General features: G+C 45.2%; 1 protein-coding gene across 1 annotated transcript; it reads right to left on the reverse strand.

The window, feature by feature from the left end:
- Positions 1-8431: 8431 nt before the first annotated feature.
- On the reverse strand, positions 8432-121486 carry LOC119181231 (neprilysin-1). The gene is made up of 22 exons (XM_037432414.2): positions 120893-121486; positions 76038-76162; positions 72119-72184; positions 68394-68505; positions 59132-59181; positions 57789-57875; positions 56328-56533; positions 55799-55990; positions 53496-53582; positions 51987-52117; positions 49270-49495; positions 45179-45277; positions 43917-43994; positions 41223-41335; positions 39801-39856; positions 39167-39218; positions 37667-37734; positions 36315-36445; positions 34670-34735; positions 31175-31279; positions 29605-29681; positions 8432-8989 (listed from the first exon to the last, which is right to left on the reverse strand). The coding sequence occupies exons 1-22, from the start codon at positions 120919-120921 to the stop codon at positions 8890-8892; spliced, it is 2256 nt and encodes a 751-aa protein (XP_037288311.2). The 5' UTR covers positions 120922-121486; the 3' UTR covers positions 8432-8889.
- Between the last annotated feature and the right edge of the window lie 5971 nt (positions 121487-127457).

Below are 127457 nucleotides of genomic sequence, written 5' to 3' on the forward strand. Positions count from 1 at the left end.
AAAACGCGGGAACAATGCAGGCACTAAGCGTTTAGCTTATCAGTATTTGGCACTTTAAAGCTACGCCCCGTTATCTCCGCTAGCACTGTTGAAAACGCGCAAAACGAAGTGAGGTTAGCTGATTACGCACGATAGTCATGCTCGAAAAAGTAGTGCGGGTGTGTGACTGCATAGCAAAAGCACTGTAGGTGACAATCGCAACTCACACCCTTCTTTAGATGTAAGAAAGAGCTTATTTCGTCGTCTCATCGTCAGGCGGGCAGACTTCTGGCGTCACTAATTGTGCCTAAAAGGCAGGGTACGCCAGGAGATGGCATTGCGCTCGTTTTTTTGTATTTTAAAGCTCAATCATTTAATTTTTCATGCTCCCTTCCGTTCATCCGTCCATGCCCTAAAATGATGCCAGCTGTGGCACAGCGGCTCATAGCAGGGAGATCTGTCACGACGGTAACGTTTGTCGACAGACTACAGAGTGCCCGTGTCTCTCCTACAACCCGGTCAAAATGTACCCGCTCATGCAAGATGGCAGACGTGCGCATCGCGTTCCATTCTGAATGACCCTACCTCAGTGGGTCCAGGCTTTCGCCGAACATACTTTATAATTTACAGTGCTCTTCAATTTTTTTTCAAAGGTTCTTCAATGCAGAAATTTGGGCTAAACGGTAAGTGTAGAACTTGTGCATTTTGGCAAGCACAACTGAACAAATGCAAGAAGCTGATAAATGTGTGCGGAGTAGACTGGAGACGCCTACAAACGAGAACATTTCAAAACCCAGTGCCCCCCACAACCGCATATACCCGAGGCAATTCCCCAAAGCTGGCTGTATCCTATATAAACACGAATGCGCAAGACATGGAACACATATTCTTCGGAAATGCCCACGCACTACACGGCTTTTGGATCACCAAAAACCCGGACCTCCTTAAGACGCGTTGGCTCGAAGCTCTGGCTAGCTCAGAATTCGAAGACCGAATTTGGGCCATACAGCAGGCCCGGTAAGTGGCGTAAAGGCTAAACATTACCGCGACCGCCGGGTGGCGTAGGCCTGGCCACTAATCTACAGGCTTTAAATAAAGTTTTATCTCTCTATGTCTATCCTACTTCCGACCCTTTTCCCCACCCATGTACAGAGTAGCAAACCAGTTATTCTAGGTTAACCTCCCTGTCTCTTCCTTTTGTTTATTTCTCTCTCTTCTCTATTCCATTCCACTTTGCCTGGCTTTGTATGCGAAAGAAAGAAACAGCGTTTCCTGGTTTTCTGTAGCCTGCCCCGAAATCTATATGTACGGGCCTCTGGTCTTTCACCTCGTTGAACTACAGCCGCCGCTGTCTTGTTTTCGAGTTCTATAATTATCCCAGAAGTACGCCGCGTTGTCTGTAAATTTAAGCTTTGCCCCGTGTAATTAATTAAACCTTCGATGTAAGCATATAAATTCATGGTATACCTTGAAGAATGTCTACAGCACTCAACTGAAGCTGCATGAGATCACCCTTACTACCTACAGAAGACAAGTTTGGGCCTTTTGGTGATGCATACTTGGTGAAATGCCCCACACTGGTGGTCCAGGGGTTATGACGCTTCACTGTTACATAGGTCGTGGGATGGAATCCCTGCTGCGGCGGCTGCATTTTCGATGGATGCGAAGATGGCTGAAATCAATGTGCTTTGATTTAGGTATACGTTAAAGAATCCCAGGTGGACAAAGTTTGCGGAAGCCTTAGCTACGGCGTCTCTCATAATCATATCGTGGTTTCGGGACGTTAAACCCCACATAATATTACACTTGGTAAAACAAAGCGCCATGAGCGGGACAAGTAAGGGCGAGACAAGCAGAACGAAGTGCTTGAAAAACGTCGCCGCAGACAATACGCGCATGAGCACAAAACATTTGATCATCAGCAACACAAAACAGCTTACAACAGAGCCAGGTGCAAGATGCACACCAGTGATAACACTAATACGTGGAAAATAATTTCATAAGAATATCTCAATGATGCGTAAGGCGTAGATCCACTGTTCACTAAAACGAGAAAGCAGATAAGTTTAAAAAACAACGGGCGCTTCGTCCTGTGGGTCTCTGCTTCTTTTCGCCCCGTTTATCCCGCTTCATTTCACCAATTACTACCTTCAACCCCGGTTGTGGCAACGTCATGACGACCACCATTACCTGCAACACAAATCGTTCAGATCTCAGTTAGCAACTTCAGATCGATTGATTGATTGATTGATTTGTGTGGTTTAACGTCCTAAAACCCCGACATGATTATGAGAGACGCCGTAGTGGAGGGCTCCGGAAATTTCGACCTCCTGGGGTTCTTTAACGTGCACCCAAAATATGAGCACACTTGCCTAACACATTTCCGCTTGCATCGGAAATGCAGCCGCCGCAGCCGGGATTCGATCCCGCGATCTGTGGGTCAGCAGCCGAGTACCTTAGCCACTAGACTACCGCGGCGGGGCGTTTACCGCTTTCACAAGGCTGCTCAAGTCGGGCACTCTACGGCGTTGCTTAGTCACCGGTACGACCCTGGCTGAGTACATTTCCCCCAGTGACATCTCGGAAACCCTCTGCCAAGTAAGTCAAAAGCAGTGATCATCATCGATTTTACGGCGCGGTTCCCCAAACAAAATTGTAGAGGAGACAATGTGACGCGATAAAGCGTGTCGCTGAGCGCCGAAAGATTTCACTATACGAGCTGACACTGAGGCGCACGTTGGTGTTACTGTGTTTGGCAAAATCCCGCAGAGCAAGTGACTCGCCGGCAAAAAGGTGAAGGATTCAGTTGGCGTTTGCTGCAGCCGTTTGGACGCAGCCTGCTATAGAGTTTCCTAAATACACACTAGAGAGAACTCTGGCGCTATAGTGTCTATGGGAGCTGCCACGCATGACGCTTCAGCGATCATTGGAATGATGGGTAGTGCACGGATTTGTCTAATCTTCATACTTCTGGCTCCGCGTGTGTTCGTGTGGCTTGAAGCTATTAAGTGTGAATACACTTTATAAGCGACCCCAAGCCATCCACCGCCGTCGGCGGCATCCGCAGTCTTCTCTCTATCTTTAAAAGAAAGAGGACTTGGCGGGCCGCAGCGCGACGCTCTACCGAATAAGCCACGGACGCGACGCTGATATCGGTGTCAGTAACACGCCTTATACCCCTCCCCCTTCGCTCGCTCCTCCGCTCTCCTCGCTCGCTGCAGCTGCGCGCGCACCCCTCTCTCTCGCGCGCCCGCCTTTTCTCTCAGTCTCTCGTCGAGAGCGGGTCGTGAGGGGGAGTAAAGTTAAAATCCGTTGGCATTCGCCAGTGACTTAACGTAAACTCCCCCGTGTGATCAAATTGCGATTCCCAGGAACCATTACACCATAAAGGCACCTTAGTGTGATTAATAAATATAATAGTGCGAATTAATAAATACCTCTCATAGCATCACCCCGTGTATTCGCACTTAACCATGTTCACCCTCGGGGAAATGCTTGGGAGTTTTTTTTTTTTCTCACGAAACAAAAATCAGCATTTTTTCAGTGGTTTCGCTTCACCACCTTATTCCTAGAGGCTTACCTTTCCATCTTTCCTATATTGTTTTGTTCGAATTTACGGTTCAGCAGTCACATAAAGGCACCACTCATAGTTATGTGTCTGAATGTTAACAACGCGGTGATAGCGTGGTGGTCGTCCATGGTAAAATGTAACCGCGGCGGCTGCCTGGCGAAAAAAAAAAGATGGCACCAAAACGCACGTATACACTGCGCTCGTTTGAAGCTTAGAATGTACTAAACTGAGATTGTCGAATTTCACTATTGCGGGTCGTGCCAAAGTTTACTCGTGACCTTTCAGTATGTGCGTGATAGTTTAGCTTTCTGTTTCTCTTGCGCAACGAAGGGTAAACGGTACTGTTGACAAGTGTCAGAGTTATGTTGCCTTTATACACAACGCAACATGCCCGAATTCAGTCCTACCAGCTCTGGGTTTTTGTTAAGTATGCTTTAGCAAGCAACACGAACAAAGAAGACGGGCGCACATGAATAAATGACGAAAACAAGCTGCTACCATGGGTGCAAACCAACTGGCCCAGCATATCACACTCTTGCAGTTTATCCTAATATTCGAGCATTTATTCCCAACTGATATAGATGTACCTGGGGAAACTTCTTAGTACTTCATTAGAAAAAACCTCGACTATGATAGCGTCAAAGTGGAAAGTTATATCGTATTCGTGCCTTTAGGTTTGTAAAGGCTGTCAAAGTGATTTTTCGCTACAACTTGCCACTGTACTCATCTGAACTGATGTCACAAGTGTGCAGAGAAGTTCTCTGTGGGTGCGTAAGAACAGAGACGTCTTATGACTTTTTCTTAGTATAGGGCATATTGTTATTTAACTTACTCACAATTTGTTCTAGACACTGTACTCGCGGACTTTTCTTGGTCCGTGACGAAGTGAAAGCTTCGGAATAGGTCCCTCTGCACACGTACTTGTACGCGAAGTTCTACGTTTAGACACGCATTTCGTACCACTGTGGAAAGTTCTATATGACTGCACGTCACCAGCGTTGTATGACTAATCTGCTTTTATGCGATTCAGAAGGATTCAGATTTTATGCCACTTGTTGGTGAAGTTCGTTGCAAGTTTCTAAGTAGAGTAAACAGAGACGCGAGGAGGAGACGGACGCTCACCTGAAGATACAGACGCCATTCAGGTTGTCAGGTGCACTCAAAAGGCGCGACTTTCTCTCACGCGCAAAAAAAAAAGCGGAATGACGACAAGTGAGTTTAAACAAATAAAAAGCAGCATTCCTGGGCGCTACGTCCAGTCTCAAAACCCATTTTGTATAGAATGAAGGAGTATTTCTGCAGAGGTGATGTTACGCTTTCTTAGTGTCGCTGGTTGTCGACAGGAAAGTATCATTATCGTGAACCTGCACGCTTTCTCTTCGTCCTCTTCTGCTTCGCTCCCAGAATACGTCCGTCAATTTGCCTGGCGTGGAATGCTACAACTCTGATGGGCGACGAAACGAGTACAGAGAGAAAGAAAGAAACAAACAAAGAAAGAAAAAACATACAAACAAGAAAGAAAGAATGAAAGAAAGAAAGAAAGAAAAAAGAAAGGAAGAAAGAAAGGAAGAAAGAAAAAAAGAAAGGAAGAAAGAAAGGAAAATATTCTTGGTAAAAAAATATCTTGTTCGCGTGATGATATTGGAACCTACGTATGCACCATCTCAGCGCGAGCGTCACAACCACACAGCTATCCATGCACGACAGTATAGCGTGTCATACCCTTGTAAAGTATATGATAGTAAGGGTGTGGGAAAGGGAATTGTAGGCGAGGAAGAGAAATGTGAGAAGGGAAAGCAGGACGGTGGAGAGTAAAATAGAGGATGGGAAGAAAGCCGCGGCAGTGAGAAATAGACAAATAGAGAGGAAGGGAAGAAAGGTACAGTAAGTTGGAAAGAGGAAGTAGATAGAGAGAAAAACAAAATGTAGAGACAAAAAGCTATACAGAAACAGAGGAACAAAGAAGGAAATAAAAAAAATAAGTGTACAGATCACTAGACCAACAGCTTCGCTATGACCCTGCCTTTCGAGAGCTGTCTTCATAATTATTATTTTTAGTTTCTCACATATAAAACGTGATGACATCAACAATTACTTCATGCTACGTAATGTTGTCATCGTACTGCATTGCCAAGGAGGTTCGCCGACTGTTTTGATTCATTCCGACTCGAGAGAAATTTTAGGCTTTTTTTCCTTAAGTTTCTGATGTTTTCCTCTGCGGCATCTTTATCGTCTAGCCCACGATGCTCTCGAAACATTAGTTCTTCCCCGATTTTCTCGTCACTTCACTTAGACAATAACATAAAGAAACGAAAGTAAGATCCCATGGGTGTTCCAGTTTAGATGCAGCCTTCGTTCACGCATCTATTCGGGCTTTGTAATATGCCTTTCACGCAAACTATATCCTTGAATAAATAAAAGACTGCAAGTTGGGAGCGTTGTCGCGTATCTCTGAACGCAATTTGGGCTTCCAAAGATCTCCATTTAACGAAGATCGATGTACGAGACGGCTCGACTGTGCACTCAACTCGCGGTTAGGGCTCTTAAGAATGCCTATGCATATTCACACAGACTGGTATGACTAACCAAAATGAAGTAATCACTGCAACCTCATCGCAACCTCCATAGGATCTCCCGAGTTTTTTTTTTTTTTATAACTTCGCGAGCAAACAATGCCCGTATCCACTAGCATAATACTGCACACAGCGTACCCACGCATACAGGACGAAAAAAAAAAAAGAAGAAGCTCATTGTTTTAGCTTGCGCATCAATTCAAACGTCGTCCTCGTAAGCAATGCCGTTTCGATTCCAGAACCATTAAGTTTCGAAAAAGCGACGCGCCCTTTGTTCTAGGAATACTCTAATGGTTCGAAGGCGCTGTCCAGAGACCTTGATTTATGGAATACCTTGCTGAGGCTCCAATAATTACTTAGATAAGCGTGCATTTTTCCATCTGCGCATTGCCGTTCATATCTTTAACGTCGTGGATTGTTTCAATTGTTTCAAAGAAGAAATGTGGTGCATTGTCAATGTATACGCAATCAACTGAAGTGCTCCGTAAGACGTGCATAAATTAGAATAAATGAAAAAAAAACGGCGTCAGCGCCTTCGATGATTGATCGTCTACCCGATTCACAGCGATCGAAGGTGGTAAGGAAACATTTCTCTGCGGCGCTGTAAATGATCTTCTACGGCGCAATAATAACCGAGCACCGAAGACAGCAACTTCCCCCTGGTGTTTGCGTTTCCCGCAATGCTACAAATCATTACCATTTATTTTTCTCTTCCTTAATTTCTCGAAATGGCATCGCAGACGACGAGGTTTTCGATTCGCATGGATAGAATGTTCCTTCGCTGGCTTCAAGAAAAGCGTCGAACGATTCGACAGAAACTTCCACCGTAAAATAGACATTTAGGCGACAGACAGAATTTCTTTACCACTAACGATGGGCTTGCGGACTTGGTCGGCAAATAGACGCTGCACACAACACGCGGTTTCAAGGAGCGTTGTTGCAGGTCAGCCCGACAGATTTACGGCACCCAAGCTTTCTTGAATGGATTACGGGAGCGACGCTAGGCAGTGCCTTGAGGAGGGGAGTGTATTAGGGTGGTAGTGGTTAAAAGATGAGAAAAGGCACCTAATTTCTGCAACCCGGTCGGGAGCACGGCGCAGTGCCTGGTGTATTATCTTCCGAGTGCGGTGTGGCCTTGAACGGTCAACTCTTTGGGGGAGGAGGTCCACGGGAGCGATACGGATAATCCCGTGGCAGGTCAAACGTTTACGAAGACGCATTCGCGGTACATTGTGCGCGTTGGGTTGTTTAGGTGCGTTGTAGTGTTGTCGTTTGATTGGTTTGTTTAGCGTGTTTGCGGTTGCAAGATTAGGCTTGAGAGTTTGTCGTTGCGCAAAAGCTGTTCCAAAATGTTCACATTTTCGTGGCACGTCGGCGTGACTCTCATCGCTTGCTCCGAGAGTGGCTTCCTTGAGACCCCACAGTTGTCATTGTGGGGGATTTAGGAAACCTACTCGAGCTACAGAGAGCATGAGCAAAACATTACTAAAATCGGGATGACCTGGACTTAATCGGGGCATAAACACAAATGTTTCAAAACGTACTGAATCAAATGTCAGTTAAATTGGGGCGCGAGCACCGTCAACGTCGGGTGATTGAGCGGATGTGAATTGCCAAATCATTACGAAGGTTGTTCTGCAGATTCCATACATCCAAGTTACTCATCAGACTACTCGTCCGCCAATTGATTAAAAAAATGCATGGAACCGGGATGAAAAGAAAACGACAGCGTCATTTTGAACATTGATCCACGAGTCATTTGTTTGGTAGCTTGCGATATCTTTAGTGCAGTAACTGCGGCGCTCAGTATATATTGTGAAAAATTGGGCACGAGGCTAACCGAGTGCGACAGTAGGTACACTAGGAAAGTTAATAACGTAATTAAAATGCAGTTCATGAAATCTTTAGAGAAGTTTCTGTCAATAAACGTAATTGGAAGTCCATCATTGCCACCACTGCACTGTTGTGTGATGCATGCCGCTTAGACCACTCTTTTGTAACATCACTTATGGCATTTTGTTCAACCAGTTGCTCTGCCTTTACGTTTCGCATTTTTAAGTCAACTGGGTATTTTTCAAACACTCCTTTTTCCATGCGTAATAATCACCATGGTATTATTGGTGCTTTTGTCTCCCCCTTAACAATACCCTTAAAAGGGCATTTAAGGATCAGTAAACTATGATGACGTATTTTCTGCATATACTTCCTTGGAACTGCTTATGAATTATGTAATTTTGAGCCTGAACGGCTCGAAAAGCTCCTGGAAAAGAAGTGTCCAAACAAACACAATGTAAAAAGAAACCAAGGATACAGAAGGCAGATATTCTGTACATTCATCCTTTTTTTTTACAAAAGAACGTCATTAAGAGATAAAAGACCATTCGCGCGACGATGACGTTTCTTTGTTTTCTCGGTGCCATCTTCTCCTCCGATGTCGTCCTTCCAGCGTAGCTTCGCTATTCACGCGATTTCGACATGAAGCATCCATGAATGAAAGCAAAATAAAACGCGTATGTACAAGAGAGTTAATGCATTCGATTGTGGTACGAAGCTACGGGAGGAAGGTCCACACTTGCTGGAGAGAAGAAGATGGTTTGAAGAGTAAGCGGGCGGAGATTTCCTTGTCACGCTCTTCTTCCGCTGTCGCTTTGTGTGACGGCTCTTTTTTTTTCCCTCGCGCGTTCGAGTGTATCCGCGTTGTCCTGAAAGTAAAAGCCGTCCCCGATCCCCGAAATGCAGCGACGGATTAAGAGTGACCGAGGCGGATCACCACAGTATGCACTTGTGAGTCAAGTTCATGGGCGTTCCTTCGGGGCATCCAAAAGCGTGTGAGAACTCGACCAGGTTGCCCATTGGTATGTTAACCCTGAAACAGAAAAAATTCATTATGATGTATGATTTTGTCAGAGTGATTGAGAGGTGCGATAGAAAATTCAGTGGTGGAGAAGAAAAAGAGGTGTTTAACGGCACCGACAACTGCCCAGAAAACGAAATGAGATGACTGCATGTATGGAAATATTGTCTCTTATAGCGACTTCAATTAACCCTTTGTTTCTCGTGAAAAGTAGAGTTGTATTTTTATTTCTTAATTGAAAATTGCGAAAATGGCTTGTGGCACCATCTGGTGCCAGAAACTGCAATTATCCTATGTGCCCTGTCATGTGACCGTAAACTTGTGTACGCGACTAGTAGTTTTCCTGTTAATACTGCGATATTGTTTCCTTTTTGTAGTGAAGGATATTATTCCATAAAAAATGTACATATAAGTCTGCGTTAGTAGCACGCGTTAAAGTGGCGCTGCCTTTGTATGACGTAACTACTCCATGCTCATCAGCGTGTCTTGAGCAACGTTTCTATTTGCTCATAAAATCGCGCACGTAGTTTCCGGGTTGCTTGGATTTTGGAGCGACGTGGTTTTTCTATTCGCAATTTGTCTAAGAAATCACGTTTATACTGTTGACATTTTCGTTGACTTGGCTTGGCTCGTGTGTCGAGAGTAACGACGACGGGACAAGTCATCCACGACACAGGCGACACAACTTTTTGCGCAGGCACACGCAACGCGCGACAAATACAGAGAAACTGCATAAAGCTACAGTCTCGCTGTAACCGCTAGTTATTTTCGAAAATAGTTGCAAAGCTCAGAATAAGCGTTGTTAAGCATATAGTTACAGGAACTTCCGCGAAATCGGAACAAAGGCAGCATGCACGAGTCGCCAGAAAGGCTACCGGCATTGCTATCGATTCTCAGAGCTGATGCATGAAGGGCTCATCCGAGTCCAAAGCCTTTCAGATTGAAAAACACTGCTAATAACATGACTACTTCCTTTTGTGATGAACTACTGCAGCTACGGACACTACGAAGGGTAAAGTTTCTGTTGCACCGGAAAAAAAAAACTTGGGTCGAAAAAAAAAAAGTTGTCAGTCTCTTTCACGAGAAGAAAGAGGTTGGCCTGAAAATCGGGTTTCTAACCTCATACTATACTCACGAGCGCAAGGGGAAAAAGGAAAAAGGAGGTATGATGAGAGGTTACAATGCACAATGAGCACAACAGCGCAATGAGTCACTGCACACACTGTCCCGTGCGGGTAAAACCCGCGTGAAAGTGCGCGCACGCATACATCAGCTACACTATGAGATGGCAAGGAAAAGCAGGCAGCACAGGTATGAGAAAAACGATTTTTCCCTTATTCCTAAATTTCTCTTTTCCAATACCAAGATCACTATGCTTGCAGCAAGAACGAATGTTTTGTGCTGGTTGGACAGAATACTACCGATGGACATTATCAGAGACTTCATTCGTTGACTTTTGAACATTTCCTTATGATTGTGTTGTGATATCTGCATACGAGTTTTTGCATATGTGTGCTCGAGTGTTTTATTTTCCATGCACTGTTTCGTATGTTTTTTTTAGGAACGCGTTCAACTTTCACTCAAGGGCTAAGGAGTATACGGCGCCATACTTGTGTGCCAACATCTCGTTATATATCATATCAATGAAAAAAAACACGCGAAAAAAATGCGGGTGGAGACGCCACCTTAATGTTCCTGAACCAAACCTCGTTACGTCATAAACTTTATAATCACTAAAGATCAAGTACATTGCGACTCCAGAACGCCATAGACTTAACGCACTTAGATCTAGGAAACCTACTTGCGCCATTTTCCCCGATATACAAAAAAAAAGGCCTGGGAATCCGTGAAGCCACGCGTGGTATTTTCGGCGTGAAAATTTGTCGGTATTGAGTTCTCAGAGTCAAGATTATAATTCTAAACAGATTCATTGTTGTATTGTAGTGTTCGTTTAGCCAGACGCGCGTCTGGTTCACTACCCTTCACTCTGAAAAAATAAAAGGGTGCAATTTCTTTTGTTGAGTGGAAGGTCTTAACAGAAATTTCGCTTTAAATTTCCTGTACCCTTGGCTGCAAACAGCTACGGCTATAAACAGATACATTTTTAGGAATACCCTACACTACTGCAAAACTACTTAAATCCGCTATTTAAATTTATATCGGAACAGGTACTTGATATTTAACATGTCCACATGACAACTACTGCAATAACAAATGATAGGAACATTGGTTGCAATCAAATGTGTGAAAGTTTTATCCCGCCGATAAAAAGGTTGTTTACGCACTTTTATTCCTTTGAAATTATATCGATAGTATAACACTTCACTCAAGAAGAACAAGCAATGAACCCTGTGCTTTCCCTTGCTTTAACGTCTCTTAGATTCGTTTGGCTCTGCCTAACCTTAGTCATAGCAATACTTGAGACTTCAGTTCGTTACAGCAATCAAATGCACTTTCTTAAAGCTGTACCATTCTACACGGCAATCATTGAACCGCAATGGGCTAAAACAGCATTACTAGTACTTACTTTATCGCTGCCAGCACTTCAGTGTTCAAAACCGAAGTGAACTTTCTAGTAAGCCCACCTATGAGTACACGCAAACTCTCCCCAATCGATCAGAGTTAAACACTGAACCAAACTACAAATACCATAACCCCGCGCGCTCAAACACGATCATTCAGAATTAGAACCTAAACAAGTGCTTCAGCGCAGAGCAATTCCCAAAGCGTTGTATACCACCCGTCAGTGATGAATTCGGCACGCTTGTCTGGCTCCCGGATCAGAACTCTCCAAAACTTTTCGTACACCGATGGATCAATAACTCGAATTCTCTTTATTTTTTCAATAATCCTCTCGCGCGCACTGTGTCCAAACAAACAAAATTGATCAATTTTCACGCACACTTTCAACTGTATAGTGCCCGACTTCGCCAACCTCTGCAAGCCCGAGATTGGGAGCGATCGAATGTACCAGTCAAGGGCAGAACGCTGCGGCAATGCGAAGTATTAAAGTAACATCCTGTGCAATAAATTATGATATTCATCAATAAATGTACAGAGAAGAATCCTGCGAGGTTCAGCCACGGGCCACGGCCCCTTCACAAAAAAAAAATGGCAGCATATCCACGGAGTGAATGATGGAGAGTGGGGCGAAGCATTCGTCCGTCCATGCGTCCGTCTGTGTGACCGTCCATGCGTCTGTTTGTGCGCCCGTCCCTGCGTTCTTTCATGCATCCGCCCCTGCGTCCGTTCATGCGTCCATCCATGCATCTGTTTGTGTGTCCGTTCGTTCATCTATTCAACACTCCAAGTCCCACCATCTCGCATCTTTTTATCATATATTCCCCATATAGAAGCACCGCCATCCAGCGGACATTCCAAGGACTAAACGAGAGGTGGCACACGCACACTTTCTTACGGCCTGCGCTTTGGGTCCACTTCCCACCTTTAACCATGTCGAGTTCCTGGTATATTCTAGTTCACTGTATTCATGGCACTGCGACCAAACGCTCGCTAAACCTTTTGAAAACCAAGGAGGTTACGCCCAGCGAGTATAACGTAGCAACCTTTCCCTGTCAGATAGGGCTCAATTTACATGCCAATGGCTGCTAATGGGAAATGAGAGACAGGAGAATTCGGCTTTTACTTTCTTACGGCTTGCGCTTCGTATCTACTTCTCATTTTTAACCACCTTGAGTTCATTCATGGTATATACAAGTTCATTGTATTCATGGCACTGCGGCTCAACGCTCGCTAAACCTTACTAAAGCTAAGGGGCCGCTAGGGGGCCACGGTGTGCGGACGCGCGTCGCATCGGCTCCGCAGATTTTCTATGGTTTTTCGGCGATTTCTGGTTGTTTGAAGTGCATCGGATTTCGTGAAGTACAGCGAACAGTGAACGTCGAATTTCAGCGGTGAGTGGCTGTTTTTCGGTCTTCTGCAAGCTGAAAACTTCGAGGCAGCGACCGTCGCGCCCGGCCAGACGCACCGCCGCATAGCGGCTTCTGCGTCGTGGTCGCGTCTCAAGCGTCGGCGGATGGACGCTCTTCAGGAAACACCGAGGTCTCCTCAGGAGCAGCCACTGGTTCACACAGATGAGGAGTCTGCTACAGAAACCACTCAAATGGACGTTCAGACCTGGTCACTGCAGGGTTCGTCCGAAGAAGTCGACAATGTGTCTGCAGGGGAACGCCAGGATGGTGCCGCATGGACGGAGGATGGCTGGCACACGGTTTTGACACGCCGGCAAAAGAAGAACCAGAAGAAAAACCAGAAAAACGCGTCAGAAGCTGTGGAGTGCAACGCCTCGTCAAGCAGCCCACCGAAGCAGGGAAATCAGGTGAAGCGCCGACGTCGTACGAGAAGTCGCCGTCCGCTCCCGCCCCTGCCAAAGGACGACATAAAGATCATCCTTAGGCCTCACAAAGGCCTCGCCGTAAAAGACGTACTCGGCTATGAACTTTCCACCGCTGTAATAGACGCTTGCCACCGACACTTCGACGGTGGTTGCTTCATGCTGCGCGTCCACCCGGGCTCGAATATTATCATCGTATCGACGCCCCACGAGCATGTAGCCAAAGAGCTGCGAGAGATCACGCATCTGAATATCAGGGGACGAGTGCACTCATTCAACTCGTATGTGGCGGATCCTGAGGACGTCCTACGAGGCATAGTCCATGGTATTCCGTCGGGGACTTCTCAAGCAGAACTCATGGCGAATCTCCGTGTGAGAACACAGGGGGTCAAGATTGAGCGGGCACGCATGCTCGGATCTACGAAGACCGCCATCATTACCTTCACGGGCAGCACACTGCCTAGGTGCGTCTATTTCATGGGAGCGGAAGCCATCTGTTATCCCCACAAGCCTACGAGGCAGGCTTGCAAGGTATGCCACTCCACAGGGCATCGAACTGACGTGTGCCCAACGCCCGACGCCAATGTATGCTCCACGTGTGGAACAAGTGAACCCGCACAAGGACACGAGTGTACCCCTAAGTGCGTGATATGTGGTGAGGACCATATGACAGGTGACAAAATGTGCAAGAAGAAGCTTAAACACGTCCCGCCTAGGAGGTCCCGAGTGGATCAGCCAAAACGGAGGCACCATCCACGCTGGTTCAGCTCCGAGCGGGACTCGTCAGTGGAATCACGCTCACGTTCAAGATCCAAGTCACGGGCTTCCTCAAAGGGTCGAGCCCAGTCTGCGTCCAGAAAACAACTCAACAAACAGCCGCATCAGCAGCAGCACCAACAGCAGCAACAGCAGCAGCAACAACAACAGCAGCAGCAGCAGCAACAGCAGCAACAGCAACAGCAACAGCAGCAGCAGCAACAGCAGCAGCATCAGCAGCAGAAGAAGAAAGCGCTGGTACAAATCTTGACGCCGCCCAAAGAGGGGACGGAGGCAGCCGCCTGCCAGCCAGCAAACACGGTGAGCTGGGCGAGGATTGTGTCTCCATCTGCTCCCTTAATTGAGAATCCCGAATATCAGAAAATGTTTGCCGAGAATAAGCAGCTTGCTTTAGAAAACGAGAAACTTCGATGCCAGATTAAGGAGGAACGCCGGGAGTTCCACAAAATCATATCATCTTTAGAAACCAAACTTGAAGCCAGGCTTAACGCCTTAGAGGCGAACAACAACGCCACTCATGCTATCTCCAGGGCAACCGTAGCCCACTCTTTGGAGGGAGGAACGGCGAAAGTAGACATACCTCAGAGGTTTAGCGAGGAGGCCCACGTTAGCCAGTTACAGATGGGGGAACAGTTGCAGAGCTTGCGAAACTTAATGCGAGAACTCCAATCACAACAGCAACGAGCAGCGTCTGAACTCCGAGAGCAGATGATGCAGCAAATGCATCAAATGTTTTCGGAGTACAGGAAAGAGTTTGCAGCAGAAACGGAACAACAAAGACGATACGTTAATGACTCAGTTGTAGGCATTCAGCGTGCCATCAACAAGCGGGTCAGTGTTACCTCCGCGAGCAGTCCACTACCGAAGGACCGTCGAATCACGGAGAAAGCAGACACCCCCCAATAAAGGCAGTAGTCACCATGGCGCGAACTAATTCCACGCAAAACTCCGACCACCTAGAAATCTGGCAGTGGAATTGTCGCACGTTCCACAAACGAGCGGCGGCATTGCAGAATTACATCCATTCGGCAATAATCCCACCTGATGTAATATGCCTGCAAGAAGTTGGGAACCGTCCCGTCAAATTGCAGGGATATTACACATTATACGATCCAAAATACCCCCGCGTTGCAGCGCTGGTGAGTAACTTCATGACAGTCGCGCTAGATCATTACGATCAGACTGACATTAATCACCAAATTATCGATGTCTTCCCACAAAAACGAGGAAAAGTACGAACGAAAATTTTAAACATATACAGTCCTCCCAAAAACCGGAATGACGACTTCGGCCCACTCCTAAACGAGGCAGTTCGAGCCGTTGGCACCAGAGATCAATTAGTGGTGGTGGGCGACTTTAATGCTCCGAGCACCGCTTGGGGCTACGTCCGGGATTCACCCAAGGGAGTGTTATTAGAGAACACCACGTCTAAATTAGGTTTTACCCTTATCACTCTGCCAACAGCACCCACCAGGCTTGGTAATAGCATTAGCAGGGACACGTACCCTGATTTGACCTTCACCTTCAACATTAAAAATGCCACGTGGTCAAACCTCGATGAAAATCTTGGTAGTGACCATTATATTCTTAGCACTTCTATAGCATCACCAAAAGTTCGTCGTGTCGCTGGTGACGTTGTGATGACAGACTGGGTGACCTTTCGAAAGCACCCTCTGCCGGAGCAAACGCCCTGTGATGTCAGTGGGTGGGTTGCTTTCATTCGAGAAACGCATGATGCCACCTCTAAGAAAATAGCGCGCACAGTTGAGGCGCCTGCGATAGACCGGCACCTATTGCACATGTGGGATAGTAGGCGACGCCTGATCAAGAGGTGGAAAAAACAACGCCTCAACCGCTGCCTCTACAGGCGAATCGCTGCTCTGTCGGAGGAAGCGAATGAATACGCCACGAAACTTGCCACCGATGGTTGGGTGCAGTTTTGCGGTTCTCTCCGCGGTACACTAGGGACTAGCCAGACGTGGGCGATACTGAGGTCCATGCTGGAGCCGGACAAATCTAAATCCTCCATGAACCGCATTCTTCAAAGAATAGTACACAGCTACCCCGGCACCGACGGAGAGTTGATCCAGGCGCTTAAAGACCGTTATATCGGTACTGATGTGGTTCCGCCAAGTACATTAGAGTACATCGGTAGCGAGAATGCCACATTAGACGCCGCAATCACGAAAGAAGAGGTTTTCGCGGCAGCCCAGGCAGCCAATCGGAACTCTGCGCCGGGATCGGATGGTATAACAAACGCTATGATAAGAAACCTCAGCACTGAGGTTCTTGAGCAGATAACGCAATTTCTCAACGACCACTGCTGGTCCCAAGGTCACGTTCCTCCGGAGTGGAAGGAAGCCAAAATAATAACTATACCAAAGCCCGGTAAAGCACCATCGCTCGGAGCCCTGCGGCCCATTTCGCTTACTTCGTGCATGGGCAAGCTCTACGAGCGAGTAGTACAGACACGGCTTCAAAATTACATTGAAAAAGAAAATCTGTTTCCCGCTACCATGATTGGTTTTCGCTCCGGACTCTCAACCCAGGATGCCTTCCTCCTTTTAAAAGAAGAGGTCATGAGTTGCGTACCCAGGGGAGGCGAACATTTGGTCTTGGCCCTCGACCTCAAAGGGGCCTTTGATAATGTTTCGCACGAGGCCATTCTCTCTGAACTCAACACAATCGGCTGCGGAAAACGTACATTTAACTACATTAAATCCTTCCTCTCTGGGCGGACGGCAACTATTGGGATAGGCGACACGAGATCGGTGCCGTTCTCGATGCCAAATAAAGGCACACCGCAAGGGGCAGTCATCTCCCCCTTGCTCTTTAACATAGCTATGCGCAGACTTGCTCACGAGCTCGAAGCAATCCCGCACCTTGGATATACATTGTATGCGGACGACATCACACTCTGGGCTACGAAGGGTTCACTGGCGCTGAAAGAGCAGACCCTCCAGGCTGCTGCGACAGCTGTGGCAGAGTTCGCAAGAAATAGTGGGCTGAGCTGTGCGCCTGAAAAATCTGAACTCATAAGAATACACAGTAAGTATTACAAAAGTAACGGTGACATAAACTTACAGGTAGACGGCCATGCCATAGCCGAGGTTACTCAGGCCCGTATACTTGGCTTCTGGGTCCAAAGCAATGGCAAAGCCAGTCACACGATAACCACCTTAAAGACTACGGTTAAACAGATAGCTAGAATGATCCGTCGCATCACTTATCATAAAAAAGGCATGAAAGAAAAGGATACTCTCCGGCTTGTCCAGGCCTTAGTTTTGAGCAGAGTGACGTATGGCCTACCGTACCACTCACTCGACAGAAGTGAGGAGAGCCAGGTGGATGTGCTCATTAGAAGCGCTTTTAAGGCAGCACTTGGTCTACCCACCAGCACACCGACCGAGCGGCTCCTAGCTCTCGGTATACATAACACTTATGCTGAGCTCAGTGCCGCAGTCCTCATGTCTCAGAGGAATCGTCTAAGTGAAACTTCAGCAGGCAGGGCGATACTCACTAGAATAGGAATTTCGCCCCACCCACAGCACATTGATGAGGAGCTGGTCGACGTAGCCCAAGAGGTCCGCAGGCGAATCTCAATCGCACCGGTGCCCAAAAATATGCATCACGACTTTCACGCTGAGCGACGTACTGCGAGGGTAAACTGGCTTCGAAAGCAATTCGGCTCAGCTTCAAATGTCGCGTACGTCGATGCGGCCAGTTTCGATTGGCAGAGACACATAATTACTGTTGTCGACAACAACATGACGCTGCTAACGAGTGCCTCCGTACGCACGACCTCGGCTACAAAGGCGGAGACGATGGCCATAGCCTTAGCCTTAAGGTTTCAGGAGCGTAGAGGGGAGCCATCAGTTATTTTATCCGACTCCCAGGAAGCCTGCCGGCTCTTTTTAAGGGGCCGCCTTCCAGCAATGGGGCTGAGGCTGCTAGGATCCAAACTCACTCACCACCATCGCTTGATCTGGTGCCCGGGACACGCAGGTCTCGAAGGCAATGAAAGGGCGGACGCTCTAGCTCGTGCGTTTTGTAACCGAGCGGAGAATCCATCTCTTTCATTGACCATGCCAATTTTACCTAGGGAGATTCTAGCTCACCAGCGCTTCACGCGTCAAAAATGTGGAACACCTCACAGATCCCTTAATGGGGAAGAGGCCACTGACCTTAGAAAAATTCAAACGGATGTATTTCCGCACCTACTGAAGTTACACGCGATACATCCAACTCTTTACCCGGCTGTATGTCCGTGGTGCGGTGGAAGACCGACTCTCTACCACATATCGTGGGGGTGCGATCGTAAACCAAGCGACATAACCAATTTTCTCGGCGAACCTTTAACACCTAGTATGGAGCAGTGGGAGGCACACCTCGCTAGCTCGGACCCAGGGGTGCAGCTCGCACTACTGGATCAAGTCCGGCGGGCGGCTAAGGCCAGTGGAGCCCTGGACGTAGGGCCCCAACCATAAAGGCTCTAAAACGCCCCTCTCCCTTTCCCCTTCAATAAAGTTTTACTCTCTCTTACTAAAGCTAAGGAGGTTACACCCAGCGAGTATAATGTAGCATCCCTTTCTTGTCCGATAGTGCTCAATGTACATGCCAATGGCTGCTAATGGGGACCGCAGCCTGCGCGTTGACTAAAAGCCGAATGCTCATGTCTCTCATTCCCCATTAGCAGCCATTGGCAAGTACATTGAGCACTATTTTTTTATTGTTAAACAACGCACAGAAGAAATCTCTCACTGCCACCACCTTGGAGGTCAAGTGTTATACCTATTTCGGGTATGTGCCACTGGTGGTTACATACGAGAGACGCTCAAGCCACGCCATAAGAGCCCCTAAAAAAATCATCGAGTGGCCGTGCTTCAACTAATTTCTCCTCATTAGCGACGCAGTGGCAGAGGTAGACATGCGTATATGGCAGCCGCATGATTGAAGAGACTCAACCATTGCTAAATGCGGATGCAAGCTTTCCGGCTTAGCTTACGAGCGATTTACGAACTGTAGCATTTTGACACTGCTGTCTAATGAAGGCACACACGTGCACAGATCGAAAACGCGAGCACGCGTAATTCCATTGTCGCGCATACCATTTTAGTCCACCACGCTACACGTAATGATTGACCTCATATAAATGCGTGAAACCTGTATAATTTGTTCCCAATGTTCTGCAGACTAGATTCAAAGCACGTGGAAGTATTATAAAAAAATAGTGCATTTTGCGGCAATCGATAAAATACAGTGCAATGTATGAAGTATTTATTGTACAGTCGGTCATGCTACATGCCTCCATGAACCAAATTCAACGAACCACTTCAATTACGCGTCATAGGTTTTTTGCTGGCCGCGGGCATTCTGATACAAGGTTTAAAATTCAGAATTTCTATTGAAATTCTCCCCCCCCCCGTCCTACGTCTCGTTAAACACGGCGCTGGCTTCACCAAAGGGATCGTGTGTAGTAAAATATTTTATTCAGAAGCTATTTAAAGAAAGTTTAGGCCGCAAGCATGCTTAATTCACCATTGGTTCAGTGTATGTGGTCTCTTCCTTGCTAACAGGGTAAAAAAATGGTAACAATACCTTAATATGAACGCTGTGTCGCAAAGAATCGCAGGAACACCAGCAGCCAGTCATTCTTATGTCGACCCGTATGCTGAGAGTGCTCGATGAGTCCTGTTCTATTTCCCTATATAGTTCGATCTCTCACTGTCACCAATCACACGGCGATTAATGTGCATATATTGTGATTTCCTACAAAAAACCATAGAGAACGCTTAATCGTAGTCTTTAAAAGTTGAACGCGTTAGCGATATCCTACTGCGTACTTCAAACCCTTCGTGCATTAAATTTCTATTTATGCACCCCTACGAGGCTTTAAGTGAATAGGTGCATATGTGTATGCCTTTTGTAGTTGGTGACTCGCTTTAAACTATGAAGCCATTTTGATAACATGTTCTCGCGCCCGATTGCAATGTAAGCTTGTACCGCGCATTATTAAGGCAATATTTCATGTTGTATTGTGAAGCATGCATACAGGACGGGTGTGTTTGTAAAGCATAAGTTACTTTCACTGCATTTTCAAGCAGGGAAAGTTATTTTCACTGTATTCACAAGCAGACACACGCCGAGCTGCCACGGTCGACGAAATCCGTCTTCCCAGAAGCAGCTTCTCAAGTCCGCAGTGTCCTTGAGACTTTCGACTCCGTTTCGGAGTGGCTTCCCGTTCTTGACGCATGTGTGTGTTTGCCTGACTTCTGATGAAGTATGTTGTGTGTACTTCACTGGTGATTGTTTCATGCAACGACCCCGTTTCTTCCCCACTCGGACAAAGGACTTCTTATCATTTTATTTTGCATCATTCCTAATTTTTTGGTCACGCATAAGATGATTTTTGCTCACAACCAACTACGCTGACGCCGACGCCGGAATTTCGGCAGAACGAGGCATTGAATGGTATAGCGCATTAAAACACACCATGAACAAATGGGCGCTGGTTAGGTGCCCTGGCCACAGCGACAGCATCTAGATGCAGAATACACGCAGGAAACCTGGGCGCAGTTGCCTATATAAGTTCACGTTCGAAGTCCCCAAGTGGTCAAACATTACTGCGAAACGTCCTCACATGACACGCCCTGAATCATGCTTCTGCGTCGTGAAACGTAATAATTTGTGTTGTTTTGTTTCCCAACAACGATAGCTCCTGTCAGTGCATTTTGCGATTCCGTCTCCAGTTTCAGCGCGCGAAGAAATCACTTTGTATGTCGAACTCAAACAGTAATGGCATAAAACGTAACACGAATGCATATCAAGATTAATAATAATATCCGAGTTTTTTACGTGCGCGAACCAGGATGTGTTATGGAAGGGCTCCTTAAATTTTGACCATCTGGCGTTACTGGCATCGCACGGGTTTGTAGTTTCTTGCCTCCATGGAAATGCGATGGCCGCAGCCGGAATCGAACCCGCGACCATTGGCAGCTGAGAACCATAACCACAACTGCCGAAACCACTGTTTCACCGCGGCATACTTTATATACACATACATATATACACATACATATATACACATACATACATTATATATATATATATATATATATATATATATATTGTACCGAAGCATAGTGGCGCCAGCTCTGTGCCAGCGTGAAAGAAGACGTTGACGTCCGTGTGTGGCTCGTGCTTGCCGGGTTCCTGCCTGTACCAGCTTGTTGCGGCTAACGTTTCTGGAGTAATAACCTGTGTTTTACGCAACCTTGCTCGTTGCATTTGGTGGAAACGTGCTGGGTAACGTCCTGGAGCTCCGCAGCCGTAAGCTACCATCTCAGTCCACGATGACCGAGCGCGTCGATCCCCCACAAGGCTCTTCCACGCTGCCACCCGTCATGTGTTCTGGTGTACTTCGTCTGCGTGACCCACCAGTATACAACGGCACTGAAGATCAAGATGTCGAGGACTGGCTGGCAGAGTACGAGCATGCCAGCGCGATTAACAAGTGGGATGACCCTGCGAAGCTGATTCACGTCATCTTCTACTTGACGGGTTTGGCCAACCTATGGTTCACCAACCACCAAGCCGACATCCCCACCTGGTCGGTTTTCAAAGAGGCCGTCACCTCGTTTTTCGGTCGTCCAGCCATGCGTAAGCTTCGCGCCGAACTGGGACTGCGGGGACGATTTCAGCGAAATGGTGAGAGCTTCACGAGCTACATTGAGGATGTGATCAGCCTCTGTAGGCGAGTTGATGCCAGGATGACGGAGGCTGACAGAATAAAGAACATAATGAAAGGCATTGATGACGACGCTTTTCATATGCTTGTGGCCAAAGACCCACAGACCGTCACGACCTTGATTCAGTTATGTCAAAGTTTCGATGAGCTGCGCAAGCAACGAGTTTCTACACGTCGCGCTAATACGCAGACAGCTGATATTTCGGCCTTGGAGTGCAAAAGCAGTGGCCCCGACTACAGCGTGTTAATGCCTCAAATTCAACAGTACATCCGGGAGGAAATTGCTCGGCAGCTCTCTCTTGTCGCAACCATCAACGAGACCCCCACAACACTGGACCACTCACTTCGCCGCGCTATTCAGACGCAAGTTGCCGAGGCTCTCCCTTCGCCCACATCCCCAATATCAGTGGCTGCACCGCTGACTTATGCAGAAGCCGTCCGCCGACCTTCTGCCCAACCGCCGCTCCCTTCATACAGTCCAGCCACCAACTACTACAGGTCACCAGTTTCAGTTTATCCGGTAAATCGGCCCATTCCACCACCTCGAGCACCTGTCAACTCTTGGCGTACTCCGGATAACCGGCCCGTCTGCTACAACTGTGGTATTGCAGGACATGTCGCGCGCTACTGTCGTCGCCGTGGTTCTATTTTAATGATGTGCAGCATTCCGGCAACATACCTCGGCCACCAGAATCGCATGTGACACCTGATTCACATGACCCCCGCTCACGTCGACCAGACTTCAGCCGACGTCGATCTCCTTCACCCCGTCTTCGGTCTCCTTCCCCCATGCTTCGCCGTTCCAACCACGCCCAGGAGGAAAACTAACAGTCGCAGTTCCTGAGGCAAGAGCTGCGCCACCGACGAAATTTCCAAGGCCTCATCTATCGCCCCCTAACGAGATTGCCGTGTTTGTGGACGGTTTCGCCACAACTGCTCTTGTCGACACAGGTGCCGCTATTTGTATAATCAGTGAAGTGTTATGCCGCAAACTGAACAAAGTGACGACTCCACTGGTTGAAATTTCTTTACGCACGGCGAGTTCGCAACACGTCCAACCTTCTGCCACATGCACTGCTCGTGTTGTGATTCAAGGAGTGCTTTACATCGTAGAATTTGTCGTCCTTCCGCATGCGTCTCATGAAATCATCCTGGGATGGAACTTTCTTTCCGCTAATCATGCGGTTGTCGACTGCGCTCGTGCTCAACTCGTTTTGTTTCCATTCAGCATGACATTCATAGATCTCCCTCGCTTATCCAAAAAGGTGATCGTCGCCGCTGACGTCGTCATTTCTGCTTTTTCGGTCACCGCGGTATCTCTTTTGTGCAACTCTGTTTCCGATTCAACTGCCCTATTTATGCCGTCACAAGAATACGCTCGTCGCCGGAACCTTGTCGTCCCATTTGCCTTCATAACACTTGCCGATGGCTCCAGTGCCGTGTACGTGTGCAATCCGTTCCCTTGTCCCGCTACCTTATTGCATGGCGAATGCATTGGGAGTCTTGACACTTATGATGACATCTTTCCTTTCGATGCCCGTTCTGATACGACACCGATGTCCGTGGATGCTGTCACAGCTGGCACCGCGCCCTCACTACCTGACGAAGACGTTCTGTTGCGCAGCGTAGACACCGGCCTTACGCAAGACCAGCGCAATCAGCTCATTCAACTACTTGACCGTTTCCGCGCCTCCTTCGACCACGGACAACCTCCCTTGGGACGCACGTCAGTCGTCGCTCACCATATCGACACCGGTCATCATACTCCACTTCGTCAGCGCCCCTACCGCGTCTCGCAGGCCGAGCGTGACGTCATCACTCAACACGTCGACGAGATGCTGCAACGTGGTGTTATTCAGCACTCACACAGTCCTTGGGCTTCGCCAGTGGTCCTCGTGCGAAAAAAGGATGGCTCCATCAGGTTTTGCGTGGATTATCGTCGACTAAACAACATCACACGCAAGGATGTTTATCCCCTGCCACGCATTGATGACGCCTTGGATTGCCTTCAAGGTGCGGAGTTTTTCTCTTCACTGGATCTGCGCTCTGGATATTGGCAAGTACCAATGGCTGAACCAGACCGTCCAAAAACGGCGTTTGTGACCCCTGACGGCTTATATGAATTTAATGTAATGCCCTTCGGTCTTTGCAATGCGCCTGCGACTTTTGAAAGAATGATGGACAGTGTCCTCAGGGGACTTAAATGGCACATCTGTCTTTGCTATTTAGACGACATAGTTGTATTCTCGGCGAATTTCGAAACTCATCTTTCCCGTCTGGAACAAGTTCTCCAGTGCCTTACGGCAGCCGGGTTGCAACTTAACTTCAAGAAATGTCGTTTTGGCGCCCGCAAACTCACAATTCTCGGCCATGTCGTTTCAAAAGAAGGAATATCGCCAGATCCTGCCAAACTGCGTGCCGTTGCCGAGTACCCCAAGCCTACTACCCTAAAGGAGCTTCGTAGTTTCATAGGCTTGTCTTCCTATTTTCGGCGTTTCATTCGCAATTTTGCCTCTATAATTGCCCCTCTGACTCAGCTTCTCTCCCGTAGCACGGACCTCTCTGGCTGGAATTCCCACTGCGATGAGGCATTCACGGCGCTACGCCGGCTACTCATCTCTCCGCCAGTTCTCCGTCACTTCGATCCCAATGCACCCACTGAAATTCACACGGATGCAAGCGGTGTCGGCCTCGGTGCCATTCTCGCTCAACGCAAGGATGGCTGCGACGAGTACGTTGTCGCCTATGCCAGCCGTACACTAACGAAGGCAGAGTCCAACTATTCCGTCACGGAAAAGGAGTGCTTGGCTATCATTTGGGCTATAGGAAAATTTCGCACCTACCTTTACGGACGCCAGTTTGATGTTGTCACAGATCACCATGCCTTATGCTGGTTAGCGTCCATGAAAGATCCTACTGGCCGCCTCGCTCGTTGGGCTTTACGCCTTCAGGAATACGATATCCGTGTTGTTTATCGCTCAGGACGCAGACATTCAGACGCCGATGCACTATCCCGTTCTCCACTGCCTCCTGACCTTGCCTGCTTATCAACTGCCATTTGCGATTCGTCATCGTTGAGCATCACTGACATGCCATCCGAACAGCGCAAGGATCCCTGGATCAATTCTTTGCTCGACGTCCTCTCTCACAGTTCGTCAGAAACGACTTCACGCTCCCTCTCTCGTCAAGCAAGACACTTTGCTGTCCGTGAAGGCTTGTTGTATCGCCGCAATTACGTGACGGACGGCCGTAGGTGGCTCCTTGTCATCCCTCGTCATTTGCGTTCGGACATCTGCGCTGCCTTTCACGATGACCCCCAGTGTGGCCACGCTGGAGTATTTAAGACTTACTCTCGCCTTCGTCTAAGATACTACTGGCGCGGCATGTATCGGCACGTTCGCCAGTACGTTCCGTCATGCACCACGTGTCAACGACGCAAGACGCCTTCTCACAGCACTGCTGGCCCTTTGCAACCCTTAACCTGCCCAGCGAGACCATTCGACCGCGTCGGAATTGATATTTATGGTCCTCTACCCAACTCTCTTCGAGGCAACCGGTGGATTATCGTCGCCGTGGATCATTTAACACGCTACGCTGAAACATCTGCGCTGCCTGCTACCACTGCGAAAGACGTTGCGTCCTTTCTTCTTCACCATCTCATTTTGCGAAACGGTGCACCTCGTGAATTACTCAGTGACCGTGGACGCGTGTTTCTCTCGAACGCCGTCGACGAGCTACTCAAGGCATGTCGAACTGTCCATAGGAAATCCTCGGCATACCATCCCCAAACCAATGGCATGACAGAACGCTTTAACCGTACCCTTGGAGATATGCTTGCCATGTACGCCTCTGACGACCACACTAATTGGGACCAAGTGCTCCCTTTTGTCACGTACGCGTACAACTCTGCGCCACAAACAACCACTGGCTTTTCTCCTTTCTTCCTTCTGTACGGACGTGAGCCATCATGCTCCATGGACACCATTCTCCCTTACAGGCCTGATGTTTCCGAAGCGACGCCTGTTTCCGAAGCAGCTGCTTATGCCGAAGAGTGTCGTCAACTCGCTCGCTCATTTACCGCACAAGACCAATGGCGCCAGAAAACTGACCACGATTCCTCTGCGTCTACTGTACACTATAACCCAGGAATGCTGGTTTGGCTCTGGGTCCCGTCTACCCCTCCTGGTCTTTCCCCGAAATATATATATATATATATATATATATATATATAAGTAGATGCGCTTTCACATAACAACTGTTTATTGTGCCGACGTTTCGACAGGAACCCTGTCTTTTTCAAGGCATAATACTATTTACACATGTTCCGTGTCTTCTTATATCCTGTCGAGACAGGAGGGGAGGGGTCAAAAGAGAGAGAAAAAAAAGAAACAGCGAAACGGGAGGACAAACATTAAATAAAATATAGAAAATCTAGGAGAAGAAGCAAGACCGACACGGCGTAATTAGAAAGGGGCAGCATTTCAACAGAGTAGGGCAGAGGTAGATGAGGAATGTCATCATTGTCAACAATACCTCCCCTGCACGCACACTTCCCCAAGTGGGCAGGGAGCCGCCGTTTCTGTATTTCACCTTTCCGTGTAGTCCGCTGGCGGCTCGTTCCTCTTTGAAATGTATGACAAGTTAATGGGGAGGGCTTAAGCGCTTTGAGTGCGTGCTGGTGGCGTCGGGAGGAGCGAAAAGGCCGGTGAATGAGGCACCACCATCGATATTCATTATATGCATTGGCTCCTTGTCAGTGAAGGAACAGAATGTGCGTTAAAAATTAAAGAAGGAGAAAAAAAACAGGGGGGGGGGGGGAGACTGTACGACATCCGAGACAGTCACCACACAGTTGCGGCTCACTGGGACCACACAGTTGCCACACAGTTGCGGCACAGTCACCACACAGTTGCGGCTCACTCACTTTTTCATGCATGCGCGCATGCATGAAAAAGATAACGAAACCACCTAGCTGTCAGCTCCTTGTCAGTGAAGGAACAGAATGGGCGTTGCAACTTAAAGAAGAGAAAGAAAAAAAAAGAGAGTGAGAAAGAAAAAAAAGACGAAGGGGGGGGGGGGGACCGTACGACATCCGGGACCACTTATCTGTGCGTGGTGGCTGTGCTTGATGAGGCAAATCATTTCTATGTTTCAGATGCATAGGTCAAAAGATTTGTTAGCGGGTAATATTATTGTCGTAATGAAACCGGACTGATTAGAGAGAAGCGGTTGCGTCTTTTAGCGGTCGTAACGCAGACAGAGTGCCTGGGTGTTCATTTATTCCGTATTTCACGTGTTAAATTTGTAGATTAAATATGATTCCCGTTGTTCCCGTTCTCTGATTGTTCGAAAGTTGTTTTCTAGTAGTGTAACCCTGATGTCATCAAAGCTGTGGTCTTTTAATGTGCAGTGTTTTGAAAGTGGAAGGCCTGGCAGAGATCGTACATGTGCCCGATGGTTGTTGAATCTAATTCTAAACGGAGTGTCTGTCTGGCCCACGTATTGCTTGTTACATACCCCACATTCCAGGAGGTATATGACGTTGTCTGAGTCACAGTCTAGTGCACCTCTTATCTTCTGCTTAAAATCTGAGTGGGTGCTTTTCGCCACTGTCGTTGTCTGCATGTGTTTGCATACCTTGCATCTGCTTTTTCCGCAAGGGTGACACCCAATTTGAGGTTTCACACCTATCTTTGAATTTATTAAATGATCCTTTATATTTTTCGGCCTTCTGTATACAACACAAGGAGGAGAAGTGAAAATTTTGGATAGTCGCACGCTCTGTTCCAATATGTTAAAGTGTTTTCTTAGGACCTTGTTTATGTTGCGTGGGTTGCTCGTGAAAGTTAATAGCAAGTTTTTGTTGCGGTGTTGGTCGGCGTTTCTCTGGTGGTTGAGAAGAATCTGGCGGTCCAGATTTTCAGCTTTTTTGATGGCGTCATCGATGATAGCTGGCGGGTATGCTTGATTAAGGAGTACTTCGCGCATATGTGTGCTGTTTTTGTGGAAGTCCTCGGTGCGGGAGCAGATTCGTCGAAATATGTGTGCTTGGGAATAGGGAATGCTGGTCTTGCAATGTCGCGGGTGGCAGCTTTCGAAGTGCAGGTATTGTTGCCTGTCTGTAGGTTTTCTGTATACGTTAGTTACCAACGCACCATCGTCAACTCGAATGAGCACATCAAGAAAGTTTATTTCAGTGTTAGAGTAGGTGTGTGTAAAATAAATGCTGGGGTGTACCTGGTTGAATGCCTGTATGAATTTGAAGAGCTCGTTTTCCGAATGTGTCCAAATTATGAATATATCATCTAGGTACCGTTTATAGAGTAATGGTTTGATATTACAAGATGAAAGAAAATTGGACTATGTGGTGCATGAATATGTTAGCGTAGTTTGGGGCCATTCTTGTACCCATATCCGTACCACTGATTTGAAGATAGCACTGGTTGTTAAATTCTAAGCTGTTCAAATCGAGTACAAGTCTTGTGAAGATTTCAATTACTTTTTTGCTTGGATAAGCGACAGGGTTGTGTGTGCCATACGATTCAACAAGCGCCCTTACACCATCGTCATGTGGGATATTTGTGTAGGGTGAGCTAACATCCAATGTTACGAGAAATGCACCGTCTGGAATTTTCACGTCTGCTATTTCCCGAAGGAAGTGGTTTGTGTCACGCAAGAAGGACTCATGTGTGGGTGGTATGTCTTTGATTAAAGAATCAATATAACTGGAAATGGGTTCTGTTAACGTTCCCGTGCCTGATATAATGGGTCTGCCAGGGTTATTCTCTTTATGAATCTTCGGCAGCATGTAAAAACGACCAGGCGCCGAATGTACCGTAATAAGTGCCTTTTTAAGCTTTGAATTAATGGCGCCTTCACGTGTCAGATTCTCTAGGGTTGTTACAATGATCTTTTTGTGCTCCGTGGTAGGGTCAAAGTCGAGGTGTTTGTAGAATTGTTTGTTATTTAGTTGTCGCTTGCCTTCCTCAATGTAGTCCGATCTATCTATATATATACATACATATACATATATACATACATATACATATATACATACATATACATACATATACATACATATACATATACATATACATACATATACATATACATATACATACATATACATATACATACATATACATATACATACATATACATACACACATACATATACATACATATACATACACACATACATATACATACACACACACACACACACATATACATACACACACACACACACACACACACACACACACATATACATACACACACACACACACACACACACACACACATATACATACACACACACACACACACACACACACACACACACACATATATATATATATATATATATATATATATATATATATATATATATATATATATATATATATATATATATATATATATATATATATATATATATATATATATATATGCAGGCATGGTGGTTGAGTGGCCGTAGAGTTGCATATAGTCTAGTAGATCCTCCGTGAGCGGTCACAACGTGGTTTATTTCGACGTTTCGGCCTAGAGTCTGGCCTTCATCAGGATGAAGGCCAGACTCTAGGCCGAAACGTCGAAATAAACCACGTTGTGACCGCTCACGGAGGATCTACTAGACTATACATATATATATATATATATATATATATATATATATATATATATATATATATATATATAGATATTTTGGAGGAGCAGGTGCACCGTTATCGTGCATGATTAAATTACCTGTATTTTGATGGACTGTGCGTGTCGTACTGAATGTCGTTTTTCAGTTCTTGAGTTCTCATGTTAGTGCACCATGCCTGCAAAGACAAAGGAGGAAAATAGATCAACCGTAGAAATAGGAAATTCAAATAAATTTACGCGCTTTAGTAGTACGACGCGAGACGGTTGCGCCAAGCAACGATCACCCGTGTTTTCTTGAGCAACTGTGTATATTGTGATATCACTAAAAAAGTTTGGTTAATAGAAAAAACGCCAGGTCTGCGCGATAAGCGCCGCACAGTCACAGCGAAAGCTAGAAGAGAGGTCTTTAAGAGCCTTTTAAAAAAACACTCATTGCGTAACTACTGCAAGCACACTTGCTTGGTACCGACTAGGGCATTAATAATAAACTTTTGGGTAGCAGGCCGGCATTCGCTATGCTATTTTTCATCATTCTTCTGAGAAGCGTGGTATCCGCTAAACACTTGCAAGGAATTTTGTGCCAATTGTTCATGCAGTGGCTGACGACGATGAAGATTTATGGCTGAAGTGGGTATGCGCCACAGTTCATAGGGGAACAAGAACAAGCTTTGGAATGGGTTGGAGAATTAGACGGCCCACTCGTTACGCTATTCGCGTTGTGCGACGAGTGGTTGTTCTTTCGCTGTTTTAAAACGCTTCATAAGTCGTATTAATGCGTTTGCTTTCCCCACATCAAGCACGCCCAAGGCACGTTTGCCAACAAGTCACATTCACCGGTGTAGTCGTAAAATAGTGGGCTCGCACCCATCGGACCCGGGTTTGAGCCACACTGCCATTGGGGCTAGGTCATGCCTGCCTGAGGTAAGTTTCACAAGTTATAAATAAGCACCGGCGTAACTCAGTGGTAGAATATTGGGCTGGCACGCAGCGTACCGGGTTCAAGCCCCACTGTGTAATTGGTGCAAGGGTTTTTTTTCTTCTTTCTAATTTCGCGCGATGTGGTTACGGACACCAGCGGCGGCGGTGGACAACAACTGTGCCTGACCTGAAAATTGATCATATAACAGCTTTCTCTGTAAAAAAAAAAAGTAGGCTGCGGAGCTGAAGCTCCTGCGACGTAATATGAATCAATAAATATCACCCGTGGATGCTGCAAAAAATACAAGAACGGTTTAAATGGGAATGCGATTTTATATTAAATCAAGCTAGAAGTTAGGACATATTGGTACCATCTTAAGCGAAACAAAAGTTTTTCCTATACAAGATAAAGTTCGAAAACATTCAGAAAGAGAAACTTTGAACAATGCAGCGTGTCACTTTGTGTGTGTGCCAAGCTGCAGATGAACTTATTGAACACAAGGCGAACCACTTCTATGCACTCAGACGTTGAAGGTGGCCTACAACTTCACAGGGCTTGTCAAATGTGATTTCAGATACGTAACACCTCGAGATGCATTCAATACGCGTAAACACGCATGCGACGATAATCAGTATACTTTTATATCCCGAAATTACGATATGTTTACGATGGATACCGTAGAAGTGTATGCATGGATGTAGGTGGTGATGTTATGTAAGGTACGTGTCGCTCTAAGCTGAACTTTCTCACCGTTGCTGTGGAGATGAAAAAGATCTGATCGCTGGTGAAATGCTGGAGTCCGGGCAGGGCAATACCATTCGGCTTTCCCAGCTTCGCTAGGCTGATTCGGTATGCCTGCCAGAGATAACACCAAACGTGTAAAGAATGAGAAAAAAAAGAGAGGATATTTGATTAAGTTTGACGCTTATTAATAAAATCTTTCTTTTTACAGACGGAGGAGTAAGAGCTAAAGGCCACGTGACCTCACACAGGCTCTTACTTCTTTTCGCGCTCGGCATACATGCACTTTGTTTGATGCCCGTGCAGGAATAGAGCATCTAGAGAATAGAGTATAGAGCATCTGCATGCATACCTAATTATAAATGCAAACGAATCAATACAGATTCACATCATACACGCACTTCATGAAAACATAAGCAAACACTTCATGAATAAGAAAAAAATTATACAAGACCCTTCATAAAAAGGAACATCATGCAAAAGACTTCATGAAAACAAACAGCATCATACAAATACTTCAATATTATGTTCCTCTACGCTTTAAATTATGAACTTTAAAACTAACATAAACTTGGGATTAAAACATGCATAAACGGTGTACTTAAAATGTTGTCGATAAGTTATCATAGATTGTAAAAGAAGGCTTTTCACATATTGTTTAAAGCAGGATGCGCAAAAGTCGATGCCACTCCTCACAATGTTTAATAGAAGGAGAATTTCATATTCTAGGGCCTCACGTCAGTCTGTTCGCATAAGCGGTGGCGTAATTGTAAGCGAGGAGATACTAACATGAAGTCTCTTCTTTTTTTATGAGCAAAAATAATCTATATTAGTAAATTTGATTTCATTTCTATCTTGTTATGTCAGAATAGCATTACTTAGAAATGTAAAACACGACAACCCATCTGCTTTTAAACAGTGCATTTGGAGACTGCTTTCACGGTGAAGCTCATACAAGGAAGGAAAATAGCAGGAAAAGAACGGCAAGGAGATTAACCAGCTTATAGGCAGCCGGTTTGCTACCCTGCACATAGGAGAGGGACTCCTCAGCTGGGTGTGCGCCATCGGATTCGGCAAACCAGAATACAGCTGGTGCTAGCGCTGAATGAAAACTCGGCTCGGCAAAGACGCGTGTTCGAGAGAAGGAGAAACAGAAATAAATAAAGAAAGAGATAGAAATGATTATAAATTGAAAAGTAGAGAGAAATAAAGGGAATGAAATCATAAAACATAGAATTATGAAAAAAGTCATAGAAATAGATGGAAGAAAACAGACGCAAAAAACAGGCATAAAAAATAGAGCAGGGCAGAAATAAAAAGGAAAGAAAAATGGGAAGGAACAAATAAAGATATTGAAAGAAATTCAGTGAGAGCAAAAAGAAAGAAAGAACGAAAAAAAGAAAAAAGAAAAGCATCGAGGAAAAGTGATATGAAGATAGAGAGAAAGAAAAACACGTATAAAAAAGAAAGATGCGAGAAACAAAGTGAAAGAAAAAAAGAATAAAAAATAAAATAAAGAACATCAAGGAAGGACGACCCCTTCTGTCTCAGCACCATCAGTGCGAAGCTGCCACGATTGCTTTTTATATATTATTAATTCAAAGGTACTCGTACAAGGCTTCTTTCTCGTTTATTGAATGCATGTGTGAGGAAGATAAGGCCGCTTTATGTTCTGCTTTTCAAAGATAGATGAAACCACAGTAATCAAAACAACCGCCTTCTCCCTCCATATCTCGGCCAACTTATTGTAGAGTTTGACCGCAAAACGAAATGCTGAAATCAAACATTTTACACCGTGCACTACCAACACGCGAGAACACCAATTATGCCCCTCGCCGGAAAAAAAAAAGGGGGGGGGGACCCTTCAGCTTCGCGTTCAGGAGTTGAACGCGATATTCTGTTTCGAGTGCGTCCTTCGAACACTTAGTGTATGAAGTCTTTTCGAACTTTCTACGCACCCACTACGTGGCCTTAAGGGCGCAGTAACGTGTGTGCCTTTTGTTGCGGGTGACTGACTTCAAACTATGAAGTCATTATGATAGCCACATGTTTTGGCGCCTGATGGCAATGTACGCTTGTACCACGCATTACTAAGTCAATATTTTATGTTGTATTGCGAAGCATCTGTACATGGCGTGTGTGTTTGTAAAGCACGATAGTTACTTTCACTGCCGTTCAAAGCAGACCAAGCTTTTTTTTCCCTATATTTACAAGCGGTGCGTGGTGGTGTGGTAGAACACCCACTTTCGACGCAAACGACCCGGATTCGATCCCCACTCAGACTCAGAATTGCTTATTGCGTCTTTCTCAATTTTTCAGTCACGCAAAGATGCTCAATTTTCTAGTCACAACCAACGCCACTGACCCCAGAATTTATGCTAAACGATCTCTTTCACGCTATCACGTTAGAAAGGTGTATAAAAATATTAAGAATAATGATATGACATTGATTGATATGTGGGGTTTAACGTCCCAAAACCACCCTATGATTATGAGAGACGCCGTAGTGGAGGACTCCGGGAATTTTGATCGCCTTCGGTTCTTTAACGTGCACCCAAGTCAGAGCACACAGGCCTACAGAATTTTCGCCTCCATTGAAAATGCAGCCGCCGCAGCCGGCATTCGATCCCGCGAACTGCGAGTCTTGCAGCCGAGTACCCTAGCCACTACAACACTGCGGCGGGGGAAAATATTAAGAATTGTGCTTAAAAGTTGACAACAGCGCTGAACAATGCATTCGAAAATTAACAGACAGAGCGTTATCTGTTATGCTTTGTTTGTGCTGTCCGTTCTGCGCTGCCTTTAATGTTTAAACGTATTACTAAATTGTCCAATGAATTTCTCTCCACTGGAAAAAAATTCAACATGTTTGGCCACGATGGAACATCGCAGGTTCCAACCATCACCGCTCCAGTAGAGAAAAGTAAGCAGCTACGATGGTACATAGAAATTATCACATTTATAAATTAATTCTTTAAAGCAGTATATATGAAATAATATCCACATTTTTTTTCTCATTTAATAAATGACACGGTTTCATGTGTGGGTTTTAAAACTCGCACGAGTAATCACCCTTATACTTGATGTGACTCAATTTGTCGATTATACACAGTACAATGGCAACGATTTCTTTGCCAACCTTCTTTGTTTCTGTGGTTCCCAGAACGCATCATTTCAGACAGCATGTTCACGAGCTAATAACCAACCAACTTTTTAGCCAATAACTTGTTTTGCCTGGTATAATTAAAAAGAAACGACTGCTCACAATGCGAAAAAACTACACTTGACTTCAACAACGCGCAATATTTGAGCTCATTGCATTAAAGGCCAAAGTAGCTTTACAATAGAATACGTGAATGCCATATTGAGGACTTTTAGACTAATCAAGCTTAACGAATTCGTTACCGTTCAGTCAGTTTGTCGCGAAATTTTTGGTGGTTTTTAATTGATCAAATTTCTTATACACCGAGCCCATTACCATGTTTTCCATGACATATCACTTACCCTGAATGCTTCCCGGATTCCACCGTTGTCAGCGATGTTTTCTCCTTGCGTGTTGATACCATTAAGCTGAGGGAGAAGAAAATAAGCAATAAACCTCAATGTTCCTCAGGCACATCGTTAAAGATAAAACTACAATTCGTTTTTACGACATTGTTCATAACACTATTTCACATGGTGTCAGTCGCAGATTACAAAATTTCTCCTAAAACAATTAAACTACGTTACTAACAACTTTTTCAAACTTTTGTAGAATTAAGTTACATGTGGAATTACAGCTGGCTGAAATTAATGACGTGACGCTTATTAGTTTTAAAAAGTGATGAAATTACTTTAGAAATACTTCAACAAACCTCACGCGCAGCTCATGTGAACTTTGTGAGTAGCAAATATAAACATAAATCTCAGATACATCTTTGTTCTGCCACACTTGGGGTTTGGTACTCGCATTAAGCTGTCAGTTATTTCACTTCCCACTTGTTGGTGAATTTTTTAAGCCACAAGGTAAGCAGCATCCTATATTTTAGTGACTATAGTTGAGGGAGTAATGAGCAGCTTGTTTTACTACATTACATGCTTAAAGCAATTCAATAGTATACTGATTTAGGAGTGCACAAAAGTTAATAATTAGATTACTTATTACAGCAAAAAAAATCCCAGCCGTAATTATTTACTGTAGACTATGGTCCGAGTCATTGGTTCATTCACCGAGAAAGCAAGCATAAATGCGAAACTCTCGGGACTAAGTGGTGGGCCACGCACAATAATGCAGGCGAAAATGCTTTCGATAACGAACGCTAGCGCAGTAATAGTCCCTCTACTTGGCTGTTTACGGAGTAGCGACACAGAAGGAATTGTTTTCTAGTACGTTATTCGAGAGTAGACAAATCCGCACGATTTACGAGGTCAACACTGTTAACCTTTTATAATTAACGCAGAGTTTCAGGAATACTACCGAGTGCCAAATGAACTATTACATTGGCACCAGAGCACCATGTACTCTAAATGATTAAAGACTTTCTATACACATAACAGATTTATTCTGAATGTTCATTAGTTATACAGTGTAAATAGTATTAATGGTGCTTCTGACGTGGTGCACAAGATATATATTACTTACTAAGATATACATGTAGTCTGCAATACATATACTTTTTTTGTTATGCAGCTCATTTCACGATAGAAGTGTTCATTGCTGAGGCAATGGCGAGACAAACTGTGCTGGTCAGTTGATCCATCATGGTAAAAGCAGTGTGATAGCACAGCGACATGATTCGAAGAATGACATAGGTGACAGATCTTGTCATAGGACACAGGAACGAATAAGATTACCATATAAATACGAATGACATGGGAATGACCCAGGAACTGTAAGAACTCAGTAATGTCATATAAAGGACAGAGCAGCGACAAATGATGGATGACGTAGAAAAGACTCACGAACGGCGTAGAAAGGACTAGAACGACATAGGAAGGACTCAGGCCCTGTCCTGTGCCGCCCATCTCGTGTTAACGTGTGCTCGCGCTGCTTTTGCCATGTTTTGGGGGAGTCTATAGGCTCGTACGTGTTAGCAATAAAGGACGTGCCCACACATGTTTCTTTTTAGAGCCTGCGAAAAGTACACTGAATATTCAAATTGATACGTACGTTCATGTCTGCTTGGGGATCGACGATGGTGCCGTACTGGTCGATGAAGCACTTGGCGCGTTCGAGGAACTTGTTTCTGGTGTCGTGCGTCCACCAGTTTCGGAGGTTGCCTTCGAAGTCGAACTGGCTGCCTGCATCATCACAAGGCACCCGACAGGAAGAGATTCTCAGTGAGAGGAGTCCGATGGAAAACTAATGAAAAAAGCACCAAGTGTTCTGCGAATATAATGACAGCCGTTATTTCATACTCTCACTCTCAGCATTTTACCTGGTTTGCTTTAAATGCAGCTGATGTTTACCACGTGCGTTATTGTACACGTTCAAGCATGCTAGAACGTCCCGACTGAATTCTAAGGGGCCTGCGTGTAATGCTTGTACTCATGGGTGAACCAAAAGTGACGGCCCCATTTTTTTTAAAGTGCGTTATATTAAACTCTCTGAAAGAAGAACTTCAGGTAACTACGAAGAGAGGTACGACGAGTGATGTAATCCAGATGCAATAAACACAACATATGGGACTGGAGCATGCGTAGCTACACCATGAATTATAGACACCTATTCTGAAAGAGAAAGTCCCGTTGTGTTACTTCGGTGAGCTTTTTAGGCAAATCGTGAAACAGACACGAGCTTCTATTGTATCGAGCCTGCATACGGGTTTCGGTTTCGAGCACTGCGTCTTCTCATCATAATAATTCTTAACGGCACATGGGCAGTGGTGACAAAAAAAGTAGTTGAAAAGCCTGTAATGTTCCATACGAAATTTAAAGCCAAATATCTTTCAGGTTGTTTTATTCATGATAGCACTTCATGAATATGGTACAAACATATTATGAAGAGTACAAGCTGAAACGATGTGTGCAGGCTCAACACATTCAAAGGTCGGTGTACTTGACGCCTCTGTCTCACGCTTTCTATCAAGCGTAGCGCCAATTCTTTCCCGCGAACGGGACACGTCAAGTTGTACAGCGTTGAGGTTCTACGTACTAAAACCACGACATAAAATAGGAGAGACGCCGTAGTGTAGGGCTACAGAGATTTATACCACCCGGGGTTCTTCAACGAGCAACTAAATCTAACCGTACAACCTTCTAGAATTTCTGTCTTCATCAAATTGTGGCTGACGCAACCAAGATTCAATCGTGCAACCTTTGAGTCGGCACTCAAGCACCATAAACACTGGACCACCGTGGCGGGTGGTACTTACTGTCGAGACGTGCAAGTAAGGCTTGATATTCAAATGCACCTTCGCAGCTTTAGTAGTGTAAATACAGCTTCACTGCTGTGTTCGTAATTCTGCCACTGGGAGGAAGGCGAAAAGCAGTGAGCATGAAAAAAATGAAGAAAATGCTCACCTGCGTCGTCAAAACCATGAGTGATTTCATGGCCGATGATAGAGCCAATCGCTCCCATGTTTACGGAGCTGAAAGGCAATACATGGAAGTTAGCACACACGCAGAGGGAATGTAATGGTTAAAAATTCTGTGCCCAGGACATCTGCGCGTCGCTGCTGTGTCTATGCGTGGGCAAATAATTTGGAACAGAAAATCGCCCCTTGCCCCCAATTTATTCCTCAAATTGTTTAATTGCACTTAACACTTCTTCTACGAAGTTGATTGATATGTCGGGTTTAACATCCCAAAACCACCATATGATTACGAGAGAGACGCCGTAGTGGAGGGCTCCGGGAATTTCGACCACCTGGGGTTCTTTAACGTGCACCCAAATCTGAGGACACTGGCCTACACCATTTCCGCCTCCATCGGAAATGCAGCCGCCGCAGCTGGGATTCGAACCCACGACCTGCGGGTCAGCAGCCGAGTACCTTAGCAACTGGACCACCGCGGCGCGCTTTTTCTACGAAGTAATTGGTGGCAAATGCTTTCTGGCGAATTGCTAATTGCAAAAATGGTTATTTCATATAAACTTGAAGATTGTCCGCATTATTAACATACGCAACTTTTTTTCACCTTTCAAGTGCATCAATCCAGAAAATCACATGAGCCCTCAAACAATTCTTGAGGGCAACGTACATCACTGAGCGAGCGCCTGTGAAACCCTGCACTGTGTATACGGTGTTGAATGTGTTTCTTTATCTCTTTTACTCACTTATTGCCCTTTCCCTACATATAGGGTAGCAAACAGGACGATCTAGTTAACCTCCCTACCTATAAAACGCACGCACGCGCACGCACACGCACGCACACGCACGCACACGCACGCGCACGCACACACACGCACACACACGCACACACACGCACACACACGCACACACACGCACACACTCTCTCTCTCTCTTGATTGACTGCTTATCCATCTTTGTTGCTCTTTTTTCTCTTTCCTTTCTATCATTCCCCTTTCCTCCGCCCCAAATGTAGGGTAGCCAACCAAGCCCAAACTGTAACCTTTCTGCCTTTCCTCTTTTTTCTCTCTCTCTCTACGTTTATTTACACAACCTATGTGAATAACCGGAATTAAAATGTCTTGATGCCCTTCTACTAAATGTATTGTAAAAGTTTTATGTATTTGTATTTAATTCTGTTTCCCTCTTACTTCAATAGTGTAGAAAAAAAAGGCATTGCCATAATACTTAAATGGGTTTTGAGATCCTACCTGTATATTATTGATGGCATGTATAGTTAACAAAAACGGATTAATTAACTAATAGATTAGTTGATAGATTAGGCAGGCGAATAATCTGCCACCTGTAAAATGTGGACAGTGAAGAAACCTATAGCATCATGCCGAATTCTTGTTATAAAACTGTTTTTGGTTTGCAACAAGAAGGCCTTTTTATCAACCGCATATATCCAAGTATGTGTCACGAATGAAACAGCCAAATGAGGTGCACTTACGGAGGCAGGCCATAGCCATAGAACGGACTTTGAAGAATTCCCGCTGGAAATGCTGAGATAAAAAAAAAGCACATTCATTAAATATAAAACGATTATTGCATGGTGAGCATATTCGCGACACATAACTGAAGCTCAATAAGTGAGTAGGTTTCTTGCTGTTTTTATTACTATTACTATTAATTTAATCCCGATTATATTTTTGTCTCACCTGTGATGGAAAAGACTACTCTGTGGCATCGACTGTGGAGTACAGCGTAAGCTACTTGATCTTGAGCTGGTCTTCTAAGTTGACATTACTGCACTGGAAACCTATTACTACTAATGTCTTATTGATGTATAATTATTGTGCTTTATAACCCATGGGGCACTTTTTTAACTTGCAACATCACCGAGGCCCGTTAGCCTCATCCTGCATACGTGAAGCTAACACAAAACTGAGCGCATGATTATAGATTACCGTTCAACAGTGTGAAACACACATTTGTTTCACTATTAAACTATTCCGTGCTGTATACCAGCAAAAACATTACTATTTGCATATTGTTTTTCCCCAACCGCCATAACTACACTTTATGCTTCAATAGCTCATTACGTGGTTGGTAATATATTACTGTGCTATAGTTTAAGCACTCACCAATAGAATTGGCCACACGATTGTAGAAGGCATTCACGACTGCAGATCCAACGTATCTGTAAGAGAAGATATCATTTGGTAGATTTCTTGCTTACCTGCTTGATAATTCGATTCCTCAATCGGTCTACGGTTTAAGTAAATTTCAGTGAACATAGCTTTATTATAAGCAGTGATACTGTCATATATGTAGCCGTGGCATGCTCCGGTTGAATAATGCAATGTTATGTCGGTTTCTTCATGGTCCACGATATCAATAAGCGTAGTGATCTTTAAACAATAACAACGATAATAATTGCTTGAATTTTACTTCTCAATAACGCGATATGATAACGAGGGACGTGGTAGCGCTGGGTTCCGGAAATTTATCAAGTCAGATTTAGGTGCAATTGAAAGCATACCAGAGTACACGGCCGTTTAGTGTTTCGCTTCCACTCAAGTTCAGCCGGGATTCGATCCCGCAACTTTCCGATAAGCATTCGTGCACTATAACCGCCAAAACACCATGACTGCTATTTTTAAAGATTCCTCCAGTGTCAGCATGTTGCCTTCGAAGATTTCAATCTCATGTGCATGTTGAAGGTTCGCTGATTATTTTTTTTTTCAGAAATCTACTTTGTGCAGTAGAAAAACATTTAAAATGCAATATTTTTTCCTTATATTTAGAAAAGAGGCAGCTAAGAACGCTACTACACAAATCTTCCCAAATATCTCACCCACCACGGTGGTGCAGGGCATATTATGATAGCCTTGTGCAACGCAGAAGGACCACAGGTTCGGTTCTATCATTCAAAGGGTACGTTTTCAGGCTATGCAATGCAACTCTCTGACGTCTTAAAAGAAGAACAAGTCATTCAAACCCCATTAGTGAAAGTCGAAGTCCCGGGACAGGACGTGTCTTGAAGGCTGAACTGTGCGGAAAATTATTTTTTTTTATGTGGCCGACCAGTCAGTACGTGCTCAGTAGTGTACCTCTTCGTGTACCTCTTCGTGTACCTCTTCGTGTACCTCTTCGTGTACCTCTTCGTGATGCCGATTATTCCACTGCTAAATCTCGTTGATGATCTTTTGGCAAGCTACTCTAATAAAATGATGACTTCAAAAACGATATGGCCATTCATAGTAACATCATCCGCGATCTTTGGCCGTTATATTGTCCAGTGTGCTATCAACATGTCATGATAAAAATGCTCTAATGTACGAGTTTTAAGGATACGAACTTTTCCGGTCGTGTGTAGCCGGTGTTCTGCAGTAATATAAGTTTACGATCTATAAAATGCCATTCATATGGGTTTGAGCATTGTTTGTTCACCCGGTAAACAATTCTAATGGAACCGTAGTCTTTCATTATCGCGTCGTGAAACCGGTCATGAAATACCGCATCACTTTAGGTAATGAAGACAGCATACATAAAGTGTAGCTTACTCCTCGCTCCTGTTGAATGTTGTCCGGAGTTTCTCAAGTCTCTTGACCATACCATTGTACCGCACGTTCAAGTAGACGTTCAGGAAAGGTGTTCCTGGCTTGATTGGCTTTATCTAAAATAAACAGAGGAAACAAAGCGCTATTAACAAGAAAAGACCCACTTTCATTTGAAGTAACGTTCACATGTGAATACTGTAAATACAATATACCAAAGATGCGTTTCAAAGAGAACGAGTTCGCTCTCAATGGCCCCAGAAGAAAGCAGAACGACTAAGTATGTGGAAAGCTCACTAAACTTCCCTAATAAACAGGTGTATCTTCAGATAACATGGTAATTAAAAATAAAGCTTTGGTGGCACTATCATTCAAATCAATGAGTAATATAAAAGTTTTTATAAAAGCACGAGTGAAAGGCTTGTCCTGCATACACTTCCGCGCATTCTTTTTCCAGCGATTGTTGTATTACGTTTTTGCATTGGCCTTCGAGGGAAGCGTCATCAACGAAAAAACAGATTTTGTACCGTATGACTGATACGATACCAGCTACTGTTTATGGCAATACGATAAAGGTATTTTCGTCGTGATATCGTGACGTGTCTGCACGCCCGTTTAGCGTCGAATCATATCCGACTCGTGTACGTGCTAATTTTGCGCCATGGTTTATCCCCTTTGTAGAGGATACACGGGGACACGATCTAAGATTCAATTACGATCCCGGATATTGAAAGATCATTCACTGTAAGAAACGAGTAAAGAATATGCATTAATTTTTTTGGAAGTCCCTAGTTGGCACGTACACCAATCTAAAATTAGGGAAAAGAGTTAACTCTCTCTCTCTCTCTAGGCTGCCACAACTCTCCGAAAAAGCATAATGACGTCAAAATAGAGTTCCCGTGTCTCTTTATGAAGACATATACTCATAGGACTCTTTGAAGAAACGAGTTGACTCTCTTTCTCTCTACTGTCCCACGACTATCCGAAGAGTATATTGAGGTCCAAACAGGGTTACCATGTCTTTTTAGAGTCAAATACTAATTTGAATGTCTCTAGAAAAAAAGTTTAACTCTCTCTGAGATCCTACAACTCTCCGAAGAGAGTATAATAATGGTCTTCAAAGATATTTTGTGCCTTTCTCTAACAGAGTCGTATACGCGCGGCTAGTCAGAACTTGCAAAAACGAGTCAAAGGCACCTTGTTTTAAAAGTGCCCTGAAACACTTTTCCACGTAGCCATGGAACGAATTCAGTAAAGTAGCTAATCGCCTCACGAACTCACGAGCTCAAAAGGTTTTAGAAATGGTCCAGTCGAGTGGTGTTACAAAGATTTGTCGCACGCTGCAATTACTTTCTCTTCTCGCCTCGGCAAAAGCCGAGCAGTGACGGATGGCACGGGTGAACAAAATACGTCACGCACACTTCTTGACCTCAAGTGATTTTCTCTTTTTTTTTCCCTTCAAAATTACGCGAGCACGCACGGACAGGTCGCGGCCACCTAGGGAGGCCCCTATAACTCCCGAGCGCGCCATGCTCAAATCGGCGAATGATGTTACTAGGGCCAGTGACACAGCGATTTCCGAGTTAGTCGCATCATTTGTAGAGAAACGAGAAAGTGAAACCCCTCGACACGTGCTGCGCTATAATAAATTTGGCCCGCATGTTCTCGGAAGCCTTGACTACCAATCGGCAACGTTTTGTGACCATACTCAAAAAGTGTTGTGGGGCCCCTTCAAATTGAACATACACGTGTGCCGCTCCGAAGGCGTAACAGACGTATACTATCGGCGTCAAATGAAACCCGGACAGCGGAGCACGTGTTTCAAGCATTAGAAACAGTATAGTGTTAGCCGTCCAGCCATCACCATTGACAGGCGCGCACATCCGCTTTGGCAGCACTGCGCGATTCCCCCTACTGTGCGTTTTCTCCGTTTCTGCTCTAGTTTTTGTATGGTGATAATGGTGGCCATCCTGGGCGTGCCAAGCGCTTTTGATCGTACCACTTGCAATTCCTTGCTTTCACTTCAGCGTCGCAGTGCAATCGGTGGCTTGGCATGATAAAACAAATAGAGAAATATAAATGGTATGCGGTTGATTTTCATACGATCGTCGTATCTCGTTCGCCAGCGCTGCTTCACCTGCACCCTTTTTTCGGAGACCAACTGGAAAACGCATCACTTTACCTGGAAATGCCGAGCGTTTCTTCGGAAGAGAGAGTGCAAATTGTTTTGCTTTTTCGGCACGAAGTGAAACAGCGTGAAATTGCCAGCATCATGAACCAACTTTCATGTACTATAAATAAATTTAGCCGTGATGACTCCGTGATGACAAACCATGTTACAATACTCGTCTTCGGCTGCAGTAGGTTAACCTTTGTTTGTTTTTTTATTTTGTTCATTTCAAATATCATACCTGGACCACAAGCAGAAATATTGCACTATAGGGGGATCGCGCAGTGCTGCCACACCGCATGTGCGGGCCTGTCTGTGCCAATGACTGGTCGAGGTCACGCACTATGTCATTGATAAGGCTTGTGCCACGCGCTCCGCTGTTCGCGTTTCATTTGATGGCAATAGTACATCGTAATCACGCCAGCTTTTATTGATAGATATTTATTGTCATTCACACATTGTTTTCATGCACGTTCATACAGTGGAAAGTACAAGACTAAGACAAAAATTTTAAAACCAAGTATACTCACAATGTCGTAGCGGCTGTTCAGGTGCGTGTTGTTTTTCAGCCAATACGGGTAGCCAATGTTGTCCACTATAGCATTAAGCTGAAAATAGACACAAAATCAGAAGTTATGGAAACAAAAGCGTGTTTAATCTGTAATGCAAGGCGTGCAGCAGCACTGCAACAGACAAAATGTTGCTTGCAGTAGATATTGCATGGTTTTGTGCAGTATCACTCAAACATTCGCCAGACGCAGGCGTTTTATGCTCTAGATGTGAAGCGCCTTGCAGTCGAGCTCAATCCGGTGTATGGCGTGATCACCCGTACTGCGCATGCGCCCCCTCTCCTACTCCGCCTTCTCTCTCACCTCGCAGCGCCGGCAGCGTCTGCTTGTCTCCGCTCGCTCCCCCTTCTCTCTTTTAGACATCCCTCTTCGCAGCATTTGCGCCCTCATTACGCATGCATGACCCCCTCCCTCTCTCTAGCCTGAAAACGCAAGCAACGTCTGATTAACATAAATGGACTGTTCGCGCTGAACAACCATTAACTGTACACCCCGTATATATAGGCACTAAATCTCGACATCCAAGGTAGTGCCGGTGGGAGATTTTTTCTGTGCGTTGTTGAAAAATAAGAATTTGCAGCGTGCGCGTTAACTAAAAGCGGAGTGTGGGTATCCAAGCCCAATCTGAATCTTCTGTCTCTCATTGCCCATTGGCAGCGATTGGCATATTCCAGTAGAAAACACCAATCCACAACGGCGTGCTTTGCGCCTCCCCAGCTTTCTCTCCGGCGCAACGCCGCAAGCAGCGCCAGCGTCAACGCCGCGTCCAGAAAGGTGTGAACACAGGCAGTGGTTGCAGCGGGCCAGTGCAGGACATTTTGACGTGGGGTCGTGCCCTCTCCCTACAAAGAGAGTGGGCACGTAGCTTCACGTAGCCACGCACGCGCTTAGTCTATGCATTTTACGCATGCACGTTTTGGTTGGGTGGGAGACAGTTTTTTTTTCCTTCTCTTCGGTTGTAATATATGCAAAAGCAGCAAAACATTGAATCAGCTAGATGTATTAACCAATGTCTAAAAATACAGGTCACTGTACTGTTCACGTGCACAATTGTCTCTAGCATTTACAGAAAAATGGTGCAATGTTTTCGAAGTAATGAGTATACATTAGTTCAGGCATTCCAAACTACATTATAATGGTAGAAAACATATGGAAACGCACAACAGCATTAAGTGCACCACCGCTATAGACATGTACTAATAAAGAAGCAGTAAGAATGGTACCTTGTTGGCAGCCTGCTCCTTGGTGTAATCATCCATCCAGTCGTTTTGCTGGAGGAGGGCGCTAAAGGCAACCTTCAGATCAGCGACGAGTGAGTCCATCTACAAGAAGAACATATATAGCAACTTTTGAACGTCAAATAATGTATGTGTTCTGGAAAAAAAAAAGTGTTCATACATGCACATGACGTCACCAGCACCCGACCTCAGTTGTACTGTTTGTGACGGAGGATTATGTGGACTGACGTGTGTATAATAAGTCTCGGTTTTCTAAAAAACCTACTTTAGCATTGATGTGCTCCTCACATATTAAGTTTTCGTGGGAAAACAGCAGCTAACAACGTGAATGATGGAGCCTGCGGCAAGAATCACAGAGAGAACGGGGCAACACAGACACTGTGTTTTGCACCTTGGTGCCTCACTAGTGCTTGCACGGTTTAAAATCATGCCATCACAGTAAGATTTAAACGACGCAGTGTCTGTCGTGAAATATTCCATCACTAATGCCACTATCTGTTATGTTTTATTTATACTCTGTATAATTTACATTCTCATATCACTTATGATAAAGCAAGACGGACGTTCACCAGCCATACAGATATCTTAGCGGCTTTACAAATGGCGTTGCGCTTCTGTGACTGAAACTGTATAAAAAACACGATTCGCAGGTCACTCTGTAAATAACGTGACTTCCAAGTAGCGTACGTCACGACATAATTACCGCCAGTGACTTGGTTCACATAACCGCCCACCGTGGCTAGTGGTATTCGGGTATGCTCCACAAACGATTCACAGCATCTGTCAATTATTACTTTGGAAATCCTAACTTTTTTTTGTTGATGCGATGTAAGGAGGTACTGGCACACAAATTAAATGCTGGCTGCTTGTTATCTTTTAGAGCTATCTAACTTAGAGCACGTAAGGTTCAGGTCTCCATGCATGACAAGGCCACTGCACATACAATATACAATTATAACAACGCAATATAGCCTTATATAGCAGTTAGGACACGAGCTTTCAAAACAACGTATTCAACAATCTGATGATCCAGTGTTGCAAAGCATGAGGCGCCAACGTCGGCGGCGTTGTCGACAAAAAAACATTCCGAAGAAAGCAAAGAATAACAATCCCTTCTTCTGCAACAAGCACGGGCCTTCTGCATTGCACTGGAGTACTCTACTACTGAGAAACACCAGGGCTTCAAACTGCTTCTGAAAAACATCATACCCACGTGAGTAAGGAAAGGGCTAAGTGCGGCTGAAGTGTCTACCACTGTCAGAGCAGCAACTGACATGGCATGGATGATTGGCATGGATGAATGCGAGGAGGGCACTGAGTGAGTGCCGCCATGCGGAGCATGCGTAGGAGACCAGCGCTAGAGTGTACTAGAAGTCATCTAGTACACTGTACCAGCGCGCCACCAAGCGAGTGCTGTGCTAATCGCACGTGAAGGGCCTGACCACACGTACGTGGCACGCGTTGCCGCGTGTCAGAGTGTGTGTTTTTTTTAAAGATGACAGTCTTTCTTGCGGACCTTGAACACAAAAATTTTGGTATGTCTGTCTGTACATTTGCCTGTTTGTCCAGCTCTTAAAGGCACCGAGTACTTGAAACGGCCGACCCCATCCGCAGCGCCCACTAAAGTTGCTCAAGATTTAGCGTTCATACTTTTGCAGTTGTCAATTAAAAAGCAAGTATTGTGCATGTCTGGGTCACCATAACAACACGTATATTCTGCATGTGCCCCTTTTTACTAAAAAAAGCATACATAAGTAATTTTAAGGACCGTAGCGCTTATCTCGCTGCGCTGACCTGGCAACGCTCGCACGAAAAGGCGAGTGTTTCTAACGCTTTGCTAAGACGAGACGGTGGTGGCCCCTACCGGTTGCCTTGCGTTCTACAACTTATCACCTCTGAAACGGGCGCGCACACCCGTCTCAGAGCCGCGCGCTTCGTTTGTCAAGAAAACTGCCAGATGGCGCTAATGTTTCACGTGTGACGTGAGTTGACGCGCTCGTTCGCCTCCGCTGCACGCTCGAAGCACTCTAACGCAGCACCTCCAGAATACCATTCACCGACTTTCTTGCGCAGAACATCCAATGAATGTTTTGTTCACTCTCTTCACAAGCAATACTATCGTCTTTGGACGACATTTGCTGATTAGGATGCAGACACGGGGCCATTTTTTTTAGCGGCGTCGTGCCACAGTTATGTTAAGCTGTACGCCCTCTCTCTCGGTAGAGGGAGGGCATGGTGCCGCGTCACCAGTCACGTGCTGACGCGCTTAAACGCGTACGTGTGGTCCGACCTTATAGGCCACCAGGCGCTGACCACAAGGCGCAGGAGCAGGGTTACGCATACGTAATCCGAGTGCAGATAATTGGCGCGTGACAGACCCGCAGGCAAGAAATGCTCTGAATCTAAAAGGGTTTCGCGATTCGCAGCAGCGAAGTGAGTGAAAACGATTCGCTGCTCCAATGATAAAGGAATCATTGTGCGTTTAGACTGTGTTCTGAAAAAGTGTTTGACTATTTAGAGTACTTGATAGGTACTCCACCGAGGCAGAACAGATTGTCGTTGCAGTCCTGTTGTGTGAATTTGTGTATAGAAAAAGTGGTTAACGATTTCAAGTACTTGGTATGCTACCATGGGACTATATCATCCCTATTTCTAGACTATTGATCTCTCAATGTGTGTTTTGAAAAAGTGGTTAACCAATTGTGAGTACGTGGGTACTTGAACATGGGAGAGCATAAAACCGTCCCGTATGAGACACTCGTCAGAAGGCAGACTTGTACGTTTAGAAAAAGTGGGTGGTGATTCAGAGAACTATAGGTACTCTACTATGGAAGAGCTTAAAGACGTCCCAAGGCAACAAAGAGAAGTTTATTGACTTCCAACCAAGGATAAAGTACATGACAAAAACATCGAGCTTCACGACTACAAAGGGTGCATGTACAATCAGGAAAGCACCACTACCGAGGTACAATGTATGTGGGGGAACGTACCCCTCTATTTACTGTACAGCGCGTGGTGCTCCAGCAGGCTTAATCATGCGCGGCGGTAGGTCTTCTCAACACGCGGTGGGAACAAGTAGCGACTTAGCGCTGTACAACTGTAGGTATTATTTCTTTTTTGTCGCCTGAAACAATGCTGCTTTCGTACACAGTAAGTGCATGTCCGGAGGTATAAAAGAGGCCTTGAGGCTGGGGGGGGGGGGGGGCGGGGGGGGTACAAGGGAGTGGGGGGGGGGGCTCTTGTCTCCCCCCAAATAAGGCATCAGCAACAATCTGCGCGTAAAAAACTGACTGGGGGGGGGGGGGTTAGAAAAAGGGGGTAACGATTTATAGCACAGGGTACTCTACTATGGGAGAGCTTAAAGCCGCCCCGTGTGTGCCAAATGATATCTAAGAGTTGACTGAAGGCGGATGCAATAAATAAAGGCCCTAAGAGAAAGACGAACAGCTGATCGTTCGCTGGTATTATCTTCAGTGAGAACCCTGCGTGCCGGCCCTGGTTAGAATGTTGGTTCTATCAGTGCGACTGAATGTTATTCGAGCGAAACATAGAAGAAACATGCACAGCAATAATATTTCAAGCTGCCTTCATATCCTTTAGGCTAACGTTTGTATTCAATAAATAAAATATCAATTATTTTTGTGTTGCGTTCTGACAAAAATTTTCTTTACTACACGGAAGACACGTTGAGGTGAAATAAATACAATCACGCACGGTAACATGCACTGTTTCTCCTATACCGACTAAAACGCTAAAAGAGCGTCTTCCAAGGCACCTTGATGTGCACTTTCTCCGCACACATCGAGGCTCGCCTTCGTAGGGAGCCTTCATGAGTGCGCCTACATGCCTCCGTCAAGACGGAGGCGCGCACATCATGCCTCCCTTCGCCTTCAAGTTACGGAACGCCGCGTAGCGGCGACTGCTGGCACTCTACGAGTCGTTACCATAGCGTCACGTGCGAGTTTCACTACTACCAAGAAATGATAAATAGGCTCTGCTTAAACAAATTGGCTTCCAGGAAAAGTGTTACTTGTTTGAATAAAAATGTAAAACGACCACGCGGTCTTCGTACTTACGTCTTCCTTCGCTTGTGGACTGAACTCCCTGTCGATGTAGAGCCTGCCCATCGGGTGATCAAGTATGGCGCTGATGCTGCCGATACAGCGCTGCCATATCGGCAGAATCTTCTCCACTCCCTGCACCACCCGCACGAACTCGAATTCCAACTTACGCAGCAACTTCGATGAAGTCGGTCCGAAGTTCTGCATTAGTCGCCATCCGACGTAGTTATAGATTGTGGCCCTGTGGTAGTAGAACTTTGTAAGGCCAAGTTTTGTCAATTCCAAAAACTTCGAACGCTAAGATGTAAAGCAGCACAAGTAAGAGTTTGAGCTTTAACTGAGGACAACGCAGAGAGTCGTGGATAAGTGTAACCTTCAAGGGACAAGAAGAGAGCAGAGTGGTTCAGGATACAAATGCGTTTTGAGTGCATCTTAGTCTAAATCGTGAACAAGAAATAAACACAGACAGGCAAGACAAACGAGGGCAATTAAGAGCAACAGAGCGAATCTTGCAAGCTTCTTTGCAAGGGATCATAGGAAAATGTGGCATTGATTTAAAGCGCATCGTGGTGGGTGAGGGCGCAATCACCTCGTTTATATTATATATATATATATATATATATATATATATATATATATATATATATATATATATATATATATATATATATACCGTGAAAAATGCATAAACACACACAATCATTGCTTATCACACGACAAACTTTCGTTGATGTTTAGTGCATTTATGTCAACACGTTTAGTCCGTAATCTTCAAAGTGCGACCTTTTTCTTCTTGCAATTGATTACCAGTGTAAATTCGACTAATGCTACACAGACCAACACTGTTGTAGTCGAGTGATTACAGTAAGGGTCGCAGAAACTGCCCGTGAAATGCACAAACATTTTTAAAAGCAGACAACTTCACGTAAATGGGATAATCGAAGATCAAGAAGTGAAGAGACAAAAATATTTTTGAAGGCAGCAGTCCTTTCATACCATAGATAGATTCAAAGGCTTGAACACGATGAATAAAAGTCACAGCGGAGTTCTTTTGAAGCAGCCACACTTGCGGCACCACTGTGCAGCTAGATTTCACGTGCAGTGGCAATACCGAGGCTGCTGACAAAACCAAATTAGCTGATATGAACATTTATAGTGGTGCGTATTGGCATACTACATACTCCATTTTTTTCTTTTTCTATCGACCTGTTTCAGACTGTGATTAGGGTAGCGAATCATCCGATTAGTCTAACTTACCATCCAACTTCACCCTGTATTTTTGGACTATGTAAAGCTGCTAACGATTCATATGTTTGCCACATATTAAAGCGAAGACCTCAGATCACTCACCAAGCATGAATTGAACGTCGACGTCATCGACAGTCATCCCGCGGCGTCGGCGCCAGAACGAACGATGCGAGAACAAAAAATTCACAGCATATCCACCAAGTGAATGATGAGTGGGGCGAAGCGTCCGTCCACTTCTATTACACTATAGCAAGCATTCGATGGGCAGACGGACGCTTCACCCCACTCATCATCATTCACCCAGTGGATACACTGCGAATTTCTTAATATAACAGCGCCATTGATCCTCTTTATTCTTCGACAATACGAAAACCACTAATGCCATCTAGTGATGCTTCCAAGAACATATACAAACAACGCCATCTAGAGAGCAATTCTTAAAGTTATCTAAAAGTGGCTACAACAACACACTACGAAAGAACGACCCACACACTAAGGAGCTTCGCCCCGAAGACCTCACGTGGTGACTTTGCCACGTGAAGTCATTGTGACGTCACAGATTGCCCGAATTTGTGACGCCACATGATGACGTCATCACGCGACATCGTCGCTTGGTCATAGGAAGGCCGATCACGGTGGCCGCGCAAACCCTGCTGGGGTGTGGAAAACATTAAAATGCCACCGATCCCACGCCTTGCAAGACCAGGTTTGGATGCAGAAAGCCTTAGGAGGGGGGCGGGGCACGATAAAAACATTGAATGAGACAACACACATCAGGAGGCAGCACATGCAAAACTTATTTGAAACTTCTCAGTAACTAAGAGGGCAATGTGAGTTACTATATATATTTTTTTAAGCAGAGTGGATACCAAGAAAACCACTGTTCTAACAGGTGCCCGTACTTCCATTTGACTTTGTTCCCGTAACAGGCATCGCAGATATAATTCACGTAACATCAAAACACGACGGTCCTCTACAACTAAGCAAATTTTAGCCACCGTTACTCAGCACAAGCGCTGCGACCAACAATCGCTTTAATTTATTGGCTGGTAGAAACATTTACGGTGAGCAGTAAATAGTATTTCATGGCGCTCTCACTCTAGATGCTACGCCGGCCGATGTAAAAGCAGCACGCGACTCTTCTGCGGTCATGAAGCTAATTATATGTGAACGGAAGGTAGTTTAATTTGATATATAATCTGTGTGCTTTTCTTTGTCTCTAAAAGTGAATAGTTTAATCTAGTAGATGTGCTTGTATACCTGTTCTATTTGTCGCTGTCGATGCCGTTTGCCAAGTTATGCGGCATTCTAACCATTAGTACCTACACTAACCAGTGAAGCTAGGGGACCGAAAAATGTTTTTTTTTGTACAATTTTGTACAGCGTGTTGAAAGTAAAAAACACAAAAGCAAAAATATTGCCTTCGACTGGAAGTTGTCATAGGCGAAATATACAAGAGACAATGCGAGTGTTGGTATACTCACCCTTCGACAGTTTTGAGAAAGTCAAGCGTGGAGTTGTAGTATTCTGGTTCCCTCATGACAACGTCTTCTTCCTCGGTCATTGTTAGGTTGATTGGCTCGAAAATTCGGTTCAGTATGGTTAGCCAGTCCACCTTAAAGATACAACGGAACAGGTCATCGCAGTGGTACTATGTTTTGAAGTGCGGAACACGCCAGCAGCATGATTAAAAATAATTTCTTTAATGTCCACATAATACTGCACAAACGTATGAATCTTGGAACGTGGCTGCGAAACAATGGGAGACTTCGCGAGTTATTTAACGTTCATTTTAAAAGCAGCGCCAAAGACGGAAGCACGAGCCAAAGAAGACCACTGTGTGAGGCGCTGAACTAACTGAATGGTGATCTGTTGCTAACCGCTAAGAATAAAAGCTCGAACATAACTATCCAAACGATGTTCGAAAATGCCCGATAACGGTGATCTCACAATCTGTTAGGCTGGTAGATAGCACTGAAGACCAAGAACGAAGATTTTTGTTAATGTCGAATGTTTCGATGATTTCTCGCACATTTTCACCCACCTGCGTGTAAATGACATTCATATATTCAAAAAAAAAAGACTGAAAGCACAAGTTGGACAATAAGAAGATAGATAGAATAAGGAAGTACCCTTCGAACAGGTATGCTGACGCAATGTTTTATTGAGGCATACACCAGTTTTGCCAACATCGATTTTGCAACCGTAATAAGCCTTTGAGTTACGGTCTTCTTCACATTGTGCACCTAAGTTTACGTGTGAAGTTTCACTAAAAATTAAAACAGTGAAGTAACCCTAAAGCTGATCCAGCGGTAAGATAGGGCCTGAAATGGCAAGATTCATCCACCTCTGTAGACGTTGGACATTCAACACTAATCAACATTTGCACGAACAAGTTTGCCAATCCACGCCCGATTTCCTCGGATCTTAAAACGGTCAGGTTTTTTTTGTTCCTACTTTACAAAAGCGGTGAAAGCTTCGGCAAATAAGTGTTGCGTAAGTTTTTGTGAGTAAACGCAATTGAGTGATATTAATGGAACCCGTAAGAGTAGATAGGTGAAGAAGACAGCAAAGGATTAAAGCGTTTTTTCTATCTCTTTATGCTCTCAGTTCCTTCAATTTTTATAAGCTGCGCTGATTTGCCAAAGCTCCTTACGCTCCAGACGTTGCGCACCAAAGCTGAAAACCAAGATAAGGAAACTAAGATAGTGAAATTGCCGAATCGATCACGTTTTTTTTTTCCTCATCACTTTCACCTTTCGGCGATTAACTTTTTTCCGTCTACTTCCCGGTCAAGCGAAAATTATTGAAGTTGATGTAACACGTATCTTGTAATCTCTCTCGATGTATTCTACATGACCGCAGGGAGGCATGGAACGATGTTAGGGCGACTGAGAAAACCACGAAGCACCCATCTTTCGAACCCCCCCCCCCCCTTTTTTTTTTCTCCTCATTTCACGCCGAGTGGGCAGACTTATGAGTAATGTACTTGCCTGCGGGAACTCTGCACTCAAGTTGGCAACTGTCCGGCGGTTGTACATGGTGTCGAATACTCGTCGATCTTCGGGAGACCTGGTGCGCTGAAAGAAAATTGAAAAAAAAAAACACGCATGGGGGCTGCGCTTTGAGATTCTTAGCATGAAACCACAATTCGGTATTGCTGATTTCTTTTTATTACATCTCTCGTGTGACTGTTTTTATTTTATTTTTGATTGCGAAATAAGATTGCGGAAGAAGACGGCTGCAGTGCGCCGGTTTATCCTTGAAGTCTTAGACATCACTTTCATTTTGTTTCACTCATCGCAACTAACTTAACGGCTCAGCTGGATGTTGTACGCGTTTCCTTCTCGTGAGCAAGATGGAGTAACTCGGTATAATTACAAATGTCGAACATGGCAGAGGGTCAAGGTTTCAGCACCTTTAACGTGTTGTAGGCACGTCGGCTTGCCTCACGTTGCAAGGCGTGCCAAGCTCGCGTTAATCATGTATTACAAGCCGGCAGTATGATATTATTGTGCGAAAATGACAAGTTTACTTCGAGTGTGAATCAGACGATTTCTTATTTTTCTCACTCTCTTCCCGCGTGTTGTGAGCCAATGACCACTTTGTTGTTGTTACTTCTGAACTTTAGATATTTATAAGACCGTAGGACTGATAAGCAATGATTGCCGTACTCTTCTAAGAAATAAAAGTAGTATGGGTTACTCTTTTCATGGAATCCTAACTGAGCGCTTAGGCTTTACGACTCTCTTTAAAGAGACATTACCTTTTTGGTACTATGAATCTCGGACGGGAGTTCAATAAGCCCCTACGAGAGTTCACGTGGCTTTTTAGAGATAATCATAATCGCCAAGTCAGGACTCGCAAGAACAAGTAAAAGAACCCATTCTCTGAAGGCGTGCAGAATACAGAACTGTTCTATTTAATTGTTTTGATGTATAGCGCCCAGAACACAGCGAAGATCGCGAAACCATGGATGTGCACGGAATCTTGAAGACAAATTTTGTGACACATTGCCAACCCCATTTGTCTTTTAAGTGAAACCTACAGCTCATCGCTGTGGTAGACCTTTGCAATCTATTTTTGAAATATGCATATGCACTTCAGTGCTCAAGCTAGGCTGCACAAAGACAAGTCTGAATCTTTTGAGTCTAATCCCTAGCTTAAGGTCTGCCTGTTTATCATGTAGACTTGAAAAATATGAAAATATTGCGATAATGAACGCCATCGAGTGATTAGGTAGTGGGTGTGGTATAATGAAATGTCCATAAATTTATCTGATGTGTTCTTGCTTTGTTTATTGAGGCTTGAAGTTTCTAAGGCGAAGTCTGATGTCTAATCAGCGAAAAATTAAAGAATAAAATGAAGATCATGTTGCTGCGTCGTATGGCTGCGGCGCGAACACTAGTTGTACCGACAGTCGCATGACAACTTCGTCAAACGAAGCTAAGCGCTAAACGTCGCTAACGTTATCATTGACGTCCCGTTGGTACGTTGACAATGACGTCACACTATGAAGTCGTCACTAGGTGAACCGTCGGCTTATTCCGAAGGGGAAGCGCCGATCAGAGGGAGGTGCAAAGTGTTAGTGAGGAAAAAAAAAAGAACAAAAAATAAGGGGTATGGGGGACTAATACGGAATCGAATCAGCCAACATGCAGCAACTTCTTAGTAGTTTCGTGCCCAGATTTTTTCCAATATGTGTCGACTTTGTTTTGGATTCTACACTTGAACTTCTGAAGAGTATATGTTATGTTTTGTTTTAGCACATAAGAGATCACGTACTTTGTTGTCTGCACTAGATATTTACGCGATTGTTCATGTACATGATGTACGACCCGAGAACTTCATACAAGTGGAGATCATTGTATGAATCGTTGAGACCTTATGATGTCATGGCGCTCTTGGAGGTGTATACTGCATGTGCTGAGCATTTGGTAAGACCAGAAATTTTAGATCAACTATGTTCTACGCTTGGCACCTCTTAGAGCTCGGAGCAGCCCGAGTCTTATTTGTGCGCTAACATATTCGCATGTCACGCCAAAATAAAAAAACGGCACCATATTACCCAGATCGCAAACCATGACAGTGACTCAATGAATGTTTTGCGGGAGCATATCCTTTCGCCAGTGCTATATTTAGCGTTGACTGAAGGAACTCCGTCAAGAAGCGCATAGAAAGGTACTAAGAAGTTTTCACCACCGGAGGATCCCCGAGGAACATCCTTGCAGCCACTACCGCAGGCGCCCTTTATTCTTAAGAAGACAATCACTCGTTGAAAAAGAATGGTGCTTACCCTGGCCAGTTGAGATTCGAAGTTGATGATGTCCTCTACGACGGCGTCGACTGCGCTATCACTGAGACTGGGTTGCATGAAGCGTATCGACCCCGCCATGTACGTCTTATACGCCCTGACGATGGGCTCGTTGTTGGGCGTTGACATGTTGATCAGCTGGTTTCGGCCGATTCCGAAGCCGGGTTGATCTAACTGCGAGGGAAACAAGTGGGGTGAATGACGCTATGGATCACTTATTGCAGCGAGTATGCTTGTCGCCTACAAATATATTTTTACACCATAACTGCATTAGCGTACCTCTTGACGTCGTTGTGATCGTAACAGTAGTGACAGCAGTAATACAACTTGTAGATAACAGTAATAGTAGCAGTGGTCAAGGCAACAAAAGAAGGAAGAGAAAAAAAAAAGCACTGTCAGGGAGCATGTGCGCCTGTCCATTGCGCGTCTACAAGCAGTCGCTTAACCTGGATGAACCGGCACGTAAGTGGAGCGATAACAGAGCTCCGAAAGTACGGCCACCCATACTCACGCTGATGACGTAGACCGAAGTGTTCTTGAGATCAACTCCCACACCGGTGGCCATGATGAAGCTCAGTCCGGTCTTGGTGTACGCTTGAACGAACAGCTCCTCCCAAGATGGCGCCTCCGGCCAGCCTACGGGCCGGGGCCAATCGTGGATGCCGACGCTGCTAAGCATGGTACGCAGGGCAGCGTACTTTGTTTCCTCGCTTATGGCTGCGAGATTACCGCAGAAAATTCATTAGTTGACAACGCATCGCGGAATGTGAAATGTTGTTGTTCATTCGTTCTTGTTGCACACATGGGGAAGGAACATTTTCGTAACAAATACGTAATAGTATAATGTCTTTATTTATTCATTTACGATTATAAAACGACGCACCTCGTCCTTTTCTTTGGCATACTTGAAATTATTTTTCCCGCGCGATAGTGTAGAACCTTCTCAGTTTTCATTGCTGCATGCCTCAAGTGTGGAAATCGAAAATCTACATGGGAGCCGACAGATGGAAACACATATTGGGATAATCAGGTTGAACAGTAGAAGTGCCTCAGACAGGCTGGCTGACGTTTCGATAGCAGGACAAGCGCCACCAGCAGAAGATGACGCCACTATTGGCTTTCTTAAAACTAACACGCCAAGGATGACAAGGTGCCTTTGATGAAGATAGGTCCTCCTATCAAAACTTCAGTCAGCTTGTCGGAGGCACTTCTACAGTTCAACCTGACTATCCCACATGCTCCAAGTGTAAGCCTTCGGGTGCTGGAGTCTGTCAGTCAGAAGACGTCTGCCTTTTTGCCCTATCAAACACAACTTTTTATTGTCTGATTGAAGTACTAGGTACTATAGAGTGTTGTCCTAGCGCACAGTGAAATTATGTTTAGACCCCTATGTTTTCTACAATATAACTATATTTTGTAATGTCGTTTATTGAGAACCATAACAATGACAGGCAAGCGCACAACAACACACCCACTAATTTAATATTACACAATTCATATGGCGCACTGCCTGGCTTTGAAAGTTCCTTCCAAGTTGTCGCAAGCGTACGCATGCGACGGCACAAATAAGCATCCAATTAAGGGGACATGACGTGTAGTACCGATGCGGTGGCGTTAGCCAACATATATATACGCGCCTTCTGTATTTCATTTCACATGAGCGACTCAATTTCGCTATTTGAGAGGTACAAATAAATGCACTTTTGTTAGTTGGTACTACGCTAAGCTGTGGCCTCTTTTCCGCGAGACAGACTACACAGACAATGCGCATTTGTAGCTTTGCGATTCACCTCGTGTTGCCTGCTTTAATTGCATTTACTTAAATAATGAATTCTTCAGTATTCCCGTTTTACCAATCTTCTACCCTCAACATCTGAACAAGGGCTTTTAAATATAATGATGATGATCGTTAAGATGATATCGTTCTCGTCCTATGTATGCAAGAACGCTGCTATAGCTGACGGACACTCACATTCATTGGTGCAGCAGTGATAGGCAAGTACCACTTGGTCGGTAACGTTCTGGTCCTCCACCTTGTACGGTGCCTTCTCCAAGATGTCTGCAATGAGAAAGCATTCGTGAGACAGCCATTATTCGCCTATTCCTTTTAGCATTCCAGTTAACAAGTAGGAGACACATTCATACAGAACTTAGCAAAGCCTTCCATGCAACCAGCTGAATCTCTAGTTTAGCAGCGCGAGACCAAACGTGCTACGTCACCACGGCCGGGAGGCGTTTCCGTAACGTTGCGGTTGCGAGAGCTATGCGGAAACGAAGTTTCCGAACTAACGCTGCATAAGCCACAAACTAGGAGGTGTCAACTATTTCTCTAGCTTTGGTTCTTATGCTCCGGTACCCGAATGTGTGTCACCTGATAAGTTTATGCGCTATCGACACTGCCTCGTATAGGATCATTTCTACAGTGCAATCACCACAACACATCCGTGATCTCGGAACGTTTTCTGCCACGATGCATGATGAGGCGTGGGTCTCCGCTTGAGCGTGAAGCTGGTTGCGGTAACTGGGGCTTGCTCCGGACATTGCACTTTCAATAGGATAGTTGGCAACATATCGTGGCGAGTTTCTATCTAGGGCGATTACGGAGTTTGCAGGTGTCGCAGTGAAGAGTGTGCTAAGGAAGGTATTTCCGGCGCACTACGCCAAACACGGAGAGGACAGAGAGAAGCGTTCCACTAGATGTAACACGTTCAGAAAACTTAATCGCGAACTCGTCCAGGAACAAGTTCTGCCGAAAGGAAGAACCCTGTGTAATGATGAATGCATAGCTCGGAAAACACATCGCCAGTGCTAAGCACGAGACTCTCGCGCCTGACGTTATCGCTGCTTTCGCTGGCTAGGCCTACGCTCCTACCTAGTTTCAAATAACAGTTGTGACTGTCTCCGTTCTTTATTATACTTGTAATAACTGTGAGCTGCTACGTTTTTTTATCACAAAAGGTACAGAAACCGTGTATTGAGCCCACCCAGGCTAGCAAATTCATTCATAACCTTTTTGTCGATGGTATTATGGCATATAAACATATTCAGTCATATTGCAGCCTTGTCAAACAAAACAAGAGCATATATTCAAGAGGACTACCTTGTGTTGTTCTAATGAACCACGCTTAAATACCTTCAGATATTACAGGAATACGGCTCAAACACGTAATATTATGATGTCTTAATGAATACAAAGACAATAAAATGTCTCAATTTTAGCAATACTGAAGTACTGAGGGAAACTCTGAAGCTAGCTTTCTTTGGTAAAAATGCTAACACGTATAAAGTGCCATTCCGAAAAGATAAATAACTTGCCTCTGAGTTGATGAAGAACCTTCAGCCGCAGTCTATCGAACTTGCTGAACCTGCAATGGATTAAATCAACGTTGTAACCACACCCCTAACATAAGATAGAACCGCTGCTCTTGTCGACCTAGCTGGAGCGACCATAGCGTCCGTGTTGTTAAATAATAATAATAATAATAATAATAATAATAATAATAATAATAATAATAATAATAATAATAATAATAATAATAATAATAATAATAATAATAATAATAATAATAATAATAATAATAATAATAATAATAATAATAATAATAATAACAATAACAATAATAATAATAATAATAATAATAATAACATTATTGCCATCATCATCATTATATCATTATTACCATTATTATTATTATTATTTGCAATAATGGTTACCACTGTTAGGTTATTGCTGTTCGTGAGAGCAAACGCCAGCCATTATTATTAGCGAATATTGCGGGCCAGTGGCGCGAACAACTTGCGAAAGCTTGCCCGCCGCGTTACCGCACACTACGACAAATAACTTATATTGGCACAACTAGGGCAAAATATGACAAAAATATCATACTGGCACAATTTCAAACCAAACGATCACTAGCTGCTTTGCTTCCTCTCCCAAACCAGAGTAATTGAGATTACCGTATTTCGTGTTGCAATGTACTACCTGCAACAGATTAAAATTGCAAACCGAAAAAAAAACACGGCATTTGAATAATTGCATCTGGTTTTCTCTTTTTTTTTCAGTGTTGTCTTTACTCCGAGAGCTGAATTTGGCGCAAAACAGGACAGGGGGAAGCGAAAACCAAGAAGCACAATTTCTCGCTTTACTGAATCCAGCTTCGCGTAGCAGCGCTGGCGTGCCGCGGAACAAATTGGAAATAAGTTTAAAAGGCCCCTACTCTTTTTTGTTTAATTCGGTCTCAAGCTGAATTGTATACGGTCATCGGATGGACGAGAAAGAGGTATAAAAAAAGGTACACGTAATAACCACACGAGGCACAGTAGAGGCGGCAGCTACATTAGCGCCTCGGAGGCGGGGATAACCCAGACTATACAACCGCGCAAGAAAGGAAAAGCCAGTCGCATCATAAGGAGGCTCGTTATCGTCGGCCTTGGCCACTTCGCGGCGCGCTCCGCCGTCTCGAAGAAGGCCAATTAGCGTATCGCAGGAAGCCCGATACGCGTTGCCTTGCCGCACGGGCGGAATTTAATCGCTGCTTCTTCAATTAGAAGATGACGGTGCGAGAAAGAGAGTGACGCCCCCTTTGTGTGTATACCACGTGTAAAGGCGCGCCTTTCCCTCTCTCTCTCTCTCTCTCTTCTTGTTTTAACATTTGACCGCGTGTGGCCGCGGGTAGTGCCGCGACCATCAATCTTATCGGCGTACACGACTGGCGTGCGAGCTTTCGCAGCTTGAGTGAGTCATCGCCGAGTTTTTCTTACCTGCAGCCACGTCGTTATTTCCGTGTTATCGTGTCCAGTCCGCTAACAACAAGACGGTTAACACCTACATCGATGCTAATGGGATTTCCCGAAATGATGCCGACAACCTCAAGAAAAGCGTCATTCTTTTAATTTCGATTCGAGACGTCGTGCACAAAATGAGCGAAGGTTACAGAAGGTGCTTCCGAATTGCTCAAAAACAACGCCGTTTCGGTGGATAAAACTAGAGGAATAAAAAACTAAAGCTAAGCACGACGTAAAAATTATCGCTAGAAACTATAAGCAAGGCGAATTATGAAGTGTAATATTAGTTACTTTTGAAACCGTTGCCAAGCATAAGCGAGGACAGCTGGCCAACGGTCGCCTATTGTTGACTGTAGCATTAGCTAAGTCTTGGTTACTGTTGGATAGTGTATAGATAGACCAACCGCCAGCTATTGTCGGCTATAGCGTTCTCGACGCATGTCATGAGTAGGGATAACAGCTCTCCCCTAAACAGAAAGGCACGTAATTTTTTCGATCAGTGTTTCGATCAGCGTTCTTTTTTACTGTATCTGTTTACCCGTTCTACTGCACACTTTCTATGAATTAGATCACGAATGAGATATTAAGAGTACTAGCTAGATATTTACACTGGGCTACTTTTTTTACAAAGCTCATCACTCTTCAGGAACACGAGCTCCAGGCCTCTGCAACTGTATGCAACTGTAGACTTCGAATAAAGAATTACAGATGAATGCGTTCCTCATGGAACCATCGTTGCAATAAAACGTTGCTATTGTATTCCCATCACTTGCGGTTTCTTCGGTGTTCAATGTGTTTAAACGGTGAACGCTATCAAATTGATAAAAAAAGGGCTTACAACACACTGACTTCTGTGAAAACGTCGAATTTGATGTAAATTAACTTCGCGTCCGCGTTCCCAATTCTGGTTTCAGGCCGAAAGCCGCTACGTGCCTGTAAGATTTCAAATCGAAGCGAAGAAGATATTGAAGGAATCTGTGGAAAGCTTCCGTGACTTTGCCATGCCTACACAGCTGGTATTCAATAACATGGTCGCACTGCTGACTACTCGACACTTCCCGCTGCAGATGTGTATACTTAGATAAACTATCATACACCACACATTTATATGCGTTCAAAGATGCTTCGGCGTGAAAATCCCTGCGAAAGCTGACGAAGTAGCGAAAGACACCTTCGAATACTAAACAGGACATTGTCCCTAATACAAAAGTACTTTCTACTAATCCAAAGAATATTAGCATAAATGTGGGGGGGGGGGGGAGGGGGTGTCAGCGACGTTTTAATACGTTACGCACCAGCTTAAAGTACATTCCCCTCGAAAAGAACACGTTAGTCTTTGGAAAGTCTAGCATGGACGCAGCTCATGAGTTAGTGTTGAAAAATGTAAACAGATGAAAGACCTCTTAAAACCTGCGTCGCATATTCCGACCCGACAGCAAGCTTACCGCCTCACTGCGCGTGTAGCTTAAATTTATTGCGCCCAATCGACTTTCCAGATCACGTCCCAATAAGCACCTCGCCTGTATAGGCGCCTACCTGCCGACCGTGATCAGAATTATAAATCCTTGCCACATTTTGATTTCACGTCGTTTCCTCAAGAGACTGAAAACTAAATCAGCAATTTTTTGTGTTTTCTTTCTTGTCCCAATGTCACTTAATTCGAAGGCTTATTTTTTCCAACGAAAACAGGAAAGGCGCAATTTGCGCAAAACACCACGTGAGCAAGATGGCACAACACTATTACGCATATAGTAGCGTGCTTACAAAGTTCGTCACTGTGACAATTAGAAAGACCAGTGAGAGCTCTTCAATCATACTGCCTTCTTACGCAACTAATAGGCTGTTGTAGGTATGACGTCACTGATATACCTCGTCTTAATCAAGACATGTGTGAACGACGAAGTCACTTTACTAGTTGACGTGTACTTGACCGCTTCAGCCTGAATCAGTGTCGTTTGTGATCCTGGATCATTTTAAGCCATGGGGATGTCACTCAACACTTGCTCACATTATATGAGAACGTGCATTAAACCTACTCAAATATAACACACATCAGATTCCGGTGAAAAAAAAAATCAGGATAGAGCTATGAGAGACCTGTGTGTGAGGGTGTTCAGAAAAAGTGTAATAATTTAGAGTATGTGGTAATTTACTAACTGAGAACATAAAGACGTTTCTTGTCTTCTGAACGCGAACTAAATACACCGAGATCTGTGTTTAGAGAAATTGGTTCGCACGGACAGTGAACAACATCAATTACAATTCAAGAGAACATCGCGACGGAACACCGGGCCTTGCTGGGTAGCGAGAAAAAGGCCCAAGTGGCGCCCCTGGACTAGACGCGGCGAGCTGCTGAAGCCTGTGGAGCCCCTCCTTTTTTACCCTTTAATTTTTTCATTCATCCAATCGTACACTGTCCTCGCAATGAGCTACTTTTTTTTCTCCACCATGTGTCACCACCTGGGGCGTGTCACATGACTTGTGAGCCGCCTCTTTGAGAATAGTAACAGGGGTTTTACGTGCGGAACAGACGATATGATTGTGAGGCCAGGGGGCTCTGGAAAGTTCGACCGTCACGTGGGGTTTTTGAATCTTAAAGTCAAGTTAGACGCTCGTGAACTTAAACATTCCTTCCGCGTAGAAATGCACCCGCCGCAGCCGGTATCGAAATCACGTCTTTCGAGTCAGCTTCTATAAAAGAGAAATCAGACTTCACTTTTCTGGACCAGCATATATCGCTATAATAACTAGTAAGTCGTTATAGTCGTAGTAACTAGTAACTAGTTATAGTCGTAATAACTAGTAAGTCGTAGTAAGTCAGGCCGGATCACCAGGTGTTCAGCACGGAGTTGTTACTATCAATAGATGTTACACTCAGAGCTTTTTCAAGGATTTCACTTATACCAATGTCACACGATCACGTCTGATATTTTTATCATGATCAACAACCTTATCGCTGCTACACGATATAGCCTGCATTGAACTTGGCGCAGACGTCAGCGACATTGCGATCACGAAGCCAGATCGCTATGATGCACAGATCGCAATCGTCTTGATCTCTGTCAAACCTGATCGCTTGATTGATTTGATTGATTTGTGGGGTTTAACGTCCCAAAACCACCATATGATTATGAGAGACGCCGTAGTGGAGGGCTCCGGAAATTTCGACCACCTGGGGTTCTTTAACGTGCACCCAAATCTGAGCACACGGGCCTACGACATTTCCGCCTCCATCGGAAATGCAGCCGCCGCAGCCGGGATTTGAACCCTGTCAAGCCTGTTCGCGAATAAATATGACCGTGTAGTAGCCCCTTAATCTGGATCGAGTCTATTACCAATAGGCTCTGATCGTGATCAGGGTTTTCCGTGTGAGTCGTTTAATCAACAGCGTGAGTTGATGCCTTTTCACTTCACACTGTCTAAAGCCTCGCTCCGCACGTATTTCGTCCTACGGGCACACACCAGAACTGTACGTCACGTGACCTCAACTACGCAGTCGCTCTAATTTTTTTTTTCTTTTTTTCTCCGCATTTTCACACATCTCGTTTGACCTCAATCCTTCACCTTTCCTCAACATTCCTTTCATCTTTAAATGACGAGCGCACTTATTTACGCCAGCGCAGCGTCTATTGATCAGATAAGCGAACGGCGTAATCGAAAGCTACCGCTGGTATTGCGACGTCCTCCTTTCAGAAGTTCAAGTGCAGCTGTTTGCAACGACGCCGCGCAACACGTGGTGCGCGATCCCAATAGGTCTTGCGTCTGTAGCTCGCATATGCGGCGTAGCTGTGTTTAGAAAAAGTGGTTAACGATTTAGAGTACTATTACTCTACTATGGGAGAGCATAAAGCCGTCCCGAAGGCCTGTAGAAAATTGCCTTCAGGTAAATGCGTTGACAACAGTTTACCGGCGAATGCCGGCTTCACGCGGCGTAGCTACCGAGTGTATGACCTGTCACTGCAGGGCTTCGGCTGTGAGAAACTTGAATGCTCATAACAACTACTTTAAGAGCTAAATTGAAGTGTCTGGCTCGCCATTAAGCATAGCTCAGAAGAGCTTCAAGATGCTCTGCGTAAGGCAGTCGATGCATGCGCATCATAGAGTGTCTCGTATAAGCGGCAGTGGACCTTTAACGGGACTCGTGGTACAGAACTGTGGCATATTCTCGGCCCATGGCAAAACACCACATGTGTTTTACGCGCCACGAAAGCACTGCACGTTGTTGCGGGTTATCGCACTAAATACTTTGTAAATCTCCGCGCCGGCGCGTGTACGTGTTTTTTTACGTGTGTATCGGTGTATATGACGATTTGGTCGAAACGACGTTTGTTTGGCCTTGATGTTGGCAGCAAACAAGCGGCACGAATCCGGTGATGAAGCGGACACCTAAAATGATGATGTTGTTGATGATGATGACGATAACGATGATAATGATGACGATAACGATAACGATGATAATGATGACGATGACAATAACGATAACGATGATAATGATGACGATGACGATAACGATGATAATGATGACGATGACGATAATGATGACGAAGACGATAGTGATGACGATGACGATAACGATGGTAATGACGATCACGAAGACGAAAATGATAATGATGACTACAATGATGATAATGATGACGATAACGATAGCGATAGTAATGACGATAACGATGACGACAACGATGACGATTAGCCAAAATAGATTGATTGCTGCTCAGATGAGAATGAAGTGCATAATAAGATCCTTACAATATCAATCATAACCCGGTGTCTGGAGTAACATGTCCGGCGAATAGCCAGGTTTAACGCCTTCATCACCTCATTCAACAGTCTCTATCACTCCCTCGTCCCCCCCCCCCTCTCTCTCTCTCTCTCCTTCGTATCCGATGGGCTCGGCGTGCTTGGCGCGTCGGCGACGGCGCAGCGAAGCACCAGACGGCGGCGCGGCAGCGTTCAAGGTTAGCGGAAGATGCGGTCACAGAATGGGACGGTGCGTTGGTTGCGCTAAGGGTGGCGTAGTCCGTACCTGGCGAAGCCGCCGCGAGCAGACGTTACGAAGGAGACACTGGTTGGATCTTGTTCGCCGTCGCCTCCTTTCGCCGAGCCCTTCTCGCGTAGCTAGCCGCTCGTGATCGCCATGCTAATGAACGCGTGTGGTAGATGGGACACTGGCTACGGAAAAATCAATAACTAAGAAAGATGCCTGCACGAAGAGGGTAAAATAAATGAACGAAAAATGGCGAGTGTTTCAGAGGCGATGAAGAAAGAACCTATTAGCCGATTCCGTGGGACTGCTAGCAGCGTTATTTATTTATTTTTTTACGTCAAAGGTCTCTGGGATATGGCGTATAAGATGTTTGTTCAGCCTCGATAACTCTATAAGGTCGATGACGACTTTCTCCAATATATACTAATGTTGTTCTCTCTCTCTCCCATAACTTGTCCTCGTTCGATTTTTGACTTCATTAATCACGAAGTCTCGGCCTGGCACCTCGGCTCAAAAGAATCGTTGGTGCGATTGACTTTGGATGTATCTACAATTACATTTGCTTTTCGTGATAGAATCGTTGATGCGAGGAGCTTGGTGCAAGTCATTCCACTTGACTTAGGATATACAGTTGGTCGTGGAGTCTTCGAAAGCGATAGAGGACCACGATTCGCGATAAAATAGATCGTTTGTTCACTTGTTTGAAAGGCTAGTTGAACACACAGGTCGATGATAACGACCCTTTTCCGCCCCCCTTCTGGACTACCCGACATTTCTCAAGTCGACAACTGATTTTAGATTGTTTGCTCATATTGGGCAATCTGTATCTCTTTCTCTCTCTCTGGCCATCTACCTATATCTATCTATCTTGATCTATCTGTCTATCGTACTCTCAGGGCGTGAAGGCATTGAAGGGAGGAATAATTAAAACATTGCAACATTGAAGGCATGACGACGCATGACGCTGGCAGCTCCCAATAATCGGGAAATGCTGCTCTACCAATTTAGTATTGCCCAAAAAGTTTCACCGTCATTAAACTGTACATGATGACTCACATTGAACGTCATGTGGTCTCAACTCCAACATTTTTTTAAAATTAGTTTGCTAACAGTTCACTGCCATTCGCGATCGCGAGGTTTCACAACAGATTCAACACCAGTGATCCCTTTCTGAGCACGGCATTACCAGTTGCTTGTTTAGAAAAAGTTTATTTACAGCATGTACAGAACACAAAGGCTTCATACCATTCCAGCAACAGGGCACATACACTTCTGCACATCTATATTTCACGACTAACATCACTACGTCACAGTGAAGACATTTGCTCTAATATACATGATTATGTTGGCATACATGTACACAAAAATTCAATGTGATATCACGATACATGGGTATAACGATACAATAGATCCAATAGTTGCTACGCTAAGTGTAATAGTAAGTCATATTATTTAAGAGGCCAGTTGCGCTAAATGGTCTTTACTGTAGAGCTGTGACTGGCAAATATGCTTCACTGATCTTCTACATGCAGACACACCGACTGACCAATCTATCGTTATTCTGGGAAAACTCTGAAAGAATATGGGGGAATCTTCAGCGAACGCATCTGGCTTTCAAGGTATCAGGGTTATTACAGAATTACAGTTCCTGTGTCTTGTAGTATCTCCTCGCAAGAAACCCATGTGCCAATGGTCGACACTCTGCTGAGCCAACACGGCTGAGCCCTTCATACGTATGCAGACACAGGAAATGTTGTAAGGCGCAGAAGTATTCGTAATACATTGTTCCAGCCAACATACAGTATATAGACAAAGCCCATCACAAAATGAAGAATCCTTCAAGCAGAACTCGGAGCTCTTCATTAATGAGATGCAGCCTTTTCGACATGAATGAGAAAACTTTCGCGCAAAATTACTAATTGTGTTTTTTTCGCGACTCGGGCGTTGCCAACGAGATGTTTTGTCAGGATGCGATAAATATAGGACCATGGAGACGGTGTGGTTGGCTATGTCTGGCAAGTCTGCGCATGCGCGATTTTCAGAATTTTAGGCGTTTACAAAGTGTTTTGTAGGCATGAATGAAAATCCAGCTTTCATACATGTTATACGCTCATCGCTTATCTCTTTTACGTTTTTTTTCTTTTTCTTACTCTGCGCATGTTAATAATGAAGTGATCCTGCACGTATTGGCACCAGCTTCTGCAATTATTGCCGGAGCATAGATCGGTCGCATACTATTAATAATATGGAAGCCCTATGAAGGCTTGGGTTGCGCTTACGCTTGAGTCATTCCATTGTCGTCTTGGTTGTCTTGTGTTAAGAGATAAGAAGTTACTCAAGGACAACGATGCAGTCCTGTAATTTTTTTCCTTTCTTTTTTTCTCTCACTGCTTGGTCGTGGTGTAAGGCGTAAAACACCAGCCCGAGCTTTCGCGCACGCGAAGTGGTTTGAAAGGCAAGCTGAGGACATATGCATCAGCTGACAGAAAAAAATTGTGCATTATGTAAAAAAAAAGGAAAAGACAGCCGCGTGAATCATCTAGAAAAGGAGAAGTTTATCCACTTCCAGCTGACGCTGGCACGCACATACTCTTTACTTGTTCGATAAACATAGGGAAGAGAAATTAAGCGACAATTTCACAGGCAGTTACATCTTCCCCACTTGAGCAGCCAAGATTGAAGACTTACAAGTGAAGAAATCTGAGTACTATTTTGATAAGCGCCTGCGTGTAAAATTCATGGGATAATTCTGTTATGTGACAAATTAGAGTTCAATAACTGAATCAATATCGTGCATCGCCAATATACCTGGCCCGTTCGTCCGGTATTGGGTTGTTTCGCATCCAGTTGTTGCACACGTAACCGTAGAAATCTTGGCACGGGTCAACGCTCTCATCCATGGACTGCAGAATCAGTTGTGCTGCGAAAACGACGAAAAGAACAACGCCAGGAGGGTATAACGCAAGGTAGCAATTGTCTAACGTATACAGTTGCTGTGCAGTTGAAGATGGCCATCATTAACTAATTATGCTATCAGAGCACTTCTCTTAATTTACAGCTAGCATCTTTTGTGCACCTCGCTTACGTGGTTGAGGCGAAGTATAGCTAACGTTTGTTTGTGACAGCGCAGGGACGATATTAATAGTCGCAGTTATTATAGATCCATTTTGGCTATTCACAAGTAGTTGTTTTAGGACGAAGCTCCTTGAGCCGTGGGTTGTGCGTCTGCCATGTATGAAGTAGTAGTAGTAGTAGTAGTAGTAGTAGTAGTAGTAGTAGTAGTAGTAGTAGTAGTAGGTAGCAACCTCTCGTTTAGTCCTTAGAATGTCCGTTAGATGGCGGTACTTGTATACATGATGAATATATGATGAAAAGAACTTATTGAGCTAGTTGGATTTAACTTTTCGAAATTTGATGAAAAGATGCTAGATGGCGGTACTTAGAGTGTTCACTAGGTGGATGAACGGATGGACGGACAGACAGGTGGATGGACGGACGCCACGATGGATGAACGAACGGACGCACGCTTTGCCCACTCATTCTAATTCACTCCATGGACATGCAGCGATTTTTTCTACACCGCAAAAATTTTAAGAATCCGTCCAGTGCGCGTGGAGTTACGAAGGTTTGTCGCATGCTGCAATTGCATTCCTTCTATCGTCCCGACGAAAGCGCTGGAAGCTAAGCAGGGAAGGTTGGCAGGGGCAAAGAAACTACCACGCCTCATGACCTTGAGCACTTTTTTTTTCTTCGAATGCGTGGCTTTTTAAGTGTGATCGCAGGCGCACGCGTGGACAAGTAGCGGCCTCCCGCGGCTATCTCAGTTAGTTGATTTTTCGGCCACAGACGCACAGACGATTTCTCGCTCACAATGAACGGGGCCGACGCCGGCGGCGGGTTTTCGGCGACACGAGCTCTCGAACGTTATCGCGTTAAAACTGAAGGGATGAAAGCCGCCCACGCTCGGTGCCCAGCTGGTCACGATGCGCCAACGCGCGCTTATCACCAACGAGTACTTTTCCCCGCGAATTGGGGGGAGAGGGGTTAGGTGCTTGTGCGTGCGCGCGCTTATCCTTCGATGGGGAGAATCGTGTGCCTTCGGCTTTCACCGGAACGATTGCGTTAGTTGCCGGGCCCACAAGGGTCACTTCGCTCGCGGCACAGGCCCTGTTTGCGAAAAGAGCGCGCTTTTCATTCACAGCGAAGTATAACAATTGCGACACTTGTTAGTTTGCACTTATTTGTACTTGTTATTACGGTTCGTGCATCGTTTTCGTTTAAACAGCACGTTAAGTGTCGAGCGGTAAACGTTGTTAGTTCGCTCTCGTCCAGTGTATGTTGTTTTCGTGCGTCATTTGTGCGTGAGTATCACGCTGCACGTTTTCATTTGCTTGCCATTCTCAGGTTCCAAGTTGCTGCTATCGCATTCATTGCATTGCCCTCGCGGCGATACTGACTTTTTTTTTTTTGCTTGGAGAAGTTACCTCTCGTGAGTAGCCTGGGTTGATATCAGTAATTTGAATTCGATTGAAAGACTCAATGTTATTTCTTTCGTACTAATGTCAAGTCATCTATGGTTGAGAAAACTATAAAATACTTAGTTTGTAATGCAACTCTGAAGCAGTTGTTTGAAAAACAAAAACAGCAGCCGAGTTTATAAAGATAGTGGCCGAATAATAGGCAGGGTAATTAGCAAGAACGTGAATGGCAACAGTCACTTTAGATATCCCTAGCCCATTTGAACAAGATAGCGCACCTGTCTCTCGTATGACCCTGTGATCTGCAAAAAAAAAATGAAGTCCTTGTTGAGGTTGATTTGAGTCATGATTTGGTGTGATGTTGAGACTGATTTTGCTTATTTGAGGATAATGCGAGACCATAATAGGATTCGGGTGTCACTGCAGACTGCTTTCCGTAAAACATTTGGGCGCCACCATCCGAGGCTGTTAAGCCATTGTTCTCGCGTTTTTGAATATCGCGACGTGAATTAATAAGGAAATAAAACGTCGTATGCACAAACCCAAGCGTTTTTATGCGTACGCGTCTGTTTAGTTGCTAAGGATGCAAAGCACAAAGGTTAACAGTCGTATATGATGGCACTCAAAAATTTCCATATAACTGTCTATAGACATTGCTAACCTGGGACGGACCACTGCGAGCAATGCTGATAACCCTGGTCAGTAAGCAGACTTTGGCCGTCAGGGGAACTCAGAAAACAGACGCACGCACGCGTCCCTCGTGTAGGCCGGTTATAGCTAACTCATAACTCATTTATCGCCGTACCGCTAGCGTAACAAACATGACATCAATTATTAACACTCCTTTACTCGCTACACGCCGTAAGATATCCCGTCTCGTACTCTTCCACGAAATTTACAACAACTCCCTTCTGCGTTCACTTTTAATAACCCCACCATCGTACATTTCAACCCGTACTGACCATGCGCAGAAAGCTGCTGTTCCCTGCTTCAAGACATCAACATATTCCCACTCATTCCTGCCTAAAACTTGCAAGGATTGGAACCACCTCCCACAATCAGTAACATCCATCACCTCGCCTTGCAGTTTTAAAACATCGCTCCATAACATACTTGGTGTTGGAAATGTAAACGTTTGATTTTGTTGTTAGTTTTCTTGTATAATCTACTGGCTGTATAACATAGTTTCAGTTGATAATAGTTGTTTTCCAAGGTTTAATATTGTTCTAGTGTCTTGTCTATGTATTCTTTTCTTTAACATTGTTCGTCAGTGCCCGCTCCCCTCTGCAATGCTGTAAAGCCCTGAGGGTACAATAAATAAATAAATAAATAACCCGGTTACAGTGCCTAGAATGTTCTAGGCATCATTTCCCTGTCACAATCCGTTCCCCAATGCAGGGAGGGAGACGCGCATGGCATTCCATTTTGAGTGCGACCCTGGTTTTACTATAAAGTCTGCTGGCTAGGCTCCGCCTATGTGGATCCATAGTAGAAACGACGTTAAGTTGGTGTTTTTCGAGCCATTATTCAGAAGTTCTGATCTCTACAAGGCACTATGCCGTTCTATTGTGTTTTTTCGCTAAGTTTTGTGTTTTGGTGCAGCAGGCACCACCGGAAAACTAGTCTGCACGGTGCCAGTCAACTACGGGGCCCTAATCAGCTTCGGTTTGTTTTCATTCATTATACTATATGACGACTAATATACGCAGACAAGGCTCCCAAACTCCGGGATGGCGTTAGTACGAATAAAACAATCAGTTTAAAAAACCAGCGTCGCACTAGTGGCGATTGCTAGCCTGAATAAAGTGCAGAGCTAGCAGGTAGGCTTTGTTTCTCTTCGGTTTTTTTTTTGCCGTCTTTTTTGTGTTTTGTAGTTTTTTGTTTATTTCTGCCCTTTCTCTTTCCGTTTCTCGCTTGCTTGCTCTTTTTATGCGTGGTTTTGCCTTCATTACACCAAGCGACAACGACAGCGTACAACAGCCCAGGCCTTAAGGTATACTCCACAGTTAGTAAGCAATAAATTAAATGAATGTAGTCGACGTGTCACTGACTTACCTCGCTCATGACATACCGTCGAGTTGCACACCTCTGTCGAGAGCTCCTGGCTTCCCTTTTTCAATGCTGCAAGGTAAACGTACAAAGCGCTCGATGTCATTTGCTGTAGTATGAATTAGCGTGGACCAAACTACGCACTGAAAGTATATAAGAGCTAACGGCAACCACCGTCTGGAAATGTCAAACCACCATTGGTTTCTTCACAATATGGACCTCAATTTTGCCGAATGACTCCATGGCTTGTTTTTGCCAATCAAAAAGGGAGCCGATAGTTTATTTAGGCTAAAGTCTTACGTGCCTCATGGAACAGGAAATTTGACTGCCGGTGACCGTCTCGCGGGGTCAGGAATGAGTGAAGCAAGAAATTATCACGTGATCATGTCGCCATATGGGGTCAAAGGTTGTAAATATTGTGACGTCATCATGACGTCACAAATTTCTGCGTGAAGTCATGTAACGTCCCAGGATGCCGCTTTAGTGCCATTCCTTGAGCAGTGAACAGAACCACAAATAGCGATCACAAGTGCTTCCACTTCAAGTGCGAAACCTCAAAGTGCGCCACAAAAAAACAAAAAAAAATAAAGACTGCGCTTGGCAGCAGTGCGACAAAGTACAGTGATCCCATAAGCTTTCGCTTTAATTGCTGCCGTAATTATTATTGTTGTTATGCATTTCGCCACAACCAAATCCTCGTGAAACCTATCAATGCCGAGCAAATGCCGCACTTCCATTGCTTTATTTTCGGAATCCCTTCTCTCATGACCCTGCACGCACACACACGTAAAATCAGTCCACGTGTTTAGTGTGCCACTATTGAGCAAATGAAGACACTTTAGGAAGCATCTATCTACACAGATTCAGTCTTTCCGCGAAAGCCATCGATGTGGACTTACAGGAAAAGCGTGCTTAACACCTCTTTTTCTTTTTTTTTGTCGTGTATATAGTTATCCAAATTTGCTTCACAAGAGGTGGCGCGGACATTTTCTCCTATCGCTCGAACAGCTACGCTCGGACAGTGGCTGTGGCATTGATTATACAGACCGACATACGAGAGCACCGGTGGTAAGTTCAGAAAGTCGCGCGAAGCGAACCGGCCGTGCAACATCCTGCCTGTTCTGCACAGACTTGCATAGCGAGTCTGCATACACGGTGCCACTTTGAATTCGAGAAAAAAATTTTCCGGTTTTCTCCACAGCTGCGTGCGTTATCTACTCACTTCGGAAAATGACGGTCAGAAAATGCAGATCTACTGCAATGGCTTCAAGCTTGGCAGTCTGTGGAGCTTCTCATGTCAAGGTCTTCGCTGATAAGCGAGAGGCATTACCGGAACGGTTCACAGCCCCAAACGAGGAATGGCAGCAGTGTCATTTCGTTTTTCGTTACGTAACCTAACCCTCCGGATCCTCCCGAATCCTTTTTTTTTTATTTCGGGTTTTATTTTATAATATTGTACATATTTTCAAGAGCCCTCAGTATGCAGAGCTTCGTGGCAGAGATACCCATATATTTTGTGTCCGCGTCTTCCACGTCTATTTTTCATAATGTAGTCCTCCCAATGACAAAAAACGAAAGGTTGCTAATTTTAGTGCTAAATGTTCATTTTTTTTTCATTTGCCAAAAAGCAGTGCTACAACGTGAGGGCAGTTTTCAGGATTACACTTTTATTGAAATTCTCATCTGAATTAAACCATATCGGCTATGTCTTAGAGACTATTTTCCGTATTCACAAATGCTCCTCGACTTGACTTTCACCCTTCACCTAACAGAGTTGAATAGTGCGCCACTGCTCGGCTAAAAATGACGCTGCGCTACTCAAGAGTCGCCGCATATTATCGCTGATATGCAGTAACTTGCCGTTCTTAGAGATGGCGCTCCCATCGGCTTTCTCAAGTGAAGTTGAAGCGTTGAGTGAAGGGACGTTCTAGAATACGGGGCATCGCATTGTTATGCGCGAAAGCTTGGGTGTGATAGGCAGCCGCCGAGGCAGCATTTCGCTGACGGTAACATGCAAAAGCACCTGTGCACTTCGATGTAAAGGCACGCGTTACAAGAAACACTGCCCGAAACCAATTCGAGGTCATCTCTTACGGCATAACTCAGAACCACATGGTGGTTTTTGGCACGTATAAAAGCACGAAAAATGTAACTTTGGGTGTCTGAACCAGGATTACAGATTACCGTTGAACTCGCCGTACTGCGTGGGCTATTTTGATTCTTCATTAAACGGTAACGAGTCCCGACGTAGACCACTTCACGTACAGTTTACATCACGCCGACCTCGAAATTCGGTCCACTGAAGTGATTCGCTGTATCGTTTGCAAAAAAATACCACAATTGTGTCTCTCATATGGAGAGAAAGCAAGCTTTAACGCATCATTTTATTTATTTATTTGTACATACTGCAGGCCCTAATCGGGCCCATGCAGGAGTGGATACATAGAAGCAACATGAAGCATAAGAACGAATGATCACTATACCTTTGAAAACAAAAAGATATCGAGTCGCACGATGAAGTCAAGCTGCTATTGAGCGGTAGAGAAAGGCGTATGCGTTTAGCAACGGTGCAACATTTCTCTACAGATCAGACATAACTGTCGTACATTGAGCTTAAAATGACCACGTGTGTCATTCGCCAAATTATTCGAACTAAACCGTCTGGATTGAGGCTCTTTCACGACAAAGTGGTCAAACCCGTCAGCTGTGGCGGTCAGCAAGAAGCACGTTCGCTGCGCTGTTTTTATTTCCTCTAACATATCCTGTAGATCTTTTGTTCGCAGTGGACCCTTCGCTTGCGTGGACTTATCGTACGCAGTACTCTAAATCGTGACAAGGGACGGCTTTTTGCTCTCCCATAGTAGAGTATCTGGAGTACCGAGTATTCTAAATCGTTAACAACTTTTTTCTGCGCACTCTTGAGCGTCTACTATAGTTCTGTTTACACAAACCTTGCACTGCTTTTAAGACGCCAAACACGGCCGAAACGGCCAGTACGCGTACTGATAGAGAGGTGGCATTGGTAACTACACCTCAAAGCACGCAGGATTAACTTGTAGCAAGATGAAGACGCCAACTTTTACTTTCTCGTCAGCTTCACCTAGCACGCTAATTCATACACGGAAACCACTCGTTTATTAGACGTTACAGAGCTCCGAGTCATCGAAACATTTCCTTCTCGCTAACAGCCGCTCGCCTTTTACTGTAACTGAATTGCGCGGCTTGGCGCGACGATTTTCCCCGAGAAACATCATTTCGGTGTTCCCAGTACCAGAGAGAATTTTTCCTCGAACAGTCACGCTTCTCCTAAGTGCCCGCGTAGTCATTTTCTTCGTGGCTGCGCATGTCAACATTTATTTCGTTTCATAAACTTGCATTAAAGGGAAACGAATTCTTGTAGATCAATAAGAAATCCGAGACCATTGCGGCGAGCGTGGTAATCTTAGAAGCCATGTTTCATTGAACGTATTGAATGCACAAAACACGATTTTTGTATGGAGGCGTAGAGAAAGGACAACTATGCCGCATGTGTATATACAATAATCAGTATAAGTTCAGTATGCGTGATGGCGTTAACATAGTTGAAAGAGCCCTTGGTGAAACGTGTAAAGATTTCAAGTATTATGTACTCGACTACGGAAGAGCAGTGAGCCGTCGCTATTAAGAAAAATAACTCTCCACGAGGAACAAGAATATGAATGTGTTACACATATATCAACACTCACGCACTTAGTCTCAGTTCGTCGATGCAAAAAAAGTTTCCACGACGCAGACGTTTACATTTCGTGAATGTTTGCGTTTTGTGTAGTTTCGTGCTTGTTTTGCACTTTGCAAGAACAACTATTATGCAAGAGAAGTAGCCGGCGGCCCAAAATGGCATCAACATCTCTTTGTATGCAACATTTTTTTAATTATGTATTCGCACCTTTGGGCCTGGCCATGGCCAGCGTTGTGGTCGCGATGAGTATGATGGCGATGGCGGTGAGGAACCCAACGCTGACCAGCAGGCACCGTTCCATCTTTGTCCGCCGGTTCCACCAGGAACGGCCACTGCAATGATATACAGAGGCATCGTTATAATGAGAACAGTGTATACGCATAATATCCGAGGTTTTAGGCCCCAAAACTACGATATACTCATGAGATACGCCGTAGATGAGGGCTTTAGACAATCCCGTGTTCTTTAAAGCGCACTGGCATTGCACAGTACATGGAAGTGAATACAAATACATCGAGTACAAGTAGTACTTAAATTGCAATAAAAGTACCCAAAACGTTTATGCCGTAAGCTCTTCTTAGGTTTGCAATGATCACAGACATAACATAATCAACCTTAGTTTTGTGCGCCAAAGCAAATATATACGGTTGCCAGGGACTATGGTGGAGGGATGCGGAAATTCTCACAGCGTGCTCTTTCTATGCACGGGCCCATAGCCTTTCGCCGAAATGTGGCCGCCCCGGCTGGGATTCGGTTCCGCAACCTTAGGGTTAGCAGCCGAGCTTGATGATTAATACTGGACCACTATGGTGGTCTTGTAGGATCGAATTTTGCAAGTCAATGTACATTCACAATACGGTCAGTTTCAAAAACACGAAGTTTCTAGTTCTATATGCGAACCATTGCTCAGTGAGCTACGGCGACTTTGAGCGCATCCATCCATCCATCCATCCATCCATCCATCCATCCATCCATCCATCCATCCATCCATCCATCCATCCATCCATCCATCCATCCATCCATCCATCCATCCATCCATCCATCCATCCATCCATCCATCCATCCATCCATCCATCCATCCATCCATCCATCCATCCATCCATCCATCCATCCATCCATCCATCCATCCATCCATCCATCCATCCATCCATCCATCCATCCATCCATCCATCCATCCATCCATCCATCCATCCATCCATCCATCCATCCATCCATCCATCCATCCATCCATCCATCCATCCATCCATCCATCCATCCATCCATCCATCCATCCATCCATCCATCCATCCATCCATCCATCCATCCATCCATCCATCCATCCATCCATCCATCCATCCATCCATCCATCCATCCATCCATCCATCCATCCATCCATCCATCCATCCATCCATCCATCCATCCATCCATCCATCCATCCATCCATCCATCCATCCATCCATCCATCCATCCATCCATCCATCCATCCATCCATCCATCCATCCATCCATCCATCCATCCATCCATCCATCCATCCATCCATCCATCCATCCATCCATCCATCCATCCATCCATCCATCCATCCATCCATCCACTTACGTTTGGGTGCTCTCGTAGTCACCCCCTTAACTTGACGTGAACCAAAATAAGATGGTTTGACGAATATGAAGCGCTGGTCAAAACATGACTAATGTCATTACCCGCCGCGCACGTCGTCAAGCGCTTCCCGCCAGACAGTGGCACATACCAACAGGCGGGTATGTGCCGCTGGTATGCGGGTATGTGCCGCAATTGATTGACCTTTAGTATTTACCCAGGAACGACGAGAACACACATGGGCAACTGTAACGTCTGAACGTTAAGCAATACCAGACATCGGCAGCGTCGACCCAACGAAGGCATAAAATAAATGTCAGTGTTAAGAAAAACCTGGCATAGGCAGCGTTCACCCTCGTCTAATGCAAATATTAAATTTCGAGGTACCAGCTCGAATCAAACCCAAGCATTCTGCGCGGCAATGAAGCATTTTACCACAGAGCTACGCCAGGTCTCGAAACTACTTTTTAAATAGACGGTAATCTTCGTGAAACGTCAGTTGTGGTTGCAGTGCTGCCTACCAAATTTCTTAAATATTACATATGTACTCCTTTGATACAGCCGTCACGTAGGGTTAACGTCAATTGTGCTTATTTGCCATGCGCTTAAGTTGATTTATGTAGCAGTGTCTAGGGCCAGCACGCACGCGAACATCAGTGCTTCATAGCAGCTTCTGGTGTTGCTAATACGCATGCTTCAGTTGACATCGTTGCGCAAGTGCAAACAACTGGTTATATAAACATCTGCAACTCTTCAACATATGTCTGTGTGAGCAACATTTGTACACATATTTATCGTCATTTCGTGACGTGTGGCTCAATAACAAAAATTGCAACACTGCCATTTTCAACTACGCATGCTTTTTATAGCGTCGATTCTCAGGTACGTGGGATCTGCCGAATTTTCAGATTCAGATCTTTGTCATAAAATAAGCGAATGCTATATATTTTTTTTTTGGGGGGGGGGGATTTTTATATTTCGCCTTCGTATTTCTTTATCTCTTTCTCTCTCTCCCTCAGTGTATTAATGCCCTCATACTTCATAAATTTGATATCAGCGTGGCATCATGTGTGTTTAGAAAAAATGTTTAACGATTTTGAGTACTTGGTACTCAACTACGATCAAGAAGCTACCATGACACTACTACAATACACCGCGGAAAAACAAGCAGCGATTAACGAAATTTTGTAGACTGCGAAGTGCGAGCTTTACATTGATAACGCTCTGCCCTCTGAATTTGACCTGGTGTGTTGTTCTATCTTGGTGACACTGAGACTGCAAGCAAAAAAATAAAATGGGCATTGGTTGGGCTTCCTCATATTTTTCTCATCAATATACGAGACTTATATACTAGTAATGGTCTTTTCGCTCTAGATGTTCTAGTTTGACATCGACATAGCGGGTGAAGAGCATGCAAGGTCACCGTTGGGTCGATTTGAAAAGGAATGCCAACTCAAGCAAAAGGTGGCTAAAGGAGTAATTCCTATTAGTTTTCACGCAGAGCTTGTAGCCAGATGAAACAGAAGCTGCACTATATGTACAATATTGTTCTTATTGAAAAATATTTAAGAAAATGTTAATGTAACTAAGACCATAAAAATAAGAGCATGATTTATTACTACCTCTCACGTGATCTTCAGGCTACAGGTAACTTTCAAGTAAAAAACTATAGTATATCCAGTGCACTTGCATGTAGAATAGATAGAGCTCTCACCATATTTAGAATAAAGCATGCATGTCTTGTTGATAATTTTCCAGTCAACCTGTCAGTAGGAACATGCAACTTTAAACCATCATTTGCTTGACACCACAGCCAGAATTCGAACACTGGCATTTACATAATACAACTCCAGCTTTAGACATTGAAATAACAAATTGAAAGAAGACAACCAATCATTTGTAGCACGAAGCCACAAGGAAGTTCATACGGATTCCTCAAAAAGAAACGCCTTAGTTGCCGAAAAATTCGTCCTGGTCCATGGTTCGAACGCGGAACCAATGCCTTTCCAGGGGTGGTCGCTATGCCAAGTGAGATAACCGCGAAGCTAGCAATGGACAGCGCTAGAGCGAATTCAATAAGAACTCCAAACACATGGACACAAGTATTGCAAACAAGTTCTTCAACCAGAAAGATGGCGGAAGAGCCAAGAACTCCCGCCACCTAGCGGGTTTCCAGAGAATTCATTTGCTAGACAAGAAAATGTGGTTGAAAACGAACAGTCCTGGAGTCATTTTGTAGTGTATTTCCGTTACCAAGGTCACACGACTACACGCGCAGTGTTTTCGCCACTTCGTGTTATGCAGGCTCGTCAAGCATCGCGTTGAGTTGCCTCGGTGTGCACCAAGTCGCCAGTTGAGGACCAACGCACGCGCGCTGGCTAACGCGAGAGAAAAGCTTGGAAATGACGTATTTTGTGCGTAAGTAATCAAATCGTCATTTATTGCGCTGAAACAGAAGTTCTAAAGTAGCCGAAAAGTAGTCCCGAGATTTTCGTCACTGGACGGAGTCAGAAAGTGAGCAGAAGGGCGCAGAATAGGCATGCACGGCCAGCAACCCTGGTGTAGATTGCCTTGCTACCATCAACAAAGTGCAGAAACTAGACAGGGTGGAATTAGTTATACCCTGAAGGAAAATATTGGTGCTAACAAAAAAAAAGAGATTGAAACGTGAAGAAGGGTGAATGTGAAAAGTTTTCCACGGAGCATCGCAAATGTACGATCGAAAACCTTGCAGGATGTTTCCGAAGCCAAGTTTTCAACCTCATCGATACCTCCACTAAAAAAAAAAAAAAAAAGCAGAGAGGTACCGGAAACTTTCTTTTGACATCTATTCATCTTCCTCGTTGCATGTTGGTGCAAACGCATTTGATGTTCCTCAAACGTACAGCTCGGCAATAAAGAAAAAAAAAAAGGCTAAAAATAAGGGAAGGAGATATTGTGGCAATGCTTTCCGAACTATACCTTGTTCTCGCAAGATATGGCCTCTCGCGAATACATGCGAAGGTTGACAAATCTGGCCGTCCCGTACAGCTGGCATGCCTTAGCCACATGATGGAGTACCATGCGCATTTACGCTGGCCATGATAGAATCACAGTGCTCACTTCCCCGCATGTCTGACTCAGAGTTGCACTCACCTGAAAGTGGCTTTGGAACAAACAAGTTACGATTCGTCTACCGGAAAGTTCAAGCAGCGTGGAGATTGTTGGTCAAAGCCCTCGAAGGAAATGTTCACAACATATCTTTTTTTAGAAAGCTTTCTTTTGCTTTATGTTTTTAGACGATTAACAAGAACGAAGAGATCGGCCAGTACTTGTAGCAACGTAGGTCCAGAAAGCCGACTATATATGTGCTGTAAACATTATATATTCTATAAAGACAACTGTCAAAAACAGTAACACTTTCTGTCGCGGTGACAACCTTTGCAGCTTGAAGATCAGATCCAAGCGCATGAAAGCGACGGCAGGCCGAGAAGCAGTAGGGACCCGGGAAACTGGTGAAAAACCCAACACTTGGAGCGGCCCGCTGAGCGTTGAGCAGTGCACCTCAGGACTTCAAATAATGTTTCGCATTCATCCAACCTCTGTATTCTGATCTTCTTTCCCCAGAATATCATGTGAAATGTGACAGTCTTAAACTTCCTTGCCTCTCATTCTAGCTCTTTTCTTTCTCTCTTTCTATACAGTATTTATCAACCTTTGAAAAAATTGGGGGACCCTTAAAAGGGTCGAACACGATAGCGATATTCTGTTCTTAGTGCGTACTTCAAATACTTAGTGTACGAAAATTTTTTGGAACTTGTTATTCACCTGCTACGTTGCATCCACTTCGCTAGATGCCTCAGGGTTGTTCTGCGGCTGGCTATATAATCCAAAGACTGCTGTACCTTACTCTCTTCCTCTTCTCTTCCTCCTCTTCTTTCCTAACCTCGATAGACGTAAATACTTCTGTCTGTCCTGCAAGAGTACATTTCCTCACAAAAAAGGATGGGTCTTGTGACGAGGTCCAGCCAGGACCGGCCGAATCCGGTCCCAACAAACCGGAGGCAGGGGTGGGATCCTTCTAAATCCCGAGCCCAAAACACCGCGCAAGATCGGGAAAACTTGAGAAATCGAAGTGCCACCGTCAGATTCCGAAGATGAATCTCTGAGAAGGATGTGGCCCTGTCCCCACAACTTTCGCTGTGCTATGTATACACGAATCGTGCAGAAGGTTCCCTGGCATCCCATTCTGGACCCAAGTGAGCAGCGACGAAGGCACGGAGGCGCTATAGTAGTAAAGTCTGATGCGTGGTTCACACGACCAGAGTAGACGTGTTTGATGAGGTAGTGCGGCCAGTCGCACTGTAAAAAAAAGTATCAATAGATGAGGCTGTGGAAGCAGTGACGGGTTTTGAAGAAGGTCGCCGGGGAGACATGTAATCACTTACTGCGAAACAGAACAAATCACCAGCGCTGCTGTCTTGGTGGAGTGAATCGTCAAGTCAGTGAATATGATAGCAGCTTCGCGCAGACCAGCGTAACAAGGCCCCGATATGAGGTGGAGCTCGTGGTGAACATTCGATTTGTTTTGAGTACAAATGCGACGTCAAGATCACTGCTTGTCGTTTATGAAGTCAACGATTTCGGCATTGCTGTTTCTGTGTATAATAAAAGCAGAACGTTCGAGTGAAGTGCCTTTGCACGCGGCGGTCGAACCAAACCAACACATGCTTGGCCCATGATAACTTTCGTCCTTTTCCGGTGTCCACATGATCGAGTGTACCCAGTACAACACAGAGAAAGCTTGGAAACATCAAGCGACGCACAATGGTGAAGCGGCTCATCTGTCCCAACGCACGGCGGCTATTCATTGCTTCCGTCGCTCTTTCGCATAAAATCTTGCGGTTAAGGAGTAACACCGTAATGTGGGCGAGTTTTTCTAGGCGTTGAGCACATCACCTTAGAGTAAATTCTTGTTATCCCTCGAAGTTTCAGCCACCACACATGCGAGGAACGTTGCCATTTTATAATGGAAACGCGAGAATCTTGGTACCGCACGTACAAAAACGTAAATATAATAATGGTGGCCATCCGTTTTCTTTCCCAAGAGTGACGAGCAAGCTCACCAACTATAGCGATTCCGTCTGTGCCCAATGGGTGAACAACTGGAGAGCCGCATTAACACTCATCCAACAGGGGGGTGTACCAACCGTACAAATTGTTTACTCTTGCCGCCACGTGGACACCCGCCCGAAGATCGAGGCAGCTGACAAAGGTTCGCGGGGTTCGCGTAAGTGCGAGTGGCGTCGGAGGGGTTAATGGGTCGTCGAAGCCGTCTTATTCCTTATCAAGTTCCCTTTTTCAAGCTCTCCCTCGGTAGATGGCCTTTGGCAATGTGAAGAGAGCATGTAGTCGTAGGCTTGCGAGTCACTCGGATGTCTTTCCTGCATGTATATACGGGCAATAGTTTCGCTGACGCCTTAGCCATATGAGTGAGTGGTGTTTCGTGTGTGTTGATTCATGGGTCGAGCGCTGAATTTCTCTGCTAGCGTTGCCGCGCTTTCAGAATAAAGGTTCTTTGGTAGCTATTATTGTTAGTTCCTTGACTAGCGTTTTTGGTTTTCATTTGTTTAAATGCGCACACCACTACTTGTACTTGTGCCTCTATACTCTGGCGTTATTGCCCCCTCCCCCTTTCCTACGTGTCTTCTGCACGGTTGGAACAAGATACTAACACAGGATTAACGATCCCTTGCTCTTCTGTACAGACAAGAATTAGCATAAGAAAAAAAAACTAAGTCTAAACTTGCTAAGTAATTCTCTTCAACATGCACCAACTAGGCCCTCAGAGGGTCCCTTTAATCCTTTTAAGCCATATTTCTTCTGTATAGATCGGCAACTTTCTTTTAGAGTAGTTGACATTGGTTTAGTACGTTGTAAGTTGCAGCTATTCGAAATCCCTTTTCTTCCAGGCGTTCGTGCTAGACTTGACTCTCGGCCATTCCTCGTATGCTTGAGCAACCGCGTTTAGTTATCCCCTTATAACACAGATGCATATATGTTCCGTTGTTGCTGTTCGCAAACCATAAATATAATACAAAGGACATCGCCGCTCGCAAATGTTTGAAAAATGGCGTGGAGCTTAAGAAATGCCCCTACGCACAGCGAGATTCAAGCGGAGGCTATTCATATTGAAGGTTGGAAACATGGACATGTCTACAGGACGTAATAAATCTAACAGCGTAGCAGAGAAGTAGTAGGGCGAGGACCAGCGTATGTCGCCTGCTAGTATTTGTCCGTTGCGTCGTTTTTACGTTTTATGTTCTCTTTGCTCGTGAATTGGTCTAACAGAAAAACTTCGCTAATGATTCGCCGGTCGCTGTCGCTCGCGTACGACAACTCGAATTCATGTATCGTCTATTTACGTTCTTTCGCCCTTAATTGTCATGTGCGGCGGGATTTCTCAGTCTACGATTCGGGCTCGAATGGCCTTATATTTTCTATGCGTGTACTTTCTTACATATCAAAGGCCCCGAAACTCTCGGAAGTTTCGGCCGGATAAATAGGATCTGTACAGCAAATGGGCTGTTTCTATAGGTTTGAAAAATGAGCGGATACACCGAGTACAAAAGACCGTATTGAGGGTCACGCATAAAACGAGAATCATTGAAATCTGCATTCGCGAAGCGCAAGACTTTTGTTTACCAAAAGTGTATTTTTCTATCTAGGCTGAGCAGTTTTGTTTCCACACGATGAACTACATTGGATAATTGAATCAAAATTTCTGTGGCTTCTGCTTGTTTGCCTCTGTTCCGTTCGATCCGTCTTTATGCCGTCCTATCTTTTCTATTCGGCTTTACATGTGGCTCTCACTTTATTTCGAAGTATCTTCTTTCCGTTGCTTTCTTTAGACGTGAGGACATTTTCGGTCCCACTTACAAATTCGATCATAAATCGGCAACATTTATTCGAGTAGGTTTGTCAGGAACAATTATGAGGAACGTATAGCAGCATTCATTTAGCAAAGTCAATAAGAGAAGTTAACACTTGTAGTGTGTCCAGCTGATCATGATTAGCAACGTTTAAGAGAGAGAGAGAGAAAGAGTGAGAAAGGAAAGGCCGGGAGGTTAACCAGATATTGGCATCTGGTTTGCTACCCAGCGCTGGGGGCGGGGAAGTAGGGGCAAGAAAGAGGGGTTAGAGAAAAAAAAACGCACGCGCACTCATAAAAAAAAACGAAAACACACACACAGGAAGGGCGTCCTAGCTACAACAGTTCAGTAAGGCCGGTCAACGTTTAAGCATCCTCTCTAAGTTCTAGTGGACAGAGCGACATAGACAGGACAAAATTACCTTGCATGCCAACCTTCGTTGACTGTACCACGCATCTTACCATTCTCTACTGAGTTCTCACTTGCTTTCCCCTTTCAGCTCTTGCTGATAGGGAACTCCGGAGGTTTTTCGATATTCATCTATTTAAATAAAACTTTCAATAAAAGTTATCTTCGAAACCCTCGTGATATGTACCAAATTACACAATCGTAGTTCACTTAGCTCTTTAGGAAATTATTTGTAATAACTGGTAACCAACTGCCAAACAAGACTAAACGCGGGCCACCCTGTGTATGTGGCGTCAAGTGCCTACTCTTTTCCGACCCTGTCCCATCCAGCACACGGATGTAACGCGCGCTACGAGGCGACGACAACATGGGTACAGTTCGGTTTTGTTAGCTGCGTAGCGTGTTAATCGTGGTTGAGAACCAACTGTGAGCGTGAGGCCCGACAATCAGCTGATGACCTGTGGTGGCCCATAAAGGTGGCGTGCCACGATTGCGCCACGTGTGACGGTAAGCTTCGTGGCTGTGGACGAGCCGAAGCAGCGACCGACGGAAGGTAGCGGGCCAAAGCGTTGAATGACAGCGGCCCATGTTCCGGCCACGGGAACGTCGCTGTCCACGCTACTGCCGTCCAACCACCAGCTGGGGCGGCGTTGCCGGCATGAGTACTGCATCTCGGGGCGTGGCCTGGCCTGCTGTTCTGTTCCTTGCCGAGGAGGGCGTCGCGGATCTCGGTGAGCCGTCTCCACGGTCAGCCGTTTGGCACAGCGACGGACATGGCCTGGCTAATGGCCGAGCATCGCGTCTCCACGCAGCTGTTCGCTGGGCGGGTTGAAATGGGATCTCAAAGTAAGCATGCACAATATATTGAGCAACGAGAACATCCATGCGTGGCACGTCAGCTACTTCAAAGGCAGCGGGTCGAAATCGAAAGGCGATGTACTATGCGATGTACTATAATCGAAAATCTAAAAGCGATGTACTATAAATGCTACTATGCGAGTGCTTCCGCACTCGCATAGTAGCTGCAAACATCACTGAACTCGTCACTGGTAAGCTCAGACTGGCAGGCACAGCTTGATTCTGCATCAAATGACATCAACTGCTTGCTTTTCGCGCCACAGAGGAGGTATTGGGGCAATGTTTACGCCTTAGCCAGCCGTGCTGGCATGTAGCGTATTTCGTTATGTCTTCGCATACCCAACACGGAGCATCTCTTTGTTTCAGCTTCAACTCATCGTTTATTCCTAATATAAAATGATTGACGACTGTCTCAGCCAAATGGACCACCCTATATTTGTTACTGAACTCTTAATACTGCTTGAAAACGGCATTCTCTGAATATGGTCGAAGATGCACCAGAGTTCCCCTTTTGAGCGAGGCTAGTCATGACCCAGACCAGCCTCACCGAATATAAAGTTCGCGCTTTTTACATTCCAAAGCCAAAAAAGCATTATACGGCACATCGCAGTGGGGAACAGGGAACTTCTTGTAACCTGCTGAGGTTAATTAAGTAAAGTCTTCCTTAATATAAGTGCACGTGTCTTTCTTTGCAATTTTAAACCATCAAAATGCAGTCACCGTAGAAAGCAATTGAACCTGTGACGACCAGTTATCCATCAAGATGTCTTAGCCGCTAACCACAACGATTGACCGTGCCGAACACTTCTGCATTCCGATCCCTGAAGCACATGAACACCGCTACAGGAAGTCAAACCTTGACCTTGCATAGCAGACGGTCGTGTTACTCAGCTACAAAGACGCGGGGACTTATCCGCCGTTCGTAGCATTAGCAAATGACATTTCTTGGTGGGGAAAAACCAGACGGTCCAAACGCTTTCCTCCCGCCCTGATTAACTTGTCTTTGCAAGAGGTACCCATACCTCGAACATTCTTAACATTTATGGTAGTTAACTTCGAGATGATAATGTTGTTAAATAGCCTTAATATGTTCGAGGGAATATTTACAGATCAGAAAATAATAGTGTTTGCGAAGGCTGCGAAGGAATAATAAACGCACCGTTCTTACTTCCCGGTCCTATTATTTAACAAGTCCACTTAATTACCAACAACTGCACTCATTGTGACTAATCAACCATGATGGTAAGATCAAAGGCGTTACTTCGACTCCCGGCATCCAGGGCGGCATTCTGGTGAAAGGGTTACGTAAGGACAACCATGTACACAGATGTGCGCTCACGTTCCAGCAAATCAGGTGGTCGAAATTGAGGCGCAATCCCTGTAGCACGAGTATTGGGCGTCCTGCATGATCGTGTCATTCCAAATTGTTATTGTAACAGGAAGGCGATATTTCAAACAACTTTCCCCAATCGCTCTGAATGTACGGTAGCCAACCTAGCTGAAGCTTTCTTAACCTCACCTCCTTGCCAATCCCCTTTGTACCTCGTTCTCTGTGACACTAATTCAGCAGACAACGTTTTTTTTTTTTTTTTAAATTAGCAAGTATTTGAGCATGCCATCATGTTACAAGCACAAATATTCGCAAATCCACTCATCCGATGAGCCTGAATAAAGAAGATCCCTACTCACATACCTCCACTTTTCCTGTCAGACACCTTAGCGGAGAACTCACCGATTCACAACTGCGGGCGAAGGCAAAGTATGAGCACCCTCATCCAACGACAATCGTCCGGCAGCTTGTGCGAAGGCTGGCGAAGACCGGTCTCGCGATCGAACATCAAGGAACAGAACGACGCGTAAGCTTTACGCACCGCATTTGTTTCGCGCTCTTTGTTTCTTCTCTGCGGTACACGTACTTGAAGCCGTCATTATGTCGCGGCCGAGGGCCTGACAAGAACACACTGGCTTATTACTTACATTTTTTTTTATTTTTGCGTTTTCATGCTCAGGAAAGAGCCGCCCACACACGACGGACGAACGATGCGTGTCTGTGGTCTTTATGCGGCCGATAAGTTGTCGATTCCCCGGGTCCTTGCATATCGGAACATGACTACACACGCTCGTCGCGGCTATGACGTTCAACGGAATGGCTGCCGGTAAACGTGACAGCGAGAAAAGGTCACGAGTGTGGGAGTATGGAATGGAAATTCGCAACTTCGGGCACTGCATGACTTATATTCACTGAACATAACTTCTTCTCTAAGTCAATGGCATGCAATATAGGAAAAGACTATTCCGTGAACACACACAGAGAAACCTGTTTCATTTCGTACTAGCGCTCTTGTACTCGTTGATGTACTGCGTTTAATCGCTTTTTGCAGCTTTACATTCTCTTTATCGATGTTCTTGGTACTCGTGTGCCATTTTGTCGGTTTACGTCCACTAAGGTAGCCTGAGAGTACCACTACGTACAAATGTGCCTCAATATGTTTGAAGTACTTGTGCATGTAGCAATTTTGACCGTTGAAATTTTTCTACTGCTGATTTGATCAAAAAAGAAATTTTCAGAAGCACCGTCTACATGGCACACACAAGCGTACAGAGAATGTCCCCATGGCCATGGAAATAAAAAGTCACCGTTAATTTTTTAATGCTGCTTTTCACTCTGGATGTTATCTTCTTATTCTCCAGGAAGCAATTGGTGTCTCTGATGATAAACCATATAATGAATCCCTTGACCAACCTTATTATTCTCCCTGTACACCTTATGCGCTGGTTCAGATGCTTTCATAATTATCTTTCAGCCCTCTTTCCTACCTCCCTATCACCCCCCACCCTCCGTGTGTAGGGTAGCCAACCGGTTACTAGAACCACGTTGATAAGATAATAGTAATTAATTTTGGGGTTTAACGTCGCAAAACCACCTTATTATGATAGACGCCGAAGTGGAGTGTCGCAAAAATGTCAACCACCTGGCGTTTTTTTTTTCTTTTTTAACATAAACCTAAATTTATGTGAACGCGCCTCAGGCATTTTTACCTCCATCAAAAATGCCGTGGCCGGAATTCGAACTCACGCCCTGCGGGTAAACAATCCAGCATCATAAGCACAAGACAACTTTGGTTACTATAACCACGTCAACCTCCTCGTTTTTTTTAATCCCTTTGCCCTGTCTCTCCCCTAACTAACTCAATCGTGTGCTGTGACTGACTTAACTCGATAACAGCAACGTGTGCCGATAAAGATAAGGTTATGACCATCAGGAATTTTTCGCTTTGGGCCCAAATGGATTAAGTTCTATTAGTACCTTACCCATAGCTGACTATTGAACTACATTTAAGCTATTAAGGTTGAAATGAGCTCCAACTGCGCATTTGACTAAGCGCCTTGCAGTCTGAAAAAAATTGTCTGAAACAAAGTCGGGGAAGTACTTCAAATATCTGTTTTTACGTCACTAAACCACGATGTGCTCTATGAGAGACCTTGCAGTGAAAGGGCTCCGGAAATTTCAACAATCTTGTGTTCTTTAAGGTGCACTGACATCACACATTTCGTCTCCATGGAAAGGCAACCGCGCAACCGGGATCGAACTCGCGACCATCGGTCAGAACCCACGCACCATAACCGGTGCTCCACCAAGACTAACGGATAAATAAAACTAAACCACATATTTTCTGTAACTGGACTAGAGATAAGCCACTTACCATCCTGGATTATAGAACATTTCTCTCCTGTCTGCGTTCGTGAAAGCTGGTTTTAAAAGAATCTCGTTTATTACCTCCGAGCTAAGAAGGGAAACTTTTTTTTTTTGCTTCTGAGCCACGAAAAACAACATTATGGTGTCAACAGCTTTCAGTTTTCATCTGGTCGTAGTGATTCAAACAAAACAGCCTGTCATGTGCAAGGCCATTACAGCGACGCTACGGACGGCGATATACTGGCTTTGGTCCAATAAGTCAAGGCTTTATAAACACGTCCGTGCAGTTTCTCAAAAAAATAGTAAAAAAAGAAAATTGCCTACGATAACATCGATGTCGCACGTGTAGCTTGTTTCTCGGCACAAGCCAAAAGCGATGTTATCTCTGGACATACAAGCGAACAGGGAATAAAACTTGTTCTTTCCACACTTTTGTAACTCATACTTATTCGTTGCTTCAAACGAAGTTAGAAACAACAAACGCAAAGGCAAAAAAAAAAACAATTACATCCCAACACTACGGGACTACGAGGGACTTCAGGTAAAAACTCCATCGCAAACAGAGACGTATAACATCGTCTCATCTACTTTAGTGTTGCGCTGAAATTTCCACATTAAAATTTACGTACCAACTAGAGTTACTAGACCCAACAGATAGTTTTGTAGATTATGAGGGACGCCATAGTGGAGGGTTCCGAGAAGTTTTTTCCACCTGGTGATTCTTAACGTGTGCCTAAATCTAAGTACATCGGACTCCAGAATTTCGCCTCCCCCGAAATGATGCGAAGGATGCGAGTCCACGACCTACCGACCGGCAGTCACGCTCCTTGGTTGGTGGCGAAACGGTATTGCTGTTACCAGAATCTCATCTTTGTTTTAAACAAGTTATGTTTTGTTAAACCTTAGACGTCTCTTCGCGTGAAAACTGACCATCGACATCAGGCGACATTGGCATCAACACGACTGATAATAATCACCGCGATGACGTCAAATGATGACGCATCATGCCACGGTAGCTTATTACAGGTGGTCTGCGGAGGCCATGCAAGGCGCAGCAATGTTGCAATGCCTCCGATTTTGGAGGCTGTGCATAAACCGCGTTAGGTACTCGAAACTTTATAAGAGGTCAGGGAATTGATTGATATGCGAGGTTTAACATCCCAAAACCACCATATGATTATGAGAGACGCCGTAGTGGAGGGCTCCGGGAATTTCGACCACCTGGTGTTTTTTAACGTGCACCCAAATCTGAGCACACGGGCCTACAACATTTCCGCCTCCATCAGAAATGCAGCCGCCTCAGCTGGGATTCAATCCCGCGACGTGCGGGTCAGCAGCCGAGTGCCTTAGCCACTAGACCACCGCGGTGGGACGAGGTCGGGGAAAGATTGATACGTTGAATGAGAATCAATACATCGATCGAGATGGCTTTCGCCTTCCTGTGGTCTTAGAATAATGTGTAAGGAAATGTCCGAGTTTGCGTATATGCCTTACAACAGCAAAACACACCCTGTATATTGTGTGAATTAGTTCCTCTTAGAATTCGTTATAGTTATGACTAATTCTAGCAGCTGTATCACGTTTTTACGCAATGCCTTCATTCGTTTTGTGTAATTTATATAAGTGCTCGATTGATTCGCTTTACCGCTCTAATGCCAACTAGAAATGACGATATATGCATAAAAGTGTTTAAATATGTATCCGTTGATCTTTGAATATTTTGAAATTTGTGCAGCTGCTTTTGCGAAAAAAGATAGCATGGAGATAGCCAGATGACAGCGGCTGGAAGAGTCAAAAAAAGGACATAAAAAAAGAAATGGTGACGTGCCTCAATCGGCCTTGAGAACCATGACCCCGTGGCGGCGAATGAAAAGACCTCGAAAGACAAGAGAAAACAAACGTGAGCCCGACGACGGTTCAGTTGCGACGGACAAATCGCGTCATTCAATGCCCATTCAAAACAGCGCCGCGACAGGCGGGAAGGTCTTTGTCACGGACGCTAGCTCAAGAGGACAGTGGGGCTCTTTGAAAGAGAACTCGTGGAGAGTGATTTTCGGGACTTCCCCTTTCGCACTGCTTTCGCAGAGAAGGCGACGACAGCGTCGTTTCTCTCCCCCCCCCCCCTCCTCTCGTCCGGGCCCGCTTTATAGACACTCAAATTTCGCTATGTTCTTGAATTCACCACCTTGTCAAAGTTATTGGCCTAGGGGGCAGCTGCGGCATCTGATTCACATAAAATGTCGCCATGAAGTGATGCGACAATGTGAAATTTGACAAATTTCATAATATCATCCTGATCGCGAAACGGTTTTGGCGGTGACCACTCTGACCGAACAAACGCGGGTTCAAGGACGAACGTGATCACACGTCCTCGCCATCACCCACCAGCTTTTCATTTCCGTTCCTCTCTCCCGAGTGGTTCTATTCTCGTCGACACTTGGGCGGTCACAAATGCGGTGCAGATTACAATGGAGGTAGTTTGGTCCGAGCACTGGAGTTTTATTGTTGGAATACCGTCGTCTTTTAAAGCAAGGGTGCCGGGTGGTAGGCCAATTAAGGGTTCGACTTAGACGACTCCTACCACGCATGCTTGTAGCCAAGCTCGTTCTGTTGAGCCTTTGTTAGGTTGCAATAATAACTTAAGAAACTATATATACCAGCGTATTCCATTGCATTGACGCATTTATTAATGAGATATAAAGGAAATACGCGAGTTGCTTTGTAAAGCGCTTACTTCGAGGAAATATTGGTTGTGAATGCGACAGTAAGTAAAAAAATAAAGCAGTTATATAAATTAAGAGAGAATTTCGGATAGTGGCAGTGATGGTCACATGGTAGTCGCGGCGACTACCGGAAGAGCATGACCGCGAACATCGTGCAGAAGGCACTTTCGGCTTCTTGAGTTGTCTCGAGGTATTACGTCCGCCTGTCCCACTACGGCGTTGCCGCGAGGATTTTCTAGTTTCTGCGTCACTTCGTACGACGCGACCCCTCACGGCTTAGCAAGGCGTTTCGTGCGTAGCATCCTCTTGGTGCTTGTGCACTTGAACCGGACGTACTTAAACGCTTCAAGTGCCTAGTGTCCGTCTGACAGTTGGCTCAACCTTGTTTCATCGCATTGTGTTACATTGTCACCATTTTGCGAGAGTTTGCGACAGCTTAGCGATTGCCTCACGAGCGTCTAAAGTGGACCAGCTCATGTGTCCTTGGACCACATTGTGTCGCACGGCGTCGTGGACACCCAGTGGCGTTTCAGACAGTTGCCTTTGACGGACTTGCAGGGCCTGGCATGTCCCTGATGACACGTACAGCGAGCTGTTTGAAAAGTCAGGGCTGGGACTACAACTAAATGCCAGGATTTTTGGGATAGTTTAATTATATCAAGGAGTACATCGTGATTTCGGAGATGAACGTGAAAAACAATGGAACGGACGTTTTCAGTTGAAAATCAACGATCATACTGCTGCGTCTTTCTCATCGTTCTGTTATTAACAAGACAACTCTTGACTCGGCCACACAGCAATGGCATTGTCGTCATCAATTCAGTGGAATTTCTGAATTGATGACGCCCAGGCCAGATTAACTTTTTTCATTCCTATAACACTATACTAAGTGCCTCTCAGCTTAAGGAATCCTAGGTCGTAAAAACTATGCGTCATCCTCATCCACCACGGTAGGTCTCTTAATCATATCGTGGTTTTAGTACGGGATCAACGACCCTGCCTTTACTCTCTATTGCTCTCTCTTTCTCTCTCTCTCTCTCTCTCTCTCACGTAAAACACCCAGTATCGCTTGTATCTCACCCGCTTTTCCTTCTTTATCCTTGTTTTCCTGCTCCTTTATTTTCAAGTATTTTTCGTGTTTCCCATCATGCTCCTGAAAACAAAATTATACAGCGTGTAGTATATATGCAGAATACTACTGTAGATTCACGCCGCTGGACCCAACTATAGGCCGGCAAGTACATGCATACCACTCAGGCCTGAACTGTGCAAAACTATGGCAAAGAAAATGAGCAAAATCAAAATGAAGACTGCGAAGAAGAACAACTAGACCGGACAACTATTCGCCAACTCCCTCAGCATGCCACGGTACTGATCTACACAATGTCGAGGAAAGCTAAGCATCGCATATGCTTAATTACCAGGAAATTCAAGATTATCTCGTTCGCATAGGCTGACAGAAAAACCCTGGGTAATTCCATTTACGAAATGCCCGATTGAAATAGCTGTACTCGATGACGTTCTTGATGCAACGAAACCTCCATAAAGAAGTTTTATTTTGCAACGCTGATTTTATGGCGAATGATCAGTACTTGAGGCTCATTCGGAATGTCCGGTGTGTTAAGCAAGTGGGACGACTCGTGCCCTTTTTTTCTTTTCAGCTTTCCTTGAACAATTCATCCAGGAAGAGCTAAACATAGGCTGAACGTCAGACATAATCAGCGCCAAGTTCATGACGTAACAATTGCACAACACACGCTTGGGCTGACTGAACTCTTGCGGGCTATATTCGTAGAGGGCCTCATGCTCCTTTGCAAGACTACTCGTTTCAAGGCTTCATTCCAAACCACTGAGCCTTCGAGACCCCCCTTTTCCTGGACGAGCTTTCGTGGAAAATCCTAATTTGCTGAACAGCTTTTCGTGCAGCATATACATTGCGCTGTATACATTAGCTGTACACGATGTAGACACCAGATGCACAGCCCAAATTTTTTTCCGTGGGAAAGGGGTGGTCGGTTACCCTCCAGATGCTAAACTGATAATATTAGAGAAAAATTCGAACACCCCGACCCCCCCCCCCCCTCCGCCTATATACATTTGGCTTCATTGGTGTTGCGCACCTTTCTTCAGAATCTAGGTTGTATTGTAGTAACAGCGGGATAATGGTAGGACTCGGAGACAAATTGAACAGGAAAGAGCGCCGACTCAACTGAATTTTTACAACCACGATGAACGAACTCACTCAAATTAAGCTCTTGTTGTTGAGAACCTCAATATGTGTTATTTCTGGCTCACATTTTTCTTTCTACTCACAAAATACTGGTGGTCGTACGACTGTTACGTATCCAGTTGTAACAACCACTTTATTGTTGTGTTGCCTTACAACAGAAATCACATCGATGCAACGCCATACATAAAAATAGAGGTATTCTAAATTTGTACAGTGGTTATCAAAGTACGAAGTGAGTGTTACAAACACATGTCAGTAAATCAGTCCCAATAAAATAGAAATCAGTTCTTCCAATCGGTGCCCATTTCCCCTTGTAAGGAGCCAACTGCAGCATACGCAATTACATTCTGCCTTTTTTTCTTTCTTTGTGTTACAAACAATTCCCTACAGTTTTAAGCCCGACACCTATAGGATATGCTTTCCACCTCCCACGGTGTTGGACTCACTTACACAGCATCTCTAAGGACCGTTCCGCAACTTCACCTACGCAACACGCTCGGTTCAGACCCTCGCAGAGGAACCATCGTCGACTCAGGCCGGACCTCTTTCTCACCATAGAGAGTTTCGCAAGCAAGTTGTATTGCTTGCCACGCACTGGCTGCATATTCAAACAGGCTGGCGGCGTGTCACTGAGCCGTGCCCCATTAAATCCGTACTCGAACTTGTCGAGATCGTCCTTATTCTTTGTATATTTTTGTTCAGCTAGTCGTACCCGCCACGGGGGGCCCTGACCAGTGAAGCGTAAAACAAGCGCGACGACTCGACGACGTACGCCGAGTGGGAAGAAGGAAATTGCTGCATGCATCCACGTGCTCTTCCCAGGCGCGAACAAGGAGCCGTACAGCAGCTCCTGGTACATACGTACACGCGAGCCGTGAATTCCATGCGCACGCGATGATTCAGTCACGCAAGGGACAACACATCGGGAGAAGGTTATGGTGCGGGCCATAAAGACGTACCGTACCCGTAGACCTGCCCCCTGAGGACGAAGATTAAGGTTGTTCAATATGCTGTGGCACATGGGCTTCTTGAATGCAATAAGCATGCACCAAGGGCCATCGCACGAATGGTTTTGGAGGTTTACGATTACCCCGAGTCGTTTTACGATTACCTTAGCAACTAGGCTAATGAAGGCGAGTGGAAATACGTTTGCTTTATAGGCTCCGATATTATCGAATCACTAATGTTACACGAGCTCATGAGGTGTTAACTGCTCGTGCGCGATTGCTATAACTTAGCGCCCTTAGGTGCAAAGCATCTCAAAAGCTAGGCTTGTTAGCTTATCTTGTCGTGATGTGTCATGTAGAGCCAGTCGGTCATAAAAACAAATATGCTCCACAAAATATTGGATGAATCTGACTACTATACCACCGGTCTACTAAAACTGAAGAAGGCAGCACTTTGCCCGAGAAATAGTCGACGACATTGGTGGAGCACGGATATACAGGCTGCCGCTAGCTGCTGCCTTAGCCCACCTTGACGACAGATCCTTGACAGAATAGTCAGTGCTCCAAAGGCGGCATGATCCCTCTTCGCACAGAAAATCAATCAAGGATTCATTGAACCTTTCACGTGGTTGAGGCCTATGCAATAGGCTACAATGCCCCCACCGTCTTTTTTTTTTTCTTTTTTCGCATGTCTACTGATCTCTCCGCTTTCCTTCTCGCATTTCTTTTTACTCCCTTCAGTGCATGGTAATAAGCTGGGTGCTCTAACTTCTGTTGACTTCCCTGCCTTTCTCTCACTTTATTCTCTCTCTCTCTCCTTTCCCTACATGCAGTAGTGAACTGAAAGCAGGCATTTAGGGAAGAAGAAGAAGAGAGGAAGCCTCTTATGGTAATTTGCATTCTGAATCAATTTCATGACGACGTTAATGAAGTACCCTTCCCACATGCCCGGTTTCAGGCTTCAGGGAGTTTTCATATATGGGCCCCAAAAGTTAAGGGCCCCAAAGCCCTTCGCATATGCACCTTTTTGGTCAAGCAGGACCTAAGGACAAGAACAACAAGACAGAAGGCAGGGAGGTTAACCATGGCACATGCCCAGTTTGCTACTCTACGCTGGGGGAATAGGAAGGGAGGCTAAAAGTTTTCGAATAGGGTATGAGGCGCTTCAAACACTCACTCACTTCTTGGTCACCAGTCCTGGCCGAGAGCAGTCGCTTCAGTGGGTGCCGTCATGCACGTTGGTCCAACGCAAAGATTTTAGGGCAGGCTTTGGGGTTCCCGCTAATTTCGAGAAATAGCGTCCCAGCGCAAAACACAAACGTGGTTTGGGTTACGGCGCATGCGCAGTGGCCTCGACGCTATTTCTTCGTAACCCCAAACTTTTGGGGGTCCCTATTCGGAAACTCCCTGATATAGTTAGTTTTACGTGCGAAAACCACGACATGATTACGAGGGACGCCGTAGTGGAGGCCTTCGGAAATTTCTACCATCCTTAAAGTGCGCTGACAACGCACAGCGCGCGGTCTTGCAGCGTTTCGCCTTCACCGAAATTCCATCACCATGGCCGGGATCTGAACCATGACCTTCGGGTTTACACATGTGGCGTAAAAGCAGAAGTAGTGACTCAAGCTTTTCTTTTTTTTTGCCTTTTTTGTCAGACCGAGATTTCCGAAAGACCACCTTCATTGCAGTGTTGGTATACGTAACGGCGAAAAAAAAAAGTGAATACTTATAATTCAATTAGGGTTTTTTTTTTTTTTAACACAAATGAATGCCTCGGACGCACTTCCAACTCGGCATCCTTTCTTTTTAGACGCTAGGAAGCGAGGTCTCAGTGGGTAATCTGCAAAGACATCTTCCTATCACTTCCTTTTGTGCCAGAGTGTGGTGCCACTATAGTCGACGAGCCACAAAAGCTAATAGTGTCACGGCCAGAAAACCCTATGTTCTATAAAGCCTATCGCAATCGCAAATGCACCTAACGCGCGTTCCTTTTGGACAGATAGTATCAACATTGTATACCAAGGCCAAACACACTGCACCGTTCCCTTCGAAGGAGAAACAGATTCCCAACCACGTGAAAGACACAATCTGAGTGGACTAAACCTCCTAATAGCTTCCTTCCAAGGCATTACCAGACTCTCTCGATCGAATTCCACCTTCATTGATAGGCGAGGTCAATATGGACGCAAACATGCTTGGAATGGCGTTCGATGAAACAGCGAAGTTCGTCGCGAGGTGATTTGTCGGCGCAAGTGCCCGCGACGGCTGATGCGGTAGACGTAGCCGTACGCAGGCATCTTCGAAATCGATACGAGACAAAAGGCAACTTCCCTGACAGTTGTCTCTTTGTTTATTTGTTTACTTCAGGAAGCATTTGTGGTTGTCGAGGGTCAGTAACTAACGGAATTCGATTCGGAGGAATGTGCGTTTTACCATCGCGAACGAACCCTGCAATGATTTTATCTATTTCGACAAAAAAAAATCAAGGTTGTCATTGACACTTGACTTATGAAAACAGCTCTTTCCTTTTTCCCTCTACGATAGTCTTAAGCGTGGCGGTTTGGGCTAGTTGGTGGGACATGACGATTTTTATAGCGCGAGATTAGAACGACGACAACGGTACAAGAAGAAGACGAGCGCTTGTCTTTTTGTCCCTTTGTTCTGATCTCGCGCTATGACAATCTATACTCTCAAGCAATGGTGCTCATCGCCCCGCATATTAACACAACTTTCACCAATCTTCGAAACCAACTTTCTGTGCTCGATATACATTCCACGCAACAAAAAAGCCATATTAAAAATAATGAAGTCGTTCGTAATTAAACACTAAACAAAATGTGCTATTCACCCTGTGCTTCACTTAAGCGTCTCATAGTGGCACACCTTAGGCTAAGAGTGTCCCTCGCTTTAAATGTTTCGCACATTGCCGGAACGGATCTCGGAGACCGATGAAATGCTCGCGTGGTTGAGATCAGTTTCTGCCGGCGCCGCAACGATCCCAGCTGCTCACAATATTCCAATGGGCTCACTTCATTCTCATTGATTATCCTGACAGGTTACCTGGTTTATTTTAAACTTGTGCTCCTACTTTGAAGTGTGGCAGCTTGGGCTAGTTGGTATGACGATAGTTATATCGCGAGAACAAAACGATGACACAGAGACAAGAAGGACACGAAAGACACGAGCGCTAACTTCAGAGTTGGAAGTTAGCGCTCGTGTCTTTCGTGTCCTTCTTGTCTCTGTGTCATCGTTTTGTTCTCGCGCTATAACTATCGTCATCGTTGTGCTCCTACATCACATGTTTTCGATGTAACTCTTAATTTGAACAAGAAATATAGATTCCCCATATAGCAGCTATACTTTTAAAACACTCTCTGATCATTAGGATTCCGGAGGTAGGTTGTCGAGCAGAAGCGCTTGGAACAGATACGGCAGTTTCACTCAGCACTCGTCACTAATCACGGCCACTGGATGTGAAGACATTCTCTAATGATTTCTCCATGTGGACTGCAAGGCATAGCAAGTACAAGCACTTCAGACATATTTCAGGCACACGCCTTAATTGTTCTACGTGATGACAAAATTCGTGGCGTAGCTCAAGCCAGTGGCGATAAAAAGAAAGTAGACCGGAACAAAAGGAGGACGACAGTATACTCAAAATTGGAAACCGGGGCATGAAACAATAAGCGAAACTGTTTCTTCAAGTACTGGCAGCTATAGAATCATCGATGGCCCAATCAGCTTTCGTTTTCATTTGCCTCAGTCCCATCTTTAAATTAGTATTCCGTCTGTACTTTTAACAGTTGCTTCTTGTGGCACGCAATATCTGAATCTGTTCTAACTTTGTGCTTTTTGCGTTTCATTTTCTATTTTTTCGCTTGAGCGATTCGTGATCTGTGAGAATTTTGAAGTGCTGTGTGTTACATCCTGTCTATGTTCTCTTGTTTGTACACGTCACTGAAGTGATTTTGTTACACCAGACAGCTGTACTCACCTGAAATGTTGTTACCAGTTTGCGATAAACTTCCCTGTCTCAACCTACAACTCTCGCATAGCTTAATACATTTATATAGCATCTCAAATCGTTCACCACACACGTATGACTGAGCTATTGAGCGTCTATTGTGCTCAGCTTCACTCAGACGTAGCGTCCCGACAAAGTACAGGAACTGCACATTATTTGCATTTTTTTCCTTTTTTTTGCGCGTTTTCTTGATGCGCGGTAAGCTTGAGCCCAGAACGACGGCCGAACGAAGTTGACGCACTCTGACGCTCCTACGCCCAAGCGACTTCACAAGCGGATCAAAAGTCACTAGTCCCGCTGCTCACATGAGTGACTGATATGCGAGGTTTAACGTCGCGAAACCACCATATGGTTATGAGAAACGCCGTAGTGGAGGGCTCCGGAAAATTCGACCATCAAGTCTTCTTTAACGCGCACTCAAATATAAGCGCACAGGCCTACATTATTTTCACGTTCGCGAACTTCATTCTGCTGGCTGCGAATGCTAGATGCGACGTTTCATAAGCAACGGCATTACAGTCAGCGCTCAAGAGGTCTGTAAGAGGCAGCGTTCGCCGAAAGCCATGTGCAGTACTCGACCTTTCCGTCTCATTTGTAACACACAATGGAAGACAGTAGGGGAACATCGCAAGAGGGAGCGGAAGTTTACAACCCCCTCGAATCGAATGAAGTCGCTATTGCTCTGGAAACGATCTCGGTAGAAACGATCCGTGGTGGCCCGCCCATCGCTTCGAAAAGACGTCGAAGGAACTGTGCATCATGGACTTTTTTTTTCGCTAGCTGTCTACGGAATTTCCGATTATAAATGGTACCATTTCCGCAACAAACAAAAAAGTACTATATTGTAACCACATAGGACCTAGGAACAACGGCAACATGCCAGGGCATGAGGACTAAACCAATTAACTGAACAAAACGGATGATGGTGAGCTGTTCCTATAGGGAATTTCCCTTGTTAAAGCTCGTAGCTATTGTGTGGCAAGCATTTCCTCAAACAAGACCAGTGATAGCAGTAAAGACGCATTACTTTGTTGCATTTCAATACCAGTAGAGAACCGATATTAGCCGGCAAATGGCGAACTTTATCCAGAGCTGGCAGTATATGCAAAAGCATGCGATAAACTTCAGGCAAGCTACGCTCCTTTAAAATTAAGCATTGTTGCAGCATTAATAGCTTATATGCCACGTTTTAAAGATAAATACTTATATCTATGAAATTCGATCACGCAAATCACTTTCTTCCGGTGGTCATCGGCAGAAACGGGTCAAATGAATTCTTTCTTCTCTACTTCTACTTCACGTTATTATATATGGAATATGCAAGCGCACCTTGACTTCATGTACATCTGTCATTTTCATGAAAGGGAACACGCGAGCACGTATCAAAGAACCTCGAGATTTTGCGCGGCGCACCGGCGAAACGTGATGATGAGAGGAGAGGAGCAAAGTTAAGCTTTTATTGCGCGCATTTCCATCAAAAACCTGTGTATTGTTATCTTGCGCTTTCTTTTTTTATTCATATTTAACTACGTAATTGCACAGCGCAGGATACACAATGAAACACTTAAAGCGAACGTGGACATCGCCGACTCTGAACTGAAGTTTACCGCATACGAAATATGCACAAAGGATAATTGCGAGCCCAAAAAAGGAACACAAGAAGCACCGCAAACTTTTTTTATATCGAACTTTTGTTGTAATTTTGCAGAGAATAAATATCGTTTTTTGAGAACAAATGTTTCTGTCAAAGCGTCACATTGTTGCTATCGCAACATGATGTACTTAAAAAAAACAAAAATGGCAAGAAGGATTGCAGGCGATAAGAGTAATTAGCAGTGCTCTCACCCTTACACATTTTTCCACTGCGCAGAGTCACTCGCGTGGTTCGAGGCGATTAAAGACAATAATATTTCTCACGATACTCCGACGCAGAAATTTTGGTCTGTCTGTGCGTGTCTCCTGCTTTTCTTTCTGTCACCCGATTCAGTAAAATGGCGAAAGTTTAACCCCTTTCTAAGTGACCAGCCACCTCGATTCGGTTTCTGCGTTCATACGTAATGTCATCGTCAATCAACAAAAGAAATATTACCCGTATTCTGGCACAATATCAGTACGGAGTCATTATGTAGTGTAAAATTACGTTTCTATGCACTTTAGAAATGAAATAACAAAGGCCACAGTGCTTATTACAAGTTTATTAGTAGTTATTTCATGGCACTGGCAACGCGACGCTATGACTGAAAAAAAAAAAGCGGGGGGTTCCCTACGTTCCGCTAAAACTACATGGTGCTGCCACCTACCAGTGGCTGCGTTCTAACATAACTTCGTTTGTTCAAATTACTGCTAGGGTCGATATCTCACGCAGAGCCTTTTCCCAAATTTTCACGCGCAGAACGCCGATTAAACTTTCTACTTTCTCTCTCTACAGAAGGAAGACTATATCGACCTCCGACGACCTTTGTCATCGAAGCACGCAGACACGCCACCGCCAGGATGGCCTTGTGCACTATACAGAGCTAAGGTTCTTACAAAATTCACACCATAGGAGTGCACGAGGTCCTGAACTAGGGAGTTTAAAGGAGCATTAATCATTTTTGGTCGAGTCCAAGAGAAAAACGAGCTACGCAATAGCTTCAAAAACCAGAACTAAGTGATGACGTGTCTCTCAAAACGACCTGCCACTGGTCCTTGGCTTTTCAGTAGTAAAGGCTGCAAATACACAGTTCTTTGAACGCAACATCACGAGTTCTTGGTCGCTATTATCGTCCAAAAACATGCGTAGCCGTAGTACGGGGCACAAACACAAGAAAGGTTACTTAAAGGGCCGGCTGAGAAATGTATGGCACAGGATTAGCGCCCCCTCTTACTTAATTAGTGAGTGGCACCCCCCCTCCCTCCTGCCTCCTCCTACCCTTTCCTGTGCGCCTGCTTATGATGACCATGATGCAGCCGTTAGTCGCCGTTCTACAAGGGCTGCGATCAAGAAATTCACCGCTTCTCTTTCTACTGCGCGCAACTTGCACACAGACGTAGCCCGTGGCTATAGGGTGAGAGGCGAAGAGATCGCCGAGAGGCAGCTGCTCTTGACACGTCGATGTTCCCCACGACGACCGAAACAAGAGGGAAGCGGCCAATAAAGAACGGCCGTTGTGCAAGATTGCGCCCTGCTTTTCCAACGTGCCGTGAAACGAAACCGGGCATGGATGAAACACATGGACCGACTAAAAGCATGGTGCTCGGTGTTCGGAGCTGCTGTTGGCAAATGGTGTACACGCTAGACTGTGTACTATGGTTGTCCTTTTCTTGGTGATTATTTGTACAGAGACCAGCACAAACCCTCTTTGACAGGTTGCTATTTACTCTGCTCTTCGTCGCTGAATGTTGCCCGTTTATAATTAGCTTTTTTTTTTTAAAAAAAAAAAGTCCTTGCAGTGCGCCAAAGAACAAGAAAAAAAATGACTTGGAGTGCTGAGTTGCAGCGCTCTATTGCGAGTGCATAAAGTGACCAGCCGGGTTACTTTACAGAAAGAAATAGGAGGATGACCTGAAGTGGCATACGTCGCCTTGTGATGACATTTCAGATGACGCAATATTTTTCTGTTACCGGTATGCCCTCGAGCCCAACCGTAAGAAAAAAAGTGTAGCTGCTCTCAAAACGACATTTTGCAAATGACTGTACGTTGTGAAGCGGCGCGATATTTTATACTAAGCACGAGTTTTTTGTCCAGACCTCCTGCCTGGGCGATGCATTGTCTAATAAAATAATGCGATGCTCTATTGGTTTAAAATTGTATTCTTCGACGTTGAGCACTATCGTCCAGCACGAAGCCCGACTGGCTTCGTGCTGTACAAAATATGAGGTCAACTGTGGTATAGTTCCATTTCATTTCATTTCATTTAGAAAACATCAGAAAAACTGTCGTTTCTTAAGTGCAGCGCGTGATTAGGTAAAATACGAAACTTCTGCTTTACACAGCTGCAGGAGCCAACGGAACCAGGATATAGCACAACAAATTTCCATTTCACTGAACGAGATTTGGATCTGTGCACTCGGAACACTTCTGCACGTCGATACTTCAACAGCCCGTTCAGGTGTTCATTCATCCGTAAAAAAAGTGAGAAAAAAAAACACACAAGCGTGGGTTTTTCGCAAAACACCACTTGCAACCAGTGTGCTCTCCCACTTCGAATACGAGAAATCCAGGTCACCGGAAATGGATCATTTCTCAACTTTCTTCCGATCCACTTACTTCTTTCTTTGTTGTTTTTATCGTTGTTCCTGTGCTAGCGTTCTTTTTTTGGCCCCTCTTGTTTCGCGATCCGGAACACTCAGAAACAGGGTAAACGTTGCTGACGGCCAGCGTAACACAGCATCCTGCATTGGCAAGAAAGCTCGAGCCTTGTAATAAATGTTATCATTGGCACTCCAAATTTTTATGATTTGGCGCATTACCCGAAAGTGACGGAGCAGAACCTCAGACACAACTACTTGAAAAACCTGACGCCCACCGACAAACCAGTGTCCCAATTGGAAGGTGTAGCCGCCACGGTATTCTTTCATACTGCTTCGAAACTGCCATGGTTATGGACCAGTAATAATGCGACTGTGTGCGTGTGCACGCTCCTCTTCTCTCTATAACGCTATCAGGCTCCCCCATCCCTTTTTTTAATGTGAAGTAGCATACCAGTCTTTCTAGAGTATGTAACAACCTCGCCTCTCCCCCTCTTTTTCTCCTGTTTCTTAATTTCTTGCTTTGCCCCCAAATAAGAGCGTGCAGATAATCATATTGTTATTTGTAGAAAGGGTACAATGCTTAGATTGCCCCGCCGCGGTGGTGTAGTGGCTAAGGTACTCGGCTGCTGACCCGCAGGTCGCGGGCTTGAATCCCTGCTGCGGCGGCTGCATTTCTGATGGAAGCGGAAATGTTGTAGGCCCTTGTGCTCAGATTTGGGTGCACGTTAAAGAAACTCAGGTGGTCGAAATTTACGGAGCCCTCCACTATGGTGTCTCTCATGATCATTTGGTGGTTTTGAGACGTTAAATACCACATATCAATCGAATCATCAATCAGTAATGCTGAGATTTTGACACTGACCAACCCATTGAAGCGTATGACGTTCGGTTGCACAGAAGCATTATCGTTGCGTGTTCTTATAGAGCGCTTAAAGCCCAAGAATTTTTGTTTCAGAGGATATTGAAAAGTTGTTTAAAAGCTTCGAATTTTTCAAGCAGTTTCAGATGACAGATTCTGAACGTCTTGAGTACGGACACATGCTGGAAACCACCAAGCACGGGGTCGGCGACAGCCTTAGGGGTGCGCCGGAAGGATTCGAACCACCTACCTCTCGTAACAATGACGCATGCCTCATACAGTGATGGCTTTGATTACGGTATTAGAATAAAGCAAGGATCACGATCTTCTAATCAGTGGTGAAGCCGACACACCGAAGCAATATGTGTGCTATTAGAGGCATCCTCACTAAGCGAGCTACGACGTTATGACGGGATCCATGTTTGCTGACGAAAAAGTTTCTATAATGTGTTTGCTTCAACTCACAAATACGTCACAACGTGGTAACGATTGATTACGTCACGGAATCACTTTGAAAAAATAGACAAGCAGGTGTGGTAGCCATCTCTTACGTTAGCTTGAATAATCAATCATGCCTTGTAACCTATCAGCAATAAAAATAGAAAGAGATGTGAATTTTATGTGCTAGGGATGGTAGCTCGGTTGATCACCCCTGCTTGCTATATATACTATACGTTTTGGGGTCATGTGATAATAGGATACATGCTAATTGATTGATTTGTGGGGTTTAACGTCCCAAAACCACCGTATGATTATGAGAGACGTCGTAGTGGAGGGCTCCGGAAGTTTCGACCACCTGGGGTTCTTTAACGTGCACCCAAATCTGAGTACACAGGCCTACAGATACACGCTAATCAAACATAAGCATTTGACATCTAGTCATAACCTAACACGTATAACAAATGAGTAATGTGTGCCTTCGTTGACAACAAGTCTGAATGAAATGCAAGGTGTCGCTGAGGCCGGTCTACTTCGGAAACCACTGCAGTGCTTTTCTTCGCGATCAACGCGCACAGGGTGGTACGCCACGTGCCGAGAAATTGCCCAACTACGAGCTGCAAGCGTAGGACCCCCTTCGGAGGCTGTCTCTCTGACAAGTGGCGGCAGTAACAACAGCATAAACAAAAAAAAAAGAGACCCCATCGTGACATCAGCGCCGAACAATGGCCAATTCTGCTAAAGAGCAAACAGCACAGTTGGCAACTGAGTTTCCCGCACGACCCGGACCATATGTATGGGGAGGATGGCTCGGGCAAGAGCGCACAGTCAAATATCGTCGCCCTTGAACGCAACCAACCCCGGACAATATCGTTCCGCGCGTGTTTTCAAAGCCTAAAAACAAACACTTAAGAGAACCAAAAACAGCCCGAACGGCGCGGAGCGTGTGAGTGGGAAGCAGAAGAAGGACGTGGATCAGTGGTGTTTTTTTTTTTTTTTAGCGCCCATTTCAAGGTTAGGTCAGACGAGCTCGGCGTCTGCTGCTCGTGCAATTCGATCACGTTCACAGAGTCGAGTGCGCGTAGTTTGGGCGTCGTCTTCGCCATGCATGCTTGTATTCGACGACGCACGCTTTCAGACATGGCCCAAGCGCAGACTCGTGGGACGACGTACGCGGACGCCGTGAAGGTGCCGCAATCTTACGGGAGATACTTTGCACCTCGGTGCGTAACCGACACACTAAGCGCAGCGTGTATCATTAGCAGCTATTAAAAGATGTAGTGTGTTCTGCATTTGCACGTGGTACACTACTCACTCTATACATCTTATTTCTTTCTCTCTCTGTCTCTCACACACACACACACACACACACACACACACACACACACACACACACACACACACACACACACACACACACACACACACACAACAGTTATCAGTCAGAAGGTTAATTGATCGCTTTCCTTTGTATCTAGCCTTTAAAACATTACACAATAGATGTCACCAAGCAACTACAGTCAGATACAACCCTGCAACTTTGAGAAAAACCTGGACGCCTATAGGCTCCACCGGCAGAAAATATAGCTGTCTTCTTGTGCTTCTTGCTGACGGTGGCACTTAGCAAGTTTAGATTTTTTCATCAATGTTACGTGCCAGCTAGTCTAGCAACTCGTTCTGCGAAGTCGCAACTTTTGATGCCCACGGCATTTCCTCCTCAAAGGCGGATGCACACAAGGCTGAAGCCATGAGCACGCACTGGCGAATGACGTCATGAGCCGGACTGTAGCCGACGCCGCCTTCAGAGAACAATGCTGAGTGCTTGACAGACACTTTTTTTTTTCAGTAGCGGGGGTGATTACTTGTTAAGATTCAGTCATCTCGGTAGGACCTTTTGGGACTTAAGCTGTATACGACTATAGGAACTTCTAATCTCCCCATTCAACCACACCTAACTTAATTGTTCCAAACACATCGAAACTTGAACAGTTTAAAGTCTTGATGTGTATTCAGCGACTACTGGACGAACGCGTGCGTTAATAATTTCGCTTTGACTCCTGCGATTGAATTTCCTTAACCGTATCGTAGATTATTATGTGAAGATACTGAATTTCTTCAGAAATAATTCCTAACGTTACTTTTTTTTGTGAACAGGTTAATTATATCGAGTGCCGCATAAAGTCGATTCTCCTTACCTCTTTGCCATCAGCTAGCAGTTTCTCGCATGCCGTTTTCGACTTGTGCGCTTTCATATACATAAGTATTCTCGAACGATGTGTGTTTTGAATACATTCTTCTCTAAAATAATCATTCTGCATTCTTCACATTAAATTTGCGCACAGTCGGCGTCAGTTGTCTAGAGTCAACTAAAAATTTTCAGCGATTTGCGACTGCACTTGGTCGAACTGCAAAGTACATGTTAGCGCGTTTCATAACTCGCCGGAAATCTAAATTTGAGGCTTTTTTTTCCTAAACAGCGCCAACATTCAGCTGTTTTTTTTACCTCTGAACATTTGACGGTGTCTGCATTTTCGCCTTGTTTCATTTTTCTTTGCTGTTAGACGCTCGATTTATTATTTATGTATTACGTAACATTATTCTTGCATGTGTTCAGAATTTTATAATGTTGTGATACGTGTGTTTCATGCGTGTGGTTATTTCTCTTTTGTACGTTTTCGTGTGTATGTAAAGCTACGTCGAATATGCGAATTTGTACACATACACGCATACTTAATTTATCGACCCGATCTTGCGCTCGACTACTTTTACCTCTCGTGCTTTCGTATTGTACTGCACGCGATCAGAATCTGTGCTACTGCATGATATTTTGTGCGCTTATCATTTTTTGTCTTGAATATTTGTTAGTCGAGGCAGAAGGAGTATCCGCTGTGACCATTAAGACCCCAACCACTCATTATTTCCAATTAAACGGATTCTAGCACGATGTTCCCGTTTCCAGGAACTGCAAGACTAATTGCACACATGTATAAATACATAGGTAGGTGTTTGTTGTGACGGGCCTTACGAAAAGAAGTTATAGAGGCGTATGAGTTGGAACAGAGAGAGAAAGATGCGCACTCTACCACTGTCGAAATGATTGAACATTATCATCTGCGCTTGCTTAACGCACGTGGATGGCTGGGCTCCCAGACAGAGGCGTTTTGTCACCATCCGCAATTTATTCGCAGTCAATGTCCGCCGTAATGAGAAGCTCCGGCCTTGGAATTAGCACCCGAAGGCGTTAACTGTCACCCAGACCGTCATGAATAGGGCACTTTGTATCTGGAGGGCAGCAAGTTGTTTAGGCGCTCTCTCTCTCTATCTTTTACAGAGAGAGAGAGAGAGAGAGAGAGAGAGAAACCTTTTTGAACAGACTTTGCCGCTTTCTGATTCTTCTCAGTCCATAACATAATCATCCAATGATAATTGCTGGGGTTTTGAAGCCCCGAAACCACGATATGATTATGAAGAACGCCATAGTGAAGGATTCCAGAAATTTCAACTACCAGCGGTTCTTCAACATGTATCTATATGCAAGTATGCGCACCTCGGGAATTATTGTCTGCATCGAAAAAGTTACGCCGGGATTCGACAACGAAGCCCTCGGGTCACCAGTCTGGTATCTACATACAAGTTTTTCCAGACAGCCGCTGATGGTGAAACACAGGTGAGGACATCTGTGCGCAAATGCGCATTCGTTGTCTTTGCACGTGTGCATCCGTGCATAAGATTAAAGATTCGCGAGAAATAGGGTGTCGTGATCAAGTGGCAATGACTGACGCCTGCGACCAACGTAGCGTCAACAAGGATATATCGTCTCACGTGTGTCAATCACATTCTCAACTGTCTGGGTTATACTTCACTGTTGGTACATAACCATTGGCTGACCGCTGTGCATTCTTAGAAAAAAAAAAAGGACTACATTACTGTTATTGTGTAGTAGTTACTTGCCACCTATGTGACACTCTTTCAAGAGACGTCAAGTCTTAGAAAATCTTAATACTCTCGTAGGAGAGTCTTGACCCAAAAGGGAGTTAACGCGTCACTTTAAAGAGAGTTGTACGAAGAAAGTTAGGACTGAAAAACGAGAGAAGGAAGTTTGTTTTTCTTAGAATGTGTTTGCATCAGCTCTGCCGTTGAACATGACTTTTTCTTTTTTTTTTTCAGGGGGGGGGGGGGCAGTCAGTGTTTAATCTCGTGTCACCCACGTGCCACTTCTGCGCGGACGTCTTGGGCAGAAAGCTAGTTCTATACCGCACATAATACAAACGAATGAGCAAGAAAGTGTAGTGAAACGAAAACTCACAGATACGCAATCTGTGTGTGTCGACATTGCTTGAAAAGTGTTGCTTTATGTGGCTTAGTAAGTGCAAACGGCAACATTTGGGTTGGTCAGGGATGTACCCAGATTTTTTTTTTTTTTGGGGGGGGGGGGGGATAGGAGTGGGGCAAGGGTGGTTTAATGACTCATTATGCACATTCGTTTGTGCGTCTGGTTTGTATGTTTGCGCATATATACGTATACAACAGGCTAAATTGAAAATGTTTGCCGAGAAAGTTGAAACCCTTTACCCCTTCATCGACCACGCCAATGGGGTCAGTTGTCTCTCGGGAGAGCTTAAAAAACAGTCTACACCCCATAAAAATTAACGTCAACCAACCTTTGTGGAAAAAAAAACTAAATCTGCAGTGCGTGTTCTATTCGCGCTGCAGCTTATATCTTGGAAAGCCTGCCGGGATTCTTCGGCAACTTAAACAGAGGAGAAAGCTAATGTTGTGTGCAATGTAATGAATATTCAACGAAGCCACAGGCCGCAGTGCGTGATCCGCCAAGTCACGGGGTTCTCGCACGTGGACTGAAGATCAGATTAATGGCTGTCGGCAGACGCTTCGGTGGGCGTGGTCTATCATAAAAAGAAAGAAAGACAAAAACAAAATGAATCACTCGGTGGGCGTATCAACCCTTCCCAGAGACAAACGCGCAATCTCCGGTGCCTATGCGCAATTACACCCACGTGAGCATTTACATGACCGGCGCAACTCTGAATGCTAAACCAGTGCCTGGTGCATGTATACTATGTTTCTGTAGGCACGCTTTCTTTGTTTTATTTGTTCTCTTACTATCATATTTTCCGGCAATCACGTCGGCATCAGCAACACCGAGTTGGAGCGATTTCACTATTGCGATAAGTTGCGTTTGAGTAACTGCTGTCGAATTCTGATTAAAATTAGCTGAATCGCTTAGAACGAGTACTTGGTCCAGTCATTCGATTTTTTTTTTTTGTTACATGCCGAGTTATACAGGGAGAAAGTGTTGAATCTACAAACACCGATCTTTCGTTCGCACAGAGTTATGTTCTCACATGCTCGCTTTTACAGATCTTTAGTACCTATTATGATAAATCTCTTCTTTGCAAACACATCATTTTCTATCACGACAAAAGCGTGCGAGCTTGACGCATTGAAGAGAGTCTGGCTGATCGCAAACAATCGGGTGTGTCGGTATTTACCAGCACATCCTAAAACGTCAGCGCGACTCAATTGATCAATCAATGAATAAATACACACTGTAAAACAAACTGAACGTAAATGAATCTTAAAAATCCTTTTACTGAGATTGTTCGTAGGAGAAAAGGGGCAGCTGTTCTTGCAGCAATATACCACGCGCAGTTTTTGGGCTACACAGACGTAAAACTCCGAAAGCAAAGAAAGACGCGAGGCTTGATGCCTTTCTCAACGAGGCGTTAAACAGTCGCACCAACTTCTACAGGCATGTCTAGCGTAACGACCACGCTTGAATGGAGACAAAAATTTGCACACGTAACTGCTTGGCCATTTTGTTTTAAGTGTGAATACACTTTATAAGCGACCCCAAACCATCCACCGCCGTCGGCGGCGTCCGCAGTCTTCTCTCTATTTTTAAAAGAAAGAGGACTTGGCGGGCCGCAGCGCGACGCTCTACCGAATAAGCCACGGACGCGACGCTGATATCGGTGTCAGTAACCCGCCTTATACCCCCTCCCCCTTCGCTCGCTCCTCCGCTCTCCTCGCTCGCTGCAGCTGCGCGCGCACCCCTCTCTCTCGCGCGCCCGCCTTCTCTCTGTCTCCCGTCGAGAGCGGGTCGTGAGGGGGAGTAAAGTTAAAATCCGTTGGCATTCGCCAGTGAGTTAACGTAAACTCCCCCGTGTGATCAAATTGCGATTCCCAGGAACCATTACACCATAAAGGCACCATAGTGTGATTAATAAATATAATAGTGCGAATTAATAAATACCCCTCATAGCATCACCCCGTGTATTCGCACTTAACCATGTTCACCCTCGGGGAAATGCTTGGGAGTTTTTTTGTTTTTTGTAGCCATAGCTACACTGGCCTCGCTGAGCCAATTTCGCGTGGCACTGGTCTGCGCATGCGCAATGATACTCCGCCGCCGCCGCGCGCGGCTCGCCGCCGGTGCGCTGCGTAATTCGATGCGCTGCACAGACGATCAATGGTGTCACGCACCGGAGCCGGCACCTCCCTCGCACTCGGCCGCGGTCACGTGCGACTCGTCGCCGCCGGTGTGCGCTTTCCAGAGGAGTGCCGTCATAGCCTTGGTAGACGGACGCCGACGCGCTCGCCTTCCCTGTGCAGTCGCCATCTGACACTGCGCTGGAGCCGCTTGATAGCGCCTGTGGTATAGCCATGGAGAAGGAGAGTGCAAATGCTGCTCAACGGTGCAGTAGAGCGGAGAAGCTTAACTCATCGGATCCCGAAGTAGTTGCCCGGCAAAATAAATATAACATGCGCCACATAATACGTATACCGTGTGTGTGTGTCATTGGAACAGCTGTAAGCATGATAATCAAGCTAATGCAAGACAATCTGGAAAGCTAAGAACAATCAGCTGAACCTTTGCGAACGCTACGTGTATCCTGGCATAGCTGAGCTAAGCCACTGCCATTTTTTTTATATATTACTGTCCGAAAATGAGTAGTCAGTGTAGCAAGGAGCGATAAACGCGAAATATATAGAGCGGCGTAAACACACACTCGCTGACACGCGCACAGAAAAACACGGCACCATAGATGGAAGCGGATGTCCAGGCTGGCAAGTGGGCGTTTTTCTTCGCAATGGACTGCGTCCAGATGACCTGTGACGCCACTGAGTAAGTAAACGTAAGCGTTAAATCCTGCCTGCGACGCACACACTGAACATTTTTTAAAAAAGAATCCCACACGCTCGACGAAACAAAACCAGTCACCGACGACAGTCGTCAAACCGCGTGACCGAACGTCATAGTAAACGGTCATGCAGAATTTCCGGCTGCATAAAAAAAGACAAAAATAAACTTGAAAAGTAATGAAGCATGAGCCGTTTTCGCGAACGGACGTACACAAACAAAAACAAAAAAAGAAAGCTAGATTCGTGTTCTGTGGATAATCGCCGAGGGTCTCTCACTCTCATCGAACAAACATTGATTGATTTGTGGGGTTTAACGTCCCAAAACCACCATATGATTATGAGAGACGCCGTAGTGGAGGGCTCCGGAAATTTCGACCACCTGGGGTTCTTTAACGTGCACCCAAATCTGAGCACACGGGCCTACAACATTTCCGCCTCCATCGGAAATGCAGCCGCCGCAGCCGGGATTCGAACCCGCGACCTGCGGGTCAGCAGCCGAGTACCTTAGCCACTAGACCACCGCGGCGGGGCCATCGAACAAACAGCTCGTGCCAAGAGCGTGAAGGCAACGTTCATAATAATTTTTGTTCTTTCATTTTCTTTTTTTTCTAAGTCGTTACTCTCGCTCCTGAAGCGGACAGTTGATTGTAGCGAATCAGGAAGCAAAGATACGAAAGTAAATGTTGAAGCGGCTCGTATACGAGAAACGTTTTTCGAAGGTTCTTTTATGAGAAAAAAAAAAAGAACAGGGCAGAGAGAACCATTATAGAAGTAGAAAAAGAGCATTATAGAGTAGAAAAAGAGCATTACATGGAGAGTTCTGTGAACCATGGCGAACCGGCAGTGCACGGTAATTTGTTTTGCGGGGAACTGTGGTCAGTGTCGATGAGCAGCCTTGTTGCGTGCAGTCATTTGCAAGAAGAAAGCGATGAGGTAGTAATACATAAGACATGCGTCATTCGAGACTCTGGACATCCATGACAGACGTAGGCAGAGTTAACCGGACATGTGTAGCTAAAACAAGTGACCCTGGCGTACAGTAAGGTTATATTGTGAGAGAAATGCAAATAGCGGTGTAGGAAGCGCCGAGCCAGACAGCGAGTGTAAACGTTCAAGGCGAAGAGTAAACAGCGAAACGACGACACGAGAATTATGAGTGGTTGCTATGTCATGTCCGCAGTGCGTACATCATACGTCGTAACTATTCCGGTGGCCTTGTAGAAAGAAAGAGAGAACCGTACAACAGCGTTTCTGGTGTCTTGTTAAAGCGCCTCGTAAACTAACCGTGTGTCACGCTGCGACGTAAGGCTTAAAGTTGAGCAACACAACACCTACGCCACTATGAGTATTATTATTATAATGTTATTGTTATCACTATTGCGAGTAGTATCAGCAGTAGCGGTAATAAATGAAGGTTGTTAACCACGAGCCGCAGGACAGATAGCAGTAAAATTTCAATCGCATTCGATGCTACTGATCCGAACTGCTTTGCCTACGTATCAGTCTTGATTCGGCTTTTTTCTTTTTTTGCTGGAACTGTGAAAACCGCATCGTGACGTCAGAGTGCCATGACGGTCAGATGCGAATGCATTGTCATTCTTTCGATTTTCTTTTTTCCTATTACTGGCACGCTCGTTACGAGACAATACTTTCTTGACATCCCGGTATGTCACATCCCCCCCTCCCTTCGTGTAGGGCAGAAAACCGAGCGCAACCTTGTTAACTTCCTTTCCCTTCTCTCTCTCTCTCTCTCTCTCTCTCTCTGCGATACATCTGGTCACGCAAGCCTGTGGTATCGCACTGTCAAGAAAAATTCGCTGACCATTACGGTGCTACCCAATACGAACTCTGAGTGCAGCTTTGTGTAAGGGTAAGGCTAACTGTACCGACTACACCAGAAACCATAATTTTTGCCGAAAGAAAAAAAAACCACCACGCCATTAATAATTTTTTTACAGATAAGCGAGGCACGCGCTACACATCTACAAGGTATTATCTGCACATTGCTGATGCTGCGTATGGCTAATGACAATGAAGGATTAAAGCTGAGCACTTTGCTGTGAGTAGGAAACATTGAAACCCACACTCGTGGCGCAATCAGCCTTTTTGAGTGACTGGTTCTATATTATTATTATTCGGTCACGCTATATGACATAGGTTAACGCGATTGCTTGCCTAACATTCCACCTGTATAGGGTCCTTTCGCAAGTGGCTGTCAAGCTCCAGCTGGCTCTGCGGTAGAATAGCCGACGGTAACGAAGAGGACCCAGATTCGAGTCTTCGGCCCTGTATATATTTTTCTCATTTTATTTTTTTTATGTCTATCAGTACTGCCACCGACAGTGACGCCACACAACACAGGAAACGGTTGCCTAAAAGCTGCGCTCTAAACAAAGGTCTTATGTTACCCGGTGCGTTCTGACTTGCCACGCGTGTGACTATATTCCGGGCACCAATCTCCGTCGTGAGCATGATTCCACAAGAGAATTCATACGTGTGTGTGTGTGCACGTTTTATTACAGTAAGGACTCCTGCAAACGAACTGCACATTACCATGTCAGTTTTTGTTCTAAAAAAGGCAGAGCGGGCAAACACAGACATAAGGAGGAAATTCATGGCCGCCACGAACGCCTATACCAAGAACCGTTAGTAAGCGTTTGTGTCAGTTTGCACGTCATGCCACTTTTAGAATGCATGCGTATCAACCAGTTCAGCTGTCTCCGATTCCAAACATGTCATTTTGTGTATTTTTTTCAGTTTGCTACAAGACTTTTTTTTTAATTTCTTGTTAAGCTTCCGTTTAGGGTAATAACTTTTTTTTTTCTTGTCGCTTCCAGACGTTCAGAAGCCCCGGTTATATAAGCGGCAACCTCTCCACAGAGGGGCAGACAGGACAGAACATAACAGTGAGAGGACGTGTTTTCTTAGTGTGCAAGGACACCGTAGACCGCCAAGCGAGACGCGTAGGGAACTGCACAGAAGTAATTAGGAAGAAGCCGTAGTCGAAGACGAAGACGAAGCGAAACTGCCGGAAGCGGTGCATGCCGGACGGTTTCGACGTAAGGATGACGCGAGAATCTGACGTGCTCACAGAGCAACCGGGACAACAGATACAAAGTAGGAAGAAGCTTTCTCTCTCTCTCTCTCTCTTTCAAACACCAATAAAGCTGAGCAATAGACTTGACAGTTTCAGGAACAAAAAAGAAAGGACACGAAAGAAATCTCTCGCCAGCTGCGAAAATAAAAAAAAACTAAACCATGCCCATAGCACGCGAACGTATAATAGAGCCGAGCTGTAATGGCCGGCTGTACAAACTCGGCCGCGGTGGCGCCATTTGGGCACCACGTTGTCGACGTCGACAGCGTGGCCCGATTGAACGACATGGTAGAAAACGTGCCCTGTTCCAAATCGGAGCCTTTTCGTTCGTGTCACTTTTCGGTCACGCCAATCGCCTCGATTCTTTTGAGCTTGCGTGCATTTTTTTTCCTATAGCGATTAAAACGACTACGTGCTGACAAAATAGTGGGCCCATGTGCACGCTACTAGTTGCTGAAACACAAATGCAAGCAAAAAAGAAAAGAAACTGCTGTATCTGTATGGGGGTACGCGAAAAATGTGAGAAGTGATCAATGGATCATCGAGATAATACTCCAGCCTTATAAACCCCCTCGCGTTTTTTTTTTTTTTTAGTTGATTGTGCCGAAGTGCATATAGGGTATATTGGAGTCAAGTTAATCACCAGCGGTGTAACTCAGTTTACGTCACAGAAAACGCGCCATGTGCCCAACGACTTCACCGTCAAATTCATGTTTGAAATTTACTCGATAAAAATTGAAGGCGTTACGTTGGCTTTCAACACGCTTTTACAAAATGCAGTAAGTAGCGGTTACTCGGCATAGCGTACGCATACAATCGAAGAAAAGTGTGGGAGTGGTCAAATTGGTATTGCATATTTTTACAGTTGAAGTGCAAAAAATGGTAGACAACGGAGGAAGGCCCGGGACAACGAGGACAAGCGCTAACTTGCAACTGAAATTTTATTGTACAGCAACAACAAACTTCCGTGCGTTGTCTACTTTTTTTTTTGTGCGTTAGCTGCAAAGAAAAAACGTACAGTTGACTGCATACAGTATAAGCGTAAAATATGCAGGTGTATTTTCAGGTAACTCCTTACTTCAACTCGCAAAGTAAAAATAACGATTAAAGATTGACTAACCAATTTATTGCAATTAATCTTCAATACATCATGTCGCAGCTTAGCGAAAGTTGCAGGTCAGTTATGTTCATCTAATCTTATTTCCTTTCTCTCACTCAGTTGTCGGTGTAAATGTTACAACACTGGTAGTTGATTAATTGATTTGTGGGGTTTAACGTCCCAAAACCAACATTTCATTACGGGAGACGCCGTAGTGGAGGGCTGCGGAAATTTTGACCACCTGGGGTTCTTTAACGTGCACCTAAATCTGAGCACACGGGCGTACAACATTTCCACCTTCATCGGAAATGCAGCCGCCACAGCCGGGATTCGACCTCGCGACCTGCGGGTCAGCAGCCGAGTACCTTAGCCACTAGACCACCGTGGCTGTGCACGACACTGGTAGTTCATCGTGTGGCAAGCTCTTCACAAAACCAAGTGCAAATAAGAACACGGGACAAAAAAAAGACCAGGACAAGCGCTTTGTGCCGTGTTCTTACTTGCACTTTGCCTTATGAATAACGACACACACACGCACACGCACACACACACGCGCATGCACACACACGCGCATGCACACACACACACACACACACACTGAAGTTGGGGAAATACACTGCTGCTGCATGTCGACCTGCTCATTTATGAGAAGCTAATTGGTTTGTTTATTTCACTTTCATGCTGCACTTATTAGGTTTTACCCTTGTCATTGTTTTTTTAACAAAGCGGTTTTCTCAAAAAAAAAATAACTTGGGAAATTTCCCCTCTTCATTTATGTTAGATTGGCTTGAGCCCGTTATACCTCCTTGTGGTACGGGCTACCTTCTTTTTCTTTTCAGTTAGTTTCATATGTAAGGGGCGAAAAATGCACATGCACACGCCCCATATAAAACGTGACAAGAAAAGAAATAGTTGTAATAATTTACAATACTACCAGGTTCTACCGGGTCATAACAGGCACTATGTTGAGATACGAAGAACGCTCATCACATTAACGATAAACCGATTCATTTAAACACTACCGTACCATCGATGTTGCACTTCGCATATAGATAACGTTTGATAACTCAAGCTAATGTTCTAACTAAACAATGATGCATATTGTAACCGAACACTGTCTACTTGCGTTCGGGTGCATACTATTTCAATAAGCGCTCACAAAAGATCACAACGCACACATACAAAAACCTGCGCGCACATTCTCTTCCAGATGCGCATCGACTCACAATAAAATGTCTTTTTTTTTATTCCCGCGATAAGAAAAAGTAAATTGCATTACAAAACACCTCGTTCCGCGTGACCCGGAAGCAGAACTATACGATGCTGCTCGTAACAAAAAAAAAAAAGTATTTGAAACATAATGAGCAGGTGTCACGCTAATGGTCCTGTAATTTTGGGGACATTCACACTTCGCTGCACCAACAATTGTTCCCACCGCCACTGATCATTGTTTCCTTTTATCTTTTTTTAAGCTCTCACTCAACAGAATCACCTAGTCATTTCTTTCTTTATCGAAAGCCTATACAGCGATATACTTTCCAATAGATAAAAATAAATGCTACCGGTTGTACATATCTTGTCAAGCGCACTGCGAAATAAGAAAGGAACAAAAAAAAAACAGTGGGGGGACAAAAACAAGCTCAAAATCTTGAAACGTGTTCGTTATGTGGCAAAGCCTCTCAACTGGTCCAGTGAAAGCGAATTCATGTCTCGTCGTGGCCGAAGTGTCATGCCGAGCGGAAAATAATCGGATTATTTTCTTCCCTACTGGAGCGTGTTATAGGTTCCTTCGGTGGCTTATGGCGCGGATATTTGTCCCGTTGTGCTTTTGCCTTCTCTTGTTTTTTTTGTTTTTTTTTTGTGCAGCGCTCGTTTCGCTCTCGCTTTTACCGACCGTTTGTAGATCATGCACGCACACCTTCATCGAACTTGTCTTTTGCTATAGCCAATATTTCGAAAACATTTGTCATGGTTAGTTTTATAGAGGCGCTATATACGGTTAAAACTGAAATGTTGATTGTCGGCCTGAACGGGACATGCTGCTACGCGTGTTAGCGTATTACTTTACCTCTCTTTTTTTCTCTATTCTTTGGCTCCCCTTTCTATGTACAACGCGCGTCTGAAGTACATATACACCATACAAATTTTAAAAATTTGAGGGGAAGATAGTATGCCAGTGCTGCGAACACGACTTGACAATTCACCGTAATCTTAAAGTATGTTCGGCATGATACAAAAAAATTATTTTCATTATAAGAAAGTTTCGCATCCATTCATCCATTTCTCTATGATATTCCATCGGCAAGCGGAGTCACTTTCAATTGCGATCATGCTGCCCAATTTTCGTGGCATTGCCAAACTGCGAGAACCAGACGCTGGGCCTCCCAAATCAACGTTGTTTGCCGAATCCTATACCGTTATTGAATCATTTAATCGCGATCAGCCCAGCTCACGCTCGAAAAACCTTACGGCGTGACCGGAGTGTACTTAAGACGATGAAATCGCTTTAAAAGTCATAAGCAAAGTAATTTTTGGCAACGGTTTGTTGACGAAATGCCACATTCATGTGGGCTTCTGATGTGAAACTGCTATGCGTCGGCCCAGTCAGAGGCCTTTTTTTGTCCTCTATAGTTTTCCTTCCGCTCTCCCCTTCCCCAGTGCAGAGTAGCCTATCAGGGCTCAGCCCTGGTTACCCTCCTCGACTTTCTCATTCTCTCTCTCACTTTGATCCCGAGAAAGCGGCGGCGAGTGATGTGTTTTCTTGCTGTTCTGTCCTATAAGTCACTGGGTGCCAGAAATGCAATGGCATCGCAAGCTCTGCCAATTGGCTTCTGGAATTGGTGGAAGAGCCGTGAAGCGTTCACTGATCGGGTGCCATATTTGCATTGCAAATGCACTTTTTTCTCCCCAGTAGAAACGCGACGCGCTGATACGGCGAATGGTACCGCTTCCTCGACGGCACAGCGCGCGATTTCACTTCGATCGCGAAATGCTTTCGAAAAATGCGTCAACGAGCGAAAGCTCACATGTGTACCGCCATCTCCCTCACAGACCTCAAATAGATTTCTTATCTCGGACCAGTGGTTTCTCGCCGAACCCTCAACATAATCCACCTACCCTATTTCGATATTTATTTGTCGTTTATTAATACGTCTCGATGTTCTTGAAAGAATTTTGTCCTGAAATATGCCTTGTACACAGTTCACTGTTTACTTCAAAAGAATATGATAGAACTCGAATGTGATGAAATGTAAAATAAATCACTGCCACCCCCCCCCCCAAAAAAAAAAATGCCCAGCCACGGATCGAAACAAATGTGATAACGACTTGTGTGACTGGGTGGTTCAGTTTTAGTGGGTGTCTATAGTCTTACAGTTCTTCATGGCTTAATCGCATTAGCCGGTAGTATACGGATCACGACCTTATTCTTGAGGTGCCCCAGATAGCACGGTGTATTGTGATGATGCCGCGCCCCTCAGTGAGCTGCGATGGTGGGAGGGTCTTAACTAGAAAAAAATAACGCGCTCCGTGGTGCATAGGTGAGGTTAACGACGAGTGCCCTGGCCATATGCTACAATGACGTATTCGCAACGACTCGGAAAGCAGACAGGCTTCCCAACGCGTGCCACCAATATATCGTGCAAAACAAAATAATCATCTTTGTGAAAATTTTAAACGAAGGTGGGCAGCAGCCGATAAAATCGAAATATACGCCGTTTTTTTTTTTTATGCAGGCGAGGGGGGGGGGGGGAAACAACAAGAGGGAAGGCAGGGAGTTTAACCAGGCACATGCCCGGTTTGCTACCCTACGCTGGGGGAATAGGAAGGGGGCATAAAGATGAGAGAGAGAGATGAAAGAGAAGAGAAAGAGAGAGACAAAAAAAAAAGGAGGATTGTCAGGCGAAATTCTACAAAATGTATGGACAGAGCAAACAGCTGCATAAGTGATCTACGAAGTCACACGTCACCTATATTCCGAAGCATGCAGAGGCGGGGTCCGAGCTGGTTGGTGCATCGACATTTTGAATCCATCTTTCATGCGCTTACCAGCTTTGAAACGTACAAAATTGCATTGCGTTTCTAACGCCAGTAGGTTGTCTAGTAAGCAAGCGAAAGCAAAAAAAATCAGAGAAACCTAGAACATTACAACCAGTGAAACAAGCGAACGCGGTATTTTTAACGTTTGAACGCCCCTTTTGTGCACAACCGACATCATGCATCAGTTGTCGCGGACACGTGACGAACCATGGAGTGGCCAATGCAAAACATCTTTGACTAGAAGGGAGAACTCCATCTCAAACGCTTCCTTACTAACCGTTTATTGCGTGCGCGTAGTTTGGGCTAACGTGACATACGACGGCCATGTCATGTTATAAGCACCTGGCCTTTCCGGTAATTCAAACGGCCATTATCACAATTGAAATGAAGGGCTGTGCCTGCCAAAGGTTTATCGCTCTCTGGGTGACAACCAACTTAATTATCTACCTACACCAAGAGCAGAGTATTGTAAGAACAACATTCTCTTTCATCCGGGCAGCATTCTCATCCGGGCAGCATTCATCCGGTCAGCATTCTCTTTCACGACTGGACACTTTGCACAAGCCCTTCGAGATTTATAGATATGCAGTCGTTATCTGAAACATAAAAGTATGTTAGCCTAGTGTCCACTAATGACCCCATTGTACTTGTTTCTTTCTTTGTCTAAGCAGCAATGCCCCCATGCAATGTACAAAACGAATGTCTGCAGTGACAGGAAGGGTCATGAAAACGAGTGCATCTGCGTGTGATCACGGCTCACCCAATCTCCTCCGGTTTTTTGATGTCCATGATGTCTTCGATCTTGTCGCTGCCGACGACACTTTCTGTTCCAGCACTGCCGTCTCACCGTCGACAATCCCGCTCTGTCCGTGGCACTTCGGAAGAAAATCTTCCGCTCGGAGCGGCGACGATGACACTGGCAGTCACCTCGGCGAACGTTGTCCGTCCGAGCGCCACGGTGTCTCGGTGGTCCTTTTCTGTCCGAGCTCGACGCTCAAAGAAACCGCGCTCCGAAAGCTGCAGCGCCAAACCACTCACTCGAACGGGCCGAGTGCCGTAACGGAACACAAACACGATCCCGGAACGAGCAGACTTCTTTACGAAAAGGGGCGGTGGTCACTAAACAAGGACAGGAACGACACTGTGCAGTGCCCGAGATTAAGCAAGTATATATAGAACTGATGGGTCGTTGCTTTGCCTCTAAAGCGGGGGAGGATCTACGATGTATCTCTTTCCCTCTCTCCCTCTAGGTTGATGATGCCTCGGGCCGAATCCAAGGACGCGGCTCGCAATAACAAATAGTGAATGAAGGAGATGGAAAGAAACACGCTGTGGAGTAGGACGCAGCCAAGATGAGGAACACCGGGAGCGGCAAAAAAGAAAAAGAAAAAACGGGGAAGGGGGAGAGCAGCCGGAAGCAGACGAAAAAGTGCTGCGGTGCAGCAGACGACGGCGGGAACGAAAAAGCGACGGCGCAGCGACGCCCAAGAAGCGAAACCGAAAAGAGCTGAGCGCCTCTAGCGACGGTAACGGCAGCTATTGGCGGTGCAAAAAAGCTACGCTCTCACGCACGACGCAAAGAACGAAATAACGGGGAAGTACAGGCATACGATCCGAGGGGGTGGCTTTGCCGTACTGCAGCGAATACAGTCTCTCCTCGTCCTCTGGGTCGTTCTGTGCAGCTGCAGTAAACGCGCGTCTGTCAACCAATACTAAGCTAACAATCCGTGCTTGGAACAATATAACGGACCTAGAAACGACGACGAATCGTTTGCGATTTGTTACCGCGGATCGGTCCCACGCACCAAACAAATAAGGACGTTTCCGATATTCTCTTTTCGTCGTTTACTTTGTGGTCGCTGTCGACGGTGTTTCGGATGGGTACGGGCCGAGACGAAAGGAGATGTGCACGCACTGGCAACGGAGTCGAGCTCGTGCCGATTCGTTCCGAGACGAGGCAACCGAAGCGGCGTCTCGGCGACGTTTAAGTGAAGCGCTCGGCGGTGCTGCGAGCTGTCTCCTCCACACTTTTCCTCTCATCTTCGCCGCGGCGATGGCAAAAGATCCGAACAAGAGAAAGGGTTGCTCTTCTTGCTATTTCCGCCGCATCATTCTCTCTCATCCCTCTCTTTACTCCCTTCGAGCACCCTCTCTCATCCGCCGCTACGGCACTGGTTTTCCCCCTTTCCGATCTCTCTACTGCTTTGGCCTCTCTCGTATTTTTTCTCTCGCTCAGCGCGTCTATCTCTTTCAGCACCTTACTTTTGCGAATCCCTTCACATTACGTCGCCATCGGTTTAGTCGTCATGTCCACTAAACGTCACACTTTCACCCAAGCACGAAATAAGAAGAAACGTTAAAACAAAGAAAGAAATGGGTACGTGCATTTGATTTGAATATTCTGCAGCGCGTTTGGACTTTACCGAAGTCGACGCCTCTCGCTTTCGTTATGGCTTGTTCCTCAAGACACTGTGGGGAAGCCGTGCATGCCAGAGAATATCTTGGATTTCCGGTGCTGGTTTCAGGTTGCCCCCTTGCTTTCACAGAAATAAATAGCTGTTTTTGTTTATTCGTGTCATTTATCTTTTGTTTTTGTGTTTGCTTGCCTCGAAGAAGATTGAAGTAGCAGTGACACGGACATGTGTTCTCCACGGGTGGGTATTCTTTCTTCTTCATGTTATGGGGAATTTTTTATTGCAACGTCGGACAGGCAACGCAAGCCTGTCTTGTCTCCTCGCGGTCTTTCGCTGACTCAACCAGTGGCGGAAACTTTGAGAATCGGCTGTTTGTTGAAGAAAAAGAAATTCAGGGGTTAGAAACGTAGGAAAAGACAGAGAGAGAACTGGCATAAACCCGGTAACGCAAAGTCAAAATAATAATAATAATAATAATAATAATAATAATAATAATAATAATAATAATAATAATAATAATAATAATAATAATAATAATAATAATAATAATAATAATAATGTGCAGAATAGTGAAAGAAATGTTTATTCAGAAATTTCGCAATCTTTTGCGAAATTTCCAAATTTCGAACATTCGTTTTTCATTTCGGGTAGCACCAGTGAGTCAAAATGGGCCGCATGGCCGCGGGAAATTATTGGAATGTCGTGGGATTGAGAAAAAATGCTTGAAAACTTCCGTTCGAGCCAAATCACAAGCGAAAAGCCAATCTGGCTAGGAAAAAAGCAAAAGAAACATGGGGCATAGTACACTGCTAAACGAGGACCCCAATTGCAGCACACCATATTTCCAGAATCGGTGATACGTATGCATTGAGGCCAACAAGAACGCGAAGATGAATGAAATAAAAAAAAAAAGAGACAAAGATGTACATGCAACCAGCAGAAGGGCCACAACAAGTTAAAAAGTGGTACAAAAACATGTCACCGTAGATGAGTCTCCAATCTCGAATACGTTTATCACCTGAAATAACGTACTTCATTTTTTTCTTAGTTTCTTTGATGTGGGGACGGTTACCATCACCTCATCACGTCAACTTTTCTGCATTCTATTGCACATGCGCTCTTGATTAGACTAGATTTTTATGCAACTGTACTTCCTTTTCACCAATAGATTGAGTTGTGAGTCGGCGCCTGTATGCAAAGCTGTATTTATTTATTTATTTTTTTGGTGGGGAGGGGCAGGGTACACTTGCTTGATCTAATGTGGAGGGCGGAAAAGCAAAGGGTCATTTTGCGCTATGACGGCATGGCGAAAAAAAATTGGGAGGGGAGGGGGCGCACGACCCCGGAGTGTTACCCCCTGGCTACGCCACTGCCCATGTGTCTTTCTTCCTTCGTATTGTTTATTGTGCACACGCTGAACACTTGACGCAATGAATTCCTACCAAGTCGGGCATTTTTCAATTATATTTACAACATTTCCGGCAGACACAAATTTGGCGTCGCTGAGCCGCGCTGCTGTGAAATTGCATATAATATAGCAACAACGTCTTGTTCCTTCAAGAAATGCTTCGTAAGGAACATCCCAATAATATTTTTAGAGGCGAAGCTCCTTAAGGCGTTGATTGATTTGTGGGGTTTAACGTCCCAAAACCACCATATGATTATGAGAGACGCCGTAGTGGAGGGCTCCGGAAATTTCGACCACCTGGGGTTCTTAAACGTGCGCCCAAATCTGAGCACACGGGCCTACAACATTTCCGCCTCCATCGGAAATGCAGCCGCCGCAGCCGGGAATCGAACCCGCGACCTGCGGGTCAGCATCCGAGTACCTTAGCCACTAGACCACCGCGGCGGGGCCTCCTTAAGGCGTGGGTCCGTACATCCTCCGATGTTGTACGCAGCCATCGGTGGCACATACCCGCCCTAGAGTGGGTATGAGCCACAGGGGATGTGAGATGGGAGATGGCGGTACTTGGAGTGTTCCCTAGATGGACGCACGGACGGACGGATGGAAGGACAAACAGACTAGCAGACGGACGGACGGATGAATGGACTCACTGACGGACGCATGGACAGACGGACGGACGCATGCAAACTTCCTATAAACCAGTCCCCATTCCTCTTGCGACATCCTACGAATACAAACGCTTAAATGATTTCGCAGTAATGCGGAACTACTTCGAATACAGAGACACAGAAAGGTCTAACAAGAACATTACTGGCGCCCGCCTACCGTCTCATCAATCTCTGCCTCGTGCGCGATTTTAAAACGGCACGTTAAGCAAGAGCATGCACGCGTTCTTCTGAACGTGGACTAGTGCCAAGAGACGAGCTGTCATCGCCCCGAGCGAGATATGTAAACTTAACGCGACGCCACAACATGCTCGCTGTGTCGTTACGAGCCAAGACAACGGCGTCAACAAATAGAGTGGCGCTTAAGACGGTTACCGACAAGCTCGGGCTTATGTTGACTGCTCTCCGCGATTGCTCCCCCCCCCCCCCAATCATATAGAGGCCCACGTCCCCAGTAGCGTGCGCGTTGCCTCTAATCTTGAAGGCAATGCAAAAAAACCACATTAGGCTAAGAAAGTTTTTGGACGACGGAGGAGCAGGAGCAATACATCGGCTGAGAAGAAAAAAAATTGATTTCACCTCGCAGTCTTCTTAAGTGAGTGCTATATAGGGATCCGATTGGTTTTTTTTCGCAGTCAATACATTGGTCGTCCCCCGCCCTCCTCCGACAGCTTTTTGCACCTAACACGGCTTTCGCATTGCCTCCAGGGTCGGAGGCCCCTCCCCTGGTTCTGCACGACTTTCGGGATCGGAGCTGCGGCGTCATGCCGGGACGTCATCATATGAAGTCAAATCGCGTGATGGCAAGATCACGTCATTATCATGGTAGGCATCGCTAGCTTTCTGGTCTTCATTTTGCTTTTGTACGGCCTCTGTGATCTTTGACTACCTCCGGTTTGTACTGCCTCCATGATCGCTGGTCTTTTACCAGTGATGATGTCGCGTGACGACGTCGTGATTACGTTTAAAGCTTTAATTGCGTCCCTGCGGCGTCATAATAGATATTTCTTGATTAGCGTACGCAAACGCTTTCTGTTGCGGTCACTTCCACTGCGCGTGTAAGGCGCATGCGCCGTTAGAATTCGCGGTCTGCTCACGGAAAATTTGAAACAGCGTGTCGCCCATAGGGCCTGCAAAGCTTCTTTGCGGTGACCAGAGCGTGCGTCAGCGTTTGCGGGATACCAGCTCTTACAAAACTCATATGGCGCCTTTACGCAAGCGCTGTGCCCGCAACGCCCGCTAACTTAGCGTGCGCTATTCGAAAACTCCCAAATGAATGCCCAAATACTTCCGATTTGTGATGTCACGATGACGTCAATTGGTGACGTCGCCATGGGATGATTTTTCGTATCACTTCTGTTTACGGCGCCGACGCCACCACCGATGGTCAATGTTCGCATTTGATAAGGCATTTAAAGCTTTCGCCTGAAAAAAAAAATGCAGGCCCACGCCTCCAGGATCTCGTACTGACGCCTAACACAAGTACACAGGAAGGATTCGCGCTTCCTTAACTATTATTGCGAAAGGCTACACCCCTTTCTTCGAACGCACCACTTCGATTTGAGTGGTAAACTTGACCTTTGGTGTGCGAAGGAATATTTCTTTCGGTGAGAGCAAAGATGAAAGAACGTGTTGTCTCCGCGGGGGTCAAACGCGTTTCAAAAACCATTTCAAAGCATCGGCACGTGGCGATTGTCTCGCGTTAATCGTTCGGATTTTTCTTTTCATTTCCCTTTTTCTTGCTTTTTTTTTACATTGTCATTACCGGTCAGCGAGTGTCGGCGAGTGAGTGAACTTGGGCGCGCAAATCGTGTAGACTTATATACATGACATTCGGAGGTTAACGACCCGGTAAAGAAATGAAGTAGAAACATGCATTTTTATGTTTTAATCTAAGAGGACACCTTGTGATGACGTTGTTCATGGTTTATGCTCCTGTCTGCCCCCCCCCCCCCCCCCCTTTTTCGCTATTGATGATTTCGTCATGTTGTTCAATAAAGCGGAATTATTTAGAGAGCCATCAACGTTGCTTACGAAAGAGGCCCGTGGAGCCACGAGTGGGCATATTATGTCAAGCTCACTGTGACACGGTGGCGTAGCCAAGGGGTGACACACCATCCCTGTGCCCCCCACCCCAAATTTGTTTCTGCCATAGCATAGAAAGCACAAAACCCCCATCGACCGCATGTGCCTGCCCAGTGCCCACTTTACATGAAAATGGTGCGCCAACCCCGAAAAAAAATTCTGGCTACACCCTTGCTCAGACACAATCATGAAATATATTTCGGCTTTGGGGCTCACTCAGACTCAGACTCACCAGAATGGTCCAACGCAGACTCACGACTCCGATGGAGGCGGAAATGTTGTAGGCCCGTGTACTCAGATTTGGGTGCACGTTAAAGAACCCCAGGTGGTCTAAATTTCCGGAGCCCTCCACTACGGCGTCTCTCATAATCATATGGTGGTTTTGGGACGTTAAACCCCACAAATCATTATCATCATCAGACTCACGACTCGATCTGAGTCTAAGCGAGCCTGCGTGAGACGAGTGGTGTGTGAGTTTGCCGACTTGCGCGTGGAGCAGTGTTAAGAAATAACCAAGTCGCTTGTCCATGTGCCAATTACGACTCGAAGGTGGTAGTCAACTTCTTATTTTCCTTCTCCGTCGACGCACTGATCCTGCCCCCCCCCCTCCCACTCTGAAAGTTTTCTGTGTCTAATGAAGTAACGAAGTTCAGCAGCGCCATCGTAAACCATCCCCCTTTGAGCAGGTGACGATGCCATTGGTTGACATTATCATGCGACGTCCCGTTATGCTATGTAACAGTGACGTCATAG

The sequence above is a fragment of the Rhipicephalus microplus genome, chromosome 3, assembly GCF_043290135.1.
Source record: "Rhipicephalus microplus isolate Deutch F79 chromosome 3, USDA_Rmic, whole genome shotgun sequence".
Lineage (NCBI taxonomy): Eukaryota > Metazoa > Arthropoda > Arachnida > Ixodida > Ixodidae > Rhipicephalus > Rhipicephalus microplus.

What these genes read in the sequence shown, in the direction of transcription:
- LOC119181231 (XM_037432414.2), bottom strand. Translation starts at nt 120,921, where the DNA reads ATGGACATCAAAAAACCGGAGGAGATTGG. An exon ending in AAAAAACCGGAGGAGATTGG is followed by an intron (nt 76,163 to 120,892) that starts GTGAGCCGTGAT and finishes ATATCATTGCAG; the next exon opens with TGGCCGTTCCTGGTGGAACC. An exon ending in TTTCTCAAAACTGTCGAAGG is followed by an intron (nt 49,496 to 51,986) that starts GTGAGTATACCA and finishes CTACTACCACAG; the next exon opens with GGCCACAATCTATAACTACG.